Here is a 144,179-nt window from a genome sequence, read left to right as displayed (position 1 = left end):
GCAATGAATTAGAAGCTATAAAATACAAGTATGCAGACTTAAAAGCTACATACCTATACTGTTTGTTAAACAAACAAAGGGCACATTTCTTAAATCACTACCTATATTGGTCCTCATAAATGGCAATACACAGTTAATGCTAACCAGGGCAGCTCCAAGACCCCACAACTTTTGAGTTTCAGGACAAAAGCTTTATTTGTAATCTATGAGAGGGAGATTCTAAATGATAATAATTGTACTCACAAGTTGTTTGAAACTAAATTCAAGCCACACTTTCTATGACTGCCAATTGCATATTGTCAAGCAGCTGGTAAACCAAACCTGTGGTAAGCATGACACTACAAAAAGCAGGAGAAAAGCAACTTACTATTTTTGGGGGTTTGGACAAGATAGAAATGACGCAAGGAAGTCAGACTGATGGCGAGGGAGGTAGAATTTGCAGAGAGGATTTGCCACATGTTGCAAATGTTGGAGTTATGGTGTTGGTTGGCTGGAGGGGGTACAGTAGTTGTAGATTTTCCCTGTCTTTGTGTGGTTAGCCGGGGCCTGCTGTGCTGCTTGTAGGTAGTTGTGTTGATAATTGGGGAAAGTAGTTAAATCGCTGACTGGTCAGAATTGTGAGGTGGGCTGCGACGCTGACGATTGGGTTAAGGTTGGAGGAGGAGGAAGCTGAGAGCTGCATGCTCAGGAACCAATAGGCTGGAGCGGAACATGACGACTGGCCATGCCTGGGTCATGTGACACGGCACCAGCGAAGCTGATTGGGTGGGGCACAGTGCTGGCGCTGGTCAGTGGTCACATGATGCTGTAAGAGGACTAGTTGACTGACTGTCTCAGAGGGTGGTGAGAAGAGGCATGGTGATGACTCTGCAACGGGGTTCATTTTTATTAATATAGATCGAAGGCAAAAAACGAAACTGAGAAAATGAAACAAAACTGACATCCAGATAGCAATTAAATTATCAAACAAGTGCCCCCTTCTTCCGAAATTTGATGGGTGTGTTTGATGTTAATCTTAAAGAATTTACCTTAAATGTATTGCCCAGATCAACAAATGATGCCTGAATTAAACCTTTTGAAATCACCTAAATTTTGACCTGAAAAAGGGACCCAATCCCTCAGATGAGTAAATGATCCTTTCCCAGCTCTGATTGTGTCCATAGTAAAAATGTTATAATGTATCACAGCACTAACCAACCTACAGACAGTGCAGGTGTGTGTGTCTACCTGCCAAATCCAGCCCACTAAATTGAAATGATAGGACATATGATACAGTTGGAAGGGATGGAAGGGAGGGTGTGGGGTTGACTGGCAAGGTAGGTAGGTTATAAACACTTGTTGGCCTACATGTTAAAGATAAGTGATAACAAATCTAGGTGAAAGGTGATGTATCATACCGGCGTCTGACAGGCGGGCTCCCACGGCGCCTGCTGCTGTAGTCATCACGTCCAGGGCGACGGCTCCAGGAGGGTGGAGGTCCGCGGCTCCGCGAGCGTTTCTCACCATTGGACAACTCAACTCTCACTCTGCAGCCAGACAGAGTCCTGTTCACATAAAGTAATTGCAGAAGCATACTAGTTAGACTGGAATACGGCATATGACTGTTTTGCTCAAGTAATTAACTGAATTTCCCATTCTTGGTGGACAATAATGTCATTAAGTAGTGGCTTACCTCCCATCCAATTCTCTCACAGCATCAGTTGCATCTCTGGGGTCCTCAAACTCGACAAAGGCAAAGCCTGGGGGGTTCCTCGCCACCCACACACTACGCAGGGGGCCATAGTACCCAAACGCCCTCTCCAACTCAGTCTTGTTTCCACTGTTGCCCAAGTTCCCAACATATACCTTACAATCAAGAGGACAATCTCTGAGATGAGCAGGTTCTAAGAGTGAAAGGAAAGAGGAAAATGAGATACCACAAGTACTACATCCAGTCATTCACAATTCACATCACTCCCAATTTGTGACAACTCTGTGTTAAATGGCTAAACGCCCCGAACCAAACTAATCGTTTTTTATTTTATCTATTTTTTTTACATATAGGAAACAAGACTGAAAAAGACGTTGGGTGCATATCACGTTAGGTAATTACCTCCCATCTCGAAGGATACTTGTTTCCGTTGAAGGGTTGACAAAAAAAATATAAATCTGGAAGAAAGGAGGGAGAATTGATTAGCATTGATTAGTTAACTATATTGTTAGCTAGCAAGTTAACGTGCTTAGCTAACTACCAACAACGCGATTGTTTAAATATAAGTTAATACGATCGCTAGTTAGTTACAGCTTTAAGTAAGTGCATGGATAAATTAGACAGGAAAAACATGTATTGTATTAATCTGGCAGTGCTGCTCATTGTTAGCTTCCATTAGCTAATATTAGCCGTGGATGAGCATTGCGGTTAGCTTAGCAAGATGCTGGCTTTTGTTGACGGTTCAATCGAACTATTCGACTAAAGCAAAACAATTTTACAGTGCATTATGTTTTTAAATCGTAAACGGTTTTCATTCCCACATCCATTAATCACAATTGTACTCGTTATATCTGCGCCAAAGTCTCCCAACACGTTCAGACGACTCTTACCTACGAGCAGTGGTCTCCACACGGTGTTGGAAAATGGCGTTGAAATGAAATAAATAATGTCGACAGCTCGGAGTAAGTAAAGTGCTTTACCAGTGGCCTATCGCCGTCTACTGGAGTGGAGAATTATGACTACCTGACCAAGTGTGTTTTTCTTTAAAAAAAGAGCTGTGTCGAGACCAGATACCCAAATAACATGTATTTATTTATACAATGGTTCTTCTTAAGCATACATTGCATGGTACGTAATATATAGTTTATCCAGCAGGGTGTATAATTAAGCAAAACAAGAGGAGGTGTGGTATATGGCCAATATACTGTATCACGGCTAAGGGCTGTTCTTATGTACCACGCAACGCGGAGTGCCTGGATACAGCCCTTAGCCATGGTATATTGTCCATATATCACAAACCCCCGAGGTGCCTTATTGCTATAATAAATTGTTTACCAACGTTGCCAGGCAATCAGCATTCAGGACTCAAACCACCAAGTCTATAATTAATCAATAAGGCCCAAGGGGGTGTGGTATTAGATAGAACATCGCTAACCACCTCTGTGTCACCGGCTTCATTACCAAATACATTGCAGACATTATTCCCACAGTGAAGATTCGCTGCTTCCCCAATCAAAAAGCCCTGGATTAAAATGGAGGATTAGCGCTAAACTAAAGGACAGGGCTACCACTCACAGGGTTATCGTAGCCAACCCTGAAGTTACAGCTGAGGACACAAACAAGAAGTCCTGCTACGACGTCTGCAGAGCCATCAAACAAGTAAAGGGACAATATAGGAACAAGGTGGAATCCTATTAAGCGGGCTCTGACACCTGCTGATTGTTGCAGGGGCTACAGTCCATTATAGATTACTAAGGAAGACCCAGCCATGATCTGCCCAACAATGCCTCTCTACCAGACGAACTCAATGCATTTTATGTGCGCTTTGACAAAAACAACACCTAGCTGTGCATGAGCGACCCCGCTGACCCAGAGGACTGCGTGATCTTGCTCTCTGAGGCCGACGTGACTAAGGTTTTTAATCAGGTCAACACTCGTAAACGCTGCGGGCTAGACGGAATTCCAGGGGGCATGCTCAGAGCAGGTGCAGAACAGCTGGCAGGCATATTCACGGTCATTTGCATCCTCTCCTTGTGCCAGTCTGTAATCCCCACATGTTTCAAGATGACCACCATCCTTCCTAAGGCCACCTGCCACAATGACTACTGCCCTGTAGCACTCACATCTGTAATCATCAAGTAAGATGGAGCCGACAGATATGGCAGCTCTGCTTCTAACTCCTAAGCAACTTTTACAAGCATTTCGCTACACCCACAGTAACATCTGCTAAATATTGGTATGTGACCAATAAAAATGAATTTGATTAGATTTGCATTGAAAGGCGGGTTATGGCACACATCAACTCCATCATCCCAGACACGCTAGACCCATTACAATTTGCATACCACCCCAACAGATCCATAGACGACACAATCTCAAATACACACTACTCTGCCCTCACCCACCTAGATATGAGGAATACCTATTTGAGAATGCTGTTCATTGATAGCTCAGTGTTCAACACATCAACAAGCTTGGAACCCTGGACTGAACACCTCCCTCTGCAACTGGATCCTGGACTTCTTGACGGGCGAACCCCAGGTGGTGAGGGTAGGCAGCATCATCTCTGCCATGCTGACCCTCAACAAGAGGGCCCCACAGGGGTACGTGCTTAGTCCCCTCCTGCACTCTCTGTTCACCCACGACTGTGGCCACGCACAACTCCAACACCATCTTCAAGTTTGCTGACGACGCAACTGTGGTAAGCCTGATCACCGGTGACGATGGCACCGCCTACAGGGAGGATGTCAGTGACCTGGCGCTGTGGTGGACTGTGGACAACAACCTCTCCCTCAGACCAAGGAGCTGATTGTGGACCACTGTCCATCGACAGGGCTGCAGAGGAGTGGATCAAGCGCTTCATGTTCCTCGGTGTCCAAATCACTCTAAGGACATAAAATGGTCCACACACATGCAAACATTCGTGAAGAAGGCGCTACAGGGGGTGGTACAGACAGCCCAGTACATCACTTGGGCCGAGCTCCCTGCCATCCAGGGCCTCTATATCAGGCCCAGAAAATTGTTGAAGACTCTAGCCACCCAAGCCATTGACTGTTCTCTCTGTTTCTGCATGGCAAGCGGAACCGGAGCGCGAAGTCTGACACCAACATGTTCTTGAACAGTTTGTATACCCAAGCCATAAGACTGTTAAATAGCCATCAAAATGGCTACACAGACAATCTGCACTTATCCTTCTATAGAAAAAATGTTGTTTTTTTCACTGTCTCTATGCACACGCTACACACTCAATTAGACTCACTCGTACTGACACTCCAACACACTCACACACACACACTTAATTTGCTCACACACACATAACACGCACACACATTCATACTGACTCTACACACATGCACACACACTCACATACAATCATCATATACTCTGCTGCTACTCTGTTTATCATATACAGTATCCTAATGCTTAGTCAGCTTACCCCTATACATATCTAAACCTACCACTCCAGTATCCCTGCACATTATAAATATGGTATTGGCACTTTTTTTTTCTTGCGTGTTTTTGTTCTACTTGACTTTGGATATATTTTTTATAGTACCACTGATATTGATTGCTGCATTGTTGGGAAAGAGCAAGCAAGAAAGGCATTGTACTTGTGCACGTGACAATAAAAACTTGAAACTTGAAACACCCTGGTAGACCTACACTGTTAAAATAGAAAGACTCAAAACACCATCACTGTGTAGTAAAACCATGAAAAGTAGTGCACCTAAGCTGAGATCTGGTGTTGTGTTATAATACACTGAATGTATTTCAAAACAGAATGGAAGTTTTCTGAGCCACCCAAAGTGGTTCTTCAATCTGAATAGTGTTGTGAAAACACCTTTTTGAGTTTCAGTGCATGTAAAAGGTAACATCCAAACACAAAATGTTTTTGCAGACTGTATCTCTCAAATAATCAAATATTTCTAAATTGCGAAAGGTTTTCAGCATAAATATGGATTATAAATATAAATTACATTTTCTGGTAACATTAAAGAAGACACTGGGAAATTAATACTTTTCCTATGGTAGACTTTGGCACTAATTATAGACCTGCTGTTGCCAGGCAACTCTGTGAGATTTTTTATTAATGTACAATCAAAATGTTTAGGACTATGTACATTATAGCAGAGGCAACATGTATAAGGTAACTGGTATTCATGTGAGAAGGTGGATGTGATCCCAGGTCTGTTGCTTGTCAAAACACTGCCAGTCTTCAGGAGTAAACCATTGTGCAGAACCACCCTTGTTACACGGATCACATTGGGCCCGATTCAGACTTGAGATGAGTAGGCTTTATTGTTTATTTTTGAAACCCCTTCTTCTCCCCAATTTTGTGGTATCCAATTGGTAGTTACAGTCTTGTCTCATCGCTGCAACTCCTGTATGGACTCAGGAGAGGCGAGGGTCGAGAGCCGTGCGTCCTCCGAAACACAACCCAACCAAGCCGCACTGCTTCTTGACACAATGCCCACTTAACCCGGAAGCCAGCCGCACCAATGTGTCGGAGGAAACACTGTACACCTGGCGACCGTGCCTGGCCCGCCACAGGAGTCGCTAGTGCGCGATGGGACAAGGACATCCCTGCAGGCCAAACCCTGCCCTAACCCGGACGATGCTGGGCCAAATTGTGCGCCGCCCCATGGGTCTCCCAATCACGGCGCAACTGTTCTGTCTGTTATTCAATAGATCTAAGCAATCTTCCATGCTGTGTATGGAATATAAAGACTCAGGTCATGTCATTAGTACAATGGATGACTGGTGGGTCGTATTGAGCCCTGTGCTGAAGTTTTTTTTACAAGTTTTGTATGAGTGCTACTTCTAACATTAGTCATTGCCTGCATTTTTTCCATGAACGTGAAATAAAATGCCACATTTCTGTTGATCTTAAAGAATATGATAAATGCCTTACAGATCTTTGAACTGTCTTTATCAATCTAAAAATGTTTAAGACCTTTTAATGTTTTGTCATTTGATAATTTGATAATAAAAGATAAAGCATTTGAAAAATTAATTTTGTACTCATTAATTATTATCTTTTGGAATTACTGATGAGGAGTTTATAAGAGCAGGGAATACACAATAAGATGAGATACTCTCATTTACAGTATTTGAAAACTCCAGAAGAAGGGATTTATTTACACACTAGACGGAATTCGAAACACCATCAGTGTTTTCAAGCTTTAGAGCGGGGAAACAACACCAAAAGAGAAGGGATCTAATTCTGCACTACACAGGAATCCAAACACCAGTGTTTTCAGCCTTTTCTGGGTCAGGGTTCCCAGCTTCTGGCAAGGTGTTGCACAACTCTTATGTGATGTTACAACACACCATGACATGTTTCAGAACACCTCAGGATGAATGTTTCAGTAGACCTCAAATCTGTCACAATGCCCTCACAACCATGTGTTTCAATACTCCAACAAAGTTAAGGTTTTGTCTCCTTTAAGGTATGCAGCTCAGTTGCCACTAGTTTTAGTTTTAGAAAACACTTCATTTGTACAGTGTAGCATGAAGTGCTAACCAGTGGTGGATAGGTAGGTTCTAAAATCAACATCTACAGTGCTTTTGGAAAGTATTCAGACCCCTTGACTTTTTCCACATTTTGTTACGTTACAGCCTAATTCTAAAATGGATGTTAAAAAAAATCCTTCATCAATTTACACTCAATACCCCATAATGACAAAGTAAAAACATTTTTGCAAATGTATTGCAAATAAAAAAAATGGAAATATCATGTTGACACAAGTATTCAGACCTTTTACCCAGTACTTTGTTGAAGCACCTTTGCCAGTGATTACATCCTTGAGTCTTCTTGGGTATGACACTACAAGCTTGGCATACATGTATTTGAGGACTTTCTCACATTCTTCTCTGCAGATCCTCTCAAGCTCTGTCAGGTTGGATGGGGAACGTTGCTGCATAGCTATTTTCAGGTCTCTCCAGGGATGTTGGATCGGTTTCAAGTCTGGGCTCTGGCTGGGCCACTCAAGGACATTCAGAGACTTGTCCGGAAGCCACTCCTGCGTTGTCTTGGCTGTATGCTTAGAGTCATTGTCCTGTTGGAAGGTTAACCTTTGCCCCCAGTCTGAGGTCCTGAGACCTCTGGAGCAGGTTTTCATCAATGATCTCTCTGTACATTCCTTAAATAAAGGTTAAATGAAAAAAATAAAAAAATAAATTTGGCTCCATCCTAATGAATCTCCCAGTCCCTGCCACTGAAAAACATTCCCACAGCATCTCCTAGACCAAGGCCCTGCTTCCCCGATTGCTCAGTTTGGCCTGGCGGCCAGCTCTAGGGAGAGTCTTGGTGGTTCCAAACCTCTTCCATTTAAGAATGATGGAGGCCACTGTGTGTTTGGGGACCTTCAATGCTGCAGAAATGTTTTGGTACCCTCCCCAGATCTGTGCCTTGACACAATCCTGTCTCGGAGCTCTACGGACAATTCCTTCGACCTCATGGCTTGGTTTTTGCTCTGACGTGCACTGTCAACTGTGGGACCTTATATAGGCAGGTGTGTGCCTTTCCAAATCCTGTCCAATCAATTAAACTTTCCACAGGTGGACTCCAATAAATTTGTAGAAACATCTCAAGGATGATCTATGGAAACAGGATCCACCTGAGCTGAATTTCGAGACTCATAGCAAAGGGTCTGAATTCTTATGTACTAAATAAGGTAAAATGTTTTTTCTTTTTTTAAACTCTATTTTAGAGTAATTCTGTAACGGAACAAAATGTGGAAAAAGTCAAGGGGTCTGAATACTTTCCAAATGCAATTAACATATTATGGCAGGGTGGCAGGGTAGCCTTGTGGTTAGAGCTTTTGACTAGTAACCGGAAGGTTGTAAGTTCAAACCCCTGAGCTGACAAGGTACAAATCTGTCATTCTGCCCCTGAACAGACAGTTAACCCACTGTTCCTAGGCTGTCATTGAAAATAAGAATTTGTTCTTAACTGACTTGCCTAGTTAAATAAAGGTAAAAATTAAATCTCCATATTATCTTATTTTCACTCATCCTCCTCCTACAGCCAGCTCCTTCCATCTACCCTATTTATACCACACTGTGCTTGGCCTTGACCTAATCATTCAAAAAACAGGGCTTAGACATTGACTCTGGCCTACAGTTCTAAGCTGTGACACAATATCTAACAGAATGTATGAATTAGAGTGCGGTACGGTTCAGCCAGACAACTTCCATGTTCCTCAGCTATCACCCCCTCTGACCTTTGTAGGCCAAAAGTCCACAGCTAAAAAGGATTAGGACAGGAAATTAAACTGATGAGGTTCTGTATCACATATGGCTCTTCAACAAACAAAGAGCATGATTTTGCTCAGCTTTATTTTCATTCTGTGATCATGTTTGAGTGTACTAGGCAGCTTTTCTCTCACCAATGGGCCAACACACTGTGTCTGTGGTTAAACTTTTTTGTTTTGTTATTGTTGTTTCTCTCCTTCCCCTGTGACACAGTATTCTCTTTTAGCCTGCTGAAATAAAACTTTTTTTTTTCTTCCGACCACTCAGGGCACAGTGTTTTTCAATCAGATTAGTACAGCACATTCTGTTCTGTTTCACTTCCTGATGACTTGGTATCCTTGCATGAACCCGTCCTCGTGCTTACAGTTACTGTACTCTCTCACACACACACACACACACACACACACACACACACACACACACACACACACACACACACACACACACACACACACACACACACACACACACACACACACACACACACACACACACACACACACACACACACACACACACACACACACTCTTTCTTATAATATTGGCATTGAATTCTGGGGAAGAATACGTAGGCTATATTATTTTCTAAACATCTGTTGTTGCTGACGATAACAAAGGAATAGTTCAGCAAGAATACCATAATAACAAGAATTCCTTAAAAAGTCAACACAAACATACACTATATATACAAATGTATGTGGACAACCTTTCAAATTTGTGGATTTGGCTATTTCAGATGCACCCATTGCTAACAGGTGTATAAAATCGAGGAACACAGCCATACAATCTTCATAGACAAACATTGGCAGTAGAATGGCCTTACTGAAGTGACTTTCAACGTGGCACCGTCATAGGATGCCACCTTTCCAACAAGTCAGTTTGTCAAATTCCTGCCCTGCTAGAGCTGCCCTGTTCAACTGTAAGTGCTGTTGTTGTGAAGTGGAAATGTCTAGGAGCAACAATGGCTCAGCTGCCAAGTGGTAGGTCAAACAAGCTCACAGAATGGGACCACCAAGTGCAGAAGCGTAGCGGGTAAAAATCGTCTGTCATCAGTTGCAAAACTCACTACTGAGTTCCCAACTGCCTTTGGAAGCAATGTCAGCACAAGACGTCGGGAGCACCATAAAATGGGTTTCCATGGCCGAGCAGACACACACAAGCCTAAGATCACCATGCGAAATGCCAAGCGTCGGCTGGAGTGGTGTAAAGCTCATCGCCATTGGATTCTGGAGCAGTGGAAATGTGTTCTCTGGAGTGATGAATCACTCTTCATCTGCCATCTGGCAGTCTGACGGACTGATCTGGGTTTGGCGGATGCCAGGAGGACACTACCTGCACCAATGCATAGTGCGAACTGTAAAGTTTGGTGGTTGAAAAATAGTGATCTGGGGCTGTTTTCATGGTTTGGGCTAGTCCTCTTAGTTAAGTGAAGGGAAATCTTAACTCTACAGCATACAATGACATTTTAGATAATAACGTGCTTCCAATTTTGTGGCAACAGTTTTGAGAAGGTCCTTTCCTGTTTCAGCATGACAATGCCCCTGTGCACAAAGAAAGGTCCATAAAGAAATGGTTTGTTGAGTTTGGTGTGGAAGAACTTGACTGGCCTGCACAAATCCTTGGCATCAACCCAATCAAACAGCTTTGGAATTAATTGGAATGTGAGCCAGGCCTAATCACCCAACATCAGTGCCCGACCTCACTAATGCTCTTGTGGCTGAATGGAAGCAAGTCACTTCAGCAATGTTTCAACATCTAGTGGAAAGCCTTCCCAGAAGAGTGGAGGCTGTTATAGCATCAAAGGGTGGATCAACTCCACATTAATGCACATTATTTTGTAAGGAGATGTTCGATGAGCAGGTGTCCACATACATTTGGTAATGTAGTGTACAGTGAATGGACTAAAGTTAAATGAGCTCACTGTAATAACTGTTGTATAAATACATGTAGATTCACAATTTCACATACTCAAACATACATTTCTGCTGTGTTGGGAAAAACTTTTTTCAACCAAACCCCCCCCCCCCAAAACTATCTGAGCATCACAGTTCTTTTTTTGGAATGAATTCTGGTGAGCAATGTGCAATGTCAACATTTGTGTATAGGCGTAGTTTCATTCCAATTGGGTAACCAAACCAGCAGTAGGCATTGCATAGCTAAAACAGAACCCGGACAGGACCAATAAAGAACATACTTCATTGGACTGACTATCCATTGGCTTGACTGCGTTTAGCTGGGGGATATAAAGCAAACGAAGTACAGAAGTAGGCTTTCCTGATTGTCTATGCATCTTACCTAGACCAGTCAACACATGATCACAGCTTATTGTGATATAGACACAAATGACTTGTTCAAAATGTAAGTCCTTATGAATTTTTCTAGTAGAGCAACAGAATATGACCATGCTGATTAACTTACTTTCCAACATATTAAGTGACATTGACTGTGATGGATGGGGTAATAGGAATAGTGCCAGAGGATTGTGATTCATAGTCATAGCTAACGCACGATACCATACTTGTCATTTTCAGAAACCTCAATGCACTAATTACAGAATAACATGTAGCTTAGTGATACAATGTAAACCAATTATATTGAGTAGCACTCTGTCCTAGCTGCTTTTAGTAATCACAAAAGTGATGACAACTTCAAATGGGTTAAGCAATGAGTCATGACAGAGGATGTAATAATGTCACACATGAAGTATCAAATAAGCAAGTTAATCTAAACCTAACGCAATAGGTTATTGCGTTATATATTCTTGTAAGAGAACTCCTTCCCCACAGAGTACACGGTGTTGGTTACATCCCTGTGGGTTTGGTCAGCCTAGTCATTTCCACCTGTGCTATGTCACTGTTATAATTAACAAGAACATAATGTTCCATCCAATAACTCCTGGCTCTCTGCCAGACCAGGCTTTTAGTCTGACAGACATCTTTGATCACCATCCCCGCTACTTCTCAGTCTAGAATTAAAACAAACCCCCTCCACTGAATTGCGTATTAAGGAAACATAACCCTATTAACATTTGTAACAGAGTAAATCACTACATTTAAATCACAATATAATGTCATTAACTGGACAATGGTTACAAAGTGAAACAAAACATAGCTCTTGTCAATTGCTGTGTGTTAAGTATGTTCTACAATTCCCAGGACATTGATTGCATCTGATATGGGAAGCGATGTGAATGCGGGCTAGACTTTGAGCAGCAGAGTAGCAGATCATTGACCTTAGGCTATGACAGAAGGGGGAGGCCTTATAGCATGATCTCATGCAAGAATTTCCCTCTCAAGTGACATCAAACCAATCCCAGAGGAAGTTGTGCAAATGTTTCTTGAAAGCATGGAGGCATGTTATTTTAACTATAGCCATATCAATGATTAGTATAGTGAGGTGCCATTTTCTTTTTCAATAACTGCTGATGTCAATTGGCAACATTGGTAACATTCCTGTGCACAGACTGCCCAGAGGCAAACAAAGAACTGTGTCTGTGGTTTGTAGCAACTGGAATACACATCCTCAACTTCCTATGTCGCTGAGAAACCAAGCTGATTTTGGCACACTAAATATTGCTAGAAGGGCAGAACTGACGGACCCATATTGTTATAGTCCACCATGGCCTATAGATCATCATTACTCTCAAAGACTCACAAATTATGAAATGTAGGTGAAATATGCATTTAAATACCACCTGAAATGAGGATCCTAATGTTAAATTAGGGGAACATGACATGATATATATACTGCAACTTACTCACATGAATTACAAACAGTATAAACTAGCTACAAATATATTATGTCAGGTACAGTTGCGTAACAGGTCATCTGTAGTTCTTAAAATAGCCTACAGATTTCACTTCTAAAAATGCTTTGGTGGTTTCTCTGGTAATGGGCTACTTTATTTTGTGGGTTCTCCTAAAATATGGTGTGATGGGATATATCTTTTAGACATTAGTTTATAAAACATTGGCCTTAACATGTTGTTATAATGCTTGAGCAACACAGTGATTGATTCTCTTTTTTTAATATTAGGCTGATACTTTGTTAATCCCTCGAATCCTGCTTACCATTATTTAGGCAAATTAAAACAAAGACCTATCAGGATCAGAAATAAATAGATTTAACAGGGCACACATAATTGGTAAACATTCAAAAGGGCTGTGATTCACCTATACAACATATATACAGTATACCCCTTAACTCATTCCAATTTTTGTCGATTTTTTTCTCTCAATCATCTACACACAATACCCCATAATGACAAAGTGAAAACATGTTTTTAGCAAATGTAGCATGTAGCAAATTAATTTAAAATTAAATACATAAATATCTTATTTACATAAGTATTCACATTGTCATGGCTTTCGTCTGTAGAAGGAGAGGCGGACCAAAATGCAGCGTGGTTGTTATTCATTGAACTTTAATAAAGAAACTGTACACGAATAAACTAACAAAACAACAAATGTGCGAAAACCTAACACAGTCCTATCTGGTGCAAAACACAGACAGGAACAATCACCCACAAACAGACAGTGAAACCCAGGCTACCTAAATATGGTTCCCAATTGAGAACCATATCAGGCCAGACATAGAAATAGACAAACAAGACATCCAACATAGAATGCCCACTCAGATCACACCCTGACCAACCAAAACATAGAAACATACAAAGTAAACTATGGTCAGGGTGTGACAGTACCCCCCCCCCCCAAGGTGCGGACTCCGGCCGCAAAACCTGAACCTATCGGGGAGGGTCTGGGTGGGCATCTGTCCACGGTGGCGGCTCTGGTACTGGACGTGGCCCCCACTTCACCGTAGTCTTCCCCCACCTTGTCCGCTTCCGTGATCTCCTAGCCACGGCAACCCTACTTAATAACATGGGACAGAGGGGCAGCTCGGGACAGAGGGGCAGCTCGGGACAGAGGGGCAGCTCGGGACAGAGGGGCTCTTCAGACTCCGGCAGCAGCGCCGTACAGGCGGGAGGCTCCGGCAGCAGCGCCGGACAGGCGGGAGACTCCGGCAGCAGCAGAGAGGAGGAAGGCTCTGGCAGATCCTGGCTGACTGGCGGATCTGGAAGAGTCTGGTTGACTGGCAGATCTGGAAGAGTCTGGTTGACTGGCAGATCTGGAAGAGTCTGGCTGACTGGCAGATCTGGAAGAGTCTGGCTGACTGGCAGATCTGGAAGAGTCTGGCTGACTGGCAGATCTGGAAGAGTCTGTCTGACTGGCAGATCTGGAAGAGTCTGGCAGATCTGGAAGAGTCTGGTTGACTGGCAGATCTGGAAGAGTCTGGTTGACTGGCAGATCTGGAAGAGTCTGGTTGACTGGCAGATCTGGAAGAGTCTGGCTGACTGGCAGATCTTTAAGAGTCTGGCTGACTGGCAGATCTGGAAGAGTCTGGCTGACTGGCAGATCTGGAAGAGTCTGGCAGATCTGGAAGAGTCTGGTTGACTGGCAGATCTGGAAGAGTCTGGTTGACTGGCAGATCTGGAAGAGTCTGGCTGACTGGCAGATCTGGAAGAGTCTGGCCGACTGGCAGATCTGGAAGAGTCTGGCTGACTGGCGGATCCTGGCAGACTGACAGATCTGGCTGCTCCATGCTGACTGGCGGCTCTGGCTGCTCCATGTAGACTGACAGCTCTGGCGGCTTCTTGCGGACTGGCAGCTCAGGCTGCTCGGTGCAGGCTGACAGCTCTGGCTGCTCCATGCAGGCTGACAGCTCTGGCTGCTCTGAACATGCAGGAGACTCCGGCAGCGCATGAGAGGAGGAAGGCTCTTGCTGCGCTAAACAGGCGGGAAACTCCAGCAGCGCTGTAGAAGAGGAAGGCTCTTGCTGCGCTAAACAGGCGGGAGACTCCAGCAGCGGTGTAGAGGAGGAAGGCTCTGGCTGCGCTGAACAGGCGGGAGACTCCGGCAGCGCAGGAGAGGAGAAAGGCTCCGGCAGCGCTGGAGAGGCGAGAGGCTCCGGCAGCGCAGGAGAGGAGGAAGGCTCGGGCAGCGCTGAACAGGTGGGAGACTCCGGCAGCACAGGAGAGGAAAAAGCCTCCGGTAGTGCTGGAGAGGCGAGGTGCACTGTAGGCCTGATGCGTGGTGCTGGCACTGGTGGTACTGGGCCGAGGACATGCACAGGAAGCCTGGTGCGGAGAGCTGCCACCGGAGGACTGATGTGTGGAGGTGGCACTGGATAGACCGGACCGTGCAGGCGCACTGGAGCTCTTGAGCACCGAGCCTGCCCAACCTTACCTGGCTCGATGCCCACTCTAGCCCGGCCAATACGAGGAGCTGGTATGTACCGCACCAGCTATGCACCTGCACTGGAGACACCGTGCGCTCCACAGCATAACACGGTCACTTTAGCCCCCCGGTAAGCACAGAAAGTTTGCGCAGGTCTCCTACCTGGCGTAGCCCTAGTCTCTGTGAGCCCCCCCCCCAAGACATTTTTGGGGCTGACTCTCGGGCTTCCTTCCGCGCCGCAGTGCTTGCTTCGCCATCTCCATTCTCCTATAACCCTCTTCGCACTGCTCCAGTGAATCCCAGGCGGGCTCCGGCACTCTCCCTGGTTCGACCGCCCACCTGTCTATTTCCTCCCAAGTAGTGTAGTCCCAATATTGTTGCTCATGCTGCCGCTGTTGCTTCTCCTCATACCAGCACCTCTCAGCTCTCCCCGCCTCCAGTTCTTCTTTGGGGCGGCGATATTCTCCAGGCTGATCCCAGGGTCCTTCTCCAAACAATTCGTCCTCCCATGTCCATTCCTCCCTTTGTTGCTCCTGCCTGTTACCACGCCGCTTGATCCTGTTGTGGTGGGTGATTCTGTCACGGCTTTCGTCTGTAGAAGGAGAGGCGGACCAAAATGCAGCGTGGTTGTTGTTCATTGTACTTTAATAAAGAAACTGTACACGAATAAACTAACAAAACAACAAACGTTGTTACAGTCAAAACTGTAACTCTGCCACTCAGGAACATTCACTGTCTTCAAGCAAACCCATAACATGATGCAGCCACCCATATTCTTGAAAATATGGAAAGTGGTACTCAGTAATGTGTTGTATTGGATTTACCACAAACATACCACTTTGTATTCAGTACAAAAAGTAAATTACTTTGCCACATTTTTTGCAGTTTTACTTTATTTCCTGTTTTGGAATATTTGTTTTCTGTACAAGCTTCCTTATGTTCACTCTGTCAATTAGGTTAGTATTGTGGAGTAACTGTAATGTTGTTGATCCATCTTCAGTTTTCTCCTATCACAGCCATTAAACTCTGTAACTATTTTAAAGTCAACGTTGGCCTTATGGTGAAATCCCTGAGCGGTTTCCTTCCTCTTCGGCAACTGAGTGTCTTTCTATTGACGGGGTGTATTGATAATCCATCCAAAGTGTAATTAACAACTTCACCATGCTCAAAGGAATATTCAATTTTAAATGTTTTACCCATATACCAATAGGTGCCCTTTTTTGCGAGGCACTGGAAACCCTCCTTGGTCTTTGTGGTTGAATCTGTGTTTGAAATTCACTGCTCGACTGAGGGACCGTACAAATAATTGTATGTGTGTGATAGAGAGAGGAGGTAGTCATTAAACCATCATGTGGTCATGTATGGCTCAGTTGGTAGAGCATGGTGCTTGCAATGCCAAGAATGTAAGTTTGATTTCCGGGACCACCAATATGCATGCATGATTGGAAATTGCTTTGGATAAAAGCGTCTACTCAATAACATATATGTTAAATCCTATTATTGCACACAGAGTGAGTCCATGCAACTTATTATGTGAGTTGTTAAGCAAATGTTTACTCCTGAACTTATTTAGGCTTGCCATAACAAAGTGGTTGAATATTTATTGATGCAAGACATTTCAGCTTTTCCTTTTTTATTAATCTGTAAACATCTTTGACATTATGGGGTCCTGTGTGTGGGCCAGTGACAAAGCATCTCAATTTAATCAATTTTAAATTCAGGCTGTAACAAAACTATATGTGGAAAAAGTAAAGGGGTGTGAATATGTTCTGGTAGGCACTGTGTATATAGTACCAGTTAAAAGTTTGGACACACCTACTCATTGAAGGGTTTTTATTTATTTTTACTATTTTATACATTGTAGAATAATAGTGAAGACCTCAAAACTATGAAATAACACACATGGAATCATGTAGTAACCAAATAAGTGTTAAACAACTCAAAATATATTTTATATTTGAGATTCTTCAAAGTTGCCACCCTTTGTCTTGATTACATTTTTACATACTCTTGGCATTTACTCAACCAGTTTCATGAGGTAGTCACCTAGAATGCATATCAATTAAGAGGTGTGCCTTGTTAAACTTTAATTTGTGGAATTTCTTTCCTTCTTAATGCGTTTGAGTCAATCAGTTGTGTTGTGACAAATTAGGGGTGGTATACAGAAGATAGCCCTATTTGGTAAAAGACCAAGTCCATATTATGGCAAGAACAACTCAAATGAGCAAAGAAAAACCCTTGAATGACTAGATGTGTCCAAATGTTTGACTGGATGTGTATCTATATGTATCTATAGACAGATATTTAAAACTATACTTAGATTAAACATGAGAAAAATACTACATATAAATTAATAACCTCTACGGGACCGGTGTCCCTAAACCGGGATAGTTGTTGCTCAATGTGCGGGAATGTGGCTAGAACTTTCTGGGACATAGACATGTTTTATACAGCAGAAAGCTTAAATTCATGTTAATCTAAACTGCATTGTCCAATTTACAGTGGCTATTACAGCATAAAAATACCATGCTATTGTTTGAGGATTGTGCACAACACCAAAACACTTTTATCACAGCAACTGGTTTGATACATTCACCTCTGAAGGTAAATAATGTATTTACGTTCAGTAATATTGCTCTGATTTGTCATCCTGAGGGTCCCAGATAAAATGTACCATAGTTTTGTCTGATAAAATCCATTTTTACATTCAAATGTAGGAACTGGGTTCTAAGAGTGTCTGCTAAATGACTTAAATGTAATGTAATGTACAGTTTGACCACACTGCTGTCTCTGGCGCCACACAAAATATTGTGTAGTGATGTAATTCTTCACTGGATCAGACTGAAACTTTGCACACACACTGCTGTGGACAACATCTAAATTACACCTAAAGTCCTATCTCAATGTATGGCCTTTCTCTTGCATTTCAAAGATGATGGAACAAAAAAAATTAGAAAATACATGTTTCTTTGTTTGTATTATCTTTTACCAGATCTAAAGTGTCATATTCTCCTACGTTAGTTTCACATTCCTACAAACTTCAAGTGTTTCCTTTCAAATGGTATCAACAATATGCATATCCTTGCCTCAGGTCCTGAGCTACAGGCAGTTAGATTTAAGAATGTCATTTTAGGCAAAAATTGCAAAAGGGGTCTGATCCTGAAGAGGTCATTTGGGCAACATTTGATAAATGTTTTAAAGCTACTCAAGATAAGCCCATCACATAAGTTAAGGCTATGGCCTAGGCCTAATACATGTAAACCTAGGCCTAAATGTATGTTAAATACAGTGCCTTGAACTTTGCGAACATTTCAGGCTTCAAACATAAAGACATAAAACTGTATTTTTTGTGAAGAATCAACATCAAGTGGGACACCCGACATTTATTGAACAAATTTGCGACAGCCCCTTTCTTGGCCCCCACATTTCAGGGCTTCAAACATAAAGATATAAAACTGTATTTTTTGATTTTCAAAATATGAAGAATCAACATCAAGTGGGACACAATCATGAAGTGGAATGACGACATTTATTGGATATTTCAAACTTTTTTTTTCCGAACAAATCAAAAACTGAAAAATTGGTGCACATATCTCTTCATTGATATATCGCAAAATTATTCAGCCCCACCAATTAAGTTAATACTTTGTAGCGCCACCTTTTGCTGCGATTACAGCTGTAAAACAGTTGCTTGGGGTATGTCTCTATCAGTTTTGCACATCGAGAGACTGAAATTTTTTCCCATTCCTCCTTGCAAAACAACTCAAGCTCAGTGAGGTTGGATGGAGAGCATTTGTGAACAGCAGTTTTCAGTTCTTTCCACAGATTCTCGATTGGATTCAGGTCTGGACTTTGACTTGGCCATTCTAACACCTGGATATGTTTATTTTTTAACCATTCCATTGTATATTTTGCTTTATGTTTTGGATCATTGTCTTGTTTGAAGACAAATCTCCGTCCCAGTCTCAGGTCTTTTGCAGACTCCATCAGGTTTTCTTCCAGAATGGTCCTGTATTTGGCTCCATCCATCTTCCCATTAATTTTAACCATCTTCCCGGTCCCTGCTAAAGAAAAGCAGGCCCAAACCATGATGCTGCCACCACCATGTTTGACAGTGGGGATGGTGTGTTCAGAGTGATGAGCTGTGTTGCTTTTACGCCAAACATAACGTTTTGCATTGTTGCCAAAAAGTTCAATTTTGGTTTCATCTGACCAGAGCACCTTCTTCCACATGTGTGGTGTGTCTCCCAGGTGGCTTGTGGCAAACTTCAAACTACACTTTTTATGAATATCTTTAAGAAATGGCTTTCTTCTTGCCACTCTTCCATAAAGGCCAGATTTGTGCAATATACGACTGATTGTTGTCCTATGGACAGATTCTCCCACCTCAGCTGTAGATCTCTGCAGTTCATCCAGAGTGATCATGGGCCTCTTGGCTGCATCTCTGATCAGTCTTCTCCTTGTATGAGCTGAAAGTTTAGAGGGACGGCCAGGTCTTGGTAGATTTGCAGTGGTCTGATACTCCTTCCATTTCAATATTATCGCTTGCACAGTGCTCCTTGGGATGTTTAAAGCTTGGGAAATCTTTTTGTATCCAAATCCGGCTTTAAACTTCTTCACAACAGTATCTCGGACCTGCCTGGTGTGTTCCTTGTTCTTCATGATGCTCTCTGCGCTTTTAACGGACCGCTGAGACTATCACAGTGCAGGTGCATTTATACGGAGACTTGATTACACACAGGTGGATTGTATTTATCATCATTAGTCATTTAGGTCAACATTGGATCATTCAGAGATCCTCACTGAACTTCTGGAGAGAGTTTGCTGCACTGAAAGTAAAGGGGCTGAATAATTTTGCACGCCCAATTTTTCAGTTTTTGATTTGTTAAAAAAGTTTGAAATATCCAATAAATGTCGTTCCACTTCATGATTGTGTCCCACTTGTTGTTGAGTCTTTACAAAAAAATACAGTTTTATATCTTTATGTTTGAAGCCTGAAATGTGGCAAAAGGTCGCAAAGTTCAAGGAGGCCGAATACTTTCGCAAGGCACTGTTTAAAGGCTGAATATACAGTATGTTAATAACAGGAGTAGTTCTCTCTCTGTGGGTCTAACCTGAAGAAGTCCTGGAAAATGGTTAATGACCTGGAGAATAAACTCTCCTCCTCACAGCTGTCCACGTCCCTTAATGTTGATGATGTGGTTGTTACTGACAAGAAGCACATGGCTGAGCTCTTTAATCACCACTTCAATAAGTCAGGATTCCTATTTGACTCAGCTATGCCTACTTGCCCGTCCAACATTTCCTCATCAAACACCCCTTCTAATGCGACTAGCACCGACGCGTCTCCCTCTTTTTCCCCTGCCCTGCTACAAAGTTTCTCCCTGCAGGCAGTGACCGGGTCTGCTAAAGGATCTTCTGAAACTTGACCCCCCCAAAAAAAACATCTGGGTCAGATGGTTTAGACCCTTTCTTCTTTAAGGTTGCTGCCCCAATCATTGCCAAGCCTATCTCCGACCTTTTAAACCTGTCTCTCCTTTCTGGGACTGTTCCCATTGCTTGGAATGCAGCCACGGTTTGTCCTTTATTTAAAGGGGGAGATTAAGTTGATCCTAACTGTTATAGGCCTATTTCTATTTTGCCTTGTTTATCAAAAGTGATGGAAAAACGTGTCAAAAATCAACTGACTGGCTTTCTTGACGTCTATATTATTCTCTCTGGTATGCAATCTGGTTTCCGCTCAGGGTATGAATGTGTCACTGCAACCTTAAAGGTCCTCAATGACGTCACCATTGCACTTCATTCTAAGCAATGTTGTGCTGCTATTTTTATTGACTTGGTCAAAGCTCTTGATACGGCAGACCATTCTATTCTTGTGGGCCGGCTAAGAAGTATTGGTGTCGTCTTTGTCCTGGTTTGCTAACTACCTCTCTCAAAGAGTGCAGTGTATAAGGTCAGAATATCTGCTGTCTCAGCCACTGCCTGTCACCAAGGGAGTACCCCAAGGCTCGATCCTAGGCCCCATGCTCTTCTCAATTTACATCAACAATATAGCTCAAGCAATAGGAAGCTCTCTCATTAATTTATATGCAGATGATACAGTCTTATACTCAGCTGGCCCCTCCCCGGATTTTGTGTTAAAAGCTCTACAACAAAGCTTTCTTAGTGTCCAACAAGCTTTCTCTACCCTTAACCTTGCTCTGAACACCTCCAAAACAAAGGTCATGTGGTTTGGTAAGAAGAATGCCCCTCTCCCCACAGGTGTGATAACTACCCCTGAGGGTTTAGAGCTTAAGGTAGTAACCTCATACAAGTACTCGGGAGTATGGCTAGACGGTGCACTGTCCTTCTCTCAGGACATATCTCTCAGCACATATAAAATCTAGACATGGTTTCCTTTATCGTAATCACTCCTCTTTCACCCCAGATGCCAAACTAACAATCCTACCCATGCTAGATTACGGAGACATAATTTATAGATCGGCAGGTAAGGGTGCTCTCGAGCGGCTAGATGTTCTTTACCATTCGGCCATCAGATTTGCCACCGAATCTATATAGGACACATCACTGCACTCTATACTCCTCTGTAAACTGGTCATCTCTCTATTCCTGTCGCAAGACAAACTGGTTGATGTTAATTTATAAAACCCTCTTAGGCCTCACTCCCCCTATCTGAGATATCTACTGCAGCCCTCATTCTCCATATACAACACCCTTTCTGTCAGTCACATTCTGTTGAAGGTCCCCAAAGTACACACATCCCTGAGTCGCTCATCTTTTTTCCTTTAACGAGTCCGATGATAAAGATATACTGCTCTCCCGGGAACAGGCCCAGATCCCCATCATTTGTGTGAAGAAAAGACAGAGGAAAAGAGGACGCAGATCAGGCTGCCTTTTGAGAATCCTTAGGCGAGCGAGTAAGCTCCCACTGCCATCAATTCTACTTGCTAACATGCAATCATTGGAAAATAAAATTGATGACCTATTATTACGATTATCCTACTAACGGGACATTAAGAACTGTAATTTCTTACATTTCACCGAGTCATGGCAGAACGACAAAGTGGATAATATAGAGCTGGAGTGATTTTCAATGCACTGGCAGAACAGGGAAGCTACGTCTGGTAAGACGAGGGGTGGGGGTGTGTCTTTTTGTCAATAACAGCTGGTGCGCGATGTCTAATATTAAAGAAGTCTTGAGGTATTTCTCGCCTGAGGTAGAGTACCTTATGATAAGCTGTAGACCACACTATCTACCAAGAGACTTCTCATCTATATTATTCGTAGCCATCCATTTACCACCACCAACCGATGCTGGCACTAAGACCACACTCAACCAACTCTATAATGCCATAACCAAACAAGAAAATGCTCACTCAGAAGCAGTGCTCCTAGTGGCCAGGGACTTTAATGCAGGCAAACTTAAATCTGTTTTACCAAATTTTTACCAGCATGTCACATGTGCAACCAGAGGTGAAAAAAACTCTAGACCACCTTTACTCCATACACAGAGATGCATACAAAGCTCTCCCCTACCCTCCATTTGGCAAATCTGGCCATAATGCTATCCTCCTGATTCCTGCTTACAAGCAAAAACTAAAGCAGGATGTACCAGTGACTTGCTCAATACGGAAGTGGTCAGATGATGCGGATACTACGCTACAGGACTGTTTTGCTAGCACAGACTGGAATATGTCCCAGGATTCATCCAATGGCATTGAGGAGTATACCACCTCAGTCACTGGCTTCATCAATAAGTGCATTGACGACATCGTCCCCACAGTGACTGTACGTACATATCCCAACCAGAAGCCAACAAGGTAACATCCGCATTGTACTAAAGGCTAGAGCTGCCGCTTTCAAGGAGCGGGACACTAATCCAGACACCTATAAGAAATCCTGCTCTGCCCTCAGATGGACCATCAAACAAGCAAAGCGTCAATACAGGAGTAAGATTGAATCCTACTACAGTGGCTCTGATGCTCGTCAGATGTGGCAGGGCTTGAAAACTATTATGGACACAAAGGGAAACCCAGACGCGAGCTGCTCAGATCCACAGATGACGCAATCTCAATCTCACTCCACACTGCCCTTTCCCACCTGGACAAAAGGAACACCTATGTGAGAATGCTGTTCATTGACAACAGCTTAGTGATCAACACCATAGTGCCCACGAAGCTCATCACTAAGCTAAGGACCCTGGGACTAAACTTCTCCCTCTACAACTGGATCCTGGACTTCCTTAACGGGCCGCCCCCGGGTGGTAAGGGTAGGCAACAACACTCCTACCAAGATGATCCTCAACACTGAGGCCCTTCACGGGTGTGTACTTAGTCCCCTCCTGTACTCCCTCTTCACCCATGACTGCGTGGCCGAACACGACTCCAACACCATCATTAAGTTTGCTGACGACACAACAGTGGTAGACCTGATCACCGACAACGATGAGACAGCCTATAGGGAGGAGGTCAGAGAACTGGCAGTGTTGTGCCAGAACAACAACCTCTCCCTCAATGTGAGTAAGACAAATGAGCTGATCGTGGACTACAGGAAAAGGCGGGCCGAACAGGCCCCCATTAACATCAATAGGGCTGTGGTGGAGCCCACAGGTGGTTTTATTTGGCCCCACATATTTTCTGAGCAAAAAAAATAACAAAATATTTTTTATTTGTACTTTTTATTGTTGGACATAAAATACTGTAAAAACACCTGGAAATCAACTCCAAATGATTTTTATTTGAGATATCTGTTCCCAAGTATTTCCACGCATAATAGAGAGACACGTGATCGTATACAAGTGTAAGTAAGGTTTGAAATTATTATGTTTTAGTAAAATACGTATTATATCTGGTTGGAATTCTTGCAGTCCGTTTGTAGTCAAATTATTTGTAATTGTGTTCCGGGCCCCTGAAAAAAGTTGCCCGCTGCTGAATCTAGTTGATGATCCCTGGCCTATAACTGCATCGCCAAAAGTATGTGGACACACTTTCAAATGAGTGGATTTGGCTATTTCAGCTACACCCATTGCTGACAAGTGTATAAAATTGAGCACACAGCCATGCAATCTCCATAGAAAATTGGCTGTAGAATGGCCCATGCTGAGTGACTTTCCACGTGGCATCATCATAGGATGCCACCTTTCGAACAAGTCAGTTCATCAAATCTTTGCCCTGCTAGAGCTGCCCCGGTCAACTGTAAGTGCTGTTATTGGGAAGTGGAAACGTCTAGGAGCAACAACGGCTCAGTCGCGAAGTGGTAGGCCACACAAGCGCGTAGTGCGTAAAAATCATCTGTCTTCAGTTGCAACACTCCAGACTGCCTTTGGAAGCAACGTCAGCACAAGAACTGTTCGTTGGGAGCTTCATGAAAGAGGTTTCCATCGCCGAGCAACCGCACACATGCCCAAGATAACCATAGACAATGCCAAGAGTCGGCTGGAGGGGTGTAAAGCTGGCCGCCATTAGACTCTTGATCAGTGGTAATGCGTTCGCTGGAGTGATGAATCACGCTTCACCATCTGGCAGTTTGATAGAAGAATCTGGTTTTGGCGGACAGGAGAACGCTACCTGCCCGAATGCATAGTGCCGACTGTAAAGTTTGGTGGAGGAGGAATAATGGTCAGGGCTGTTTTTCATGGTTCGGGCTATGCTCCTTAGTTCCAGTGAATGGAAATCTTAATGCTACATTATACATTGATTTATATACGATTCTGTGCTTCCAACTTTGTGGCAACAGTTTGCGGAAGGCCCTTTCCTGTTTCAGCATGTCAATGCCCCCATGCCCAAAGCAAGGTCCATACAGAAATAGTTTGACGAGATTGGTGTGGAAGAACCTGACTGGCCCACACAGAGCCCTGGCATCAACCCAATCAAACAGCTTTGGAATTAATTGGAATGTGAGCCAGGCCTAATCACCCAACATCAGTGCCCGACCTCACTAATGCTCTTGTGGCTGAATGGAAGTAAGTCCCCGCAGCAATGGTTCAGTATCTAGTGGAAAGCCTTCCCAGAAGAGTGGATGCTTTTATTGCAGCAAAGGGGGGAAGACTAACTCCATTTTAATGCCCATGATTTTGGAATGAGATGTTTGACAAGCAGGTCTCCACATACTTTTGGTCATGTAGTGCATTATGCATTTTGCCAGTGGTTCTCAAAACTCTCCTCAGGTACCCCAGACATTTCACAACATTGTTGTAGCCCTGAACTATCTCATCTGATGTACCTAAAGGGCTTGATGAGTAGTTGAATAAGGTGTGCTAGCTTTGAACATGTCAAAACTTGGAACGCTATAGGATCACCGAGAAGAGGTTTGAGAACTACTGCATTAGGCTTCACCACACTTGGTAAAACTGCCTATCTAGGTTAATGAAAAAAAATAAAACTATATGGTTAGAGCACTAAGGTAAACTAAAAACGTTAAATATTTATATGTTGGTATATTTTATTTGTGTTAGTTCAAAAAGATGGTTCTGCACAGAGGCCACTTCTATTCGGTCTAAATCAGTGACTGGATTCTGCTTTGTTAAACAACAACTGTAGGCAAGAAACCTCACAAATCACTCTTCAATCTGTTGAATCTTATATAAAATGTCTCATGTGCTTGATTAACCTAATTAATTGTTGCTGGCAATCAACACTCCTAATAGCCTGTTAGTTGTTATGGTGATCGAGATGTGTAAATGATCATGTAAATATTATTCTAAAGGAAAAATCTAACTCACTTGGTTTTAATTTAGCCTACATAACAAATTGAATTACATTTCTTTCCACATCCCATTAATAACCTCGGCAGCCAGTATGTCGCGCGCTTGAAAAATTATTCCAATCCAGATGGCGCACCTATCCTATCTGTCCTCCAATAAAGCATGGAACCATTCTGAAATCTGTGAAATGTTCCGTTCGTAATCGAGGACAGTCCATGAGTACACTGCTGCTGTACAGACTGTTCCGGGTAGCAGTGCTGAGCTGCGCGAGCTGCGGCGGCGCTCGGCACAGAACTGGTTAAAGGGTCAGGGTGTCTACTAGAACACTGTGTCCTCACCAGAGCGCAGCTACAGTACAGCCGGAACATTGTGTTACTTTGTGGCCACTTTCCAAGACCTGCCCTTAATTTGTACACTAAATGCCCCCCCCCCCCCAAACCCATTTCCCTCCACCTTCTTCACAGTGTCATTTCAATTCTCTTCTCCATGTGGCTCAAACTCGCGTGTTGGTCGTCACTAGTGCCGGGGGGTTTCGACTGTAAAAAACAGAACATTAAGTACCCTGGTTGGTTATGAGAGGGCGGGTTTGAAATCACCGTGCTTACGTGCGTTGCAGAACCAGTGTAGTGATACACCGGCTGAAGTTATAGCACACGAGCAACAGAGGAAGAGAAAATAAAAATTATAAATAGGTAAGTTACAGCTTTAGCCTATTTCTTATTATTTTATCGAAAAAGTGTAATTGGTTTGATTTATTGGGTATATTTTAAACAGCATGACGAGTAGGAATCGAGTTACATTGTATCCAATTGTACCCGGTTAAACATTCAGGTGCCTCAGAATAAATAGATAATAAAATACATAAAAGTTTTATTTTTATATACTTATGATTCAGCATATTTGTCTTATTTAGAATCAGTGTTCAACTCTATTAAGTTGTGTTCTAGGCTTATTTTCCAGATACATGTGGATATCATGCTCACTTCTATTCCTCTACTTATCGCTTGTCATTGTTTTTAATGAGAGTGGATTGAATTTACATCCAATGAAGGTTTTAATCAAATGCTATTATAAAGGATAACTCTTTATAATTTTCGGTTCTTTCTCTCTTACACACATGCACACACAGTCAGAAACACAAAGAGGTGCACACACACACACACACACACACACACACACACACACACACACACACACACACACACACACACACACACACACACACACACACACACACACGCACGCACGCACGCACGCACGCACACACACACACACGCACACACGCACGCACGCACGCACGCACACACACACACACACACACACACACACACACACACACACACACACTGTGAATAATGTATCTAATGTCTTACTCTCAATTAATATTTTCAATTTCATTAAAGGTAAATCAAATTGACCTAAAATGAAAATGTAGCCCCCATGTTTTCTTATTACAGGCAATTAAGAAATTGCAATTAACGTTTATGTTACATTTACTCAACATGTATCTCCAGATCCATTGGCGATGAATCATAGCATATAGGTGTGACTCTCCTTTGGGAAAAAAACAAACATGATTTTATACATTTCTTGTTTCAGTCTAGCTATTAACTGGAAGACTGAGCAGAAGAGATATGAACTAGAACATTGTTAGAAATACATGCATCTGCCATTTTCTTTGCGCCACAATACAAGTATATACAATTACAGGTTGCATGTTGGAAGGCAACCAAGGCATTTATTGCAGCACATGTTCAAGGCTTGTTATGTGTGGGGGTTTACGTGGACATACAGTACCCTCAGTATTATCAGACCAAGGTTTCCTCCCAAGGTCTGCTTGGCCACATAATGGTTTACTGCATTTCAGCCTTCCTATCTATCTGCCAATGTTGTGGGGGCAGGTAGGTTGGTTCTGTAGTAGAGTACATGGCATTGGGTACACGTCTTCAGTATTTCAATGGTGGTAAAGCTGGCAGTCAGATGTAGGACTTGGCCCATATTCATAAAATCTCAGAGTGTGAGTACTGATCTAAGATTAGGTCCCACCAACCTGTCCATTTAATTGTATTCATTATTAAGGGTAAACTAATCCTTTATCAGCACTTCTACTCTTAGATGCTCTATGATTATGGGGCCAAGAGTGGTATGGTACGGATAGATGTGACGACGTGACCCTGTGGAAATAAATCAGAGAGAGAGCATTGGAGAGAGAGAGTCTGAGAGAGAAAAAGAGAGCATTTCCAAGAAATGGCATCCAGCGATCGCCCTGAATGAAACGAGTCCAGACAGTATTGACTTAGCAGCACAGATACCTCTTACCTCGGGTCATATAATGCCCATGTCATTACATATCAGACCCCATTCCTTGCTTCTAGATGAAAGGGTACTCTGCTGTTACCTGGCTTTCTTTCCAACCAAGGTGCTTAATAAAAGATCAAATTGGAAATGTGTAAATTTCAGCAAGTCTTGGAGGACAATGGAAGTTGACTTGTAAAATAAGTGTGTATAATTAAAACCAACACTCTTCTTATTGTGTCCTATTAAATCAGAGAAATTCAACTAAAACCGCTAGGAAAAGCTTTCTAAAGGGCCAAGCACTTCCGTAGAACACCCCGACGAGGGCTACATTTCCAATTAATTTTGTTTTAATAGTAAATGTTTTTTTTCTTGTCAACTTCCTTTGTCCTACAATATTTCATGAATATTTTTCACATAACTCCTTCTTTGAACCATGGCAGACAGTGTCCCTCTCCCCAGGACCGACAATGTCTACTTAGCCTATGCTAGGCAATATCCACTATGACAGAAAATGTCCTGTTCTTGTAGACAATGTCCTGTTCTTTCAGACATTATCCCACTCTGTTACCACGTCAGTCTTTGTCACCCAGGACAGCCAGACAGTGTGTCCAGTTTATCTGGCGCTGCTCTTTATATGTGGATTAGCGTGAAGCATTGACTTGTGATAAAGTGCTTTGAGGCACAATGTGTATCTGTGAAGTGACTGTGCTGCTGGAGCTCTCAGGACTGAATGTTCTCGGCTTTGTTGTGTTCCGTCCCTGTATTTCTCCACAGGGTCTCTGAGTTCCACGCTCCCTCTGACTAAGAGACGCGCTGCTGGCTCTACCACAGCTGTAACCTATATGGATAATTCTATACCCAGATGGTTTACATTTCCTCATCATAAAGATGAAGTTAAAGACACATGCACAAGCATTCTGAATGACTGGTGATTGGATTTAATACGGTGGTACATAATTACTAACAGTTACATTACACATTCAGTTATTAGAGTACCATAGCCTGTGTTCAAATGTTTTTTTTACAGAGTACTTCTAATATTTAGAATTATGACTTTCCCCCCTCCAAAGTCAGATTGGACATTTCAGCAATAATTTAAATCAATGATATATTCTTTTCTGCGTCAGTCCTAGCATTTCCACAATTAATAAATGATGTAATGTGCGTTAGTCTCTATTTGTGTTGAGTGGAGCCTACTTGGGTATTGCCATCCGAAGCAGATGCTGTGTTCTGACTGAGTAGGTTTCAGATTGGTGAACACCATCAGATTGTGCCAGGAACTCAGAACAGAAGGAACATCGTGTTCCCCCCCACACACTCTACACACACACACACACACACACACACACACACACACACACACACACACACACACACACACACACACACACACACACACACACACACACACACACACACACACACACACACACACACACACACACACACACATACAAACACTCTCTGCACAGACCAGACAAACACACACACACACACACACACACACACACACACACACACACACACACACACACACACACACACACACACACACACACACACACACACACACACACACTACTGCGCAGATGAACACAGACAGAGATGGACAGAGGCAGACACAGACACAGAGGTGGACAGTCAGACAGACCGACACACTGGGATACATTCCTTCCCCCACACAGAGCCACTCATATTTTAGGTTTAATTCATAATTATTTTACTAGATCATTAAATCAACTCATTATTCTTACATGTTATTGGTGTGTATGTGTGTGTGTGTGTGTGTTAATACATTTGGCCCTGTCAATGTGAAAGCTATAACGTTACAGCTCCTAGAACATGATGTTCCGTTCCAACTTTTCTTAGAAGTGATGTCCATTCCATATTAAGAAATGCCCCAGTCCCAGAAAAAAATGATACTTTTAAGCTTTATTACTATGGTTATTGATGTTTCAGTTAACAATGGCAAGTGATTACACGCTACTTATATAATTTTGACGTATGTGAGAACAATTCTTATATACAGTCCATTCGGAAAGTGTTCCAATCCCTTGACTTTTTCCACATTTTCTTACTTTATATCCTTATTCTAAAATGGATTCAATTGTTTTCCCCCCTAATCTATCTACACACAATACCCTATAATGATGTTTGCAAATTTATTATAAATAAAAAATGGAAATATCACATTTACATAAGTATTCAGACCCTTTACTCAGTACTTTGCTGAAGCACCTTTGGCAGCGACTACATCCTCTTTTCTTCTTGGGTGTGGCACTACAAGCTTGGCACACCTTTATTTGGGGAGTTTCTCCCATTCTTCTCTGCAGATCCTTTCAAGCTCTGTCAGGTTGGATGGGGAGCGCCTCTGCCCAACTATTTTGAGGTCTCTCCAGAGATGTTTGATCGGGTTCAAGTCCGGGCTCTGGCTGGGCCACTCAAGGAGATTCAGAGACTTGTCAGGAAGCAACTCCTGCGTTGTCTTGGCTGTGTGCTTAGGGTTGTTGTCCTGTTGGAAGGTGAACCTTCGCCCCAGTCTGAGGTCCTGAGCACTGTGGAGCAGGATCTCTCTGTACTTTTCTCTGTTCATCTTTCTCAATCCTGACTAGTCTCTCAGTCCATGCCGCTGAAAAACATCTCCATAACATGATGATGCTGCCACCACCATGCTTCACTGTAGGGATGGTGCCAGGTTTCCTCCAGACACTTGGCATTCAGGCTAAAGACTTCAATCTTGGTTTCATCAGGCCAGATAATCTTGCTTCTCATGGTCTGAGAGTCCTTTAGGTGCCTTTTTGGCAACCAAGAGGGCTGTCATGTGCCTTTTTACTGAGGAGTGGCTTCCATCTGGCCACTCTACCATAAAAGCCTGATTGGTGGAGTGCTGCAGAGATGGTTGTCCTTCTGGAAGGTTCTCCCATCTCCACAGAGGAACTTTGGAGCTCTGTCAGATTGACCATCGAGTTCTTGGTTACTTCCCTGACCAAGGCCCTGCTCCCCAGATATCTCAGTTTGTTCTGATGGCCAGTTCTAGGAAGAGTCTTGGTGGTTCCAAACTTCCTCCATTTAAGAATGATGGAGGCTACTATGTTCTTGGGGACCTTCAATGCTGTAGAGATGTTTTGATACCCTTCCCCAGACCTGTGCCTCGACACAATCCTGTCTTGTAAGCTCTACGGACAATTCCTTCGACCTCATGGCTTTGTTTTTGCTCTGACATGCCCTGTCAACTGTGAGACCTTATATAGACAGGTGTGTGCCTTTCCAAATAATGGCCAACAAATTGAATTTACCACAGGTGGACTCCAATCAAGTTTTATAAACATCTCAAGGATGAAACAATTTCTCAATTTCGAATCTCATAGCAAATGGTCTAAATTCTTAAGTAAATAAGCCATTTCTGTTTTTTATTTTTAATACTTTTGCAAACATTTCTAAAAACCTGTTTTTACTTTGTCATTGTGGGATATTGTGTGTAGATTGATGAGGATTTTTATTTGATTGAATCCATTTTAGAATAAGGCTGTAATGTAACAAAATGTGGGAAAATGGAAGGGGTCTGAATACTTTCTGAATGTACTGTAGACCTAAATGAAGCATCAAATCTATTTGTGTGATGTGTGTGTGTGTGTGTGTGTGTGCTTGCGTGTGTGCGTGCGTGTGTGTGTGTGCATGTGTGCTTGCGTGTGTGCGTGTGCGTGCGTGCGTGTGTGTGTGTGAGCGAGAGAGGGTGAATATGTGTGTGTATGAGAGAGGGTGAGAGAGTATGTTTGTGTGTATGAGAGAGATAGAGTGAGAGAGTATGTGTGGGTGTATGAGAGAGATGGAGTGAGAGAGTATATGGTGTTGTATGAGAGAGATGGAGTGAGAGAGTATGTGTGTGTATGAGAGAGATAGAGTGTACGTGTTTGCGCGCCCACAGGCACTTCTGTACATTATGAACAATAGCACCAGTACCCAGTTAGGTACTCTCCATCGGAAAGAGGAAGAGAAGTTGAACGAAACATGAAATGTGAGAGCGAGGGGTAAAGAAAGACGCAGAGATGTGTCAAGGGAGGCGATGAACGGGTAGAGTGGTGGAAGAGATGTATGGAGGGAAGACTGAGCACAATGATTAATAGTAAGCCAATTAATTTAGTTTATCATGTTTGGCATGGATTGTCTCAACCAGCAGTGAAGCAGCTCACTTGGTATCTAGGGGGCCAACAGATCAACTGTGTCAGCTGTTACATCTACAAATATTGTATGTGTCGAACTGCTATGCTTTATTTGGCCAGGTCGCAGTTGCAAATGATAACTTGTTCTCAACTAGCTTACCTGGTTAAATAAAGGTGAAATAATAATGAAACCCCCCCCCCACTATGACTGACAGGGGGCGTTGTTTTGAAGCCACCGTGCCTACATCTTGGCACTCACCCACCATTGTAAAAATTATTTTGGAAGCTATAGAAAAGCATTTATTATCGTCTACACTTGCCATGTTTATTCTATTACATACACCTTCATGCATTCTTTTCATTAGATTATATGAATTAAGCATGAATATATCTATCAAATCAAATCAAAGTTTATTTGTCATGTGCGCCGAATACAACACCTTATACCTTACAGTGAAATACTTACTTACAGGCTCTAACCAATAGTTCAAAATAGTTATTAGGTGAACAATAGGTAGGTAAAGAAATAAAACAACAGTAAAAAGACAGGCTATATACAGTAGCGAGGCTATAAAAGTAGCAAGGCTACCTACAGACACTGGTTAGTCAGGCTGATTGAGGTAGTATGTACATGTAGATATGGTTAAAGTGAGTATGTATATATGATAAACAGGGAGTAGCAGTAGCGTAAAAGAGGGGTTGGCGGGTGTTGGGTGGGACACAATGCAGATAGCCCGGTTAGCCAATGTGCGGAGCACACCTATATATATATATAAAACATTTGTCCTTAAAGGGGAAGTTACAGTTCCTTCAGAAAGTATACATACACCTTCCAAATTTGTTCATTTACAGCCTTATTTCAAAATTGATTAAATAGATTTTTTTTCTCTCACCAATCGACACACAATTCAAGACATTTCAGCTTTTCATTTTTTATTAATTTCAAAAATGTTCTACAAACAAAATTCCACTTTGACATTATGGGGTGTTGTGTCACACAAAGTCTCAATTAAATACATTTAATTCAGGCTGTAACACAACACAATGTGGAAAAAGTAAAGGAAGGCATTATACCATATCCATTTTTTTTACTTAGCAATTAATTGATTCTTGAAAAATATAGCTTTTTTTTCCCATGAGCTGTCAAACCCCATGGGAAACCAAAATATAATTATTTTTCTTCAATGTAAGCAAAGTAAATGTAAACAAACACTATATAGCCTCAAAATATGGTTAAAACTATTATTTTAATTTCATAGATAGTCAGACCTTGCATCCATAGCACTGTCTATGAATTTGAGAGTGGTTACATTTCTCCAGCTCCGTCCCTCAGCTTTTCACCAAAACAGGGGTGGGGAGGTGTTTTGTTATTGTTTTTACTGCTGATTGACACTTTAAATTATCATTTTTTGAAAGTACTAATGTTACTGTCGCCACTACACTTAAATACATGTAATTATGTCACTAAAACATTGATTTTAAATGCTGTAGAATTCCATTCATTCCTATGGAGGACTACTTCTTCTGGAGAGAGCCAAAATGGCCGACCAGTGGCTTCAAAGACTCTCTGTTGCCAATATATTGCATCGGCAATCCAGGGTTCATATACATAATTGGTTAGGGCCAAGGGGAAAGTGTAGGGAGAGAATTGGTATCAGCTGTGTGTGTGACTTCACTGTGGATGTCTGTGGAGGGCCACTGATAGTCAGCCAATTATGTGCAGTTATTTCCTATATGACAAAGGGGTTGTTCCACCTCAAAAAGCACAAGAAAAAGGACTTTGACACCCACCATCTCAGATTGTTCTGAAATCGTTTATGTAGTTATTAACAGATACAATGGCATTCCTGAAACATTATTTTGTTGAAATATAATTTGAACTGAGAAATTAAGCTAATTGATTGCACCCAAATTGGACAGATAATATTCAGATAAAATTCAATAAATATAGTGTGAAAGTACCAGGTTTGGACCACTAGGTGCTACTATTCTGGCTCTACAGCCGCACTCTATTCATTTTGCTGGTCTCTTGTGTTTACACACAATTTCACAATTTCCTTTAGGTAGAAAACCAATAGATTTAGCTAATTATGAAAATGAATTGTGTGCGTCATCTTCACAATTCAAGCCAGTCCTCCATGAAAGCAAAACAGTGTGTCCTTATAGTAGCTTCAACCCAACTCTCCTTGAATAGTCCAACAAGTGGTCGCTCTCTGAGAAGGCTATCCCTATGCAATTCTTATTTGAACACTTTACCTACAAGCATAAAACCTTTGATGTAGAAATGGGCTAGGGACTAAAATGTTGTAACAACCCTAATCAAATAATTAATTGCATGACTGTCATGTTTTCAATAAAATGATCAGGATATTTATATGTATTGTGAAAGTGACATTTACCATTGAACTCAATGCAACCCAATACCATTACAATTGCAAAACAGTATACATTGTGTGTTTGGGACTTTTACCATTGAAGCCCATTAGAGACCATAACAGTGAAACTAGTATAATGCTGTAGCCTAATGGTTTGCTTGTTCACCAGGAATGGTCTTACAGTAATTAATATAGACCTTTTATGAAGGGAATAAACCACTGACAAAGGGCCCGTTTCCTGGATAAAGATTAAGCGTAAAAGAAGGACAGACTGATTTGCTTTCATGGAGGACTGGCTTGATTTGTGAGGATGACACACAAAATATGTTTTCATCATGAGCCAAACAAAAGTAACCAGCAAGTCAGTGGCAGGTTTTTGACAATTTTTGGGGATTCCTTATGTCTTAAGGCGTCAGCATGCTTCAGTACGGCTGGCGCCTAGCCGAACTCTTCTAGCCGAACTGAACGAGTGTGCTTGTATACTCCCTTAAAAGACCTTCGCTTGAAAAATTAGAAAAACGGCAATAGTACTGTTTGTCCATTTTGAGGGCATAGCCAGTATACACTTCCTCAAAACAGTCAGAATGAATCTACGATAACTCAAGAAATCTGTCATTCATTTGGATTTTTTTGCCAGGGAGATCTTAGTCATGCAATTTTACATCTATCTAAGATGTTTGGTGCAGTGTTTCTCAATGAAACAATTTGACAACAAAGACATTATTGAAGAATCCCTACTGTTCACCAATCACCAACAACGAGGCGTGACTTTGGCTCCAAACTTTGGCTTGCCTCCTGAAATAAATGTGCCCGAACTGCCGAAAAACCCCCCACCAAAGTCCAAAACGAACAAAAACGTCGCAAAATGTCATCATAATATATGCACAAACTCTTCCGAACTGTTTCGGCAGGGATGAATGTGGACACCTTTACTTATTGGTAGGAAGAGGTTTGGTCCAAATCGGATGATAGGTACTATATTTATTGAATATTATCTGAATCCTATAAATTAAAATGGGAAATTTGGGTGCAATCAATTAGCATAATTTCTCAGATATACAATGTAATTTCAACAAAATAGTGTTTTAGGAATGCCGAGCGTACCTGTTTCTAACCACAGAAACAATTTCAGAACAGTCTGAGATGGTGGGCGTCATGGCATGCTGTAATGGCATTAAAAGACTCAAAGTCCACTTGGGATGTTTGATTTGTTAGCTTACAATGGGCTATTTGTATTCATTGAGCAAGAGAAGTCAACAGCAAAAAAGTTTAATGAATGAATTAGCTAAGCATCAAGGTTATGTTGATGGTTTAAATCTGTTTCACGTTTGTTTAACAGTATGGTGCAAGTTGTTCAATTAGCTGTTAGATATTTTAGATAAGTGTTGGGCTAGCATCATGTTTTTAAATGTTTTGTTCTGTTTTCTGAGGTATGGTGAAATGATGACATTACAAACTGTGCAGAATTAAGTGTTACAGTGATTCTACTGTGCATGTTTCATCGTGTTCCTCAGTCCGCTTCAATTGAAGACATTTTTAAGAAAATGTTTCTGCCCTGATTTTAAATAGCCGACACCATCTGATATTAGATCCCTTCATAGTTTTCACATTTTGACTATTTTATTCAACATAAGATTGTCTATCCCCATAAAATGTCATAATATGTCAGAACAGATGATTCAATATTCAATGACTCGATAATTGTATTAAATAAACAATGCATTGATCATTTATTTAAAATGGGTCAATAGGGCATAATACCCAACGTCACAGAAAACACTGAAAGCTTAATAGCATCAACGTTATATCTTAAAAGTTAGTCCATAGTTCACAGCCAGGCCAAAGATAAAAACAGATTAAGACCTTCCAAAATCAACATTGACAACAGTAAAGGTTAAAATGGCAAATATGATAGCAAGACAGCATATGGAGGACCTGAGATTTCTATAACACACATTTAATACCTCAGCATTCTTTAGATAGCAGACACATAGCGTCATGGCTGATTGTGACTACGACAATTTTCTCATGTCCTAAGGCATGGTACCAGGCCCTAAGCTAATTGCCCGGACGGGATAAAGTACATTTTTATCTTATCTTAACTTGTGAAAAGATGCAACAGGTGGTGGTAACAGAATATTCATTATGATTGCTACTGGCTTTTCAACTAATTCTTAGTTGGTTGTCATGCAAATTGTCACCCATTCATTAAATATTTGTTGGAATTTGTAACTTAGACATTGCTTTCAGAGGAGGTACATAACTTGAACAGATCCAGGTGACTTTATTTACAAACTACTGCCATTTGTGCACATACACGTCTTGTTCTGGAACGGGGAGGATGGGGGTTGAGAGAATGCCAAGAAGAATGCCAAGAGTGTGCAAAGCTGTCATCAAGGCAAAGGGTGGCGACTTTGAAGAATCGTAAATATAAGATATATTTTCATTTGTTTAACACTTTTTTGGTTATTACGTGATTCCATATGTGTTATTTCATAGTTTTACAATGTAGAAAATAGTAACAATAAAAAAAATGTGAATGAGTAGGTGTGTCCAAACTTTTGACTGGTACTGTATACTTTCATACATTGTTTTTAACTGGTACCTCTTGGACCTTCAGAAGAGTCTTGTGAGACCTGTGGGCGTCCTAGAGAAGAAAGCCATTGTGTTTGTGACACATCGTGTGTGGCATTTTCAGTCACTAAATGTGAGAATTTTGTATTACAGTTAGTTAGGTCAGACCTACATCCACTGCACACATGACACTAGTATTATGGTATGAATGCAAATGTGTTTAAATGATGTACTGTGGTTGGCGAGATAAAGGCTGCTAAAGAAAGAGATCAGGATAATATTATAATGTGCTCATCACCAGAAAGCTATTCAACAGTACCCAACAACGATGGTGCAGCATGTCTCACAAAGAGTGGCGGCACTGTTGCACCATCAGATCTCATATTTCACGGCCCAGTTTTTTTTCAGAATGAAGAAGAAATACTTTTTAAAGATTTGACCATGGGAAAAAACAAGCTACTGCTAAATAGGTTACCACATTGCAGTTTTGGTTGAAATGAAAACTTCGACATTGTCAAAAGTGAATGTGGGCTTAGTCTTGACATTAGTATGATGGTAGCAAATTCCCAGAGTTAGCATAATGTACTGTGGGCTGGGAGAAGGTTGGCCGTTGAGGCATATGAGGATATTATTTCTGTAGCTCATCATCAGAAAGCTTGTTTGGCTCTTCAACCGTCTCCCAATAATGTACTGTGCTGCAAGTCTCAAAATAAGTAACGGCACAGAGTTTACTCTCCGTTAGTCAGCACCTCTACATACACTGCATCAGCTCATGCATGTTATCAGAATTAAGAAGACACAGAGTTGAGAGGTTAGAAACGTAATTCCCTGACTCACAGAATGTCAGAGATTAGCATAGCTAACACATTTACCTACTTAAAGCATATGCATATAATTCATTACAGTTTAATTGACATGCATGTGGCTCTGGAAGGCCTTTTTTAAGGGGTATTTGTGTGTTGGTGGGGTTTTGTGAGTCTGTTATTACGTTGGTGCGCATCCCAGTTATAAACAATGTGTGTGTGACTCTTTTGTGCAGGGTTAGAGGGGCATGCCCAGATGCAGATATGACCACAGATAAGGACCAGTCCATGGATGACCAGTCTCCTGCTGTGGTCTTTGCTGCCAAGGGCATCGACGTCACTCCTAGCAGAGACGAGGGAGTTCTCAAGGTAGGCTTCAACCTCATTCCCAACCTCCTCTGTAAGGGACTAACTCTGTCTCGACATACAGCAACCTGGTCTCAGAGCATTTTGCATTATTCTGTATGTAAACCGAGACCCTCCCTTTAGTACATGTCACATTTCATATGGTATGTATTAATTCGTGGATGTGCATCATCCATTTCTTATGATATGTTACGAATTTGCGAAACATACTATATGTTACGAATTTGCAAAACATACAATATGTTATGAATTTTCAAATATATGTTGCGAATTCCAATTTGTTGTAGGTGGTTAGGTGGCTAACGCTAACGTTATCTAGCTGGCTAAGATGGCTAGGTCAGGGGTTAGGGTTAAGGGTTAGGATTAAGGTTCGGGTTAAGAGTTAGGTTAAAATATTAAGGTTAGGGGAAGGGTTAGTTATCATGCTAAGTAGTTGCAAAGTAGCTTAAAAGTTGCAAGTATTTGAAAAGTTGCTAATTAGATAAAATGCTAAAGTTGTCCGTAATGAGATTCCAACACGCAACCTTTGGGTTGCTAAACGTTCACCGTTATACACCTTCTCATCCACCTTCTCATCCACCCCAACCAACCACCTCCTTTCATTTTTGCCTGTAACCATACCAAACGTAACATATCCTACTAATTTGAGTGTTTCAGATTTACTTTTACTATGTTACATCTAGTCTATGAGACCAAGCTGCATACAGGAGTGTAGCTCAACTTATTACAAGCACACATATAAAGTCTTCCCTGTCACAGTAACCAGAGAGACTTCAGAGAAAGGCATCCTTCATAATTCTGCCACCAGAATCAAGAGTGTTCCTTTGTATTGAGCACATCCTCGGTGTTACCTCTAAAACAGAGCACTGCAAGAAATGCTTAACTGTTAGGATGAAAAAGAATAATAGGGGTACATGAAAAAGAAGTATGTGACACAAAGAAACCATCATGCTGAGTTGAGATTATCTCAGGGCTGACATTTGTTCTTTATACAGGTGGTGAAAACCCAGGGAGAGGATGGGGACAGACCCATGATTGGGGACAAGGTAGCAGTACACTACACTGGCAAACTAATCAATGGGAAGAAGTTTGACTCCAGTATGGAACGCAAAAAACCCTTCACCTTCAGTCTGGGAAAGGGTATGTCCGAGTCTGAGATGGCCTCTTACCGAGGTACTCGTTTCTAAACATCTCAGATACCTTTTCAGCTGAAGAAGAACTGTCATCAGGACATACAGATGTACATATTGTACATATAGCTTCTATATTATACTTACATTTTTGACATCTGTATGTATGGAAGAAAGAACTCATCTAACTCATCCGCCGTATGTATCGCCCATATGTCACTGCATATGTAGCCTACATCTGTTTGTCGTGTCTCTAATTTTGTATCACTCCACAGGTCAGGTGATTAAGGGCTTGGATATCGGTGTGTCCTCTATGCAGAGAGGAGAGGTGTGCATGCTCCTCTGTAAACCAGCATATGCCTATGGGTCAGCTGGATGCCCGCCCAAAATACCTCCCAACGCCATGTTACAGTTTGAGGTAGGTAAAGCTTAGTGGTTACCAAGGGGATGATGGTATATAGGCCTTCCTCTGCTCGTAACAGGTTTCCCCTTAATATTCTGACTGTGCATTGTTCTAGATTATCTCTCGGCATTGTGAACAGAACACATAACACTGTCTCTGTCATCATTTTCATCACTATGGAATCTTTCGGTTACCGTTGTTTAAAAGTGTGCCTACTGCTGCGAGTGTTGCTATGGCAACACATGGATGTCACGTGACATTTTATTCTGTCCTTACGCGTTTCTTCACTTCCTGTAGGTGGAGCTGCTGAGCTTCCAAGGCGAGGTGCTGACGGACGACGGTGGCATCACAAGGAGGATAAAGGTCAAAGGGGAGGGCTATAATAACCCCAACGATGGATCAACAGTCCACGGTAAGGTGGACATGCTCTCTCTCTATCACATTCACTGTGATCTAATTGAATGTGATCTTGGTGATCAATATGTTAATTGATTTTGGTACAAAGGCTTTGTCTCACATTAACCAGGTTTCCATCCAACCTTTTTATTTGAGTAAAGTGCATGTTGGATATTTTGTATTTTTGCGACAGTCCTGATTGAAACAGCAAAAGACTTTCCAAATGTCAACAAAGCAAATTACCCGAGACACAGTGAGCTCTTTTTGTGTCTGTAAAATACATTATCCGAGAAATGGTGGTATTATTATAACAATCATATCACAAAGTAAACTTGGAGTCAAGCAATGATACGCTATGTGGTCCTCTCACTACAACTCGGGAAAGCATACAGTTTAATTTATCAGGCTACAGATGAAATAAGTTGTGATGAACGTCACAGGGTGGTGAAAGTGCACGGTGATAAGCTTGACGCTCCTTTCCAATAGAGGCTCCTATACAATAAATATCGAGGGTCTTATTCTGGTGACATGATGATCGAGGCTTGGCTGCTGTTTGACAAAGAAAAAGAATCTCGCTATTTTGTCCATAATCACGTCACCATGTTGGATAGCCTACCCACACTGTATATCTGCAGGCTTTTTGGGAAGAGCACACGTGCCAAGACCAGAGTGGGCATATTCGCTACATAACCACAACTTATTTGGAGACAATCCCAGAGTTGAAAATGTGATGGAAACCCATTTAACCTGTATTTTTTATTCAGTACATGGGAATTTAATCACCGAAGTTATTTTTATGTGCACTACGTCATCACCGACAACCGTTTATCCGCAACAAGTCAATTAGAAGGAAACGCATATCTGATGGGAAAATGCGTAAATTGTATTTATTCAGATTTTGGGGGTATTCACATGAAAATCTGTCGCCAATTGAATGGAAACCTAGCTAGTGACTGTGAACAGATTGATTGTGATCAAAATGTTTACATATTTTTGTACAGTCTCAAAGAAGACAAAAAAAACTAACATTTTGAACACTCAAACTAAACATGTTGAACAATCTAAACTATATTATGCTATCTGAACAGTCCATTCCCATTAAGTAAAATATAATAATATTAATATTTACCATTCAAAAAATGATCTTATTTTCCAATTTCCTCCTGTATCCCACAGTACACCTGGAGGGTCGCTGTGAAGAGCGTCTGTTTGACTCCAGGGATGTGCACTTCGTGGTGGGCGAGTCAGAGGACATGGGCGTTCCTCTGGGTGTAGACAGGGCCATGGAGAAGATGCAGAAAGGAGAATGCTGCATGCTCTACTTAAAACCCAAGTAAGAGCTTCTACTCTACTCTACTCTACTCTACTCTACTCTACTCTACTCTACTCTACTCTACTCTACTCCCTTTCGCTAGTTGTGACTACTCTACTCTACTCTACTCTACTCTACTCTACTCTACTCTCTATCGCTAGTGGTGACTCTACTCTACTCTACTCTACTCTACTCTACTCTACTCTACTCTACTCTACTCTACTCTACTCTACTCTACTCTACTCCCTATCGCTAGTGATGTCTCTAATCTACTCTACTCTACTCTACTCTACTCTACTCTACTCTACTCTACTCTACTCTACTCTACTCTACTCTACTCTACTCCTTATCGCTAGTGATGGGAAGGATTTCTGAAGGCTTTGGTACTTTTACCAAATTGTTCCAAAAAGCGGTTAATTTCTCGTAGCTTCAATATTTGTTCACAATGCACATTTGTGACATCTGCTGGTCAACAATAAATAGCAGCGTGTGATTATCAGGTAGACTTTTCGTTCTCCACTGGTTTTATCAAAACTCTGTGGCGCAGTAGTACCTTTTTGGCATCAGTAGCCTAAATTTGGAATTCCTGCTTGCCTTCTTTGCCTTCAAGTTTAATATATATATATATATATATACACTGCTAAAAGTAAATAAAGGGAACACTTAAACAACACAATGTAACTCCAAGTCAATCACACTTCTGTGAAATCAAACTGTCCACTTAGAAAGCAACACTGATTGACAATACATTTCACATGCTGTTGTGCAAATGGAATATACAATAGGTGGAAATTATAGGCAATTAGCAAGACACCCCCAATAAAGGAGTGGTTCTGCTGGTGGTGACCACAGACCACTTCTCAGTTCCTATGTTTCCTGGCTGATGTTTTGGTCACTTTTGAATGCTGGCGGTGCTTTCACTCTAGTGGTAGCATGAGACATGAGATGTGGAGGAGGCCGTAGGAGGGCAACAACCCAGCAGCAGGACCGCTACCTCCGCCTTTGTGCAAGGAGGAGCACGTAGGAGGAGCACTGCCAGAGCCCTGCAAAATTACCTCCAGCAGGCCAAAAATGTGCATGTGTCTGCTCAAACGGTCAGAAACAGACTCCATGAGGGTGGTATGAGGGCCCGACGTCCACAGGTGGGGGTTGTGCTTACAGCCCAACACCATGCAGGACGTTTTTCTTTTGCCAGAGAACACCAAGATTGGCAAATTCGCCACTGGCGCCCTGTGCTCTTCACAGATGAAAGCAGGTTCACACTGAGCACATGTGAGAGACGTGACAGTCTGGAGACGCCGTGGAGAACGTTCTACTGCCTGCAACATCCTCCAGCATGACCAGTTTGGTGGTGGGTCAGTCATGGTGTGGGGTGGCATTTCTTTGGGGGGCGCACAGTCCTCCGTGTGCTCGCCAGAGGTAGTCTGACTGCCATTAGGTACCGAGATGAGATCCTCAGACCCCTTGTGAGACCATATGCTGGTGCGGTTGGCCCTGGGTTCCTTCTTATGCATGACAATGCTAGACCTCATGTGGCTGGAGTGTGTCAGCAGTTCCTGCAAGAGGAAGGCTGGACTGGCCCGCCCGTTCCCCAGACCTGAATCCAATTGAGCACATCTGGGACATCATGTCTCGCTCGATCCACCAACGCCACGTTGCACCACAAACTGTCCAGGAGTTGGCGGATGCTTTAGTCCAGGTCTGGGAGAATATCCCCCAGGAGACCATCCGCCACCTCATCAGGAGCATGCCCAGGTGTTGTACGGTGGTCATACTGGCACGTGGAAGCCACACACACTACTGAGCCTCATTTTGACTTGTTTTAAGGACATTACATCAAAGTTGGATCAGCCTGTAGTGTGGTTTTCCACTTTAATTTTGAGTGTGACTCCAAATCCAGACCTCCATGGGTTGATACATTTGATTTCCATTGATAATTTTTGTGTGATTTTGTTGTCAGAACATTCAACTATGTCAAGAAAAAAGTATTTAATAAGAATATTTCATTCATTCAGATCTAGGATGTGTTATTTTAGTGTTCCCTTTATTTTTTTGAGCAGTGTATATTAAAAAAACAGAATTTATGGCTTTAATTAGGATGCTTAAGACAGAAGCGTATACTAAATATAATTACAATTAAAACTACATACAATTATTTGAACAACAGTGCAGAAAGTGTGGTTTCAATTTTGCCTTTCATCAGGATTCGACCTCACCCTCACATCCCTGAATGTTCCCTACTCTACCTGCCAACACCTCAATCACACCAACAGTGTTGTGGGGCAAAATGGTAGGCAGTATCATCTGGATATGTGTGCAACAAAAGTTCAACATTCACCTTCTGATACCATTTCTGTCAAGCCGTTAACGAATACAGTTTGACACATATGTTCGATAAATCCAACATATGCACCACACAGAAGTACTGCAACTGCCTCTGCAATGCAATGCTGCAAGGCAAATGCAGTGTTCCGTTGGAAATGAATGTACTTCTGGTGTACCAAAATGCAATGACGCTGTCGGTGTGATCGAGCATCACTATACACAAATCTTGACTTTATGTTTGCCTTTCATGGAACGGGTGTATGTCACGACTAGTCAGCCATACAAAACTCTCTGTCTTGTTTTTTTGTAGGTATGGTTTTGGGAAAGAGGGTAGAGCACAGTATAAGATTGGACCAAACTCAGACCTGGTGTATGAAGTGACTCTAAACAACTTTCAGAAGGTGAGTTATACTTGCTGGATTAGATAAGGTAACAACAATGTGTTCAAGTATCCTGTTAGTGTCCCTGGAAGATACCAACAGATTGATTTGATTTGAGCTGGTGGAGTTTAGACAATGAGGGTCTCAGTTAGATATTGCATGATGGCAGAGTGACCCTGGAGAAAATAATGGGAAGAAACAGGCATCATCTCATTGAAAGTCTTCCTCAAATCTCCTCCTCTGAAACATAACAATATGTTTCCTTTCCAAGGCCAAAGAATCCTGGGAGTTGGATCAGAAGGAGAAACTGAAATTGTCTGCTGCAGCCAAACAGAAAGGGACCCAATATTTCAAGGTATAGTGGGCCATCTCTGTCTTTCAGAAAATAGACAAAAATCTCATGGCATTTGGATGCATCTGTGTGTGAATATTTAATTAACTTGAACCAAACCCTGTGAACTTGCAGAACTTGAACCCTGCAAACAAGTTCACAAGGACATTTTTCATTTATTTAACGATTTATTTAGTCAAATAGCGACATTATAACCTGGAAGAGTGATTTAATTAGAAAATGTTCTTCAACAACGTGCATTATGAAGAGGTGACTTTTTATACATTGCTCAGATTACTAAAGTCTAGTTAAATAATCGACACCTCATACCGCACATTGTTGAAGAAAAGCTTCAAAATCACAACTGTGAGATTATAATTAGGTTCACATTTTTTTTGTACTTTGTACATTGCTTTTGAACTATGAAAATGTTGTCTAAAATCTCGTTTGTATGAGAGACCTGCTAAACGTAGTCCATGTGTTGTCCCTGGATGTAGGCGGGGCGTTACCTTCAGGCAGTGGTCCAGTACCAGCGCGTTGTGTTGTGGCTGGAGATGGAGTTTGGTGTGGGCAAGGAGGAGCAGCAGAAGCTCCAGGATTTCCTACTGGCTGCCCAGCTCAACCTGGCTATGTGCTACCTGAAGCTTAGAGAGTACGCACTGGTTGTGGAGAACTGCAACAAGGTATGGAATATCATACAGTTGTGTTTGTCTATGACTTTTTGCTCAGGTCACTGGGGTTGTATACATGTATTAATCTGTTTGGCAAGCATTAAAATAACCATCACACCTTTTCAACCATTCTGTAACTTTTTCTAAACAGCTTTATAAACTAACTTAAACTTATAAATGCCCTTTATAAATCCCTGTAGGTACACCTTAATGTTACAAATATAGTTACAAATATAGTATCTATGTGTGTATGTCCCAGGTGATAGAGCTGGATGAGAAGAATGAGAAGGCTCTGTACCGGCGTGGGAAGGCTCGTCTCTTCCGTAACGAGTTCAGCCTGGCCATGTCTGACTTTAAACTGGTGCTGCAGGTCAACCCCTCCAACCGGGCGGCACGCGATCAAGTATCCATCTGTCAACGCAATATCCGGGAACACCACGAAAAGGACAAGAAGATCTATGCCAACATGTTCCAGAAGTTCGCTGAGCGTGACGTCAAGGTCTGTATCAACGTCTTTCACAGTCTGGATGGGTTCCATCCCAAATGGCAACCTATTCCCAATATAGTGTACTACTTTTAAACAGAGCCCTATAGGCCCTGGTCAAAAGTTGTGCACTATATAGGGAATAGGGTGCCATTTGGGATGCAGCCTGGATGTGTAATCAGTTGTACAATCTGACCTGGTTCACTGTTCTGTTTGAGTAAGTGGATACATGTGATATCACACGTTTATCTATTTTAATCATCTCTGCTGTGCTGCTGACCTATTGTAGTCCATTGTTCATGGTTTAGAGATTCATGCTTACTGGTACTAGGCTGACACCTAGTGGTAGTATTGAGTAGCACATTTATTTGAATTTCTGTTATCAAATTCTCTCATTATAATGTATGCCATTTAGCAGACACTTTTATCCAAGTGACTCATGCATACCCACTATACTGGCATGGCAAGAACCATGCTCTAGCAAATGAGCTACAAAGGACCACTCATTGATGCTTCCTTTTTACTCCATAATCTATTATCAAGTTGTGTCTTCATTAAGAAAAACATTTATATTATACTAATTCATATTCCAAAACCAAATGTAGGACAAGTTATTTATTTTAGCACAATGGAAGAAATCTACACATGACTTCCACAAACATTCTTTACTCAAGTCTCTCTCCTTTGTATCTGTGTGCTCGAACAGGCAGGGAAGGGAAAGAGGAGGAGGGGGGAGGACAGTGGAGTGATGAACGAGAACCATCAAGTGGCCATTAAGAGACGACGCAGGAGTCAGGACCATGGCCAGGACTGTCCCTGATGCTCCAGAGGAGGTCTGGAGGAGGGCAAAGCCAGGGGGGCAGGTCTCCCCTCGCTACCCACACAGAGACCAGGGGTCTGAGGCATGGACTGGACGGGGCTGGACCACACCCGTCCACTCTGATCTCATCATCCCCTACCTACCCCTCCACTATGTGTGCTGTACCCAGCATGACAGACAGAGGGCGTGAGTGGGGAAGGCTCCAAGCCAAACAGCAATCCTTCCTTCAGTCTATGACATGGAATCCTGTCCAGGTCTTGTCCTCAACCTCATGCGTTGTGCAATTCCTCCAAATGCACACCTCAATTTAACCCAGATCCACAGACTGCATTATGTTGATAATCAAATCAAAATGAATCACATAAGATAATACAATATAATATAATTTAGCTTGGCATTGCATTTTCCCATTTTGCACATACAGATGAACAACAGGTGTCATTGTATTTTGGTTGTTTTGATCTATTGGTTGGGATGTCTGGGGTTGCCTTACACCTTGTGCTTAAACTCACAATTGGAATCCTAAATATATTTAACTTCACCATGTGGAACAGTGGTGCGATACTGAGCCACTGTAACAGACAAAACAGCTGGCATCATCATCACCCAGTTGTCATGACACCCGCAGTCCCAAAAGACTAGTTATGTTTAGACAATGAGTCATGCAGTATATTTGCACAGACATTTTGGCTGAAGAACCTCCCACTCTTTACTCTTGAACATAGAAAATTAACAAGTACAGACTCATGGACCATTGCATGCTGCAGATGCTACATACTGTTATGTGTTTGCTACTCTCTTTGACTGTCCGGGAAGTCCAAAATCAAAGAAAGTCCATTAATGAAGCTTTAAGTCTCAGCTTTCCAAGCTGCTGTCCAGTCCTCTCTGACTTCAACATTTCATTCTCTCCTGGACAAATGCTTTTTTTCCATCTACGCTGTTAGAATTTGAGTTATGTGACTGATGATAATTAGGGCATATAGATTCTAGTTGTGTATTTCTCTTCCTCCCCAGTTCTGGAATGGGTGACTGTACTGTCTTACCTTTTAGTACACTTATTTCCCTCTACTAAAAGAGTGTTAAATGATGGACAATGATTCACTTCAGTCTTCAGCAAAGATTGTAAAACCACCGATGTTGTCTTTTTAGGAAAAGTAACACTCAATGATTTGGATAAAATCTGGGCTTTATATTTTTGGACATTTGCTTTTGCATTCGTTGGACATCAGGCCCTTGGGTGTTTTACTGATATTATCATTGTGAAACAACAACAAAAAGGCAGGCTTAAACTCTCACTATAAAAAGAAACCATTGAATCCTTGTGCGTATGCTTTTTTATTTTTATTAAAAATGTCTGTTTATACCCAACAATGTTTTTGAAGGCTCACAAGTGGTGCAGTGGTCTAATGCACTGCATTTCAGTGACAGAGGCATCACTACACACCCTGGTTCGATCCTGGGCGGTATCACAACCGGCCATGATCGGGAGTACCATAGGGCGGCCCACAATTGGCCCAGCGTCGTCCGGTTTAGGGGAGGGTTTTGCCGCGGTAGGCTGTTATTGTAAAATAAGAATTTGTTCTTAACTGACTTGCCTAGTTAAAAAGATATGTGTTTTTTTTTGTAATTGGAGGGTAGTTACCTATACCTACATTAATGCCACAGGGTAAGGAGTTAAGTGTAGTGTTGCCAGGATTGGATATCAGAGCATAAAAACCTTATCAAGAGTTTCTATGCTAATGATATCCATAATATTTGTTCACCAATGCTTTGGATACAAATGGCTTTCCTTCAATTTGTACTGTTTTCTAGGGGAGCCAACTATGAATGTTATTGGACTACACTGAGCGTAACGGAGTCTTAGAGTGTAATAATACTATATATCACGCACTGTACAGAAGCCTGCTGTGTTATGAACATGACACAGATGCTATTGAAACTGTGTATCATCCAATGATTAACTATTCATTCTATCTCTGGTAAATGTGCTAATTCAGGCATTAGAGATTACACTTACAGTTTGCATTGACCTGTCCCCTATCCCAACTGTACTGTTAGTGATAAGTGTTCTTTGTCTACCACGGGACATTAGTGAAACGAGTGACTGGATCTCCATGGTGTTCAGTCAGAGGATCAAGATGATGTCCTTCTGTGTGTAAATATTTGAAGATAACATAACTTAAAAAGGAACAAAGAAAACCCCAGTCAAAAGCCCCCATATCAATTGCCTGCCAAGAGAACTTGAACTTTTACTCAGTTTTAAACCAAATGTTGTATCTGTTAGGTAATATCATGAGTCCAGTGTTGCTCTTTAGCAATATGTTTTTGTGGAACAAAAACCTATATTACTTGAGGTGTCAAACAAGGGGGACTTACTGTACGTAGCACACAAAGTGTATCTATGGAAATAAAAGTGAAGTCAGACACCATTTCAGTTGATGAGATATTGTGTCGCTGTTGTAGGCTTAGATGTATTATATATTCATTTCAAGTCATATTTTACCTGTTGTAACTCATGTATAATTTTTTTACTGCAGAACCCATAAGTTCTCAGGTGGAGGTAATGTAAAATATCTTCAACCAGAAATAAGGCTTGTAATACCCAGGGACGAAGCTCTCAGCTCTCTTCCCTTCTGGCCTGAAATGCCAAATACAAAAAGGGTCCAAGTGTCATATTTTATCATTTAACATATGAATGCTGAAGGAAATAGGACAAAATACAACTTGTCACCCATCACAGTCACACTGAGAGCTCTCATAGTACCACATACTGTAGGCATGTTGTACGACCCGATAAATTAATCTTTAAAGTGTGATTGAGATTTAAAGTCAATGTTCTCGCTTTAGTGGAGATATACACTGTAAACGCCGTACAGTCGTGGCCAAAAGTTTTGAGAATGTCACAAATATAAATTTCTACAAAGTTTTCTGCTTCAGTGTCTTTAGATATTTTTGTCAGATGGAGTACTGAAGTATAATTACAAGCATTTTATAAGTGTCAAAGGCTTTTATTGACAATTACATGAAGTTGATGCAAAGAGTCAATATTTGCAGTGTTGACCCTTCTTTTTCAAGACCTCTGCAATCCGCCCTGGCATGCTGTCAATTAACTTCTGGGCCACATCCTGACTGACGGCAGCCCAGTCTTGCATAATCAATTCTTGGAGTTTGTCAGAATTTGTGGGTTTTGTTTGTTCACCCGCATCTTGAGGATTGACTACAAGTTTACAATGGGATTAAGGTCTGGGGAGTTTCCTGGGCCCAAAATATCGATGTTTTGTTCCCCGAGCCACTTAGTTATCACTTTGCCTTATGGCAAGGTGCTCCATCATGCTGGAAAAGGCATTGCTCATCACCAAACTGTTCCTGGATGGTTGGGAGAAGTTGCTCTCGGAGGATCTGTTGGTACCATTCTTTATTCATGGCTGTGTTCTTAGGCAAAATTGTAAGTGAGCCCACTCCCTTGGCTGAGAAGCAACCCCACACATGAATGGTCTCAGGATGTTTTACTGTTGGCATGGCACAGGACTGATGGTAGCGCTCACCTTGTCTTCTCCGGATAAGCTTTTTTCCGGATGCCCCAAACAATCAGAAAGGGGATTCATCAGAGAAAATGACTTTACCCCAGTCCTCAGCAGTCCAAAACCCTGTACCATTTGCAGAATATCAGTCTGTCCCTGATGTTTTTCCTGGAGAGAAGTGACTTCTTTGCTGCCCTTCTTGACACCAGGCCATCCTCCAAATGTCTTCACCTCACTGTGCGTACAGATGCACTCACACCTGCCTGCTGCCATTCCTGAGCAAGCTCTGTACTGGTGGTGCCCCAATCCCACAGCTGAATCAACTTTAGGAGACGGTCCTGGCGCTTGCTGGACTTTCTTAGGCGCCCTGAAGCCTTCTTCACAACAATTGAACCTCTCTTCTTGAAGTTCTTGATGATCCGATAAATGGTTGATTTAGGTGCAATCTTACTGTCAGCAATATCCTTGCCTGTGAAGCCCTTTTTGTGCAAAGCAAAGATGATGGCACGTGTCTCCTTGCAGGTAACCATGGTTGACAGAGGAAGATCAATGATTCCAAGCACCACCCTCCTTCTGAAGCTTCCAGTCTGTTATTCGAACTCAATCAGCATGACAGAGTGATCTCCAGCCTTGTCCTCGTCAACACTCAACACCTGTGTTAACAAGATAATCACTGACATGATGTCAGCTGGTCCTTTTGTGGCAAAGCTGAAATGCAGTGGAATTTTTTTGGGGGGATTCAGTTCATTTGCATGGCAAAGAGGGACTTTGCAATTGATTGCAATTATCTGATCACTCTTCATAACATTCTGGAGTATACTGTATGCAAATTGCCATCATACAAACTGAGGCAGTGGAATTTGTGAAAATTAATATTTTTGTCATTCTCAAAACTTTTGGCTACGACTGTATATGTCAGTCCAATTGGAAATTACCTTTACATTTCTATCGCAGAATCTGTAACACTTCAGCTTTACAAATTGAATAGAGCCCCTAGTCTTTAAACTCAGTGGAGTTTAGAACCAGAGTCTAACATCTCTGTTAGAACTACTATTACAAGTTTCTGAAGCACACCAGATGATTGCCTGACATGTGGAATGACACAACCAATTACTGGACCACAATGTGAAATAGTAGTGGAATACATCATGTGCAGCTGGGGAATTGTGTAAAATGATCACGAGAATAACAAAAATATATCAAAATCTTGAAACACTATTATCACCCTAACCCGCTACATTGAGGGTCATAATGGTATCTATGAATGATAAAACACAAACTGTCATCAGGGATAGTAGAGCTGGTGCTGCTCCTTTGGTCCGAGGTTAGCTAGCCAGCTATTTGTCGTCCTTAACGTAGGAGATGCTGCTAGCTAGCTAGCCAACAGCTAGCCAACCTCTACCGAATAGAACTTCAACTAACTTCCGCTTCGCTCCACAGGTAGTATCACATTTTCATTTCACTTCATTACAGTACAACGGTTTGATTTGTTTGATCGTAGCTAGCTAGCTACATAGCCGTCTTTGTATCTAAGACAATTGTGTAGTCGAGCGATTTTCTAGGTTAGCTAGCCAGCTATTGTCGTTCTTTTAACGTAACGTAACGCAATCAACACTGCTAGCTAGCCAGCTAGCCCCGAATAGCAGCACTGTAGAAACTATTACAGTACAACGGTTTGATTTGTTTGATCGTAGCCAGCTAGCTACATAGCCGTCTTTGTATCTAAGACAATTGTGTAGTCTAGAGCGATTTTCTAGGTTAGCTAGCCAGCTATTGTCGTTCTTTTAACGTAACGTAACGCAATCAACACTGCTAGCTAGCCAGCTAGCCCCCGAATAGCAGCACTGTAGAAACTATTACAGTACAACGGTTTGATTTGTTTGATCGTAGCTAGCTAGCTACATAGCCGTCTTTGTATCTAAGACAATTGTGTAGTCTAGAGCGATTTTCTAGGTTAGCTAGCCAGCTATTGTCATTCTTTTAATGTAACGTAACGCAATCAACACTGCTAGCTAGCCAGCTAGCCCCGAATAGCAGCACTGTAGAAACTATTACAGTACAACGGTTTGATTTGTTTGATCGTAGCTAGCTAGCTACATAGCCGTCTTTGTATCTAAGACAATTGTGTAGTCTAGAGCGATTTTCTAGGTTAGCTAGCCAGCTATTGTCATTCTTTTAACGTAACGTAACGCAATCAACACTGCTAGCTAGCCAGCTAGCCCCCGAATAGCAGCACTGTAGAAACTATTACAGTACAACGGTTTGATTTGTTTGATCGTAGCTAGCTAGCTACATAGCCGTCTTTGTATCTAAGACAATTGTGTAGTCTAGAGCGATTTTCTAGGTTAGCTAGCCAGCTATTGTCGTTCTTTTAATGTAACGTAACGCAATCAACACTGCTAGCTAGCCAGCTAGCCCCGAATAGCAGCACTGTAGAAACTATTACACTCGACGGAACGACTTGATTAGTGTAGTGTCAACATCGCAGCCACTGCCAGCTAGCCTACAAAGTCAACAACGCAGCCACTGCCAGCTAGCCTACTCCAGCAGTACTGTATCATTTCAATCATTTTAGTCAATAAGATTCTTGCTACGTAAGCTTAACTTTCTGAACATTCGAGACGTGCAGTCCACTTGTCATTCCAATCTCCTTTACATTAGCGTAGCCTCTTCTGTAGCCTGTCAACTATGTGTCTATCTATCCCTGTTCTCTCCTCTCTGCACAGACCATACAAACGCTCCACACCGCGTGGCCGCGGCCACCCTAATCTGGTGGTCCCAGCGCACACGACCCACGTGGAGTTCCAGGTCTCCGGTAGCCTCTGGAACTGCCGATCTGCGGCCAACAAGGCAGAGTTCATCTCAGCCTATGCCTCCCTCCAGTCCCTCGACTTCTTGGCACTGACGGAAACATGGATCACCACAGATAACACTGCTACTCCTACTGCTCTCTCTTCGTCCGCCCACGTGTTCTCGCACACCCCGAGAGCTTCTGGTCAGCGGGGTGGTGGCACCGGGATCCTCATCTCTCCCAAGTGGTCATTCTCTCTTTCCCCCCTTACCCATCTGTCTATCGCCTCCTTTGAATTCCATGCTGTCACAGTTACCAGCCCTTTCAAGCTTAACATCCTTATCATTTATCGCCCTCCAGGTTCCCTCGGAGAGTTCATCAATGAGCTTGATGCCTTGATAAGCTCCTTTCCTGAGGACGGCTCACCTCTCACAGTCCTGGGCGACTTTAACTCCCCACGTCTACCTTTGACTCATTCCTCTCTGCCTCCTTCTTTCCACTCCTCTCCTCTTTGACCTCACCCTCTCACCTTCCCCCTACTCACAAGGCAGGCAATACGCCGACCTCATCTTTACTAGATGCTGTTCTTCCACTAACCTCCTTGCAACTCCCCTCCAAGTCTCCGACCACTACCTTGTATCCTTTTCCCTCTCGCTCTCATCCAACACTTCCCACACTGCCCCTACTCGGATGGTATCGCGCCGTCCCAACCTTCGCTCTCTCTCCCCCGCTACTCTCTCCTCTTCCATCCTATCATCTCTTCCCTCTGCTCATACCTTCTCCAACCTATCTCCTGATTCTGCCTCCTCAACCCTCCTCTCTTCCCTTTCTGCATCCTTTGACTCTCTATGTCCCCTATCCTCCAGGCCGGCTCGGTCCTCCCCTCCCGCTCCGTGGCTCGACGACTCATTGCGAGCTCACAGAACAGAGCTCCGGGCAGCCGAGCGGAAATGGAGGAAAACCCGCCTCCCTGCGGACCTGGCATCCTTTCACTCCCTCCTCTCTACATTTTCCTCCTCTGTCTCTGCTGCTAAAGCCACTTTCTACCACTCTAAATTCCAAGCATCTGCCTCTAACCCTAGGAAGCTCTTGCCACCTTCTCCTCCCTCCTGAATCCTCCTCCGCCCCCTCCTCCCTCTCTGCAGATGACTTCGTCAACCATTTTGGAAAAGAAGGTCGACGACATCCGATCCTCGTTTGCTAAGTCAAACGACACCGCTGGTTCTGCTCACACTGCCCTACCCTGTGCTCTGACCTCTTTCTCCCCTCTCTCTCCAGATGAAATCTCGCTTCTTGTGACGGCCGGCCGCCCAACAACCTGCCCGCTTGACCCTATCCCCTCCTCTCTTCTCCAGACCATTTCCGGAGACCTTCTGCCTTACCTCACCCGCTCATCAACTCATCCCTGACCGCTGGCTACGTCCCTTCCGTCTTCAAGAGCGAGAGTTGCACCCCTTCTGAAAAAACCTACACTCGATCCCTCCGATGTCAACAACTACAGACCAGTATCCCTTCTTTCTTTTCTCTCCAAAACTCTTGAACGTGCCGTCCTTGGCCAGCTCTCCCGCTATCTCTCTCAGAATGACCTTCTTGATCCAAATCAGTCAGGTTTCAAGACTAGTCATTCAACTGAGACTGCTCTTCTCTGTATCACGGAGGCGCTCCGCACTGCTAAAGCTAACTCTCTCTCCTCTGCTCTCATCCTTCTAGAACTATCGGCTGCCTTCGATACTGTGAACCATCAGATCCTCCTCTCCACCCTCTCCGAGTTGGGCATCTCCGGCGCGGCCCACGCTTGGATTGCGTCCTACCTGACAGGTCGCTCCTACCAGGTGGCGTGGCGAGAATCTGTCTCCTCGCCACGCGCTCTCACCACTGGTGTCCCCCAGGGCTCTGTTCTAGGCCCTCTCCTATTCTCGCTATACACCAAGTCACTTGGCTCTGTCATAACCTCACATGGTCTCTCCCTATCATTGCTATGCAGACGACACACAATTAATCTTCTCCTTTCCCCCTTCTGATGACCAGGTGGCGAATCGCATCTCTGCATGTCTGGCAGACATATCAGTGTGGATGACGGATCACCACCTCAAGCTGAACCTCGGCAAGACGGAGCTGCTCTTCCTCCCGGGGAAGGACTGCCCGTTCCATGATCTCGCCATCACGGTTGACAACTCCATTGTTTCCTCCTCCCAGAGCGCTAAGAACCTTGGCGTGATACTGGACAACACCCTGTCATTCTCAACCAACATCATGGCGGTGGCCCGTTCCTGTAGGTTCATGCTCTACAACATCCGCAGAGTACGACCCTGCCTCACACAGGAAGCGGCGCAGGTCCTAATCCAGGCACTTGTCATCTCCCGTCTGGATTACTGCAACTCGCTGTTGGCTGGGCTCCCTGCCTGTGCCATTAAACCCCTACAACTCATCCAGAACGTCGCAGCCCGTCTGGTGTTCAACCTTCCCAAGTTCTCTCACGTCACCCCGCTCCTCCGCTCTCTCCACTGGCTTCCAGTTGAAGCTCGCATCCGCTACAAGACCATGGTGCTTGCCTACGGAGCTGTGAGGGGAACGGCACCGCAGTACCTCCAGGCTCTGATCAGGCCCTACACCCAAACAAGGGCACTGCGTTCATCCACCTCTGGCCTGCTCGCCTCCCTACCACTATGGAAGTACAGTTCCCGCTCAGCCCAGTCAAAACTGTTCGCTGCTCTGGCCCCCCAATGGTGGAACAAACTCCCTCACGACGCCAGGACAGCGGAGTCAATCACCACCTTCCGGAGACACCTGAAACCCCACCTCTTCAAGGAATACCTAGGATAGGATAAGTAATCCTTCTCACCCCCCCTTAAATGATTTAGATGCACTATTGTAAAGTGGCTGTTCCACTGGATGTCAGAAGGTGAATTCACCAATTTGTAAGTCGCTCTGGATAAGAGCGTCTGCTAAATGACTTAAATGTAAATGTAATGTAATGTAAATGTCAGCAATCAGAGCCATTTGTACACTGTAATACAGACCATAATAAGTCATTAAAGGATGAATATAGATATTGTACAAATAACTGTCTAAAGCTACTAGTATTTATTTTTCATATCAGGGTAAATTCACCACAAATGCAGGTGGGGTGTGCTCTGTGTTGGTTTAGCCTGAACTGGCAGTTAATGATAACTGCTGTTAACTACTGGTCTTATCTGTAACTCATAGAAGGGCATTGTTCGTGTATTCGTCTTCAGTTCAGCTATCGAAAACTCTGTACCCTGTGGGGAAAACGTATTTACAGTCCGTGAATGACGATGTCAATTACCTCAGAGTAGGAGCGCTTATCTAGGTTCAGTTTAGCCTTTGCTATGATCCTAGATCATCACTTCTACTCTAGGATGCTTTATGAATATGGGCCCAGGTCTCAGATGAATATTAGGTCTGAATATCGTAAGAGATTTCTGCAGCGAATTACACTTTTCATTTAAAGTACTCCAAAGAATAAGGGTGGAAAAATAAGATAAATCATGGCACAAGGTTTGATGAGTTTATTGATATTGGCATCAAATCCTATCACAGTATTTTACAGTGTTTCTACTATATATGCATTGTCGTGTCTTTACTATCATTAAATTAAGACTTCGTTTTTATCAAAGATTCTCTGCAATTAGTTTTACATGATCAAACTGACCGGCATCGCGGCAGCATCTACACAATCCCTTATAATTTACCATCGATATATTTTCACAAATGTCAAACTTCAAAGTCTTAAGAAATTACATAGTAGTAGAAAAAAAATGTCGGATTATTAAACCCACCCAAATCAAAGATAAAATGTTTCTTTAAAAAAATGGTTTGTTCACTTATATATACAGACCCCAGGACCAATAGCATGACCGTCATGTTTTGTTTCCACCATGATGTGTGACACATGTTTGATCCATTAATTCATTACTCTGCCATGACCACAGTCCTGGTTAAAGGACAACTTCAAAGGTCCATATTTTGTGCCGGACCTTACTCAATATCTCACTTCAGATGCTTTCTCTGCATTCTGTCACGAGACAGAAAGATTGACCTGTAATTCTAATCATTCTAGGTAGGGTTTTCTGGACCAAACAGAATGACCGCATATCTCTTTTCACTTTCCAGAACCAGTGCTTCTATGTCTCATCAGCACTACATACAGGAAACAGCGTGTGTTTGGAAACACTTGCCCACATCTCCCTCCCAAGAAAAAGGCATGGGGTGGATTATGTTCTGTACTATACTTTTCTAAGCCTCTGAGACCAAGCGAAGGTCACATTTGTCTCTGTTACACAACAGGAAGTATTTGTATTGTTTATGTCAGGACCTTGAGTGACTGGCTGAACCTGCTTATCTCTAGTCCTATAAGGAGGGTAGCTGAGAGAGGGGGCCAGTGTCTCTACAGGGGGCCAGTGTCTCTGTCTAAGAGGTTGTGGCCCCAGGCTGGTATCTCCGTGTCTCCCAGGGGTCTGTCGTGCTCTGACTGCTTGGCCAGGAGGGAATTCTTCTGAGCTTTGGTCATGGGGAGATCCTCTGACGGCGTGGTGAGGATGGACAGTCTCTGAGGAATCAATAAAGAGGACAGAGGAGCATTTTAAAGAAAGACCACCAAAGGACTGAGACATAAAATAACTGGTGATGTTTGCAGAGCATTGATTGTTTGACTTCTTTTCTTAGTTGGTAGAAGAAACATCATCATCAGTGTGTATTGGGGAGTAAATGGGGTTTGGGTAATGGATCTGATCATTGTAGAAATAGAGACATAACTAGCGGTAACACAAATGGTACCTGCCAACTTTTAAAAGATCTGAAGTATGGAATTGATAGTGAGAAATGAACCATGGCCTCTCATGACCATTGCTCCACCTTTGGAGAATGTACTCAAAGACTTGCTTTTGGACCACTTTGAGGTGCTTCTCTGTTTTGAAACTCTTGCTTGACTTGGGCTGAGACAGTTGCCGGTACTCATGTTTGGTGCCAGAACTGTTTACATTTAGGTGCAGGAGCTCCACAATACTTTTGAGATAATATTGTAAAAGAGGAACAGGAGCTCAAACTGTTAAACATTTTAGTTGCCGGTACTCCGCTCCGGAGAGATCCTGCCCAAGTCAAGCAATGTGAAACTCTACAGAAACATAATAAATGATGTCCCTATTTACCTGTCGCAGTGTACCAGGAGTGACGCTCACGATGTAAACCATCCATAGAGGAACCATGAGGGTGGAGGAGAGAGTGAACCACCAGCCAACGGCGGAACCCCACCAAGGATACTGAAAGGTGTTGTTGAACTTCAGCGGAGTAAACTTTATCAAGGAGAAGACAAATGTAGCCTAGAACAAAAGATATGGAGGTTGTATAATAAACATGAAAGAACACAATGTATTTTCTGATAGCATTGTACTAATTATAACATATTAGGGTAACAGTGAGGGTTGAGTGAAGACAGAGATGAACAAGATAAGGTTAAGAACAAGGTTATGGTTTCTCCAGAACATTTTGGTCAGGCTTCTGGTGGAGCATTTATAATGGTCTAATAAAAAGCATGAGCTGGTGCACACCCAATACGTTCCCCCTGTTGATGCTTGTCATGCATTATAGTTGAAACAAAAGATTACATGTAACAAACATTTTATGAAATTGGAAACAATTAAATACACATTACTAGTAATAAGTTTGAACACACCTAGTCATTCAAGATTTTTACTTTATTTTTACTATTGTCTACATTGTAGAATAATAGTGAAAACATCAAAACTGTGAAATAACATATATACGGAATAATGTAGTAACCACAAAAGTGTTAAACATATCAAAATATATTTTATATTTGAGGTTCTTTAAATTATTCACCCTTTGCCTTGATGACAGCTTTGCAAGCTCTTGGCATTCTCTCTATCCCCTTTATGGAGTAGTTACCGGGAATGCATTTGAACTAACAGGTGTGCCTTGTTAAAAGTTAACATGTGGAATTAATGCGTTTGAACCAATCAGTTGTGTTGTGACAAGGTAGGGGGGGTATACAGAAGATAGCCCTATTTGGTAAAAGACCAAGTCCATAAGATTGCAAGAACCGCTCAAATAAGCAGAGAGAAATGACAGTCCATCATTACTTCAAGACATGAAGGTAAGACATTGCGAAACATTTCAAGAACTTTGAAAGTTTCTTTGAATGCAGTTGCAAAAAACATCAAGCGCTATGATGAAACTGGCTCTCATGAAGACCGCCACAGGAATGGAAGACCCAGAGTTACCTCTGCTGCAGAGGACAAGTTCATTAGATTTAACTGCACCTCAGATTGCAGCCCAAATAAATGCTTCACAGAGTTCAATTAACAGACACAGCTCAACATCAACTGTTCAGAGGAGACTGCTTGAATCAGGCCTTCATGGTCAAATTGTTTTTTAAAAACTACTAAAGGACACCAATATGAAGAAGAGACTTGATTGGGCCAAGAAACACGAGCAATAGACATTAGACCAGTGGAAATCTGTTCTTTAGTCTGATGAGTCCAAATGTGAGATTATTGGTTCCTACCGCTATGTCTTTGTGAGATGCAGAATAGGTGAATTGATGATCTCCGCATGTGTGGTTCCCACCGTGAAGCATGGAGGAGGTGAGATGGTGTGTGTGTGTGGGGCAGGGGGCTTGGAAAAGCATTCCTCATGAAGCTGGTTGAGAGAATGCCTAGAGTTTGCAAAGCTGTCATCAAGGCAAAGGGTGGCTACTTTGAAGAATCTAAGACCAAAAATATATTTTGATTAGTTAACACTTTTTTTGGTTACTACATAATTCCGCATGTGTTATTTCATAGTTGTGATATCTTCACTATTATTCTACAATGTAGAAAATAGTAAAAAGGAAGAAAAACCCTTGAATGATGAGATGTGTTCCAACTTTTGTGTGCAACTGAATATGTGAAGTTAAATTAAACAGTAATGTATGTTAATGTTAATCCTATGCTTGTGCTAATGATAACAATGTTTAATATATTCAATATTTAGTAAACTATTGTCTCCTAATAGTTTCACTCCTAATCAACCTAGTAATTATAACACACCCCTCACTATTGTCATTAGTTGCACTAATTGCACTGTTTTGTCTACATAACCTGGTTCAGGCATTCATGACATTACCCTGAAGAAGGAACAATGATGTCGAAACGTTGGTGGTTTACCCAATAAATTACAGTGAGATTATACATAGAGTGTGCGACTTTCTTTGTTTTTATAGAAGCATTTATAATGAACATAAAGTTAGGATTATCTACTTTACATAGGTTACACATATACTTCAAATTGAAGCCTATCTATATGTATTGCAAAATAAACTTTTGGTTTTCTGTAAATCACTTTTATTACTGTGACATCAACGTCATGTTTACAATAACTATAATTGGAAAAAGAACATTCATTTGCTGTTGACAGTGTGGTGTAAATAAATAAAACTTACAGTGCAGATTACTGGAGTGAAATACTTCAAACAGTACTTAATGATGGGTAATGGTCGATAACCGATCATGTCCTCTATATTATCGTACAGACGGTCTGCACCTGTGGAGTAAACATATCAACAGGGACTCAAACAGCAGTCAATAAAAGTGTTTGGTCAGTTGGTCTGTCAAATACACAGGTAAACATTCTCAAACCACCAAGTAACAGACAGGTTCAAACAATTTGCAGATTAGGAAACCTGGACAACAGCTCTAACCAGGGTTCCCCAAACTCGGTCCTGTGCCCCCCACAGCTGATTCAAATCACCAACTCATCATCAAGCTTTTATTATTTGATTCAATCGAATTAATATAAAAAGAGAATGGTGTCACGTATACTCCCTCTCCGGTGCTCTAGGTCACCAAGCTGCTCATCATTACGCACACCTGTCACCATCGTTATGCGCACCAGCGCCTCATCAGACTCACCTGGACTTCATCACCTTCCTGATTACCTTCCCTATATCTGTCACTTCTTTTGGTTTCTTCCCCAGGCATTAGTGTTTCTGTTCCAGTGTTCCCGCGCATCATTCAGGTCGTCAGGTTCCTGCACCTCTTCCGGCTCGTCATGTTCCCGCGCCTCTTCCGGCTCGTCGGGTTCCTGCGCCTCTTCCGGCTCGTCAGGTTCCCACACTTCTTCCGGCTCGTCAGGTTCCCGTACTTCTTCCGGCTCGTCAGGTTCCCGCCCTCTTCCGGCGAATCCGAGATCCGCGCCTCTTCCGGCTCGTAGGGTTCCCGCTCCTCTTCCGGCTCGACAGGTTCCTGTGACTCAGCAGAGACGACCGGTCCGCTCTTGGTCACCGAGATCGTCCTTTTGGTCAGTGTCCTGCAGCTGAAGCCGTGCGTCAGGGAGAGGGTACTGTCACATATACTCGGCGCTCTAAGTCACCAGGCTACTCATTATTACACACACTTGTCACCTGGACTTAATCACCTTCCTGACTCCTGAACAGCTAATTGAAGGGCTACCCAGACCCCTCTTTTATGCTGCTGTTACTCTGTAAATATTCTATGCATAGCCACGTTAACTCTACCTACATGTACTGTACATATTACCTCAATGGTGCCCCCGCACATTGACTCAGAACCGGCTGCCCCTGTATATAGCCTTGCTTGATATTTTACTGCTGTTGTTTAATTATTGGTTACTTCTATTTTCTATTTTTACTTATCCATATTTTAATTAACACTTATCTGCAAGTAATCTGCAAGTAAGCATTTCACTGTGTCACACTCTGATCTTTCACCTGTCCTTGTGATTGTCTCCACCCGCTCCAGATGTTGCTTGTTTTCCCCAGTGTGTTTATCTCTGTGTTTCCTGTCTCTCTGTGCCAGTTCGTCTTGTATGTCCAAGTCAACCCGCATGTTTTTTCCATGGGTTTTCTATTCTCTTTTTGCTAGTCCTCACAGTTTTGACCCTTGCCTGTTTCTGGACTTTGCAACCGCCTGCCTGACCATTCTGCCTGCCTTGACCTCGAGCCTGCCTGCCACTCTGTACCTCCTGAACTTTGAACTGGTTTTGACCTTTTGCCTGTCCACGACCATTCTCTTGCCTACCCCTTTTTGGATCAATTAACATCTAATACTCCAACCATCTGCCTCCTGTGTCTACGTCTGGGTTTTGCCTTGTGCCCTGATTGTAAGTTCTACCTGCTGTATTCAGCGCATGTATCAAATTTGATTTGATTACTATCCTTATATCTGTCACTCCCTTTGGTTCCATCCCCAGGTGTTATTGTTTCTGTTCCGGTGTTCATGTCTGTATGCTACCATCTTTCTTGTTTTCTTCTATGTTCATTTAGTTATTAAATTCACTCCCTGAACTTGCTACCTGACTCACAGCGTACATGTTACAACCAGAACCTGTGATGTGAACAATCAAGGACTTGGGACTATAAGGTTGTATCTGCAAAATGTATAGTTGAGATAATGAGTATTTTTAAGTACCAGATCTCAGAATCGTTTTGTGATGTCCTCCTGTTTTCAAGTATATCCCCTTACTTATGTACAATTATTTGTTATTGACAACCCAGCATTGTGTGATTGGATTGCATATAGAACCTTAAAGCACCAAGTTAAAAGGTGTTGGCATAGATAGAACTTCCGGATTTCTTTCTTTCATTGTAAATGTTATTTTTCAAAAACCTGACTCATCTCACACGTAAAGGACCACCTAAAGAGCAACTCTATGTGAATAACTCATTTTTGAACAACATGTCAGAACCTTATAATCCCAAGGTAACGAGATGTTGTTTCACGTCAATGTCCAAAGTAGCAATGTGTGCAAGAGGAACAGCTTGGAAAACACCATAAACACCTTGAACAGAAACATCCTGAGGGAAGCTGACCTGCAATTAGGGTTTCTGTGATTGATTATCTGGGATTGATGGAATGGGGCCATGCAGTATCTTTTATTCCTTGTTATCAGGGATCGTTGGGATGATCCTACTCCATTGAAGTTGACATTTAAAATGGTTAAGGTAAGGGTTAAGGTTAAGGTTAGGGTTCAAGGTAGGGACGTCCCAAGGATCATATTTTACTATTATGTTTTCATAAGACCTACAATGATAGTGGTAAGTAGTGGTAACACCTAATAATAACTTACATGAAAATGCCTCAATAAACGTTTGTAATAAAATACAAGGTTTAGATAGCTGGCTAGACTAACTTACCTAGCCAACTATAACATGGTAGCTGACATGGGCTAATTGGGTGACTGTCAGTGACTGACATAACAAGAGGAAAACTGCGGATGCACTACCACATTTCAATATGTCACATAGTAGAATACACAATCTTAACTAACAGTAAGTTGAGACCCTGACTGACATTGAACAAAAGTGGTTGAGGGCCATAAATGGGAACTTATACTTAGCCCGGCCTACTCCCAGTGCCGTTTCTATCTCACCATAAACCCAGCTGATACACACTGACTGTAGTATAGCGAAGAGAAGCAGAGTCATCCCACTGCAGGCATAGTAATCAAACAGCTGGAAGATATACAGGCCTCCCTGCAAATAGAGGAGGGTTAGAAATAAAGTATAAGGTACAGTCTTACTGAGCACAACAATAAGACTATAATCTACCTCCAGAGTCTACAAAACACTCAGACAATGATCGTAGGTGTGTCCAGCAGCCCAATCGCTTACGGATGAGGTGGAATCTACCAACAATTCTGCGGAATGAGGAGGTATGTTGAAACACAGGGATACGTTGAAACAGATCACTTGGGAGGTGCATTATCCATCATGTATCTGGTTACTGTCATGATTGATCTAATAACGATGGCCTTGAAAATATATAATGTATATCCTATATAATGATGACTTCAAATGACCTCTCACCTCTGTGACCATGACCAGGCCGATGAAGAAGCTACCCACACTGATGATGATGAGGAGGATTTTACGCCGATGGCCAACCAGGAAGAAGGAGGGATACATGTCTGAGATGGCTGTCATCAAGGCCTCCAGACCTACAAACTGAAGGAGAGATGATGGGGTTCAGTGGAAACTCTCTTCTTTGAAATACTAGCTAATCATTCACAGTTTCACATCCATTAGTTTAGTGATGATTGTAGCAACTATTGTAGGTTATGTAATTATCCTTCACTAAGGAACTATTTTGTAGGCCTTCAGGACCACACTAACACACCTCACTGTCTAAACCCAGTAGGATTATCATGATGAAGAAGAAGATGGCCCAAAGCTGGGGTAATGGCATCATGGCCACGGCACGAGGGTAGGCGATGAATGCCAGGCCAGGACCTGTATGCAGCAATACAGGTAAACTCATTACTGAACTCTCAGCGGCAGAGGGAATAGTTAGATCCCTGAAATGCTAAGACACCTGTCTTGTAACAAAGCAGAACTTACAAGAATATTTTAAATTGTTTGTTTGTGCATTAAGTTGTTTATTCATGAATTCATTCATTCATATCTCACTGCTGCAACACTTACCTGATTCGGCCACTGTTGAGATGTCTGTCCCTTGTTCATAAGCCATGAAGCCCAGAACAGAGAAGATCGCAAAACCGGCCACAAAGCTGGTTCCACTGTTCAACAGGCACAGGTACACACAGTCCCTAAAAAGAGATTCACTTCCCTGTTAGTCACAACACAAAGGCATCCAAATGACCTACAATGTGGAGATCAACAAACTTTCCAAAACACGTTCTGCCAGCACATTTTATCTAGCAAGGCACATTTACTGTTTATGTACTTAATTCTTCCACTCACTTGTAACAGTTGTTGTCATACTTGTTGTAGCTGCCAAGAGCAGTCAGACAGCCGATGCAGATAGCATAGGAATAGAAGATTTGTGTTCCAGCATCCATCCACACCTGTGAGACACACCAGAGAGAGAGACACAATAGTCTTCATAGTTTCACAATTCCGATATACTAGTCTCATCCCAGGGTACTAGAGGTTAATGAAAATGGTACTTATTTCGACCTTTTAGCTGTAATAAGTCAACATAAAATATATTTGCTTTGAAATTCAGAGTAATTTTTTTTATGAGGTATTGATGTTGTAACAAATCTGATGCTCTTAAAATCACAAACTGTTGCACCAAGGGAGTCACGTTTCTTGTGCCAGTGGTAATGGTTGCTGCCCTCGGTCATGTTGACTAGGGCTCAAACACCGACAGAGACGTTACCATCTATCCCCAACAATCACTACAGTATGTACTGATAGTTTCTGTTACACCTGGACACAAATTATACAGTGAAGTGTGTTCCTACCTGTGGGTCAGTGAGGCGGGCTGGGTCTGGGTAGAGGTAGAACTTGATACCATCTATTGCCCCCGGCAGTGTGAGTCCACGGACCAGCAACACCACCAGCATCAGATAGGGGAAGGTGGCAGTGAAGTAGACCACCTGAGGGGAGGGGGACCAGACCAGCATTACATTCCCTCAGTCTATGACTCATCTTAACAACTCTACAGTATTCATGGTGTCATCAGGTTGAATGGCAGAGTCCCCCCTTACCTTCCCAGTAGACTTCACTCCTTTCCAGACACAGAAGTAACAGAGAATCCATGACAGTAGAAGACACAGAGCCAGCTCCCAGCGAACACTGCCTAGCTTGTTTGGACTGTCTGTGAGATTCAAAACTCTTCTCCTGAAAATAATATTTGAGTTACAATCTCACCACTTGCTTTTCACCTTTCTCTCTGCGCCTCCTAAGGCACATAGCCATGATTTCCATCTGTAAGGACTTAATAAGGAGTTGATAAATTGGAATGATTTTGTGTACTCACTCCCAGAACTCTCTCACTGGCGATGTTGCGTTTCCTGCTACTGTCCAATTGAGATGTCCCACTACTCTTCTGTCAAACTCCATGCAGGTTGCTGGTTAGGAGGAAATTACATAATAACAAGCATGTCTCATAACTCTCTGAATCTTTCCTGGATAAGGAGACATTTACCAAAATAAAACATTAATCAACCCACTTGTCAAAATCGGAATATCTCAGTTTGAAGTAATGTCCATAAATGTAAGATACTATCTATCATTTGGGCATGACAAAGGTATGTCAACGTCAACATGTCTACACACTGAAGTTAAACTGTTCCCAGATCTGTTTGTGCTCTTTGAAATGCCAACTCAATTCCTGTCCTTGTCAATCCAAACAGGTTTGCTATGACAATGAATGACAGGCAGTTGGTATGACAGCACAAGCAGACTGGCACTCAGGCTACACTGATATACATACCTGTGTTCCAGCTGTTTCTACAACTGGCCCAGGGGAGCTCAGAGCTGAATGAGGAGAAGAGGTAGAAGAAGGCCCAGGCTAGAATGATGATGTAATAGATGCTGGAATATAGAACTACCACCTGACTACCATACCCCAGTCCTGAGGAGGAAGATGAGGAGGAGGATATTTTATAGACAAACATGGAGGTGTAAATGTAAAACAAAGGGCTTCTTCTGAGAATTATATGTGACATATGTTCATTTCAATCACATTCTCAACCTAAAACCATAAAAAAACATTTAACTGTGTTTCTTTTTGACGTGGATTAGACTCCTTTCAAAGTCACCAGCCCCGATGAATAAGTTATGGTGGCATTCCAACAAGACAGACATTTGTGAATGTTTGAACGAAGGACAAGTGTCCTGAATGCACGTGTCATGTCACATTAAGGACTGCCACTTACTCTATCATGTAATAGCTCATGAATCACATTGTGATACTTGTGTAATACTGTTGATTAATCCAAGCTTCATTCAATAACTTTAATTAAATGTTTTGTTACTGTAATCCCTTTTTCATTTAAAAAAAGAATTAAATCAGGCCAGAAACAGACCAATCATTTTCCAAGCAATCTAAAATGTATCCTGATATTGTTTCAAACTGTTAAAGCAATGTGATTCAAATCATGGTGGATTGACTTTTACAAATACAACAGTGCAATATCATTTACAAAAGGAAAAGCCTGCATGTACTGTGCATATACTGTACCTATTATGGGTAATTGTCTTGCCCTATATGTCACCCTCAACCAGCACATTCTTGACAAAGGCTCCAGACAGAAACCTTGAGTCTATGTGCTGAATGCCAATTGAAATCATATTGACATTGCTTTGGATTACAGTGCAACTTTCTCAAGTTTGGATATTGCAGCTAGAAGTTTTCCCGAGCACAAATACAATAAACAGACAAAGTTTGGTCTGCAGTCACACTAAATGTTATATTTTCTTTTGCCACAGTTTACAGTACTATCAAATCTTTACTTTTCTGAAGGCTATAGCCTTTCTTCCTTCCAGCTATCAGGCTTTCATGTCTATTTCCCCAATATGGCATCCATCTTAGGAAGTAAGTGTTATCAAAGGTCAGACAAACACTGACAATTGAATCCCTAATATGGATGCAATACGTCAACAAGGCCCCTAGGATCAGATTAGCCTTTTAGATCATGATGACTAAGCTTATATGACAGAGGGGAACTGATTCTAGATCAGCAGTCTGATGTATACCTTCAAACAGGGGGCAGATCTTCCTCCAGCAGGTGATGCTGCCCTGCGTGGTGTACTGGCCCAAGGAGGTCTCCAGGAGAAAGAGTGGAATGCCACAGGTGAACAGAAAGAGCACATAAGGGATGAAGAACACCCCTTACGAACAACACAAGTTAAACCACAATTAAACATATGGCCCAAGACCATAACTTAATGTTTCACCTCACGTGATTATGGTTCACAAGACTAACATTTTTCACAGAAGCCATCTCTACCACCTCAACCCCCCCCCCTCACTTCAGTGCATTTATACCGTCCAGAGAAGGGAACGCAAGTATTTATATATATATTTTAGAGGTAGGAGCAGCTTCCTACGGTGTAATTGTCTGTATCATTTCTAATCCCCCATATATTTTTGGGGGTATTTATATAAATGGTTTTGGGGCGGCAGGGTAGCCTTGTGGTTAGTGTTGGAATAGTTGGAATCGAAAGGTTGCATGTTTGAATCCCCGAGCTGACAAGGTACAAATCTGTCATCTGTCTTAACTGACCTGCCGAGTTAAATAAAATAAAAATATATACATACATATAAATACCCATTCATATACATATCCTTTTTAGAATATATTTTCCTTTATTATTCCCAGCAAACCCTACCAACCCTCCCCTAATTGGACAAAACCAATCAATAATAACACTTAGGCTTCTACATGCTATATACATTTTACAGACACATTCTAATTTACAATAGTTATATTTTGTTTGTTTTTAGTCCTGGCCTTCCTCTATTTCTTTTTTTTCTTTTTTCTTTTTGATTTAACCCCTTTTTCTCCTCAATTGTTTTAGTAGCTACTATCTAGTCTCATCGCTACAACTCCTGTACCGGCTCAGGAGAGACGAAGATTGAAAGTCATGAGTCCTCCGATACAAAACCCAACCAAGCCGCACTGCTTCTTAACACAGCGTGCATCCAACCCGGAAGCCTGCCGCACCAATGTGTCGGAGGAAACACTGTGCACCTGGCAACCTTGGTTAGCGTGCACTGCAACTGACTCACCACAGGAGTCGCTGGTGCGCGATGAGACAAGGATATCCCTACCGGCCAAACCCTCCCTAACCCGGACGACGCTAGGCCAATTGTGCGTCACCCCACGGACCTCCCAGTCGTGGCCGGTTACGACAGAGGCTGGGCGACAAGCCAGAGTCTCTGATGGCTGCGCTGCAGTACAGCGCCCTTAACCACTGCGCCACCCGAACAAAAGAACAAAAGTTCTGAACCTATATACATTTTACAGACCCCATATGTTTTACATTTGTTATCTTGTTGTTATTATTCCCAACCTTCAGCTCCATTCAACCCTCCCATCTATCTCTTATCACCATCCACATTGGATTTCTATTTGCCATATATTTTTCAACTGTCCCGTGACGCTTCACAAAGTACTGAACCTTTCTATTCTCATAGTTTCTACAGATCGTAAATTAAAGATAACATTTTTTGCTAAAATTATTGATCGATTGACTATGATTTTTCAAATCAACAGGTATTGTTATCTGCAGCGTTAGATCAAGGTAAATGTTTCAATTCTTCTGCCATTCTTGAACCTGTGACCAAAAAAGAGCTACATATGGACAGTACCAAAATAAATTATCTAATGACTGCCTCCTCGCAGCAAAATCTGCAGAGCTGGGAAGATTGCATTCTCCATAAATTATATATAACATTCTATTCGTTGCAAGAATTTTGAATAATAATTTAAATTGAGAAATTAGAAGTTTTGAATCCGGCGTCATTTCAAATATTTAGCAATTTATAAGGCACAGTTTTCAATTTTGTGCTCCTTAAATGAAACTGGTATATATTTATATTTATCACAATTTTATTTAACTAATTTTGGTCTTTAATGCAGGGCCGACAGACAAGTTCCTTACTTGTTCCACTTCCACTTGCCGCTTCCATTTTTTAGGCAATGCTGCAATCACATGGCTGTAATTTTGGGTAGAGCAGACATTTGCATATGTCTGTGTTAGCTGCATGTGTGACATAACTCCACCAGCCATATTAATGATATAATTTACAAAGATGATACTTTTTTTACATTATCGAAAATAATGTTTTTTTTTATCAACTAGTATATTTGAGTTTAACCACAAGAACTCAAGTATTTGTTTGTGTGGCCAACGGACTTAGCTACCACCCGAAGTGTTGTTTGTTCATTTGGCATGTAAGTGTTAGGGATATTCTTGTGGGGTATCTGGGACACGTTCAGTAGCCTAACATCATTGAACATTGCAGATAGAAAGGCCATGAATAGAGTCGACCTGATTCCTAATTCTACATGTCAGAGAGACATGTTTTCTCCATAGCATATTTCTATCAGAGTGTAACAAAATGTTGTACAGTAGTGATGTGCATATCAGTATAGAGATTCTGGAAGCACCTAGAAGGTTTTGGTGCCTTTTGTGCACCAAGGCATGCACTGTTGTATTTATGATTGTGCCAGCCAGATAACATCTAGCCCTAGTGTGTAAATATCCCTATAATATTATAGCAACCACTGATATGTTTATATCAAGCCATGATTACACATCTCTTAATGATTATTCCATTACCGTCTTCTAATTGTGTGATTTCAATATTAGCCTAAGATATGAAAATAACAACTCTGTATTGTCTCCACCACAATGAAGTTAAATGAGGTGACTAGCTCTTTTGCATTGATAATGTAAAAGACAAAGGCTCACCTTGCCATATATTTAATGTGAGCTTAATTGTATGACCATATAAAGATGTGATGTGAGACTCACCTCCTCCATTTTTGTAGCACAGATATGGGAACCTCCATACATTCCCCAAGCCTATGATCTGTCCGGCCACAGCCAGGAGGAACTCCAGCTTGCTTGACCACTGCCCCCTGGTCTGGGTGCTTGGCACAGGGACAGGATGGACCAGACCCATCTCCTGCTGGGAAAGCATATTGAACCTCAAATTGGGATCATTATGCTTTTCCATAACACTGAGGAAGACAAAGACACAGTTGGTTTTATGCGGTGAACACGCGTTAATCTAGCATATTCTGTGTGTTATGAAGACAGTATAAGGACACACAGCTAACAGCTACATACTGTATGACCTGCTACATGAGAACAGCTATATTTGACCAGCTACATATGACCAGCTAGATGTGAATGCTACATATGACCAGCTACATATGACCAGCTACATATGAACAGCTACATATGAACAGCTACATATGACTAGCTACATATGACTAGCTACATATGAACAGCTAGGGTACATATGAACAGCTACATATGACTAGCTACATATGAACAGCTACATATGACTAGCTACATATGAACAGCTACATATGACTAGCTACATATGACTAGCTACATATGAACAGCTATGGTACATATGACTAGCTACATATGAACATCTACGGTACATATGACTAGCTACATATGAACAGCTACATATGAACATCTACGGTACATATGACCTGTCAAGAAAAATAAAAGTTCCAGTACATCAAAACATGAGTCACTTTCTTGCATGCTTTGGATAGATCTGCATTGCTTGCTGTTTGGGGTTTTATGCAGGGTTTCTCTATAGCACTTTGTGACATCTGCTGATGTGATTACATTTGATCGATTGATTGATTCGATAGCCTAGTGGTGAAGAGTGTTGGGCCAGTAATCGAATGTCTCTGGGTTGAATCCCCCAACAGATCAGGTGAAAAATGTGTCAATGTGCCCTTGAGCAAGGCACTTATCCCTAATTGCTCCTGTAAGTTGCAATGGATAAGAGCGTTTGCTAAAATATGAATGTACATATGAACAGCTTCATATGACCTGTTAAGAAAAAAAGGGGGGGAAAGGGAAGGTCCAGTGCAGCAAAACATGTGTAAGTGTATGTGCTACTGGTGTGGAGGTGCAGGAGAGCAGAGAGTTGTGATCAGGCACACACTTTATTCGGCAGAAGCAAACAACGGACGGACGCAACAGTGTCCAACAAACCTCCAGCCAAAGGCAAAAGTGCAAAGCGCGACAAAGTCCCAAACAAGCAAAAATGTTTAACAATAAACATACTCCGGGATAGTACCCGGGGAAAAACCAGCTCGGCGTGTCAATACAAAACATGTAACAAAACAATCCCACACAAAGACATGGGGGGAAAAAGAGGGATATACATATGCATATGTATATACATACATACAGTGCCTTGCGAAAGTATTCGGCCCCCTTGAACTTTGCGACCTTTTGCCACATTTCAGGCTTCAAACATAAAGATATAAAACTGTATTTTTTTGTGAAGAATCAACAACAAGTGGGACACAATCATGAAGTGGAATGACATTTATTGGATATTTCAAACTTTTTTAACAAGGAGGGGAGCTGAGCCCCTATTATTCAATCAATTTGATCTTTCTTTTGTCCAGCTCCTGTTATTACTTTGGATGTGCATAACCCCCCCCCTTCCAAAGGTAATTAGCGGGGCACTGTTAAAATGTACTGTTCTGAAGGCAAAATAAGCAACGTTGACATATAACAGTGGAATTAACTACTGTATTGTGCTCCATGTATTATTTTTGACAGTTTCTGTAATTTATCAGACATTCTTGTCCAAAGCAACGTACAGTAGTAAGTGAATACATTTTTGGACTGGTTAGTTGACCCTTTAACCCTGGCATTGCAAGCACCATGCTCTACCAACTGAGCTTCATGTGACAGTATGAAGACACATCGATTTTTATTCTTTAATGATCCTGAGAAAAGTCACGGTTCCCATACACTGATCCATACTAGGGTCTATTCTAGAAGTAGCCTGAGTATCGGGAGAAGCCTGATTATCTGGGAATAGCCAATAAAAGCAGACGTTTTGGCATTGGCCACACAAAGAGGGGAGATTCCAATTGAATCTGGTAATGTGAGGAGCCAGGGCAGCATCTCACTGCTTGGCAATATGTATGAATGTTCAAATTCCACACTGTTGTACCAGCCTTGTTGCATTAGAGTAGGAGGGGATCAGCACAGCTTGGTGGGACTAGTGTAATCCTGTCATCAATGTTGCCTTTGTGCCCTTGCCTAGTATCCCTGTGGGAGTAGGACACATACAATGGAAAATATGTGCTGCAGCTGCTGCTACCATTATGGTTATTTCTGAAAATAAACACCCTGTACCTATACAGTTATAAGAAGCACAAGTGCAAGGTCTGTTGCTAGGGCAATGTGTTCTAAATAGTTACATTTACCTTCACTATGTATGAGGAACTTCCTGGGCATTGCTAGGGCAATGTGTTCTAAATAGTTACCTTTTCCTTCACTATGTATGAGGAACTTCCTGGGCATTGCTAGGGCAATGTGTTCTAAATAGTTACCTTTACCTTCACTATGTATGAGGAACTTCCTGGGCATTGCTAGGGCAATGTGTTCTGAATAGTTACCTTTACCTTCACTATGTATGAGGAACTTCCTGGGCATTGCTAGGGCAATGTGTTCTAAATAGTTACCTTTACCTTCACTATGTATGAGGAACTTCCTGGACATTGCTAGGGCAATGTGTTCTAAATAGTTACCTTTACCTTCACTATGTATGAGGAACTTCCTGGACATTGCTAGGGCAATGTGTTCTATATAGTTACCTTTACCTTCACTATGTATGATGAACTTCTTGGGCATTGCTAGGGCAATGTGTTCTAAATAGTAACCTTTACCTTCACTATGTATGAGGAACTTCCTGGGCATGCATCAGTGTCACTACTGTGACACTACTAGACACCCAGTAGTCAACCTGCCAGAGCCAGGGCACAGTTTGTGATACTAAGAGTAGGTACTGACAGTATATCTTCGATAGTATAATATTGCTTGGTTCAATACAGTACACCCTTTTTTAAATGGATGACAGAGTCGATAGAGAAGACATGTAATGATTTATGGGAACCATAAAGATAAATATGGAGTGTTACTACAGCGAAATATCAAAGTTAATTAGTCAGTTTTTGGGCTATACTCAGCTTTGTCTAAGGGTAGGCTGTGCTTTGGCAAAGTAGGTGGGGTTGTATCCTACCTGGTGAGCCTTCACCGGGGGTTTGATGGAATAGCCTGGCAGCAGGTATCCTCGTGGTAAGGGTGTTGGGCCAGTAACAAAAAGGTTGCTCGATCAAGTCCTTGAGCTGACAAGGTTAAAAATCTGTTGTTCTGCAGTTAACCCGCTGTCATTGTAAATAAGAATTTTGTTCTTAACTGACTTGCCTAGTTAAATAAAATTTAAATTTAAATGTAAAAAATATGCCGGGGGGCTAGGGTCAGTCTGTCCTATCTGGTGAAATTTTCCTGTCTTATCTAGTATCCTGTGTGAACTCAAGTACGCTCCCTCTAATTCTCCCATCACTTTCTCTTTCTCTCCCTGTCTCTCTCTCTTTTTCTCTCTTCCTCTCTGAGGATCTGAGCCCTAGGAGCATGACTTAGGGCTACCTGGCCTTTAGGTTTTAGGTTTTAATTATTCACACCAAAAAAAAGAAGTGAAAGACAAAACAGTACACATAAAACATGATAAAAACAGTGTGCAGGTGAGGTTGGAAGCCCAATACCCCATAATGGCAAAGCGAAAACAGGTTTATAAACAGTTTTGCTAAATTATTAAAACAGAAATACCTTATTTACATAAGAATTCGGACCCTTTGCTATGAGACTCGAAATTGAACTCTGGTGCATCCTGTTTCCATTGATCATCCTTGAGATGTTTCTACAACTTGATTGGAGTCCACCTGTGGTAAATTCAATTGATTGGACATGATTTGGACATGAAGTGCCTTATATAGAAAGGCACACACCTATATACAGTGGGGCAAAAAAGTATTTAGTCAGCCACCAATTGTGCAAGTTCTCCCACTTAAAAAGATGAGAGAGGCCTGTAATTTTCATCATAGGTACACTTCAACTATGACAGACAAAATGAGGAAAAAAAATCCAGAAAATCATATTGTAGGATTTTTGATGAATTTATTTGCGAATTAAGGTGGAAAATAAGTATTTGGTCAATAAAAAAAGTTTATCTCAATACTTTGTTATATACCCTTTGTTGGCAATGACAGAGGTCAAACATTTTCACACACTGTTGCTGGTATTTTGGCCCATTCCTCCATGCAGATCTCCTCTAGAGCAGTGATGGTTTGGGGCTGTTGCTGGGCAACACGGACTTTCAACTCCCTCCAAAGATTTTCTATGGGGTTGAGATCTGGAGACTGGCAAGGCCACTCCAGGACCTTGAAATGCTTCTTACGAAGCCACTCCTTCGTTGCCCGGGCAGTGTGTTTGGGATAATTGTCATGCTGAAAGGCCCAGCCACGTTTCATCTTCAATGCCCTTGCTGATGGAAGGAGGTTTTCACTCAAAATCTCACGATACATGGCCCCATTCATTCTTTCCTTTACACGGATCAGTCATCCTGGTCCCTTTGCAGACAAACAGCCCCAAAGCATGATGTTTCCACCCCCATGCTTCACAGTAGGTATGGTGTTCTTTGGATGCAACTCAGCATTCTTTGTCCTCCAAACACGACGAGTTGAGTTTTTACCAAAATGTTCTATTTTGGTTTCATCTGACCATATGACATTCTCCCAATCTTCTTCTGGGTCATCCAAATGCTCTCTAGCAAATTTCAGACGGACCTGGACATGTACTGGCTTAAGCAGGGGTCACGTCTAGCACTGCAGGATTTGAGTCCCTGGCGGCGTAGTGTGTTACTGATGGTAGGCTTTGTTACTTTGGTCCCAGGTCTCAGCAGGTCATTCTCTAGGTCCCCCCGTGTGGTTCTGGAATTTTTGCTCACCGTTCTTGTGATCATTTTGACCCCACGGGGTGAGATCTTGCATGGAGCCCCAGATCGAGGGAGATTATCAGTGGTCTTCAAAGCATATTAATCCAACTCAATCATCAAGTTTCCAGACGACACTACAGTGGTAAGCTTGATTACCAACAATGACGAGATGGCCTACAGGGAGGAGGTGAGGGCCCTCGGAGTGTGGTGTCAGGAAAATATCCTCACACTCAACGTCCACAAAACAAAGGAGATGATCGTGGACTTCAGGAAACAGCAGAGGGCGCACCCCCCTATCCACATCGATGGGACAGTAGTGGAGAAGGTGGAAAGTTCTAAGTTCCTACACATCACGGCATCCACCAACACATCCACCCACACAGACAGCATGGTGAAGAAGCTGCAACAGAGCCTCTTCAACATCAGGAGGCTGAAGAAATTTGGCTTGTCACTGAAAACGCTCACAAACTTTTACAGATGCACAATCGAAAGCATCCTGTCGGGCTGTATGACCACCTGGTACGGCAACTGCTCCACCCACAACCGTAAGGCTCTCTAGAGGGTAGTGAGGTCTGCACAACGCATCACCGGGGGAAAACTACCTGCCCACCAGGACACCTCCCAATGTCACAGGAAGGCTAAAAAGATCATCAAGGACAACAACCACCTGAGCTACTGCCTGTTCACCCTGCTATAATCCAGAAGGCGAGTTCAGTACAGGGACATCAAAGCTGGGACTGAGAGACTGAAAAACAGCTTCTATCTCAAGGCCATCAGACTGTTAAACAGCCATCACTAACATTGAGTGGCTGCTGCCAACATACTGACTCAAATCTCTAGCCACTTTAACAGTAAAAAATTGGATGTAATAAATGTATCACTAGTCACTTTTAACAATGCCACTTTATATAACGTTTACATACCCTACATTACTCATCTCATATGTATATACTGTACTCTATACCATCTACTGCATCTTGTCTATGCCGTTCGGCCATCGCTCGCCCATATATTATATGTACTGTACATATTCTTATTCATTCCTTTACACTTGTGTGTATAAGGTAGTTGTTGTGAAATTGTTAGATTACTTGTTAGATATTACTGCATGGTTGGAACTAGAAGCACACGCATTTCGCTACACTCGCATTAACATCCGCTAACCATGTGTATGTGACCAATAAAATGTGATTTGATTTGAAGATTTACCTCTTTGGCTTGAATGCCAAGCGTCACATCTAGAGGGAACCTGGCACCATACCTACGGTGAAGCATGGTGGGGGTGTTTTACAGCGGCAGGGACGGGGAGACTAGTCAGGATTGAGAAAAAATGAACAGAGCAAAGTAACAAGGGATCCTTGATGAAAAACTGTTACAGAGCGCTCAGGACCACAAACTGGGGTGAAAATTCACCCTCGGACAGCGACCCAAAACACACAACCAAAACAACGCAGGAGTGGCTTCGGGACATGTCTCTGAATGTCCTTGAGCGGCCCAGCCAGAGCCCGGACTTGAACCTATCGAACATCTGTGCAGCAGAGAAGATGGTAGCCAAACAGGTGTGCCAAGCCTGCAGCATCATACCCAAAAATACTCAAGGCTGTAATGGCTGCCAAAGTTGCTTCAGGAAAGTACTGAGCAAAGGGTCTGAATTATTTAGTAAGTGTGATATTTCAGTTGTTTTTATTTTGAATAAATTAACAAACATGTCTAAAAACCTGTTTTTGCTTTCTCATTATGGGGTATTGTGTGTAGATCGATGAGGGGAAAAAACTATTTAATCGCTTTTAGAATGAGGCTGTAAACTAACAAAATGTGGAAAAAGTCATGGGGTCTGAATACTTTCCTAAGACACTGTATATGAAAACCCCACCACTAATATAAGTACAAAAAAATGTTTGTTCAATCTGTTAAACAAAGCATATTAATTATAATTGTACATGATATACTCAGTATACATGAAAAAAACATGAACCCTGACCTGTTAACCGGATGTGATACCGTGTCCTGGACCTGCTGTTTTCGACCCTCTCTCTCCTTCTCCCCTCCGCTCTCTCTCTCTACCGCAACTGCTGTCTCGAACTCTGAATGCTTGGCTATGACAAACCAACTGACATTTAGTTAATAGGTGATGACCTGTTGCATCCTCTACAACCACTGTGATTATTATTTGACCCTGCTGGTCATCTATGAATGGTTGAACATCTTGAAGAACCCTCTGGCCTTAATGGCCATGTACTCTTGTAATCTCCACCCGGCACAGCCAGAAAAGGACTAGCCTCCCCTCAGAGCCTGGTTCCTCTCTAGGTTTCTTCCTAGGCTCATGCCTTTCTTGGGAGTTTTTCCTAGCCACCGTGCTTCTACATCTGCATTGCTTGCTGTTTGGGGTTTTAGGCAGGGTAGGTACATCTGCTGATGTAAAAAGGGCTTTAAAAATAAATTATATTTTCTAGGTTCATTGTGCATGTCTGAGTCGTCTCTGTTTAATATTTTAGCATACTGTAGTGTTTATTTTTTATCTCTTAAGGTTTATAGCTTGAATTGTGAAAATAATATCTACCTCAACATCCAGTAATTCTGCTTTCAAATCGAAAGAATGCGAAAAGAGGACTTCTACATTTATTAGACTTGCCTGTATAGTTACACAAAACAGGAAGACACTACTGCTCTCACTGGCACTGCTGAGCCTCCAGTCTGTAACCTTTGGCCTACATTCAGCGCCTGCAACAAGTGCTACTGACTGCAGATAGAGAGAGAGAGAGAGAGAGCGAGAGAGACAGCAGAGAAAGAGAAAGAGAGAGAGAGCTACCATACCACTGACTGAAGCCTCATGTCGATCTCTGTCTCTCTATACAACCAGGGAGATGACTAGGTGTTATCACAGCCCCCACCTGCCAAGTCTGCGGGATTTCAAATACAAAACAGTGATAAACAGTCTATATAAAAGGTTTCCTGATAGACACGGAAGAGACTAGAACGAGCAAGAGAGAGAGAGAGAGAGAGAGAGAGAGTACCTTAAGGATGAAGTTGTAGTTCTGAAGTCTGTTGTAGTAGTACACTTCTCCATTAAGGAAGACTTGTTCTTGTCCCTTTCATTGGAAGCAAACCGAGACCCTGCGTTTCTTCCTGTCAAATGCCCTTCCCAGAACTAACCATGAGTGAACCCATGTGGATAGTTTGTGTGTGTGTGTGTGTTCATGTGCCTGTGTGTGTGAGGCGGAGCTATTGAGCCGAGGTAACACTGGCTCCTTCATTGCAAGGAAGAGGAGGGGATTTGCTCTGTGAAAGCGGCAGTAGCAGGCGGGCTTCTTTTGAATGCTGCAGGGGCATTGATGTGTGGAATGTGAACAAATGAACTCGAAATTACGACTTTACAACGGATAGAGGAGAGGAGGGACAGAACTTGAACACTTAAATGAATAGGAAAAGGGGGCATAATAGTTCTTACAAAACGTTTGAAATGTAATGGAGAGTGATAATGTTACATCTAGTTTGACAGATATATATTTTGTATTACCTCATACCAAAGTCCACTGATTTCAAGAGTCTAAAATATGCTGTACATTTATGTAGTATTTCAACATATCAGCATGATCATCAATTGCTTGTTGTATGGACTGTGCCTAATGACTGTGGATGGAATCTAAAACTTCAGCCAATGAAATATGATATTAACAAGAGCATTCTGTCAAGAACTCTTAAGGGCCATAGTGGGAACACTATATTTTACAGCACATAAATGACCAGCCATTTACTAAGAAATAACATGTTAATGACACAGTAATTATGTTAAAGTAGTGTACACAATCCAGTGACTTTCAGGTGAGGGTCATGTCAATCTGTTGCATTTTACATTACAGTGTAAGTACAGTATAATAATGAGTAATTACAATACTGTTGCACTGTACTTACAGGAATAATTCCACTGTAATAAAGGCACTGTAATATAAGTGTTACCAAAACATCTAGCTCAAAGGAAATAATGAAATCTGTAGTGCTCACCATTCTCCACGCTTTGTCGCTGAGCTGCATTCTTCAAGAATTTCCTCTGAACGGCTCTCAACCTTATTCATCACAATGTTTTTCTCATATTTTTATTATTTCAATGTTGTGTAATAATTGCCTTTTTTTGAAAACATATTTTTGTGTGTTTCACCTTTATTTAACCAGGTAGTTGAGAACAAGTTACAACTGCGACCTGGCCAAGATAAAGCAAAGCAGTGCGACAAAAACAACAACACAGAGTTACACATGGGATAAACAAACGTACAGTCAATAACACAATAGATAAATCTGTATACAGTGTGTGCAAATGAAGTAAGGAGGTAAGGCAATAAATAGGCCATAATGGCGAAGTAATTACAATTTAGCTATTTTCACTGGAGTGATAGATGTGCGGATGAGGATGTGCAAGTAGAAATACTGGTGTGCAAAAGGGTAGAAAACAAAATAATATATAGGGATGAGGTAGGTAGTTGGTTGGATAGGCTATTTACAGATGGGCTGTGTACAGCTGCAGCAATCGGAAAGCTGCTCTGACAGCTGATGCTTAATGGGGGAGATATCCGTCTTCAACTTCAGTGATTTTTGCAATTCGTTCCAGTCATTGGCATCAGAGAACTGGAAGGAAAGGCGACCAGGGGGTGTTGGCTTTGGGGATGACCAGTGAAATATACCTGCTGGAGAGCGTGCTATGGGTGGGTGTTGCTATGGTTACCAGTTAGCTGAGATAAGGCAGAGCTTTACCTAGCAAAGACTTATAGATGACATGGAGCCAGTGGGTTTGGCGACGAATATGTAGCGAGTACCAGCCAACGAGAGCATACAGGTCGCAGTGGTGGGTAGTATATGGGGCTTTGATGACAAAACGGATGGCAATGTGATAGACTGCATCCAGTTTGCTGAGTAGTGTTGGAGGCTATTTTGTAAATTACATCGCCAAAGTCAAGGATCGGTAGGACAGTCAGTTTTACGAGGGTATGTTTGGCAGCATGAGTGAAGGAGGCTTTGTTGCGAAATAGGATGCCAATTCTAGATTTAATATTGGATTGGAGATACTTAATATGAGTCTAGAAGGAGTTTACAGTCTAGCCAGACATCTAGATATTTATAGTTGTCCACATATTCTAAGTCAGAGCTGTCCAGTGTAGTGATGCTAGTCAGGCGGGCGGGTGCAGGCAGCAATGGGTTGAAGAGCATGCATTTGGTTTTGCTAGCATTTAAGAGCAGTTGGAGGCCGCGGAAGAAGTGTTGTATGGCATTGAAGCTCGTTTGGAGATTTGTGAACCAGGCGAGGCAGTCATTAGAGAAACCAAGGCTGTTGAGTCTGCCGATAAGACTACGATGATTGGACCTACTCTATGGCACAGCGCTCTGAAAAAAAAAAACTGAGAAAGGTGTTTATAAATGTTAATAAATTATCTCCATTTCACGATTTTGGCCAAAGGTTAGAGATCACAAAACTGTGTCAACACACAAAACGTGATCATAATTGTGATATAAAGGTGATGTTAGTTACTTATAAACAGACCCATTTAGGCTCCTTCACTGTTATCCCCCTAAAACCCCTATCCCCAATAGACAAACAATCACCTTACTGTTATACTTGCTTTCTTGTACTAACAGGTGTCTTTTTCTACTAGCACTGACTTTGTAATGACTGGTTTTGACAAATACTGTCATATCTAGCAACCTTTAGTTGAATGAGCTGACTGTAAGTGGCTCTGGAGAAGAGCGTCTGCTAAATTATCAAAATGTACAAATTTAAGATATTGTTAAATTCAATTATATTGAATTTGGCCATCAATGGCCCTTCAATAATTTGGTACCATAATGATCATCTTATTATTATTAATATTACAAAAGTACAATCAATGTATGTATATTCAATCAATATGACTTTACCACAACCATATCCATGTCACAGCTGTAGTGCGTTAGTACCACCAACTGTTCATGCAATGTTACTACAGGTGGTTCTGAGTTCCTTGGTGAGTGAGTGGTGATTGTTTTTGTCCCCTTGAAAGTAAGTCATTTACCTACAAGTAGTTGTACTGTAGATGGCAATAGCGCACTAGTTCAAGCACGTGTCATGCAGTCAGTCCCATTTGAATGATGGCAGAATGTAAGACTGTAGTGGTCTACGGGTATGGGTGGACTGTGCCCAGAAATGGTTATTTTACTGCTGCTCTTCAATTACTTGTTACTTTTATTTCTTATTTGTATTTGTATTATTATTTTTTTACTGCATTGTTGGTTAGGGGCTCGTAAGAAAGCATTTCACCTGTTGTATTCGGCGCATGTGACTAATAAAATTAGATTTGATTTGATTTCTTTGCCACATTCTTTGCAATTTTACTTTAGTGCCTTATTGCAAACCGGATGCATGTTTTGGAATATTTTTACAGACTTCATACTTTTCACTGTGTAATTTGGTTAATATTGTGGAGTAACTACAATGTTGTTGTCACATCTTCTCCTGCTCCTCCCCTTTGCCGTACGACGTTGCCGGAATACTAACCACCGGTCCTGGGAGTCATCATTACGAACACCTAGCACTTGTCATTGCTCGCACCTGTTAATCCTTATGATTCACACCTGGTATTCATTACCTTTGTAAGGCGTCTAGGTATAGCAGGTAAGGCGGAGTCAGGCACAGGACACAGAGATGAGTAATTCACGTAACTTTACTCAAAACAACAAATATTCCAAGAAGGAAAATAATCAAGCTCACAAATACAAATACAAATAAATACAAATACCAATGAACAAACACACACAAAACGCCGCCCGAACAAGGAGAGGGACCAACTTTGGCAGAAGTTGTGACAACCTTCATCATTTCCTACCCTTTATATGTCAGTCTTTTATGGTCACTCACCAGTTGGTATCATTCGTATGTACCGGCGTGTAGCCTTATGGAATTGTTTCGTTCCTGGTTTTGATGTTTTATTAAACGTTTCATCTGCACCTACTTCCCACTCACAGCTCCATTATTACAGAGTACCAACTCAAACTATGGAAGCAGCAGGAAAATCAGATATCTCTAAAGACGGTCAACGAGCAAGGGTACTTTCTACGTCAACACAATGACCAGCTGGCTCAACTGGGAAAGGCCATGGAAGAGGTTCTCCACAGTCTGCAGCATCTCGAACACCCCTGAGAGATGTTGCAGCCCAGCAGCGGAGGATACTCTAGAGCCAGTCTACACTGCGAGCCAGCGCAACGGCCCATTCAGCAACCAGCTCAGGTCAGCGATGCCCGTCTATCCCTCCCGGAGAAATACGACGGCACACCATCCAAAGGCAGTGGCTTCCTTCTTCAGTGAGCCATCTATTTTTCACACCAGATGGGAGCCCCCACCACTGAGAGGTCTAAGGTTGCCACGGTTATTTCTCTGCTGACCGGGCGGGCATTGGAATGGGCTACGGCCATCTGGGAGAGAGGAGAGGAGGAGCTAGATTCTTATGAGGGGTTCATGGCTCTGTTTAAATGCATTTTTGATCATCCCGTGGAGGGTTAGAGAGGGAGGTGAGCATATGCTTCAGCTACAGCAAGGGGATCAGACGGCTGCTGAGTATGTGCTCACCTTCCGGAGAGTAGCAGCTTCCAGTGGATGGAGTGAGCCGGTGCTTTGCACACTATTTAGAAGAGGTCTGCGTGAGGGGGTCCAGAAGGAACTGGCCTGTCGTGACGGCAACCTCACTCTGGACGCACTCATTGTGATAGCCATCCATCTGGATAACCTTCTCCGGGAGCGTCGGAATTCTCATTACTTCTCTCCCTCTTTTATGGATCAGACCCTTGCCTCCTCCCTCAACATTACCATCTACCTGCTCTCCTCTCCTTTTCCAGTTCAGGGCCTCGACTGTCGGCCATTAGGATCTGGAACCATCAAATACATCACTCAACCACTCACCCTCACTGTGGAGTCCAATCATCAGGAGAACATCCCCTTCTTCATCACCAGTGCACCAGTTCACAAAATCATCTTTGGCCTCCCTTGGCTCCAACGCCATGACCCTACCATCTCATGGTTGAATATGATAATCACAGACTGGTCACCTGAATGCCGGAAGACCTGATTCCCTGTCCTCTGTGGCGCCACTTTAGTTGAGAGTCCTGTGGTTGCCCTTCAGCCCAAAATCCTGTAGGAATACCAGGACATAAGGCAGATATTCTCCAAAACCTGCACTACCTGTCCCCCTCCTCATTGCCCCTGGGACTGTGCCATCTACGTGTTTTCCCGTGCTACACCTCCGTGCAGACGCATCTAGCTGAGACCCAGGCCATGGAGGATTACATTCAAGAGGCCCTCCAATAGGGTTTCATCCTCACATCCACGTCTCCTAAATCGGCTGGTTTCTTCTTCATGGCCAAGAAGGAGGGAGGATTATGCCCATCTATTGATTACGAGGACTCAATGACATCACCACAAAGTATCGGTACTCCTGTTGGTGCCGTCAGCCATCGAGCAGCTCTGTTGGGCCCAGTTCTTCAACAAACTGGTCCTGCGGAGTGCCAACAATCTCATCCACATCCGGGTGGGGATGAGTGGAAGACAGTGTTCAGCACGATGTCAATGCTTCGTCAGTGTTCCAGGAATTCATCAACGAGGTGTTCAGGGACATGATTGTATACATCGATGACATCCTGTTCTTTTCGACCAACCTGGAAGATCACATCACCCACGTTCGAGCAGTCCTGGAATGCCTCTTAGCCAATCACCTGTTCACCAAGGCGGACTCCTTCTTGGGTTATCAAATCAGCCCGCAGGGATTGAAGATGAAGGACAAGAAGGTAGATGCGGTAAGGTCATGGCCAGTCCCAACCACAAATCAAGGGGATACAACGGCTTTTGGGGTTTGCCAACTTCTACCGCCGCTTCATCAGGAACTTCCGCGCCGTCGCCGCCCCTCTCAGCTCAAGGGTTGGCCTCATAGGTTGGTTTGGTCTCCAGCAGCTGACGAGGCCTTTCGTCTCCTCAAGGGGCGTTTCACCTCCGTCCCCTTGCTAAAACACCCAGATCTAACTCTACCTTTTGCGGTTGAGGTAGGCGCATCTGAGGTGGGCATGGGGAAAGTTTTGTCGCAAAGACAGGGTAACCCATTGAGATTCTATCCTTGTGCTTTTTTTCTCCAAGAAATTGTCCTCCACAGAGAGGAATTACGATGTCTGCAATCGGAAGCTCCTGGCGGTGAAGTTGACATTAGAGAAATTTAGACACTGGCTGGAGGGCGCCAAGGAACCATTCGTCATACTCACCAACCATCGGAACCAAGAGTACATATGGACAGCAAGGAGACTGAATCCACGCCAATCCAGGTGGGCACTTTTCTTCACCAGGTTTGACTTCTCACTAACCCATTGCCCAGGTTCTAAGAACATCAAGGCCGATTCCTTGTCCCGTATCTACGATTCGGGAGAGGTTCCTGTCCAGAGGGTACCCATAATCCCATCCTCCCGAGTCGTAGGTCCAGTGGTTTGGGAAGTAGATGTGGACATCCGCCATGGTCGAGAGAGGGAGCCCGCACCCGGAATTGTCCTCCCGAGTGCATCTACAGTGGTTCCTCCTCTAAAAGTTGTGAGCTTACAACGCGGGACTTAAAGGGACCCAAAAATATATAAGCATGGAGAAACAAACATTTTCCATGACATTCTTAAGATATGTGTTGACTGAATATAAGCAAGTGATGTCTGCTATATAATCAAGTTATGTTTCTCCAGAAATAATTTTTTCTAAATATCAAACTGGCTTTATTTACAAATTAGTGAGAATATCTCACCCTATGTTCAAGGACTGCCTTTTTCTCGCTCACTCTAGGTTAAATGAAAACAAAATCTCCAAAATATTGTTACTTTTAAACAAATTGATTATTATTAATTCATTTAGAATTATATACTGTAAATGCCCCTTAGATATTCACAGATATTGTCACAGATCCTAATGGAAAATGACCCTTAGATATTCATTTAGAGTCCTCCAATCCTCTAAATGTAATTAGTGGGGGAGAGTCTCGTCATTGAAAACAATATTTTTTCGATATACTGTAGGCCTACCATAGACGAAATTAGTCTCACTAGTGTTGAGTAATGTGCTTTTGAAAATGGTGTAGGTCTTATTTATTTAACGAGCACATTGAAGTTAGAAGCAAAAGCCTACAGCTATTTTAACACTGTTTTGCGTTGCTCTGAGGCTGGCATCGGGACCGGTCTTGATAAATCAATGAGATTTTTATTTTCACATAATCTCCGTTTGGGTATGGTTAGACAAAAATTAGAAAATTAGGGTGCAGAAATGTTATGCTCTTAGTGTAACCTTTACTTAGCTAGGCAATGTTGTTGATCCATCCTCAGTTGTCTCCTATCTATGGAAATAAAAGTGAAGTCAGACACCATTCCAGTTATGAGATATTGTGTCGCTGATGTAGGCTAAGATGTATTATATATTCATTACAAGTCATATTTTACCTGATGTAACTCGTGTGTTATTTTTTTACTGCAGAACCCATAAGTTCTCAGGTGGAGGTAATGTAAAATATCTTCAACCAGAAATAAGGCTTGTTATACCCAGGGACTAAGCTCTCAGCTCTCTTCCCTTCTGGCCTTAAATGCCAAATACAAAAAGGGTCCAAGTGTCATATTTTATCATTTAACATATGAATGCTGAAGGTAATAGGACAAAATACAACTTGTCACTCATCACAGTCACAATGAGAGATCTCATCGTACTACATGCTGTAGGCATGTTGTACGACCTGATAACTGGCACACCTTTAATAGGCATTCTGTCTTACCTTACAACGATAAACTTGTCTAGTATTACAGCTATTACAACTTGCTGAAGCACTCCAGATGATAGCCTGACATGTGGAGTGACACAACGAAATACTAGTGGAATACGTCATGTGCAGCTGGGGAATTGTGTAAAATGATAACAAGAACAACAATAAAATATCAAAACCTTGAAACTCTATTATCACCCTAACCTGCTACACTGAGGGTTGTAATGGTATCTATGAATGAAGAAACACAAACTGCCATCAGGGATAGTAGAGCTGGAGCTGCCACCTTTGGTCAGCAATCAAAGACATTTGTACACTGTAATACAGCCCATAATAAGTCATTAAAGGATGAACATAGATATTGTACAAACAACTGTCTAAAGCTACGAGTATTCATTTTTCAAATCAGGCTAAATTTGCCTCAGACACAATTGCAGGTGGGGTGTGCTCTGTGTTGGTTTAGCCTGAACTGGCAGTTAATGATAACAGCTGTTACCTACTGGTCTTATCAGTAACTCATAGAAGGGCATTGTTCCTGTATTCGTCTTCAGCTCGGCTATAGAACACAGTCTGTACCCTGTGGGGAAAACGTATTTACAGTCAGTGGAATGACGATGTCTCTGTTCAATTACCTTAGAGTAGGAGCGCTTATCTTGGTTCAGTTTAGCCTTTTCTATGATCCTAGATCAGCACTTCTACTCTAGGACGCTTTATGAATACGGGCGCAGGTCTCAGATGAATGTTCGGTCTGGATATCGGAAGAGATTTCTGCAGCGAATTACACTTTTTATTTAAAGTACTCCAAAGAATAAGGGTGGAAACATGACTTATAAATCATGGCACAAGGTTTGATGAGTTTATTGATATTGGCATCAAATCCTATCACAGTATTTTACAGTGTTTCTACTATATATGCATTGTCGTGTCTTTACTATCATGAAATTAAGACTTTTAGTTTTTTATCAAAGATTCTCTGTAATTAGTTTTATGCAATCAAACTGACCAGCATCGCGGCAGCATCTACACAATCCCTTCTCGTTAACCATCAATATATTTTCACAAATGTCATACTTCACAAAGTCTTAAGTAATTACATAGTAGCAGAAACAAAACTACTGTATATCGGAATATTAAACCCACCCAAATATAAGATAAAATGTATCTTAAAAAAAAATAGTTTGTTCACTTGTTTATACAGACTCAGTTAACCAACTGGGACCAATAGCACGAATGTCATGTTTTTGTTTCCACCATGTTGTGTGAAAGGTGTTTGATTCATCCATTACTCTGCCAAGACCCAAGTCTGCCATGACCTGGTTAATTCTTCTGGACCTCACGCAATATCTCACTTCAGATGCTTTCTCTGCGTTCTGACATGAGACAGCAATATTGACCTGTAATTCTAGGTAGGGTTTTCTAGGCCAAACAGAATGACCACACCTCTTTTTTCACACCAAGACTTCCCAGAACCAGTGCTTCTACATCTCATCAGCGCTACATACAGGAAATAGTGTGTGTTTTGGAAACACCCACATCTCCCTCCAAAGAAAAAGGCATGGGGTGGATTATGTTCTGTACTATACTTTTCCAAGCCTCTCAGACCAAGCGAAGGTTCACTTAAGCCTCTGTAACATAACAGGAAGTATTTGTATTGTTTATGTCAGGACCTTGAGTGACTGGCTGGACCTGCTTATCACTAGTCCTATAGGGATGGTAGCTGAGAGAGGGGGCCAGTGTCTCTATAGGGAGCCAGTGTCTCTGTCTAGGAGGTTGTGGCCCCAGGCTGGTATCTCCGTGTCCCCCAGGGGTCTGTCCTGCTCTGACTGCTTGGCCAGGAGGGGAGGCTTCTGGGCATTGGTTATGGGGAGATCCTCTGACGGCTTGGTGAGGATGGACAGTCTCTGAGGAATAAGAGACAGAGTAGCATTTCAAAGAGAGACCACCAAAGGAATGAGACATAAAATAACTGGTGATGTTTGCAGAACGTTGATTGTTTTTCCTCTTTCTTAGTTGGTAGAAGAAACAAGATCATCAGTGTGTATTGGGGAGTAAATGGGGTTTGGGTAATGGATCTGATCATTGTAGAAATAGAGACATACAGTAACTAGCGATAACAACACAAATGGTACCTGCCAACTATTAAAAGATCTAAAGTTTGGAATTGATAGTGAGAAATGAACCATGGCCTCTCATGACCATTGCTCCATCTTTGGAGAATGTACTCAAAGACTTAGCCTCTATCGTCAACCTACGTAACTAGCTATAGCTAGGCTACCTATGATATATTGCTTGATTTTTGTTGCTTTTGGACCACTTTGAGATGCTTCTCTGTTTTGAAACTCCAGTGCTTGACTTGGGCTGAGACAGTTGTCGGTACTCATGTTTGGTGCCGGTGCTGTTTACATTTAGGTGCAGGAGCTCCACAATACTTTTGAGTTAATATTCTATAAGAGGAACAGGAGCTCAAACTGTTAAACATTTTAGGTGCCGGTACTCCGCTCCGGAGAGATCCTGCCCAAGTCAAGCAATGTGAAACATAATAAATGATGTCCCTATTTACCTGTCGCAGTGTACCAGGAGTGACGCTCACGATGTAAACCATCCATAGAGGAACCATGAGGGTGGAGGAGAGAGTGAACCACCAGCCAACGGCGGAACCCCACCAAGGATACTGAAAGGTGTTGTTGAACTTCAGCGGAGTAAACTTTATCAAGGAGAAGACAAATGTAGCCTAGAACAAAATATATGGATGGAGGTTGTAAAATAAACATTAAAGAACACAATGCATTTTCTGATAGCATTGTACTAATTATAACATATTAGGGTAACAGTGAGGGTTGAGTGAGGACAGAGATGAACAAGATAAGGTTTAGAACAAGGTCATAGTTTCTCCAGTACGTTTAGGTCAGGCTTCTGGTGGAGCATTTATAATGGTCTAATAAAAAGCATGAGCTGGAGCACATCCAATATGTTCCCCCTGTTGATGATGCGCATCAGGCATTATAGTTGAAACAAAAGATTACATGTAACAAACATTTTATGAAATTGGAAACAATTAAATACACATTACTAGTCAAAAGTTTGGACACATTTAATCATTCAAGGTTTTTTTTTTTACTATTGTCTACATTGTAGAATAATAATGAAAACATCAAAACCATGAAATAACATATATGGAATAATGTAGTAACCAAATAAGTGTTAACCTGTTGAAACTCTAGGGGCGCAATTTCATTTTTGGATGAAAAACCCGTTTTAAACAAGATATTTTGTCACAAAAAGATGCTCGGCTATGTATATAATTGGTAGCTTTGGAAAGAAAACACTCTGACGTTTCCAGAACTGCAAAGATATTTTCTGTGCGTGCCCTAGAACGTGAGCTTCAGGCAAAACCAAGATGAGACGGCATCCAGGAAATGAGCAGGATTTTTGAGGCTCTGTTTTCCATTGTCTCCTTATATGGCTGTGAATGCGAGAGGAGTAAGTCTGCCCTTTCTGTCGTTTCCCCAAGGTGTCTGCAGCATTGTGACGCATTTGTAGGCATATCATTGGAAGATTGACCATAAGAGACCACATTTACCAGGTGTCCGCCCGGTGTCCTGCACCGAAATTGGTGCGCTAAAGTCAGCTGCAAGTATTTTTCCATGGAATTTAGAGAAGAATGCAGGCTTCCACGAACGATATATCAATGAAGAGATATGTGAAAAAACACCTTGAGGATTGATTCCAAACAACGTTTGCCATGTTTCGGTCGATATTATGGAGTTAATTCGGAAAAAGTTTGACGTTGTAGGTGACTGAATTTTCGGTTCGTTTCGGTAGCCAAATGTGATGTACAAAACGGAGCGATTTCTCCTACACACAGACGCTTTCAGGAAAAACTGCGCATTTGGTATGTAACTGAGAGTCTCCTCATTGAAAACATCTGAAGCTCTTCAAAGGTAAATGATTTTATTTATTTGGTTATCTGGTTTTTGTGAAAATGTTGCGTGCTAAATGCTACTCAAAATGCTAAGCTAGCTTAGCATACTCTTACAATTGCTATGGTTCAAAAGCATATTTTGAAAATCTGAGATGACAGTGTTGTTAAGAAAAGGCTAAGCTTGAGAGCAGGCGCATTATTTTCATTTTATTTGCGATTTTCAGAAATCATTAACGTTGCGTTATGCTAATGAGCCTGAGGCTTTAGTCACGATCCCGGATCCAGGATGGGGAGTATCAAGAGGTTTAAACAAATCAAAATATATTTTTGTATTGTTCGTGTTTATTCGTTCATTAAACATGTATGTAAATTACCACGCCGCATTTTGGTCCGATCCTTGCTACACCTCTTCGTCAGAGTAGGAGTTAGAAGAAAACCGTAACAGTAGGCCATCTAGGAACTGGGGAACACTGTTGAGATTGCGCAAGACGTGAAAAGTAGCGTTGGTTTGTTGTCTTCCTGTAGTGAACACAGACCCATCTACAATTTGATCAATTATTAACATTTAAAAATACCTAAAGTTGTATTACAAAAGTAGTTTGAAATATTTCGGCAAAGTTTATAGGCAAATTTTTAAATATTTTGTTGTGACGTTGCGTTTTTTTGGAAGCCGTTGTTTTCTGGATTAAACACGTCAAATAAATGGACATTTGGATATATATGGACAGAATTAATCGAACAAAAGGACCAATTGTGATGTTTATGGGACATATTGGAGTGCCAACAAAAGAAGCTCGTCAAAGGTAAGGCATGTTTTATATTTTATTTCTGCGCTTTGTGTAGTGCCTGCAGGGTTGAAATATGCTACTCTCTTTGTTTACTGTTGTGCTGTCATCAGATAATAGCTACTTATGCTTTCGCCGAAAAGCCTTTTAAAAATCTGACATGGCTGAATTCACAACGAGTGTAGCTTTAATTGAGTATCTTACATGTGATTTAATGAAAGTTAGATTTTTATATATTTTTTTTAATTTGCCGCACTGCATTTTCCCTGTTTTTTTGCCAAAGTGGGACGCAACCGTCCCCTATACCATAAGAAGTTAACTGATACATCTCAACATCAATTGTTCAGAGGAGACTGCGTGAATCAGGCCTTCATGGTCAAATTGCTGCAAAGGAACCACTACTAAAGGACATTAATAAGAAGAAGAGTCTTGATTGGGCCAAGAAACATGAGCAATTGACATTAGACCAGTGGAAATCTATCTTTTGGTCTGATAGGTTCAAATTTGAGATTTTTGGTTCCAACTTCTATGTCTTTGTGAGATGCAGAGTAGGGGAATGGTTGATCACAGCATGTGTGGTTCCCATTGTGAAGCATGGACAATGTGTGATGGTGGGAGGTGGAGGGGGAGCATTCCTCATGAAGCTGGTTGAGAGAAAGCCTAGAGTTTGCAAATCTGTCATCAAGGCAAAGGGGGGCTACTCTTGAAGAATCTAATGTCAAAAATATATTTGATTAGTTAACACTTTTTTGGTTACTACATGATTCCACATGTCTTATTTCATAGTTGTGATGTCTTCACTATTCTACAATGTAGAAAATTCTAAAAAGAAAGAAAAACCCTTGAATGAGTATATGTGTTCCAACTTTTGAGTGCAACTGTATATGTGAAGTTAAATTAAACAGTAATGTATGTTAATGTTAATCCTATGCTTGTGCTAATTATAACAATGTTTAATATATTCAATATGTAGTAAACTATTGTCTCCTAATAGTTTCACTCCTAATCAACCTAGTAATTATAACACACCCCTCACTATTGTCATTAGTTGCACTAATTGCACTGTTTTGTCTACATAACCTGGTTCAGGCATTCATGACATTACCCTGAAGAAGGAACAATGATGTCGAAACATTGGTGGTTTACCCAATAAATTACAGTGAGATTATACAGAGTGTGCGACTCTCTTTGTTTTTATAGAAGCATTTATAATCAACATAAAGTTAGGATTATCTACTTTACATAGGTTACACATAGGAATCCATTTATATTTCTCTGTATTGTCATCTTAACTTTTGGCTTTCTGTAAATCACTTGTATTGCTGTGACATCAACGTCATGTTTACTATAACTATAATTGGAAAAATAACAAATTAGCTGTTGACAGTGGGGTGTAACTTACAGTGCAGATGATTGGAGTGACATACTTCAAACAGTACTTAATGATGGGTAATGGTCGATAACCGATCATGTCTTCTATATTATCGTACAGACGGTCTGCACCTGTGGAGTAAAGATATCAACAGGGACTCCAAATAACATTAGTCAATAAAAGGGTTTAAAATTTGATCTGTCAAATACCCAGGTAAACATTCTCAATCCACCAAGTGACAGACAGGTTCAGATTAGGAAACCTGGACAACAGCTCTAACCAGGGTTAACCAAACCCGGTCCTGTGCCCCCCACAGCTGATTCAAATCACCAACTCATCATCAAGCTTTTATTATTTGATTCAGTTGTGTAGTGCTATGGCAAAGAACTAAATATGCACCCAGGGTGGGCCTCAGGACCGAGTTTAGGAAACACTGGTCTAAGGTACCTGTATTTCTTTGTTTAGAAAATACGAGCTTACGTTATGGCCATTCTTCTGAAAAACTAGTGAAAAAGAAATCTAATATATAAAGAGGACCAGTGTCAAGTGTACTCTCTCTCTCCGGCTCTCTAGGTCACCAAGGCCGCTCATCATTATGCACACCTGTCACTTCCGTTACGCGCACCAGCACTTCATCAGACTCACATGCATTTCATCACCTTCCTGATAAACCATCCCTACATCCCTTTGGTTCCTTCCCCAGGTGTTATTGTTTCTGTTCCGGTGTTCATGTCTGTACGCTACCTATATTTTTTGTTATGTTCGATGTTAATTGAGTTATTAAATACACTCCCTGAACTTGATTCCCGACTCCCAGCATACATGTTACAACCAGAACCTGTGATGTGAATCCTCAAGGACTTGGGACTATAAGGTTCTACGTGCAAAATTAATAGTTTTGAGATAATGAAAATGTTTCAAGTCACAGATCTCAGAACTGTTTTGTGATGTCCTCCTGTTTTCATGTGTATCACCTTATGTACAATTATATTGACAACATAGCATTGTGATTGGATTGCATATAGAACCTTATAGCACCAAGTTAAAAGGTCTTTGTGTAGACAGAACTTCCGATTTTTCATTTTTTTCCCATTGTAAATGAATTAATCTCACATGTATAGGACCACCTAAAGAGCAACGCTATGGGAATAACTCATTTTTGAACAACATGTCAGAACCTGATAATCCCAAGGTAACGAGGTGTCGTTTCATATCAATGTCAAAAGTGCTAGAGGAACAACTTGGAAAACGCCATAAACACCTTGAACAGAAACATCCCGAGGGAAGCTGACCTGCAATTAGGGTTTCTGTGATTGATTATCTGTGATTGATGGAATGAGGCCATGCAGGCAATTTTACAGCTACTTGTTATCAGGGATCCTTGGGATGTTCCGACTCAACTGAAGTTGACATTTAAAATGGTTAAGGTAAGGGTTAGTGTTTAAGGTAGGAACGTCACAAGGATCCCTGATAGCACTGACCATATTTTACTATTATGTTTTCATAAGACCTACAATGATAGTGGTAACACTTAATAATAACTTACATGAAAATGCCTTCATGAAGGTTTGTTATATAATACAAGGTTTAGATAGCTGGCTAGACTAACTTACCTAGCCAACTATAACATGGTAGCTGACATGGGCTAATTGGGTGACTGTCAGTGACCGACATAACAAGAGGAAATCTGCGGCTGCACTACCACATTTCAAAATGTCACATAGTAGAATACACAATCTTAACTAACAGTAATTTGAGACCCCGACTGACATTGAACAAAAGTGGTTGCGGGCCCTAAGTGACACTGGGAGTAGGCCGGGCTAACTCACCATAAACCCAGCTGATACACACTGACTGTAGTATAGCGAAGAGAAGCAGAGTCATCCCACTGCAGGCATAGTAATCAAACAGCTGGAAGATATACAGGCCTCCCTGCAAATAGAGGAGGTGTAGAAAGAAAATATAAGGTACCTTCTTACTGAGCACAACAATAAGACTATAATCTACCTCCAGAGTCTACAGAACACTCAGACAATGATCGTAGGTGTGTCCAGCAGCCCAATCGCTTACGGAATAAATCAATCAACAATTCTGCGGAACGAGGAGGTTTGTTGAAATACAGGGATATGTTGAAACAGATCACTTGGGAGGTGCATTATTGATCATATCTCGTTACTGTCATGATTGATCTAATAATGATGGCATTTAAATTCTATATTTTATATCCTATATCCTTATAGAATGATGACTTCAAATGACCTCTCACCTCTGTGACCATGACCAGGCCGATGAAGAAGCTACCCACACTGATGATGAGGAGGAGGACTTTACGCCGATGGCCAACCAGGAAGAAGGAGGGATACATATCTGAGATGGCTGTCATCAAAGCCTCCAGACCTACAAACTGAAGGAGAGATGATGGGGTTCAGTGGAAACTCTCTTCTTTTAAATACTAGCTAATCATTCACAGTTTCACATCCATTAGTTTAGTGATGATTGTAGCAACTATTGTAGGTTATGTAAATATCCTTCTAAAAGAAAATATTTCGTAGGCCTTCGGAACCACTCTAACACACCTCACTGTCTAAACCCAGTAGGATTATCATGATGAAGAAGAAGATGGCCCAAAGCTGGGGTAATGGCATCATGGCCACGGCACGAGGGTAGGCGATGAATGCCAGGCCAGGACCTGTATGCAGCAATACAGGTAAACTCATTACTGAACTCTCAGGGGCAGAGGGAATAGTTAGATCCCTGAAATGCTAAGACACCTGTCTTGTAACAAAGCAGAACTTACAAGGGTATGTTCATTTGTTTGTTTGTGCATTTGTTAATTTCACATCTCACTGCTGCAACACTTACCTGATTCGGCCACTGTTGAGATGTCTGTCCCTTGTTCATAAGCCATGAAGCCCAGAACAGAGAAGATCGCAAAACCGGCCACAAAGCTGGTTCCACTGTTCAACAGGCACAGGTACACACAGTCCCTAAAAAGAGATTCACTTCCCTGTTAGTCACAACACAAAGGCATCCAAATGACCTACAATATGGAGATCACCAAACCTTCCAGGTACTCTACCATTTCTTCAACCCAACCTCCAAAGAATTATGTGCACAGGGGACGCTTTTGCAGGCAAGAGAACACGTTCTGCCAGCACATTTTATCTAGTGTCGTGATCTTGTATTGATTAATGTGATGACTGCTGTTCATCGAATAATTAACTGTTTATAATTACGTGATTAAATTAATCAGGTAATTATTAACACAGCAACCTGGGCACAATTTAGAAAGTTTGGTTTTATTGAGGTTCCATTTCCCAAATTAACTCAAAGAATGTCAGTATATTGATTTTTACAAAAGTCGCTATTTCATTAATTTCCTCTACAGTCTCGTCCTGAATATCGCATAATCTGTGAATCTGCACAAATCCGAGTCCCACTAAATAAGTCTGTACCACACCAATTGAGTTTATTATTTATTTACGAACAAGCTAAATGATAATATAAGATACACAAGCACACAGTCTAGGCTATTGATTAGAACTTAGTACACTGAAACAGGTCCCTAGTGGGTCAACACAGTATGGCACGTGTTACACTAAATGGGGATTTAAAAAGAGAGAATGCACAAGTAAAAGGCACATTTGTGAACATTTGTAAACTATGCTAAATTTAGCCCTAATCTTGCCCCGAACTGCCGCTCTTATGGTTATATGTTTAGAATATAATGATGTAATTATGTGTCGAAGGTCTCTGGTGGGGTAGCTCCTCGTGGACCGAGTTCCTCCTTCTCCTCTGATGTTACCGGGTGTAAGTCTCTGATTGTCCACACGATGTAAGTGTCCTTTGTCTTAGTGGTCTGTTTCCTTGCTCTTGTTCTGAAAAGGGGTCTTCTGAGGATGACTAATTAGCGTATAGGTGGTTCCAGTGTGGGAATGAAAGCAGTGTAGACACACGATTCCTTGGAGAGAATAACCAGTTGGTCCTGCTTGAATTCACCCTCTTAGACACAGCTACTCATCTGTAGCATAGATTAAGAGCTTCCTTTGTCTTCTTCGACCTCGTGCTGCATTTTGTGTTTGCGACTACTGTAACTAAGACCATGACACTGGTCACCTATTCTGCTATGTAAATTCTTAACTCGCATGTTTAATATCCTCGGGTCAGAAAGGGGCGTTTCCATTTTATGGCAAGTTCTCTGGGCGTCGCTAGTTACGAGGCAAGGTCTGGATTTTACTCAGATCCAATTGAAACAACTGACTTCCCATTTCACCTTTACAAAAACATTCTATTTCATCTGGACATTTTCCACATAACATACAGTATGTAAACATCAGGTACATATTAATAAAACTCTTCAAGTTACAATGTTTCCTTTATAACGTTGTAATTTTACTTTTTTCTCCATAGGCCCATCATACATTCCATTCCTACACTCACTTGTAACAGTTGTTGTCATATTTGTTGTAGCTGCCAAGAGCAGTCAGACAGCCGAGGCAGATAGCATAGGAAAAGAAGATTTGTGTTCCAGCATCCATCCACACCTGTGAGACACACCAGAGAGAGACACAATAGTCTTCATAGTTTCACAATTCCGATATACTAGTCACTACTAGTTGCTTTGAAAATCAGAGTATTTTTTAATGAGGTATTGATATTGTAACAAATCTGATGCTCTTAAAACCAGAAACTGTTGCACCAAGGGAGTTACGTTTCTTGTGCCAGTGGTAATTGTTGCTGCCCTCGGTCATGTTGACTAGGGCTCAAACACCGACAGAGACGTTACCATCTATCCCCAACAATCACTACAGTATGTACTGATAGTTTCTGTTACACCTGGACACAAATTATACAGTGAAGTGTGTTCCTACCTGTGGGTCAGTGAGGCGGGCTGGGTCTGGGTAGAGGTAGAACTTGATACCATCTATTGCCCCCGGCAGTGTGAGTCCACGGACCAGCAACACCACCAGCATCAGATAGGGGAAGGTGGCAGTGAAGTAGACCACCTGAGGGGAGGGGGACCAGACCAGCATTACATTCCCTCAGTCTATGACTCATCTTAACAACTCTACAGTATTCATGGTGTCATCAGGTTGAATGGCAGAGTCCCCCCTTACCTTCCCAGTAGACTTCACTCCTTTCCAGACACAGAAGTAACAGAGAATCCATGACAGTAGAAGACACAGAGCCAGCTCCCAGCGAACACTGCCTAGATTGTTTGGACTGTCTGTGAGATTCAAAACTCTCCTTCTGAAATCATATTTTCAGTTACAATCCCACCACTTGCTTTTCACCATTCTCTCAATGCCTTCAAAAAGGCACATAGCCATGATTTCCATCTGTAAGGACTTAATAAGGAGTTGATAAATTGGAATGATTTTGTGTACTCACTCCCAGAACTCTCTCACTGGCGATGTTGCGTTCCCTGCTACTGTCCAATTTAGATGTCCCACTACTCTTCTGTCAAACTCCATGCAGGTTGCTGGTTAGGAGGAAATTACACAATAACAAGCATGTCTCAGAACTCTCTGAATCTTTCCTGGATAAGGAGACATTTACCAAAATAAAACATTAATCAACTCACTTGTCAAAAACGGAATATCTCAGTGGATATCCCAGTGGTGTCCAACAATGTAAGATACTATCTATCATTTGGGCATGACAAAGGTATGTCAACGTCAACATGTCTCCACACTGAAGTTAACCTGGTCCCAGATCTGTTTGTGTTCTATGCAATGCCAACTCCATTGCTGTCCTTGTCAATCCAAACAGGTTTGCTATGACAATGAATGACAGGCAGTTGGTATGACAGCACAAGCAGACTGGCACTCAGGCTACACTGATATACATACCTGTGTTCCAGCTGTTTCTACAACTGGCCCAGGGGAGCTCAGAGCTGAATGAGGAGAAGAGGTAGAAGAAGGCCCAGGCTAGAATGATGATGTAATAGATGCTGGAATATAGAACCACCACCTGACTACCATAACCCAGTCCTGAGGAGAAAGATGAGGAGGAGGAGATTTTGTTAGACAAACATGGAGATTTAAATGTAAAAAAAGGCTTATTCTAAGAAATAGATGCGACATATGTTATATCCAATCACATTCTCAACCTAAAACCATAAAAAACATTTAACTGTGTTTGTTTTTGACGTGGATTAGACTCCTTTCAAAGTCACCAGCCCCGATGAATAAGTTATGGTGGCATTCCAACAAGACAGACATTTGTGAATGTTTGAACGAAGGACAAGTGTCCTGAATGCACGTGTCATGTCACATTAAGGACTGCCACTTACTCTATCATGTAATAGCTCATGAATTAGTGTGAGTCTGTGTAATACTGTTGATGTTTAATCCAAGCTTCATCCAATAACTTGAATGAAATGTCTTGTTACTTTAACCCCTTTTTCAAGTTAAATCAGGTCAGAAACAGACCAGTCATCCCCCCCCAAGCAATCTAAAATGTATCCTGATATTGTTTCAAACTGTTAAAGCAATGTGATTAAAATCATGGTGGATTGACTTTTACAAATACAATAGTGCAATATCATTTACAGAAGGAAAGGCCTGCATGTACTGTGCATATACTGTACCTATTATGGGTAATTGTCTGGCCCAATATTGACATTGCTTTGGGTTGCAATACTACTTTCTCAGTTTTCCTGAGTACAAATACAACAAACAGACAAAGTTTGTCCTGCAGTGCCTCTGAATGTTATCTATTCTTTACTGAAGGCTTTAGCCTTTCTTCCTTCTAGCTATCAGGCTTTCATGTCTATTTCCCCAAGATGGCATCCACCGTAGGAAGTGAATGCTATCAATGGTCAGACAAACACTGATAATTGAATCCCTAATATGGATGCAATACGTACAACAAGGCCCCGGGGCCGCATTCATAAAGCATACCAGTAGGATGGCTGATCTAGAATCAGATTAGCCTTTTAGATAATAATGACTAAGCTTATACGGACAGAGGCTACCTGATTCTAGATCGGCAGTCTTATTCAATGACACTTTATAAATATGAGACCTGACATTTACCTTCAAACAAGGGGCAGATCTTCCTCCAGCAGGTGATGCTGCCCTGCGTGGTGTACTGGCCCAAGGAAGTCTCCAGGAGAAAGAGTGGAATGCCACAGGTGAACAGAAAGAGCACATAAGGGATGAAGAACACCCCTTACGAACAACACAAGTTAAACCACTGCCGAAATTGTTGCAACCCATATAAATAGCTTGTTCAACCTCTCTTTCGTATCGTCTGAGATTCCCAAAGATTGGAAAGCTGACGTGGTCATCCCCCTCTTCAAAAGGGGTGACACTCTAGATCCAAACAGCTACAGACCTATATCTGTCCTACCCTGTCTTTCTAACGTCTTCGAAAGCCAAGTTAACCAACAGATTACCGGCCATTTCGGATCCCACTGTACCTTCTCCACTATGCAATCTGGTTTCAGAGCTGGTCATGGGTGCACCTCAGCCACGCTCAAGGTGGTAAACAACATCATAACCACCATCGCTAAGAGACATTACTGTGCAGCCGTATTCATTGACCTGGCCAAGGCTTTCGACTCTGTCAATCACCACATTCTCGACAGCCTTGGTTTTTCAAATGATTGGCTCGCCTGGTTAACCAACTACTTCTCTGATAGATTTCAGTGTGTCATATAGGAAAGGCCTATTGTCCGGATATTTAAAACTATACTTAGATTAAACATGAGAAAAATACTACATATAAATTAATAACCTCTACGGGACTTGGTGTCCCTAAACCGGGATAGTTGTTGCTCAATGTGCGGGAATGTGGCTAGAACTTTCTGGGACATAGACATGTTTTATACGGCAGAAAGCTTAAATTCATGTTAATGTAACTGCATTGTCCAATTTACAGTGGCTATTACAGCATAAAAATACCATGCTATTGTTTGAGGATAGTGCACAACACCAAAACACTTTTATCACAGCAACTGGTTTGATACATTCACCTCTGAAGGTAAATAATGTACTTACGTTCAGTAATATTGCTCTGATTTGTCATCCTGAGGGTCCCAGATAAAATGTACCATAGTTTTGTCTGATAAAATCCATTTTTACATTCAAATGTAGGAACTGGGTTCAACAGTTTGACCCCACTGCTGTCTCTGGCTCCACACAAAATATTGTGTAGTGATGTAATTCTTCACTGGATCAGACTGAAACTTTGCACACACACTGCTGTGGACAACATCTAAATTACACCTAAAGTCCTATCTCAATGTATGGCCTTTCTCTTGCATTTCAAAGATGATGGGAAAAAAAGAAAATAGAAAATGCATGTTTCTTTGTTTGTATTATCTTTTACCAGATCTAAAGTGTCATTCTCCTACATTAGTTTCACATTCCTACAAACTTCAAAGTGTTTCCTTTCAAACGGTATCAACAATATGCATATCCTTGCCTCAGGTCCTGAGCTACAGGCAGTTAGATTTAAGAATGTCATTTTAGGCAAAAATTGAAAAAGGGGTCTGATCCTGAAGAGGTCATTTGGGCAACATTTGATAAATGTTTTAAAGCTACTCAAGATAAGCCCATCACATAAGTTAAGGCTATGGCCTAGGCCTAATACATGTAAACCTAGGCCTAAATGTATGTTAAATACAGTGCCTTGCGAAAGTATTCGGCCCCCTTGAACTTTGCGACCTTTTACCACATTTCAGGCTTCAAACATAAAGATATAAAACTGTATTTTTTTGTGAAGAATCAACAACAAGTGGGACACAATCATGAAGTGGAAGGACATTTATTGGATATTTCAAACTTTTTTAACAAATCAAAAACTGAAATATTGGGCGTGCAAAATTATTCAGCCCCCTTAAGTTAATACTTTGTAGCGCCACCTTTTGCTGCGATTACAGCTGTAAGTCGCTTGGGGTATGTCTCTATCAGTTTTGCACATTGAGAGACTGACATTTTTTCCCCATTCCTGCTTGCAAAACAGCTCGAGCTCAGTGAGGTTGGATGGAGAGCATTTGTGAACAGCAGTTTTCAGTTCTTTCCACAGATTCTCGATTGGATTCAGGTCTGGACTTTGACTTGGCCATTCTAACACCTGGATATGTTTATTTTTGAACCATTCCATTGTAGATTTTGCTTTATGTTTTGGATCATTGTCTTGTTGGAAGACAAATCTCCGTCCCAGTCTCAGGTCTTTTGCAGACTCCATCAGGTTTTCTTCCAGAATGGTCCTGTATTTGGCTCCATCCATCTTCCCATCAATTTTAACCATCTTCCCTGTCCCTGCTGAAGAAAAGCAGGCCCAAACCATGATGCTGCCACCACCATGTTTGACAGTGGGGATGGTGTGTTCAGGGTGATGAGCTGTGTTGCTTTTACGCCAAACATAACGTTTTGCATTGTTGCCAAAAAGTTCAATTTTGGTTTCATCTGACCAGAGCACCTTCTTCCACATGTTTGGTGTGTCTCCCAGGTGGCTTGTGGCAAACTTTAAACAACACTTTTTATGGATATCTTTAAGAAATGGCTTTCTTCTTGCCACTCTTCCATAAAGGCCAGATTTGTGCAATATACGACTGATTGTTGTCCTATAGACAGAGTTTCCCACCTCAGCTGTAGATCTCTGCAGTTCATCCAGAGTGATCATGGGCCTCTTGGCTGCATCTCTGATCAGTCTTCTCCTTGTATGAGCTGAAAGTTTAGAGGGACGGCCAGGTCTTGGTAGATTTGCAGTGGTCTGATACTCCTTCCATTTCAATATTATCGCTTGCACAGTGCTCCTTGGGATGTTTAAAGCTTGGGAAATCTTTTTGTATCCAAATCCGGCTTTAAACTTCTTCACAACAGTATCTCGGACCTGCCTGGTGTGTTCCTTGTTCTTCATGATGCTCTCTGCGCTTTTAACGGACCTCTGAGACTATCACAGTGCAGGTGCATTGATACAGAGACTTGATTACACACAGGTGGATTGTATTTATCATCATTAGTCATTTAGGTCAACATTGGATCATTCAGAGATCCTCACTGAACTTCTGGAGAGAGTTTGCTGCACTGAAAGTAAAGGGGCTGAATAATTTTGCACGCCCAATTTTTCAGCTTTTGATTTGTTAAAAAAGTTTGAAATATCCAATAAATGTTGTTCCACTTCATGATTGTGTCCCACTTGTTGTTGATTCTTCACCAAAAAAATACAGTTTTATATCTTTATGTTTGAAGCCTGAAATGTGGCAAAAGGTCGCAAAGTTCAAGGGGGGCCGAATACTTTCGCAAGGCACTGTATATATATATATATATATATATATATATATATATATATATATATATATATATATATATATATACATAAACATGCATACATATCCACATACATATTATACATACATACACATACATATATTCATATGCATATCTTTTTAGAATATATTTTCATATATCTCACTGGTCATCCCCTAAGCCAACACCTTATTTGGCTGCCTTTCCTTCCAGTTCTCTGCTGCCAAGGACTGGATCGAATTGCAAAAATCGCTGAAGTTGGAGACTTATATTTCACTCACTAACTTTAAACATCAGCTATCTGAGCAGCTACCCGATCCCTGCAGCTGTGCATAGCCCGTCTGTAAATAGCCCATCCAATATGCCTACCTCATCCCCATATTGTTTTTTAAATGTACTTTTCTGCTCTTTTGCACACCAGTATTTCTACTTGCTCATCATCATCTACACATCACTCCAGTGTTAATTTGCTAAATTGTAATTAGGTTGCTACTATGGCCAATTTATTGCCTTACCTCCTCACGCCATTTGCACACACTGTATATAGACTTTTTTTTCCTATTGTGTTATTGAGTGTACGCTTGTTTATTCCATGTGTAATTCTGTGTTGTTGTTTGTGTCGCACCACTTTACTTTCTCTTGGCCAGCTCGCAGTTATAAATTAGAACTTGTTCTCAACTGGCCTACCTGGATAAATAAAGGTGAAAAAAAATATATGTGTATATATATACAGTGGGGCAAAAAAGTATTTAGTCAGCCACCCACCAATTGTGCAAATTCTCCCAATTAAAATGATGAGAGGCCTGTAATTTTCATCATAGGTACACTTCAACTATGACAGACAAAATGAGAAAAAAAATCCAGAAAATCACATTGTAGGATTTTTAATGAATTTATTTGCTGGGCAATACTGACTTTCAGCTCCCTCCAAAGATTTTCTATTGGGTTCAGGTCTGGAGACTGGCTAGGCCACTCCAGGACCTTGAGATGCTTCTTACGGAGCCACTCCTTAGTTGCCCTAGCTGTGTGTTTCGGGTCGTTGTCATGCTGGAAGACCCAGCCACGACCCATCTTCAATGCTCTTACTGAGGGAAGGAGGTTGTTTGCCAAGATCTCGCGATACATGGCCCTATCCATCCTCCCCTCAATACGGTGCAGTCGTCCTGTCCCATTTTCAGAAAAGCATCCCCAAAGAATGATGCTTCCACCTCCATGCTTCACAGTTTGGATGGTGTTCTTCGGGTTGTACTCATCCTTCTTCTTCCTCCAAACACGGCGAGTGGAGTTTAGACCAAAAAGCTCAAATCTTGTCTTATCAGACTACATGACCGTCTCACATTCCTCCTCTGGATCATCCAGATGGTCATTGGCAAACTTCAGACAGGCCTGGACATGTGCTGGCTTGAGTAGGGGGACCTTGCGTGTGCTGCAGGATTTTAATCCGTGACGGCGTAGTGTGTTACTAATGGTTTTCTTTGAGACTGTGGTCCCAGCTCTCTTCAGGTCATTGACCAGATCCTCCCGTGTAGTTCTGGTCGTATCCCTCACCTTCCTCATGATCATTGATGCCCCACGATGTGAGATCTTGCATGGAGCCCCAGACCGAGGGTGATTGACCATCATCTTGAACTTCTTCCATTTTCTAATAATTGCCTTCACACCAAGCTGCAAATACTTATGTCATGCAATAAAATGCAAATTAATTACTTAAAAATCATACAATGTGATTTTATGGATTTGTGTTTTAGATTCCGTCTGTCACAGTTGAAGTGTACCTATGATAAAAATTACAGACCTCTACATGCTTTGTAAGTAGGAAAACCTGCAAAATCAGCAGTGTGTCAAATACTTGTTCTCCCCACTGTATTTATAACTGTGCTATTTCACAACAGTTCTGAACCTATATACATTTTACAGACCCCATATGTTTTACATTTGTTATCTTGTTGTTATTATTCCCACCCTTCAGCTCCATTCTAACCCTCCCATCTATCTCTTAACACCATCCACATTGGATTTCTATTTGCCATATATTATTCAACTGTACTGTGATGCTGTCACGGCCGTCGAAAGAAGTGGACCAAAGTGCAGTGTGGTGAGCATACATTTTCCTTTTTATTTAAAATATCACCAACAAAACAACAAACAAAGAAACAACCATGAAGCTTACAGGGCTATTGTGCCACTAACAAAAGTCAACTACCCACACTGAAAGGAAGGAAAATGGGCTACCTAAGTATGATTCCCAATCAGAGACAACGATAGACAGCTGTCCCTGATTGAGAACCATACCCGGCCAAAACATAGAAATAAATAAACATAGAAAACAAAACATAGAATGCCCACTCCACATCACACCCTGACCTAACCAAAAAGAGAAATAAAACGGCTCTCTTAGGTCAGGGCGTGACAGATGCTTCACAAAAGTACTGAACCTTTCTATTCTCATAGTTTCTACAGATTATAAATAAAAGATAAACATTTTTGCTAAAATAATAATAATTTTATTGATCAATTGACTATGACTTTTTAACCTCTTGAAACTCCCCATCCCGGATCCGGGATTGTGACTAAGCCTCAGGCTCATTAGCATAACGCAACGTTAACGATTTCTGAAAATCGCAAATAAAATTAAAATAATGCGTTTGCTCTCAAGCTTAGCCTTTTCTTAACAACACTGTCATCTCAGATTTTCAAAATATGCTTTTGAACCATAGAAATTGACTAATTTGTGTAAGAGTATGCAAAGCTAGCATAGCATTTTGTGTAGCATGTAGCACGCAACATTTTCACAAAAGCCAGATAACCAAATAAATAAAATCATTTACCTTTGAAGAGCTTCTGATGTTTTCAATGAGGAGACTCCCAGCCACATACCAAATGCGCAGTGTTTCCTGAAAGCGTCTGTGTGTAGGAGAAATCGTTCCGTTTTCTACATTGCGCCTGGCTACCGAAACGAACCGAAAATGCAGTCACCTACAACGTGAAACTTTTCCGGATTAACTACATAATATCGACCGAAACATGGCAAACGTTGTTTGGAATCAATCCTCAAGGTGTTTTTTCACATACCTCTTCATTGACATGCAGTTCGTGGAAGCTTGCTTCTCTCTCTGTGCCCCATGGAAAAATACTGGCAGGTGACTTTGCGCACCAATTTCGGCGCAGGACACCGGGCGGACACGTGGTAAATGTGGTCTCTTATGGTCAATCTTCCAACGATCTGCCTACAAATACGTCACAATGCTGCAGACACCTTGGGGAAACGACAGAAAGGGCAGACTCATTCCTCTTGCGTTCACAGCCATATAAGGAGATCATGAAAGACAGAGCCTCAAAAATCCTTGTCATTTCCTGGATGCCAAGTCATCTTGGTTTTGCCTGAAGCTCACGTTAAAGGGCACGCACAGAGAAGATATTTGTATTTCTGGACACGTCAGTGTTTTCTTTCGAACAGTAGCAATTATATGCATAGTCGAGCATCTTTTTGTGACAAAATATCTTGTTTAAAACGGGAACGTTTTTCTTCCAAAAATGAAATAGCGCCACCATAAGTGTAAGAGGTTAAATTACCTAGTATTGCTATCTGCTGCATTAGCTCAAGGTAATTGTTGCAATTCTTCAGCTACATATGGACGGTACCAAAATAAATGATCTAATGACTCTGCCTGTCACGACTTCCGCCGAAGTTGGCTCTCCTGCTCATTCGGGCGGTGCTCGGCGGTCGTCGTCACCGTCCTATTAGCCACTACTGATCCCTTTTTTGTGTATCTGTTGGTTTTGTCTAATTGGTTTCACCTGTGTGTTGTTTAGTTAATTAGTGTCTGTATTTAATGTAGGTTGTCCCGCCCTTGATTTGTGCGGGATTGTTTATTTTGTCATTTCGTTTTGTCTGTCGGTGTTTGCTGTTTGTTTTTTCTCCGGTTAGTCTTTATCCTGTTTTGGATATTTCACCCTGTCTGTATTTGGGTTGACTGTTGTTTGTTTTTTGTTCACCGGAGAATAAACTTTATTATCGCTATCTGCTCTCTGCGCCTGATTCCACCCACCTTGACTAGACGTGACAGAATCCCGCACCACCCATGGAATCAGCAGGAGCAGCAGCGTCTCCCATTGATGGAAGAGAGGGTCCTCCATCATACCAGCGTGCTTCACCGGATTGGTTCTGCTATGGACCAAATGATGGAGAGAATGGATCGATGGGAGAGGAGTGGCCTCCCCACATCATCTTTACCAACCCCTTCTCCAGCACCTCATCTGGCTCTGGGGCTCTTCGGCTGACACTCCCACGGGTGTTTGACGGATCGGCGGCTGGGTGCCAGGGTTTCCTCTTTCAGCTGGAATTATACCTGGCTACCGTGCGTCCTGCTCCCTCTGGAGAGGAGAGCGTGTGCGCCCTCATCTCCTGCTTGACTGGGCGAGCCCTCGAGTGGGCTAACGCAGTATGGAATGGTCCGGACTCGGCTAAGGATAATTACCCAGAGTTCACCCGCCGATTTCAAGCTGTTTTTGACCATCCACCCGAGGGTCGGGCGGCGGGTGAACGGCTGTTCCACCTGCGTCAGGAGACGAGGAGCGTACAGGATTTTGCCCTTGAGTTCAGGACTTTGGCAGCAGGAGCAGGATGGAACGACAGGGCCTTGATTGATCATTTTAGATGTAGTCTCAGGGAGGACGTCCGCAGGGAGCTGGCATGTCGGGACACCACATTCACACTGGATGGACTTATCGATCTGGCTATCCGTCTCGACAACCTGCTGGCTGCTCGCGGGCGTTCGGATCAGGTCCTGTCGTTTCCTATCCCCAGCCCCCCTGTTCCTATCCCTATGGAATTAGGAGGTACGGCTTCAAGGGGGACTGGAGGAGGAGTGTTCTCCTGCACCAGTTGTGGTCGACGAGGGCACACGTCCGACCGGTGCTGGAGGAAGTCGTCTAGGAGTCGGGAGGACAGGCAGAACACTGCTCGATCACCCCAGGTGAGTAAGCACCAAACTCATTCAGAGCTTCCTGTCGGTCATGTGTTTGTATTGATTTCTTTCCCTGGTTTTTCCCCATCTCTACAGCATAAGGCGCTAGTTGATTCAGGCGCAGCTGGGAATTTTATGGATCGTGGGCTTGCGTTAAGGCTAGGGATTCCCCTGGTGTCGTTAGATCGACCTTTCCCCGTGCACTCCTTAGATAGCCGACCATTAGGGTCAGGAGTAATTAGGGAGGCTACGGTGCTGCTGGACATGGTAACGCAGGGTGATCATAAGGAGCAGATTAGCCTGTTCCTTATAGATTCACCTGTGTTTCCAGTGGTGTTGGGGGTTCCCAGGTTAGCTCAACACAACCCAGTGATTTTCTGGCGACAGGGGGCTCTTAAGGGGTGGTCAGAGGAGTGTTCAGGTAGGTGCATAGGAGTTGCCGTTGGTGCGACCACGGTGGAGAGTCCAGACCAAGTTTCCACCGTGCGCATTCCCTCTGATTATGCCGATTTGGCTATCGTTTTTAGTAAAGGGAAGGCGAAATTACAACCTCTCCCCGTTCCACAACGGCCGTGGACACATTTATCGGTGGATTTTCTTACCGACCTTCCAGCATCCCAGGGAAGTACTACGATCCTGGTCATTGTGGATCGGTTTTCTAAGTCCTGTCGTCTCATTCCGTTGCCCGGTCTTCCTACGGCCCTGCAGACTGCTGAGGCTTTGTTTACCCATGTCTTCCGGCACTATGGGGTGCCTGAGGATATCGTCTCTGATCGGGGTCCCCAATTCACGTCAAGAGTGTGGAGGGCGTTTATGGAGAGACTGGGGGTCTCGGTTAGCTTAACCTCAGGTTTTCACCCCGAGAGTAATGGGCAGTTGGAGCGTGTTAACCAGGATGTGGGCAGGTTTCTGCGGTCCTATTGTCGGGACCGGCCTGGTGAGTGGGCAAGGTATGTTCCATGGGCCGAACTAGCCCAGAACTCCTTACGCCACTCCTCTACTAACTTGTCTCCTTTTGAGTGTGTGTTAGGTTACCAGCCGGTCCTGGCTCCATGGCATCAGAGTCAGACCGAGGCTCCTGCGGTGGAGGAATGGGTACAGCGCTCCAAGGACACCTGGAAAGCCGTTCAGGACTCATTACGGTTAGCGGGAGAACGGCAGAAGAGGAGCGCTGACCAGCACCGCAGTGAGACCCCCGTGTTTGCACCGGGGGACAGGGTCTGGCTCTCGACCCGAAACCTGTCTCTCCGCCTGCCCTGTCGGAAGCTGGGGCCGCAGTGTGTAGGGCCGTTCAAAGTCCTGAGGAGAATAAACGAGGTGTGTTATAGATTACAACTTCCTAGGTATTACCGTATTAACCCCTCGTTTCATGTGTCTCACCTTAGGCCGGTGGTGGCTGGTCCCCTGCAAGAAGGTGAGGTGCCTGAGGTCCCTCCGCCCCCTCTGGACATCGAGGGGTCCCTGGCGTATACAGTTCGAGGCATTCTAGATTCGAGACACCGGGTGGGGGGCCTACAGTACCTCGTGGACTGGGAGGGGTATGGTCCGGAGGAGAGATGCTGGGTTCCGGTGAGGGATATTTTGGACCCTTCCCTCCTGAGAGATTTCCACCGCCTCCACCCGGATCGCCCAGCACCTCGTCCTCCGGGTCGTCCTCGAGGACGGTGGCGGCGCGCTGCGGGAGCCGCGCGTCGGGGGGGGGTACTGTCACGACTTCCGCCGAAGTTGGCTCTCCTGCCCATTCGGGCGGTGCTCGGCGGTCGTCGTCACCGTCCTATTAGCCACTACTGATCCCTTTTTCGTGTATCTGTTGGTTTTGTCTAATTGGTTTCACCTGTGTGTTGTTTAGTTAATTAGTCTGTATTTAATGTAGGTTGTCCCGCCCTTGTTTTGTGCGGGATTGTTTATTTTGTCATTTCGTTTTGTCTGTCGTTGTTTGCTGTTTGTTTTTTCTCCGGTTAGTCTTTATCCTGTTTTGGATATTTCACCCTATCTGTATTTGGGTTGACTGTTTGTTTTTTGTTCACCGGAGAATAAACTTTATTATCGCTATCTGCTCTCTGCGCCTGATTCCACCCACATTAACTAGACTGGACACTGCCTTCACGCAGCAAAATCTGCAGAGCTGGGAAAGTTGTAAACCCCATATATATATATATTGTGGCAAACCTCTTCAAGGTTAGGAGCGTTTGTCACATACTAAGTGGTACACTGTCACCAAATCACCCAAGAATGAGAGTTCTTTCGAACAGGACAGTACCTGTGTGTTTGTTTCTCCGTCCTGGTCCACCCAGGCCGTAGGCGAGGTCAAGGATAGCAGGGTTCGGTACACGAATCGGGTTCTCGGTAGGTCCAGGTCCAAACGCCAACAAGTAAGTCCAAAACAGTCCAGCTCATACACGGTAAATCCAGCCAATCTCTATTGTCTCTTTCTCTATTGTTCATAGATCCTTCCAGCACTCTCTTCTTCTCTTCCTGGTTTTTCTTGACCCTTTATCTGTGGGTTGGCTCCACCTTCTGAGGGTTCCCCTTGCTTCTGGGACTTGTAGTTTTGGTGGTCGGCCATTTTATGATCTGTAGTTCTGACAGGGTTGGCCATTTTAGTGATCGGGCAGAGCCCGTTTATTAGTTCTGCTCTCACATATCTGCCATTTACCACTCGACCCCCTTCTTTGCCACAATATATATATATATATATAACATTCTATTGGTTGCAAGAATTTAGCAAATGAATTTGAATTGAACAATCCGGTGTCATTTTTTTGCGTCAATTCATAAACCATGTGCCATGGAATCGGTGCATCAAAAATCTCTTCCCAACTATTTTGCAATTTATATGGCACAGCTGTCAATGTTTTGATCCTGATGGGGCTATGGGAAATACTGCCCCCTTTGGATGAATTGTGTGCCCAAAGTAAACTTTAAAAAAACTCTCAAAAATTGCTAATATATGCATATAATAATTATTATCGAATAGAAAACACTCTAAAGCTTCTAAAACCGTTCGAATCATGTCTGTATGTAAAGCAGAACTCACAGGGCAGCCATTCTCCCAAACTCTCTCTCTCCTAAGAAAGTTGCTCCAACTTTGACGTCATCGCCCCCACCCTTCCCAACCAGCTATGGATCTGGGAACAGTTTCTATTTCTTCAGCGCGCTCTCGTCTTTCAATGAGACGTGGAACGGAGAAAATAGCACGAGCTTTGACTGCTTGGCGGGCAAAATACTGAGGTGTCACGAGTTTTCAGGTGCGCGCTCTGTGAAAAGGGTATTTTTTTCCCAGCCTGGCTGAAGAGAGTTCGTTATGTTTGATTTAATCGCCAATTGTTTTGTACGTTAAAAACATCCTAAAGCTTGATTCTGCACTTAGTTTGACCAGTTTAGTCGACATATAATATGTAAATTTGAAGTTTTGATGAGCAAATTGCGTGATCAGAAGTCCTTTTTGGGGTAATTCACCTGAAGATGTTAGCTTTTGCTAATACAAAGACGCACCAACAGCAACCAAACATTATATTAGGTAAGTATAACTCCTTCCACGGCATTCTTGTCGAAGACCATCAAAGGTAAGGGAATATTTATGTTATAAAATTGTATTTTTGTCGAATCCAACATAGTAGAGAAATAATGCTAATGGCTGAGCGCCGTCTCAGATTATTGAATAGTGAACAAATTCTGTAACGTTAAAAATAAATGTAACACAGCGTTTGCATTAAGAAGAAGTGTATCTTTCTAAATATATGTAGAATATGTATATTTAGTCAAAGTTTATGATGTTTATTGCTGTTATCTGGCGTTAGCTGCCGGAGATATTTATAATTCCTCCGGTCATTTCTGCTGCATTTTTTGAACATGGCTCAATGTAAATGGAGATTTATGGATATAAATTGCATATTATTGAAAAAAACATAAATGTACTGTGTAACATGTACTATTACTGTCATCTGTTGAAGATTTTCAAAAGGTTAGTGAATTATTTTTCTTTTAATCCTGCGTTTGTGATTGTGCTATTTTGCATAGCCATGTGGCTACATATTGTATGTTTTCCTAGTGGTGGTTTAACATAAATATGTGCTATGTTTTCGCTGTAAAACATTTTAAAATTCTGACATGCTGGGTAGATGTACAAGGTGTTTATCTGTCATTTAAGCTATTGGACTTGTTAATGTGTGGAGGTTAAATATTTTTAAGAATATTTTTGCTTTCCCTGCGCCACCGTTTGGGCTGAAGGGGGGGGGGGTTCCTAGTTGGGAACCCGTAGCCCTTAAATAAAACTGGTATATATTTTTATTTATCACAATTTTCTTTAACCAATTTTGGTTTTTAAGGCAGGGCCGACAAACAAGTTCCTTACTTTATGCCCCTTCCACTTGCCTTTTCCATATTTGAGGAAATGCTGCAATTACTTGGTTGTAATTTTAGGTAGAGCAGACATTTCCACATGTCTGTGTTAGCTGCATGTGTGACATAACTCCACCAGTCCTATTTATGATATAATTAATAAAAATTATACTTTAAAAAATCAATTAGTATATTTGAGTTTAACCACAGGAATGCAAGTATGTGTTTGTGTAGCTGATGGACTTAGCTACCACCTGAAGTGTTGTGCGTCCAATTGTAATGTAAATGTTAGGGATATTATCATGGGGTTTCTGGGACATGCTCAGTCGCCTAACATCATCGAACATTGCAGATAGAAAGGCCATGAAGAGTCATTGTGATTCCTAATTCTACATGTCAGAGAGGCATGTTTGTACTTCATAGCATATTTCTATCAGAGCGTAACAAAACATTGTACAGTAGTGATGTGCATATCAGTATAGAGATTCTGAAAGCACCTAGAAGGTTTTGGATCCTTTGTGCACACAGGCAGGTGCTGTTGTTTTATGATTGTGCCCGCCTGATAACATCTAGCCCTAGTGTGTAAATATCCCTATAATATTATAGCAACCACTGATATGTTTATTTCAGGCCATGATTACACATCTCTTAATGATTATTCCATTACCGTCTTGTAATTGTGTGATTTCAATATTAGCCTAAGATATGAAAAGAACAACTCTGTACTGTCTCCACCACAATGAATTTAAATGAAGTGACTAGCTCTTTTGCATTGATAATGTAAAAGACAAAAGCTCACCTTGCCATACATTTAATGAGTGTTTAAATGTATGACTATGTAAAGATGTGATGTGAGACTCACCTCCTCCATTTTTGTAGCACAGATATGGGAACCTCCATACATTCCCCAAGCCTATGATCTGTCCGGCCACAGCCAGGAGGAACTCCAGCTTGCTTGACCACTGTCCCCTGGTCTGGGTGCTTGGCACAGGGACAGGATGGACCAGACCCACCTCCTGCTGGGAAAGCGTATTGAACCTCAAATTGGGATCATTATGCTTTTCCATAACACTGAGGAAGACAAAGACAAAGTTGGTTTTATGCGGTGAACACGCGTTAATCTAGTCTGTGTGTTATGAAGACAGTATAAAGACACACAGCTAACAGCTACATACTGTATGACCTGCTACATGAGAACAGCTACATATGGCCAGCTACATATGAACAGCTACATATGACCAGCTACATATGACCAGATACATATGACCAGCTACATATGAACAGCTACATACGACCAGCTACAGTACTGTCTGCTCTGAATTACAAGTATCTTTTATACAAATGTTTACCTTGGCTAATAAACCTTTGTAACTTTGTCTCAGGGCCCTCAACAAATCATACGAGGGTGATTCATCGACCAGCTATCATTATTGTAGATCACTCAATTGATTCACTTTGTGTGTTGTATTGACTTGTTCCCTTATTAAGTCAATAAAGATTTCTTCTCATTTGATAGCAAATAAATGAACCACCACATTTGGCGACGAGGATGGGATGTGATTCTTCACTTGGTGACCACTCCTGACGACCTGGGTAAATGGTGCACCAGGGATCCCTCAAACTTGGGATCTCAGGGAGACCACACTCCAGGAACGAAGCAGATTGACCCACCTTTGATCTAAGAGGCAGCGAGCCGAGTGGATACCACATCCCAAACGTAGTTTTTAAAAAGAAAGAGGTGAGCGAAACATGCACAGTCTAGTTTTTAAGACAAGCCTCTGTTACGTAGGAGAAAAGCAGATTGACTAAAGGTGCTTCTCTTTAACTTCTTGAAACTCCCCATCCCGGATCCGGGTTTGTGACTAAAGACTCAGGCTCATTAGCATAACGCAACGTTAACGATTTCTGAAAATCGCAAATAAAATGAAAATAATGCGTCTGCTCTCAAGCTTAGCCTTTTCTTAACAACACTGTCATCTCAGATTTTCAAAATATGCTTTTGAACCATAGAAATGGACTAATTTGTGTAAGAGTATGCAAAGCTAGCATAGCATTTTGAGTAGCATGTAGCACGCAACATTTTCACAAAAAAACAGATAACCAAATAAATAAAATCATTTACCTTTGAAGAGCTTCTGATGTTTTCAATGAGGAGACTCTCAGTTACATACCAAATGCGCAGTGTTTCCTGAAAGCGTCTGTGTGTAGGAGAAATCGTTCCGTTTTCTACATTGCGTCTGGCTACCGAAACGAACCGAAAATTCAGTCACCTACAACGTAAAACTTTTTCCGGATTAACTACATAATATCGACCGAAACATGGCAAACGTTGTTTGGAATCAGTCCTCAAGGTGTTTTTTCACATATCTCTTCATTGACATGCAGTTCGTGGAAGCTTGCTTTCCTCTCTGTATCGCATGGAAAAATACTGGCAGGTGACTTTTGCGCACCAATTTCGGCGCAGGACACCGGGCGGACACGTGGTAAATGTGGTCTCTTATGGTCAATCTTCCAATGATCTGCCCACAAATACGTCACAATGCTGCAGACACCTTGGGGCAACGACAGAAAGGGTTGACTCACTCCTCTTGCATTCACAGCCATATAAGGAGACCATGGAAAACAGAGCCCCAAAAATCCTTGTCATTTCCTGGATGCCATCTCATCTTGGTTTTGCCTGAAGCTCACGTTCTAGAGGACGCACAGAGAATATCTTTGTATTTCTGGACTCGTCAGAGTGTTTTCTTTCGAACGGTAGCAATTATATGCATAGTCGAGCATCTTTTTGTGACAAAATATCTTGTTTAAAACGGGAACGTTTTTCATCCAAAAATGAAATAGCGCCCCCATAGATGTAAGAGGTTAAGAACTTCTTATGGCTGCAATCCCGTTAACGGGATGATATGACAACAGCAAGTGAAAGTGCAGGGCGCCAAATTCAAAACATCAAAAATCTCCTCAAACATACATGTATCTTATATCGTTTTATAGGTAGTCTTGTTGTTAATCCCACCACAGTGTCCGATTTCAAATAGGCTTTACGGCGAAAGCACCACAAACGATGTTAGGTGACCACCAAACCACAATAAAAACAGCCATTTTCCCAGCCAAAGAGGAGTCACAAAAAGCACAAATAGAGATACATTTAATCACTAACCCTTGATGATCTTCATCAGATGACACTCATAGGACTTCATGTTACACATATTTTGTTTGATAAATTTTATATTTATCAAAACATGAGTTTACATTGGCGCGTTACATTCACTACTTCCAAAAACATCCAGGGATTTTGCATAGCCACATCATTCAACAGATATACTCATCATAAATGTAGATGATAATACAAGTTATACACATGGAATTATAGATATACCTATAACCGCTGTGTCTGATTTCAAAAAAACTTTACGGAGTAAGCAAACCATGCAATAATCTGAGACCGCGCTCAGAAGAAATAGTCACAATAGCCTCCATGTTGGCGTCAACATAAACAAGAAATGACATGATAAATATTCCCTTACCTTTGATGATCTTCATCAGAAAGCACTCCAGGAATCCCAGGTCCACAATACATGTTTGTTTTGTTCGATAATGTCTGTTATTTATGGCCAAATACCTCTGTTTGTTAGCGCATTTGGTATACATATCCAAACACTCATTCTGGTCAGTCGGACAAAAACTTCAAAAAGTTATATTACAGGTCGAAGAAACATTTCAAACTATGTACAGAATCAATAATTAGGATGTTTTTAACATATATCTTCAATAAAGTTCCAACTGGAAAATTCCTTTGTGTCTTGATGAGCAATGGAACGCAAGTGGATATCATGAGGAATGCGAGGATCAGATGGCTGACTGCCATTCACCTGATAGATTCTGCTCTCATTCAGTCCCACAACACAGTAGAAGTCTCATTCAAATTTCTATAGATGGTTGACATCTAGTGGAACCCCTAGGTAGTGCAACATCATTAATATCTCAAGGGCATTTCATTGGGAACTGTGGTGAATAAATACAAAGATCAGATTTCTCACTTCCTGTTTTGATTTCTCCTCAGGATTTTGCCTGCCATATGAGTTATGTTATCCTCAGACATCATTCAAACAGTTTTAGAAACCTTAGAGTGTTTTCGATCCAATAATAATAATAATATGCATATATTAGCAACTGAGACTGAGGAGCAGGCCGTTTATTTTGGGCAACTTATTCATCCAAGCTACTCAATACTGCCCCCCAGCCATAACTATACAGTCACCTCTCATGACAGACCTTGTGGACTATACAGTCACCTCTCATGGCAGAGAGAGCGTTTTTCGTTTCTGGACCGTTTTTCGAAATTCTTTCAATTTTTTTTGTCAATTACACATGTGTAAGAACTGTATGAATATACTTTTGTACAATTTTATTATCATTATATGTTTATTTTTTTTACTTGCGGATAAGGCATATATTTTGTCCATTTGCAATATGATTTCATAGGAAGTCAAAAGTCAAATGTCAAAAATAGCAGGAATTTAAAAAAAAACTTCACACACCCTTAAAGTGCTTTCTGGACCGTTTTTCGAAATTCTTTTGAATTTTGTGTCAATTGCACACGTATAAGAACTGTATCAACATACTTTAGTCATATTTGATTATCATCTTTAAAAAAACATTTTTTTTACTTGTGCATAAGGCATATGTTTTGTCCATTTGCAATATGATTTCATAGGAAGTCAAAAGTCGAAAATGTGAACTTTTTTCAAAAACGTATCACCCCCTTAAAAAAGTTCTTTCTGGACCGTTTTTCAAAATTCTTTCGATGTTTTTGTCAATTAATCATGTGTAAGAACTGTATGAATATACTTTTGTCAACTTTTATTATAATATTATTATTATTATTTTTACTTGTGCATAAGGCATATGTTTTGTCCATTTGCAATATGATTTCATAGGAAGTCAAAAGTCAAAGTCAAAAGTAACTTTTTTTGGCCAAATGACATAAGAAATGACAACATGCAATGTGAAATATTTGAAAATGCCAAATCAAGATGTTATGTCCATTTGTCATGTACAATCACAAATTTGACATGCTCAAAAATACTGCAGAAATGCAAAATTGACTGGCCTGTTGAACACAGGATGGCCGGGCAGTGATAGTTGTTCCTTTCCATCACTCGTTGTGTTGATTTCATCATGTCCATTTGGTGATGTTTTTTTCACTGTTGAATCATATTGCAAGTGCACGTGCATTTGCAATGAATCATATTGCAAGTGCACGTGCATTTGCAATATGTTTCAATGGGCATTTACCATAACGAATTTGTCATGCTCAAAAATCCTGCAGGAATGCGAAATTGACTGGCCCGGTGAACTCGGGATGGCTGGGCAGTGATTCTGGTTCCTCTCCATCGCTTGTTAGGGTTGATTTCAGAATGTCACTTTGGTGATGGTACCTCACTGTTTAAAACATTGCAAATGGACAATAGTCACCAGCAAGTCACCGTCCATCAGTCAATTAGATATCATTCTAACACCAAACTGATACAAACTGACACCAAACCCACTTTTTCCAACTCGTTTAGTAGCCAACTATCACATACTTCAGAGCTTGCCCAAAATTCACAACGCCTGTTCAAACCATAATAAAAATGTAAAACACGTAGTTACGGTCTAGCTGCAGGTCCAGTTCTGATGTTATGTGTAGGCCTAGCTGAGGCGACCCCGAATCCCAAGTTTCGGCTCGATAGGTAATTTGGAGCCCGAGCAAGACCCTAATTGGTGCTGAAAATCCACTTTTTTCCATGCCTTGCTACGGGGCCCTTGAATGAGCTGTCGGACAGAAACGTTGGGGTCCGACTATATGGGCCGAGGCGGTCACAATGCACCTAGTCTTGCGACTCTAGGATATTTCTAAATGTCGTCATTTTCGTGATGCAAAAATGAATTGAAGTTCTTGCAAATTTACGAGGCTGTTTCTCAGTCCGTGAACCTTCTAGAGCCACGTAACTCACCACGCACTATCGACCTGAGGTCTAGAACAGGTTTCTAACGTTTCAAAACTCTAGGTCTGACGGTTCTTTAATAGTTTGAACAAGGTTAACTAATGCAGGCAGTGTATGTCTCTAAGCACCCCAATGTGTCCCTCCTTCCAAGCTGTGTGTGTGTGATTTAGTTTTTCTTTTAACTTTTATGGGAGAAATGACTGACTAACAGTTCATAGGGGTTGCCTAATCACAGATATGAAGTTTTGGAAAGATCTGACTTTTTTAACCCCTCGAAACAGCCCCTGTGACACCAATTATGGCACTTCCGGTTGGCACAGGAAGCTAAGTTAACACATATCCTCATTGGGGTATGCCTTCAAAGAATCCTGAGTTTTAAGTGTTTACGTTAAGAACTGACCGATTTACACAGGGTTGAACGCACTATTTATCACAAACTGCTGGTTGGGTATGGAAAAACACGTTTAGGGTGATTTTAACCACTTCCGGTTGCTTCAGGAAGCTTAGAATCGACACAGGTAGACCTCATAGTGTCCTGATGTACTGTCATTGAAGACAGGTTCATAAGGCATTCATAACCCACATAGGCTTCAGGTTGACTTTAGAGGAGCAGGCAATATATTCCTATGGGGAGAGATGTCATTGTAATCTGTGAGATCAAAAACCCTGTTTTACTGTTAAGGGTTAATGCCACATGATCATGGTTAGGCTTTCACAGATCGGGAGGACCTCAGGATCGTACCTGAGGTCGAATTGTGCTTCTCACCCTAACGGTTCTGTCACTGTCACCCAAAAGCAAATGACATTCAGGGCCAGGCTTCATTTTGGGCCTACTTTTTTTCACGGTCGCTGCACTCAGAGCGAGCTACGGTCAAGCGGGGCATCTCATTGAACTTGGCACGGCCTAGAGAATATGGAAATGCCATTGCAGGCTCTGTGTGTCTTTCAGCACCACACTTTGTCACTCCATCCTTGCTGTGTGTGTGTGTGTGTGTGTGTGTGTGTGTGTGTGTGAGCTTTTCTTTGCCATCTGTTGGGAGAAATTACTGACTTACAGTTCATGGGGTAGCCTAATCACACATATGAAGTTTTGAAAAGATCTGACCTTTTTAACCCTTGGAAACAGCACCTATGACACCATTTTAAGGCACTTCCGGTTTACACAGGAAGCTGAAAGTGAACACATATCCTCCTTGGGGTAGGTAATTATAGAATTTTGACTTATTTACAGAGGGTTTAGTGAGTGTGTGTTATTTCAGAAAATCACAGAAAATCAGAGAAATCTCGCAGAGCTCCGAAGCACACTTTAAAAAGATTTGTGTGAACACGCTGCAACTGGATCTGTAACTGTTTAAACTATTTTTGAACATCACCAATTTGACATTGTACGATTTCTCTTAAATGACGATAGATAAATGTCTGGTTCTTTCTTTATTAACACCGGAGGCTCATTGACCTTGACGTGAAGTGGAAAAATTATTGCTCTATTTTGGACCTTTAATCCCAGAAAAATGGCCACAACTCAAAAACCGTTGAGGCCAAGACACCATCTTGTTTGGGGCCACCTGCCCATTATGCCAAACCTATGCTCACCAAGTTTCGGCTTCGAAATATTTTCCATTTAGGAGATAAGGCCACGCCGTGATTCGTGATGTTTTGTACATTTGCAATATGATTGCATATGCCCTCTTGTGGGATTTACCGGGACAGCGGAAAAATGACCAAAATTTGATTATTTTATAAAACGGAAACCGAATGTCCGAGAGAATTCGTTTGATGACTTCCCGGAAGATCCGGCCATGCTGCACAGCCCGACGCCATCCGCGAATTTTACAAACGTTTTCGGACGTCTAGTAAGGGACCGTACATTTGCAATGTGGTCGGTCTCACTAACCATATGGCGAATGTCAAAATGTTCCCTGAAGGTATGTAAGTTAACAAAATTATGTGAAAGTTACAATTGACAATAGTAATTGAATGTGACATATATGCTGTGGTGAATGCAATTTTGAACTGATCGATCACTTTTATGGTATGACAGTGAATGCAATGTACTAGGTTGTTAGGTGTAGCTACTCGTTTGTGTGAAGGTGGGTCGGCGAACCTACCAGTGTGAGTGTGAGGTGAACGGCAAATAACTGCGAATGTAATGTACTAGGTAGTTCGGCGAAGCTACTGGTTTATATGAGGGTGGGTCGGCGAACCTACTGGTGTGAGTGTGGATGAACGGCAATATAACAGTGAATGTAATGTACTAGGTGGGTCGACATACCTACTGGTTTGTGTGTGGGTGAGTCGGCATACTTACTGGTGGGAATGAATATTTGATAAGGACAAATCGAATGATTGTGTTACATTAGTTATCAGTTGGCGTACTGATGACGGGCTGAATGACAGGCAAGAGACTTGTGTTATATTGGAAATAAGATAAGTTCATCGAGTGACTGTGGTACATTATTTATTAGTCGGCGTAAAATAACAGTTTGAATGACCTAAGGGTAATGAGATGGGTTTTACTGGAAATAAGATAAGTTCACTGAATTAATGTAATACATTGGGTATTGAGTGGGAATAGCTAATACCAGTTTGAATGACCTACGGGTATTTCTTGAAGTCATACTGTTAAATGAGAACCTGTTTGTTAAAACCTGTTAAGGCTATGCACAATACTGCCCCCTTTGGAGGAATTGCGTGCCCATAGTAAACAGAAAACGAATCTGTCCAAAATTGCTAATATATGCATATCATAATAATTATTGAATAGAAAACACTCTAAAGCTTCTAAAACCGTTCGAATTATGTCTGTATGTAAAGCAGAACTCACAGGGCAGCCATTCTCCCAAACTCTCATCAGGAAAGTTGTCCCAAATTTGACGTCATCGCCCCCACACTTCCCAACCAGCTACGGATCTGGGAACAGTTTCTGTGTCTTCAGCGTGATGTGTTCTTTCAATAGGGCGAGTAATGGAGAAAATCCTGCGAGCTTTGGCCTGTTGGCGGGCAAAATACTGAAGTGTCACGAGAATTTAGCTGCGCGTCCTGGCACAATTGTACACAGGGCATTCTTTGTTCCAGCTCGTCTGAGAAGATTTGCGTTCTTTCGGTTGAATCGCCAATTGTTTTGTACGTTAATAACATCCTAAATCTTGATTCTGCACTTAGTTTGACCAGTTTAGTCGACATATAATATGTAATTTTGAAGTTTTGATGCGCAACTGTGCGGGACCAGAAGTCATTTTGGATGCATTTCAGCTGAAGCTGTTAGCATATGCTAATACAAAGACACACAACCTGAAACCAAACAATGTATTGGGTAAGTATGACTCATTCCACTACATTCTGATCAAAGACCATCAAAGGTAAGGGAATATTTATGTTGTAATTTTGTATTTCTGTTGACTCCAACATAGCAGAGAAATATTGCTTACGTCTGAGCGCCGCGTCAGATTATTGCCTAGTGAACGAATTCTGTAACGTTAAAAATAAATGTAACACAGCGGTTGCATTAAGAAGCAGTGTATCTTTCTAACTATATGTAGAACATGTATATTTAGTCAAAGTTTATGATGTGTATTGCTGTTATCTGGTGTTATCTGGCGGAGCTATCTATAATTGCTCCATACTTTTCTGTAGCATTTTTTGAACATGGCTCAATGTAAACAGAGATTTATGGATATAAATTGCATATTATCTAAAAAAACATAAATGTACTGTGTAACATGTCCTATTACTGTCATCTGATGAAGATTTTCAAAAGGTTAGTGAATTATTTATCTTTTTATCCTGCGTTTGTGATTGCATCTTTTGCTTGACAAAATGGCTGCATATCGTCTGTGTGTCTGTGGTGGTTTGACATAAATATGTGCTATGTTTTCGCCGTAAAACATTTTAGAAATCTGACTCGCTGGGTAGATGAACAAGGTGTTTATCTTTCATTTGTGCTATTGGACTTGTTAATGTGTGGAGGTTAAATATTTCTAAGAATATTTTTGCATTCTGTGCGCCACGGTTTGAGTTGAGCGGGGGGGCATGGTTCCCCTTGGGGAACCTGTACCGTTAACAAGTTCCAAACCTATATGTCCAATATTTTATGCATTACAGGTAAGGTACAGGAGAAGGTGATTCACTCAATCCAGTCCCCGAGGAGAATAGACGGGAAGCAGCCCATTGGGCGGGGCCATACCAAGGACTCCTGGTGACAGCCTTCGCTGTGAGAATAGCTGAAAGAGCTACCTGGATTCATATCACACTGCCACTGTCGAACAATCACAGTGTTAGAGAGGAGAACTGGAATCAACAGGATCCGGGTGTCATCTCTCTAACGAAGACTTCATAATCCTGTCATTTCATCCCTGTGTTTGTTCATAGAAGTGGAAGTGTGTCTGGCCTCTGGCTGCTGATGTGTTTTCTGGGAAAGGGTGGGGCTTTACAGGTGTGCTGGCCATCCTGAGCTGTCTGATCGTGGGAGCCATATTCCTGATACACCATGAACCCCGAGAAGGGCAAAGAGGGTAACTTGACTCATGTGCTAGACGAAGGGAATTTGATATTATCATAGTATCTCAAAAGGTCACTGGAACTGAATAGTAAGAAAGGGAGAGTGAGATTGGTAAAGGATGTCTCAGTGGAGTTCTATGTAGACCAAATGGGGTCTCTGACTCCATGGCAGTCTAGGACCATGAGCCATTATGGAATATATCTGTGCAGGTCCCCATGTAGTTTATGGACACAGGTCATAGATCACACAGAGAGAGGGCAACATAAATCCACATACCCAGTACGAAAGAAGATGGATTGTAGTGAAAGTAAGGGTTTCAGTTGATAACATTGTGCCATTCCGGGAAGAAGAAGTTAGGGCAGATGATAGCTCTGTTGTCAGCCAGAATACAAGCAGAGTCCCTGACAAAGCATATACTGACCGTGGAGTTGTCCAGAGCCAAGGGCCGGTGATGATAGTGCAGACAAAAGATCTTAAGGAAGTGATTGAGGTGGAAACTAGTTATGGGGATTCTAACCTATGGTTAGAATGGATTCAGTATAAAGCCAGATCAGTATCGAAAGAAGAATGTTAGGCCTGCGCCTCAGCAAAACCTCAGTTCATAACCATTCCCTTTCCATTTGATGGAATTGTTCACCTAGGGGAATGGCCTGTATGGTAAAGCCGTTCAAGAGGGCAGGGAGCTGAACAATGACAGTTGCATTGATCTGTGGTATCGGTGTCCCCAGGTGCCGATTACATCCAGACTTCCCCCTTTCACAGTTACAGGAGGATATTATTATTGTATGGCTCGCTACACCACACACGGATGGGACGTAGGGGAAGTAAGAACATAGAACTTGCCATAGGAAAGAGAATTAAACCGATAAGACAATGAGGGACCTGACTGACAGATGAAAAGGCTTAGAGTGTGGAGGTATGAAGCTGTGACCTAACCTGCCTACCAATTGGACCGGTAGTTATGCACTAGTGCAGTTAGGCATGCTCTTTACTCTTACCCAGAGTCAGGTAGAAGAGTGAGAAGGAGTGCTCCGTCAGGAGTGTTTGACAATAGAGTTTACATTGATAGCATTGGAGTTCCAAGGGTTACCTGTTGAGTTCTGGATAGGAATCAAGCATCTTCTGGTGATAACAGTTGCAACAAGGTTGATGGGATGATAGAATAGAATAGCCTTGGATATGGCACTGGCTGAAAAGGGTGGGGGGGTGTATGAGGTTTTGAGCAGAATGTTGTAATTTCATCCCCGATGACACGGCTCCGGATGGATCAGTGACTAAGGCCCTGGCTTGTCTAAAACCTCTTATGGCTGCGATCCCTGTACAGGGATCAACATCAGGGGAAATTTCAGAGTGACAACTAAAAATACAACATCGTAACATTAAATATTCTTGAAAATGCAAGTGTCTACACCCTTCAAAAGATTAGAATCTTGGTAATCAAACTACGTTTTCCAATTTAAAATAGCTATTACAGAGAACAAATTCCATTGCTTTTGTTTGAGAAGAGCAATCAACAACAGAAACATTTTCCACCATGACAGTTTTTACACATTCACATCTGAAGGTAAAATTATGACTTACATTCTGATATCTTGCTCTTATTTCTCTTCCTGAGAATCCCAGTGATCAAATGAAGTGCCGTTTTCTTTGATAAAATCCATTTTTCTAGCTTTAATCTAAAAAAATTGTAACCCGTTTGTGCCGTGAATTCCATCTCTATCAATTTTTTACAGAGCATTCAACGTAATTACACACGGTAAACCATCGTTTATCTAGTCATGGTTGGTTTCAGTGCATTCCTTTGGATGTTTGCAACACAGCCAAACGTCATTGTTTTTTTTGCTGGGAGTATTGACCGAAGTGAACTGATTTGAAGACAACGAGCAATGACTACCTTGCACACCAATCATTTTAGCGAAGCTTCGTTGACGGACAGTATTTCTGCCCAATGACCACTGATCTTCTTGAAATCTAGCTGGGTAGATAGCCAATGAGCTGAGGTAAATGCCAGTATGTAATGGTTTTAGGTTGGACCACCATTCCTAGTTTGTAATCACACGCGTAACGGAGAAAATGGTTTGTGTCTTTTAGAAGGAAAATGCGTGCATTATTGTTGAGTCACTTTTCAGAAGTTGATAAAAATGTCGAAATACATTTTTAAAATGAGTAAGTAAGTCGTCAGGAAAGATGCTAAAAACTAGCAGCTGATTCGCTAGGTGGGTATCATTGATTTGTGGCGTTTATTTGGATTGTAATTAGGCCATGAGAAAGGGAGATTGAATGTCTGAATGGTAAAACATCGTGATAATGGAAATGATGGTTATTGATTCCTGGTTTGATTGTTTATGTAACACCAGTGAATTTGAGCACTGTTTCCATTATGTGGAACAATGTTAGGGTATTAATGTTGAAAAGCAACCTCTATAGTAAAACATAATTGTATATGTTTTGGGAAACTAGCTTAGTTGAATTTGCTTATTTGAGCTTTTCCCTTGATACGTAGACATATGTAACATGGGCAAGTTGTTTTTCTGGAGGAACACGCAGATGGTGTTTTGTTTTATTGAGATGTAAACGTGAGTGTCAGGACCCGGTTACGAACCTGGGTCTCCGGAGTGAGAAACAGTCACTTAACCAACTGAGCCACGAATAGTCAGCAGAACCCAGAAGATGAGGCAGACACAGCAGTACTTAAGATGGTGTATTTAATAAAGTAAAAAGGAGAAGTCCTTCAATACAAAAATGGTAAATCCAAAAGGTGGTAGGAATAGCACAAAAAAGCCTCAAGAGATACTCAAAAACAAAAACAGAATTCCACAAGAGCATCCACCGGAATCGACAAGAATACACAGAACACTAGGGCTGGGTGCTAACATACAAACACAGAGCACAGAACTGAGGGAAACTAAACGAGGCACAGGTGCAAATAATAATGGGGAACAAGGGAAAAAACATAAGGTCAAAAAGCACAATGGGGGCATCTAGTGACCAAAACCCGGAACAACCCTGGCCAAATCCTGACAGAATCCCCCCCCCCTAGGAACGGCTCCTGACGTTCCTACCAGCTCTCTCAGGGTGGAGGGCCCTGAACTGACGAATGAGGTCAGGGTCCAGGATGTCTTTGGCAGGAACCCAGGAGCGCTCCTCGAGACCGTAGCCTTCCCAGTCCACCAGATACTGCCAGGACCGCTGCACCCGGCGGGAATCTAGTATCCGATGGACGGTATAAGCCGGCTGGCCTCCAATGACACGAGGCGGAGGGGGAGGTCTGTCTGCCGGGACAAGGGGAGAAAAAACAACAGGTTTTAACAAAGACACATGAAATGTGGGATTAATCTTAAGGGATCTGGGTAAGTGTAGGCGATAAGAAACTGGGTTCATTCTCCTGGCAACCTTGAAGGGACCGATGTATTTTTGGGACAGCTTGCGAGACTCCACCCGTAGAGGTAAGTCTCTTGTGGAGAGCCAGACTCTCTGGCCGGGGCGCAGGGTAGGCCCGGGACGGCGACGTCTGTTGGCTTGTTGTTGGTACCTCTGTGAGGAACGCATAAGATTAAGACGGGTCTTCCTCCACATAAGCCGACAGCGTCTGACGAACTTCAAGGCTGAAGGCACTCTGACTTCTTCCTCCTGGTCCGGGAACAATGGAGGAGCATAGCCAAACTGACACTCGTGCGGGGACATACCAGTGGAGGAGGAGCGCAAGGTGTTGTGCGCGTAAAACAATAAAGGATGACCATGTGGACGGGTTGTCACGAGTCATACATCGGAGGGTGGTTTCCAGCTCTTGATTCATCCTCTCTGTTTGGCCGTTGGACTCCGGATGGTACCCTGAAGATAGACTGGCAGAAGCCCCCATGAGTTGGCAGAAGGCCTTCCAAAACCTTGAGGCGAACTGGGGACCTCTGTCAGAAACCATATCTTGAGGAATTGCCGAAGACTCGGAACACATGATTAATTACCAACTCAGCCGTTTCCTTGGCAGAAGGTAACTTAGTCAGAGGGACGAACCTGGCCGCCTTTGAAAACCTGTCGATTATGACTAGGATAGTAGTATTGCCATGGGATGGAGGAAGTCCAGTAATAAAGTCCAATGAGATATGGGACCAGGGTCTGTGGGGAACAGGTAAAGGGTGAAGGAGTCCTTGAGGGCGGAGGTGAGAAGATTTGCCCTGGCAGCACACGGGACAGGCATTGACGAAAGTGGCAACGTCTTCTCTTATGGTAGGCCACCAGAACTTACGCTGGATGAACTCCAAGGTGCGACCTACGCCCGGATGACAGGTGAGGCGAGAGGAGTGCCCCCACAGAAGGACCTGAGTCCTCACTGCCTTGGGGACAAACAACCGATTGGCAGGACCTCCTTTCGGGTCCGGTTCGCTAGCTTGAGCATGTCTCACGGTATCCTCAACTTGCCACGAGATCGGAGCCACAATCTTAGCAGCAGGAAGGACAGGCATGTCCGTGTCATCTCGAATGGCAGGAGCGTAGACTCGGGACAGGGCATCCGGTTTGAGATTCTTCGACCCGGGCCGATAGGTGAGGATAAACTGGAATCGATTGAAGAAAAGAGACCATCTAGCTTGTCTAGAGTTCAACCGCTTCGCCTGCTGGATATACTCCAGATTTTTGTGGTCCGTAAGCACTTGAAACGGGTGAGAAGCCCCCTCGAGCCAGTGTCTCCATTCCTTCAATGCCATCTTAACCGCTAGGAGTTCACGATCCCCCACATCGTAGTTCCTCTCAGTCGGGGTAAGCCGGTGTGAGAAGAAAGCGCACGGATGAAGCTTCTTGTCTTCACCCCTCTGAGACAGGACAGCTCCAACACCAACCTCTGATGCGTCTACCTCCACCACAAATGGTTCATCCGTAGTCGGTAGTATCAGGATGGGAGCAGAGAGAACGCGCTGCTTGAGTCCTTGGAAGGCCGTCTCAGCTTCTCTTCCCCACAAAAACCTTGCATTGCCACCCTTGGTTAAAGCTGAGAGAGGGGCTGCCACCAAGCTGAAGTTCTTGATGAACTTGCGGTAAAAGTTTGTGAAGCCCAGGAAACGCTGAACTTCCTTAACGGATTTGGGGGTGGGCCAATCCGCTACCGCCCCTACCTTCCTGGGGTCCATTTGGACTCGACCGGGTTCCACTACAAATCCCAGGAATTGTACTCGGGATGAATGGAATTCACATTTTTCCGGCTTAACGTACAGATGGCTGTCCAGGAGGCGTTTGAGTACTTGTCTGACATGCTTAGTGTGTTCTTGAAGGGAGCTCGAAAAGATGAGGATGTCATCCAAGTAAACGAACACAAATATGTTAAGCATATCCCTAAGCACATCGTTTATGAGCGCTTGGAACACCGCTGGGGCGTTGGTCAGGCCGAAGGGCATCACCAAGTATTCATAGTGACCAGTAGGCGTGTTGAAAGCGGTCTTCCACTCGTCACCAGGTCTGATCCGCACAAGATGGTATGCGTTCCGCAGGTCAAGCTTAGTGAAAACAACTGCTTCCTGGAGCAGCTCGAAGGCTGTGGCCATAAGGGGTAGCGGGTAACGGTTACGGACGGTTATGGCATTGAGTCCCCGGTAGTCGATGCAAGGACGTAATCCACCGTCTTTCTTGGCCACAAAGAAAAACCCTGCTCCCGCCGGGGAGGTGGATGGACGCATGAGGCCTGCTTCCAGAGCGTCCTTGATGTAGGTATCCATAGCAGCTCGTTCGGGTGGAGATAGGGAAAAGATCCGACCCCTGGGGGGGCAAGTGCCCGGAAACAGGTCGACGGGGCAATCGTAAGGTCTATGGGGTGGTAGCATGGTGGCCCTCTGTTTGCTAAACACCAGTTTGAGGTCATGGTAACACTCGGGAACTCGGGTCAGGTCGATGGATTCTAAAGACTCGGGAGTAGAACTCGGGAATTCTGGAAAATACAAGTAGCTTGGCACGTAGGACCCCACTGCTTGATAGTGCCCACAGACCAGTCGATGTGAGGGTTATGGCTGTGAAGCCAGGGGTATCCAAGGACGAGAGGGAACTCGGAACAGGAGATCAAATGGAAGTTCATCAATTCCTGGTGTTGTGAAACTGAAAGTCGCAAGGAGGTAGTGACATGAGTGACAAGTCCAGATCCCAAAGGGCTTCCATCCAATGTAGTGACCCTCATGGGTTCACTTAGAGGTTCAGAGGGAACGCCATTCTCCTTCGCCCAGACACCATCCATGAAGTTACCTGCGGCTCCAGAGTCTACCAAGGCTTGAAGGTGAAGCTTGTGGTTGTCCCAGGAGAGGGTGACTGGAATGAGCAGACGGGAGTTGGACGGATGGGAGGAGGTTATGTTTCCCGTTACAGTTCCCCCGGTCTGTACGGGACAGAGCGTTTCCCTGGAGCCCGGGACACGTGGAACGGAAATGGCCCGGTTTGCCGCAATATAGACAGCGTCGCTCCCTCATCCGGCGGTCTCTCTCAGCCTGGGAGATGCGTCCAATCTGCATGGGTTCCGATGGAGCCAGCGAGGATAAAGGTGGGGACTCGGAGCTGGGACTGATAGGGGCTAGAGGTCTACGGTTGAGTTCTCTCTCTCTCAGACACTGGTCAATGCGTGAGGCCAACTTGATCAGGGACTCGAGATTGTCCGGTGGTTCCCGAGTGGCCAGTTCATCTTGGATAGTGTCGGAAAGGCCTTTCAGAAAGCACACCGTGAGCGCCTCGTTGTTCCAGCCACTTGCTGCTGCCACCGTGCGGAACTGGATGGCATAGTCCGTCACGCTGCGCCAACCTTGGTGGAGAGTCAGGAGCTGTTTGGCTGAGTCAGAATCAGTGCTTGGGCCTTGAAACACTTGTTTGAATTCCTCAGCAAAGGCAGAGTAGCTGGCACAGCAGGAACTATGGGCATCCCACACAGCAGTAGCCCAGGCCAGGGCTTTTTCCAACAGCAGGGTGATGATATAAGCGATCTTAGACCGGTCGGTGGGAAACGACGAGGGTTGTAGCTCAAAGGAGAGAGAACATTGGGTGAGAAACCCTTTACAAGCACTTGGATCACCTGAGAACCGTTGGGGAGGTGGAAGACGAGGTTCAGCCAGGGGTTAACTGCCATGGGTACGTGAATCTGAGGTACTGGGACGGGAACTGTTGCCGGGGTAAGACGATCAGATATTTGCTTAATGGAAGTCAGCATCTCCGACAGAAGATGAGAATGTCTAGCCATTAAGGCCTCTTGCTGAACCAGGGCGGCTTCGTGGCGTTGGACAGTCTCCTGGTGGTGGGACAGCATGGCAAAAAGGTCCTGGGAACTGGCTGCCTCTGGGTTCATTTATGGCTCTGTGTTTCTGTCAGGACCCGGTTACGAACCTGGGTCTCCGGAGTGAGAAACAGTCACTTGACCAACTGAGCCACGAATAGTCAGCAGAACCCAGAAGATGAGGCAGACACAGCAGTACTTAAGACGGTGTATTTAATAAAGTAAAAAGGAGAAGTCCTTCAATACAAAAATGGTAAATCCAAAAGGTGGTAGGAATAGCACAAAAAAGCCTTAAGAGATACTCAAAAACAAAAACAGAATTCCACAAGAGCATCCACTGGAATCGACAAGAATACACAGAACACTAGGGCTGGGTGCTAACATACAAACACAGAGCACAGAACTGAGGGAAACTAAGGGTTTAAATACAATCAGGGGAAAACGAGGCACAGGTGCAAATAATAATGGGGAACAAGGGAAAAAACATAAGGTCAAAAAGCACAATGGGGGCATCTAGTGACCAAAACCCGGAACAACCCTGGCCAAATCCTGACAGTGAGTTTCTGAGTAATTTTATCATCTGAAACGTTATAGTAGTGAGTTTTTGTATAGTTTGTTTTTTGCTGATAAAAGTGGTTTGTTTATTTGGGTACTGAAGATTGGTTATTCTAGGAGTGGATTTAACTTAATTAAGCATTTTTTCTGGTGTGTTTAAGTAGGATTCTTCATACTGGGACGGATGGAAGTTATCTAAAATATGTGTGTTGAAGGAGCCAAGGGAAAATACGTTACATTGTTATTAAATATCTGGGATTATAATCTTGGAGAGAATGAGGCCATAAATGACCAAATTGGAAAAGGCCTGGAAGTTTTGATTAATCATTGGTTAGGGGTTTGGAATTATTGTTTGAATCACTGAAGAGAAAGTGTTTCAGGATTCTGATTTACAATATTAGCTGTGAAGTTTTTGAATGGGCTATTAATGATTTGGTATTGTAACAGAGAAAAAAAAATCCTATTTATCATTGAGAATAAATAGGGGAAGATAAGATACATTGAGGTTTGGATAGGAGATATATTAAGCCAATAGGGCAGGGAATTACATAGAAAAATAAGTTTCAGTTCTTAGGGGTGATAAATTACTGTAGATAAGGTATTCCACACTTTGCAACATATATTAAATTCATGTTATTTTCAGATAGAATACTGAGGGTCCCTGAAGGAAAGAGCTTGTTAGTGTAGGAAGGATTTTGATATGATTAGCATTTGTTTTGACTTTGTTTGGTTATTAGGAGTTTTTAAATATTATTAAATTTAACAGGAATATAGGACATCTGTGATGATTTAGGATTATTGTTAGGATTAAGATAGATTGATTAAGGAAATGTAAGGACTTGAGAGAGTGCCACACATAGACATGTTTTTTCTAAAATCAATGATTTTTAGATAAAGTCAAACAGTTAGAAGCTTAGTGGTATTTGAGAGATATGAGAGAAAAGGGTTACGGTTAAAATCGTTAAATATATATATTTAAGAAAATATATAAGTAGCACAGATACTTCTTAAAAGTAGATAAGAAACTTGACAGGGAATTGGTACAGGATTGACATGAATGGACGCCCAAGGGAGAATTGGACATGTGGAAAATGAAAGGGGCTCCTACATGATGATGTCAGACATAAGGATAATTTACTAATCTTACCTAAGTCATTGTTTAAGAGTAGGCAAGGTTGTTACCTGGGCAGAGCCAGGTAACAAAGGGGGGATGGGTAAATGGTGTTCTAGGATAGGGTGTGACCTACGGGATAATTAACTGATAAAATTATTAGCTAATCATCAGATATAACAAATGAGAATCTGTTTGTTAACCAAACCTGTATGTCCAAGATTTTATACACTACAGGTGAATTACAGGTGAAGTCACTCAATCCAGTCCCTGAGGCCAGTTGGGGGACCATACCAAGGACTTCTGGTGACAGCTAGCAGAATGAACTACCCGGATTCATATCACACTGCGGGAGGGCAAGACACAATGCCACTGTCGAACAATAACAGAGTTCAAGAGGAGAACTGGAATTAACTCTTGAAACTCCCCATCCCAGATCCGGGATCGTGACTAAAGCCTCAGGCTCATTAGCATAAAGCAACGTTAACGATTTCTGAAAATTGCAAATAAAATGAAAATAATGCGTCTGCTCTCAAGCTTAGCCTTTTCTTAACAACACTGTCATCTCAGATTTTCAAAATATGCTTTTGAACCATAGAAATTGACTAATTTGTGTAAGAGTATGCAAAGCTAGCTTAGCATTTTGAGTAGCATTTAGCACGCAACATTTTCACAAAAACCAGATAACCAAATAAATAAAATAATTTACCTTTGAAGAGCTTCAGATGTTTTCAATGAGGAGACTCTCAGTTACATACCAAATGCGCAGTTTTTCCTGAAAGCGTCTGTGTGTAGGAGAAATCGTTCCGTTTTGTACATCGCATCTGGCTACCGAAACGAACCGAAAATTCAGTCACCTACAACGTCAAACTTTTTCCGAATTAACTCCATAATATCGACCGAAACATGGCAAACGTTGTTTGGAATCAATCCTCAAGGTGTTTTTTCACATATCTCTTCATTGATATATCGTTCGTGGAAGCTTGCATTCTTCTCTAAATTCCATGGAAAAATACTTGCAGCTGACTTTTGCGCACCAATTTCGGCGCAGGACACCGGGCGGACACCTGGTAAATGTGGTCTCTTATGGTCAATCTTCCAATGATATGCCTACAAATACGTCACAATGCTGCAGACACCTTGGGGAAACGACAGAAAGGGCAGACTTACTCCTCTCGCATTCACAGCCATATAAGGAGACAATGGAAAACAGAGCCTCAAAAATCCTGCTCATTTCCTGGATGCCGTCTCATCTTGGTTTTGCCTGAAGCTCACGTTCTAGGGCACGCACAGAAAATATCTTGGTAGTTCTGGACACGTCAGAGTGTTTTCTTTCGAAAGCTATCAATTATATGCATAGTCGAGAAAATATCAAAATATCTTGTTTAAAACGGGAACGTTTTTCATCCAAAAATGAAATAGCGCCCCCATAGCATCAAGAGGTTAACAGAATACTGGGGGCCATCTCTCGAATTAAAAATACCTTACCTGTCCTTTCCTCACTGTTCTTGTTCATAGAAGTGAAAATGTGTCTGACGCTTGCTAATGATGTGTTTTCTGGAAGAGGGTGGGGCTTTATAGGTGAGCTGTTCATCCTGTGCTGTATGGTTGGAGATCTTATTGCTACACCATGAACCCGAGAAGGCCAGAGGGTAATATTGACATAGTTAAACAAGGAGAAATTAGTATTAACCAAGCATAAGAGATCACTTGATCTGGATAAACAGGAAGTGAGAGTAGGATAGGGAGGGATGTCTCAGTGGAGTTCTATGTAGACCAAGTGATGTCTCTGACTCCTTGGCATTTCAGGACTAAGAGTAGCTATGGAAGACATCTATGCAAGTCTCTGTGTTATAGCTCACATCAAGTGAGAAGGCTACATAAATCTACATACCCAGCATGGAAGGAGATGGAGTGTAGTGAAAGTAAGGGTTTCAGTTGATAACCTAGTGCATTCCAGGGATAGAGCAGCTGATTGTTCTATAGGCAGCAGAATACAAGCATAGTCCCTGCCAAAGCAGATACTGACTGTGGAGTTGTCCAGAGCCAAGAGCCGGTGTGGATAGTTCAGAAATGGAATTATTCACCTAAGGGAACAGCCTGTATGGTAAAGCTATTCATGGAAGCAGGAAAGCCAGATAATAAGTTGTATGGATTTGCACTATTTATATCCACATGTTCCTCTGAAATCTGAGCTTCCTCCTTTCACAGAGGCAACGGGAGACTGTTTATTGTTTGATTCAGTATAGTACTCCTGAGAAATATGTGAGGTAAAATCAGTACTGCAATAGGACAGATAATGTTACTTCTGATGCGACCAATGAGTGATTTGGCAGGCTGGTTGAGATCTGAGGATTTCAGTAAGATAAGGAGGCTCAGGGCTCACATCTGTTGAATGTGTGGGAGAATGACATGATGGCCGAGTATTACTGGCTAATTGAACAGAGGTATGTGTACTGGTACATTTGAGAATGACATGACATGGTGTTGACTAAACGGGAGAAAAGAAGTACCCCGACTGGGTCTTTTGATGATAGGGTTTGTATTAATAACATTGTGGATCCAAGGGTGGCAGATGAGATCAAAGCTATAAATTAGATCCTGGCAGGATTAGAGTTAAGTATTTTTTGGTGGTCCACTCTCAATGAGAATGGATTGGATCGATTATATCTATTAAAAATCAGCAGCGCTTCACCAATTATATTAGAGATGTAATGAATGACTTGACAGAATAGAATAGTCTTGGATGATTACTGGCTGAAGAGGGTGGGAGTGAAGGTAATTTGACTCCGAGATATACAGTTGGGATGGATCAGTGACCAAGGCCTTGTCTGGTTTACACACCCTAGTTCACGAGTTGAAAATTAACTCAGGGGTGGATACTTCTCAGAATAATTGGGTTGATAGTGTTTGGAAGATGGAAAACTGTTATGATTACTGTGTTATGGGCTACCTTCACCTGTGTGACTGTGTTAGTGTTGTGCGGATGTGTTCTATTCCGTGTGTGAAAGTTCTCATTTCCAGGACTCTGGAGAAATCAATGACAATTCAGATGGTGAGATATGGACCCATTCTAAGCTCTGACCAGTGGAATGATGATTACAGGACCCTGGGTACAGTGGAAGAATCCAGATCCTTTCACTCGCGAGGAGACCATATTTGATGTTTAGGAAATTTAGATGTTTTCTTATTTCAATGTATAGACTGTTTTTTCATGAAGATTAACAGAAAATCCTGATAAGTATAATTAAGATTCTGATGTAGGATAGAACAGTCATGAAAGTTGATTATGTACATACATGTATTGGTTGTCTTCTTTTAGGATATCATTGAAGTTTCCTTTTAGTGTTTAATGAAAGTATGAATTGTTTAGTCATTTTCAGGGTGGATTGTTGAATTTATTATGGATTTATTATGGATAAATGAATAAACAATATCCCAATTTTAAATAGAATTCCATCTAGGTAACCTTATACTTATACTGTTTTATAAGTGATTGACAATATGAGTTCATAAGAAGGGATTGTGTGACAGGACAAGGAGTAATAAAAAGTTAATGAACACTATTCCAACTAGGCAGGAACAAATAGGTTGTGGACTGTGTAAACACATAAGGTCATTAGCCTATGGTTGACCCAACTGAAACTTAGCTCTGGGGTTTTTAGATAAGGCAGTGAGTGCATTCCTAGGTTTTCTTTTAATTATAACTGTCAGTTCAGTGGTGATCGATAATGTTGAGGGGTCAAAAGTTATCTGGGAGTGTGTTAGTAAGTTAGAATGAACTTTTCACCTTACTTTGTCCCAGTCGAGAGGAGGGGGTTCGGTTATGGCAGTGAAATGACGTCATGATCTGTATATAAACTGATGCATGTGTTTGGGTGGGAGCGCGCTCCGAGAATAAATTCTATTACCTATTATTTAAAGACTGGTCTGCGTCTATTTTATGCAAACAAGAAATCTTACAAATTCTCATAAAATAGATTAAGGGCTTTCAATTGAAGAAAGCACATTGGCATAATTCAATTATACTAACATTAACAAACTCCATTCTCGCCTTGACGATCAGAGGAGTTGCAGTGAGGCTCGTTACGCGCAGCAGTATTTCGGAAAGTTGTATTTTCAACAAATTCATTGAAGATATCATGGCGAATAAATTAGGAAAAGTGAAGTCAAAGATTAAAGTGAAAGTGAAAAAGTGAAAGTGAGAATGATTTTTTGTTTGAGGAATGAGTGTTATGATTCAAACAGGAACTGAGGAGCTGTTTCTGCAAGGACAGGACGTACTTCTGAATGGGTAAGTGCTAATGCCGTTTTATGAAATATAAATATATATATTTATTTTTTTTGTTGCAAAAAAATATATATACTGTGTACATTTTTTTATTTGCAATGAAATGTGTGGTTTGTTTGTGTGTATGTGTATACATATATATATGTCATGTCTTGTTATGTCTGTTCCTGTCCTTTCTCTTCACTCTGTCTCTCTCTGCTGGTCTTTTTAGGTTACCTTCTCTGTCTCTCATTCTTCAGCTGTTCTACATCTCCCCTAACTAGCTGTGGTGTCGTCCCGTTTGCTTCCACCTTGTCCTATCCTGTCGGAGGAGCCTGGCAGGTGCATCCTGCATTATACTACGTTCTTTGTTCCATTGACTACGTTGGATGAGGATTTATGCCATTCCTGTTTTTCATTAAAGAACTTTTTTCTGTTAAAACCGCTTTTGGGTCTTCACTCAAGTGAAGAATCAGACCAAGAATGGACCCAGCGGCTCCGGACCCTTTTCACTCCGCCGTCGAGATCCAGGGAGCGATGCTAGGCAGACACGAGGAGGAATTGTGCTGCTCGACATGCCGTATAAGACAGGTTCACCAACTCCACCTCGATATATTATAAGGAGGAGATGATACGTTTTCCATATAACGGATTATTCTAGATTATATTTTCCATTTTTTTATTCAAATGGAATGGCTCCCCCTCTCCACATCACTGCCACCTGTCGCATCACTGCCACCCTCCTCCGCCGGCTCGGATGCTGAACTGCGGCTCCGCTGGTCAACCTCATGTCCAGTAAAAGCAGAGCTCATCAGTAAGAGGAGGGCTACTGGTGAGCGCAACTACTCAGGCCTCTCCTTCTGGATCACGCACTACCTTTCCGGTCCATCTCCGCTGGCCCGGTTCATAATGACATTCCTCTCAGACAGTTAGGGAGCCCACGGCCTTGTTCGCTTTAGATGGTAGTTCTCTCCCCAAGATTCAGCGTGAGACGCTGCCTTTAACAATCATAGCTTAAAACCATTTCTTTTCTAATTTTTCGTTCACCTTTTACACCTGTTGTTTTGGGTCATCCCTGGCTAGTGCGCCATAACCCTTCTATTAATTGGTCTAGTAATACTATCCTATCCTGGAATGTTTCTTGTCATGTGACCTGTTTAATGTCTGCTATCCCTCCTGTTTCCTCTGTCTCTTCTTCACAGGAGGAGCCTGGCGATTTGACAGGGGTTCCATTTTTCCTCTGTCTCTTCTTCACAGGAGGAGCCTATTTGACAGGGGTGCCGGAGGAGTATCACGATCTGCGCACGGTGTTAGGTTCCAACTTATCCACTCTGTCCTCCTCGAGGATTCCCGCCGGTACCAAGTTTTTTTTTTGTTCAGAAGAAGGACGGGTCCCTGCGCCCATGCGTGATTATCGAGGGCTGAATGACATAACAGTTAAGAATCGTTATCCGCTTCCTCTTTATGTTTCAGGGAGGGGGACGAGTGGAAGACGGCGTTTAACACTCCGTTAGGGCACTTTGAATACCGGGTTCTTCCTTTCGGCCTCGTTAACGCTCCAGCTGTCTTTCAGGCACTAGTTAACAAATATCCTGATTTTTTCACCGTCTCTCTCGATTCATGTGGAACTGTGCCGCCTCTGTCCCTTTTCTCGGTTCCGTTATTTCCGCTGAGGGCATTAAGATGTTGATTGGCCCGTTCCTAAGTCACGCGCCGAGCTGTTTAGTAATTTCGGTCAGTGTAGGGAGGGTGGTTGACAAAAGGTTTTTTAGGAACCTTGAGTACATCCGTTCAGCCAAACGACTTAATGCGCGTCAGGCTCGTTGGGCTCTGTTTTTCGCTCGTTTCGATTTTTATACAATTAATGTGGTGGCCCACTCAGGAACGTGTTTGTGGTTTTCAAATAATCCTGCTTAACCTGCTCTCCCATTCCCTCTCGACCGTGGTCTCACATCGCTTTTTATATTTTCCATGTCAGATTATATTTTCCATTTTTTTATTCAAATGGAATGGAGTAGAACAGCAAACACACACATGGCCACTGCGCCTGCTACTCCTCTCCATTTCCATATGAAATAGCCATTGGGTGCTGTTCAGGGGAGGGCAGTACCAGTTAGGTGTAGCAGGGTGGAAAGTTTTTTTAAATTCTTTATACAATAAATGTGTGTTTCTTTTAACCTTTGTATTCTGAGTATGACACCCTTGTGGGTGTCAAAAGGGGGAGTTGAAAAGCATATATCAGTTGTTGATTTTTTCTGTTTCTGTAAAAAAAATGAATGAATGATAAACTTTTTATTATTTTCATGAAATGCTATTAACATATTACTATGTTGTGACCCCTAAAATAAAGGATAAGGAGTGACACCCTAGGGGGTGTCAAAAGGGGGACTCAAATTTAGCACAGTTTTATTCTGTTTTTAAATGAGCTGTTGTTGTAACGATTCTCGTGTTGTGAAGGAGAAGCGGACCAAAATGTAGCGTGGTATTCTTGAGACATGTTTAACAAAGAAAAAAACGAACAATACAAAAACAACAAAACGGACCGTGAAAATCTATACAGCCTATCTGGTGTCAATAAACACAGAGACAGGAACAATCACCCACAAACACACAGTGAAACCCAGGCTACCTAAATATGGTTCCCAATCAGAGACAATGACTAACACCTGCCTCTGATTGAGAACCATATCAGGCCAGACATAGAAATAGACAAACAAGACATCCAAAATAGAATGCACACTCAGATCACACCCTGACCAACCAAAACATAAAAACATACAAAGTAAACTATGGTCAGGGTGTGACAGTTGTTCTCTTTTGAAATTAGGGTTTTAAGTTTCTAGGTGGCTGGTAGCCATCTAGTACATAGTGGGATCAAATGGAGGACATGAAGGTATTTTAAACTTTGTAGCTTTTATATGATTCATTGATACATTTTTTATTCACATCCAATATGGGGGGATTGTGAGGGTTGAAAATATGCTTGGCCTATCATGAGGATGTTTGTGTGTGTTAGAAGTAACATTAGCGGAAAGGCTATGGCTAACCTTGGGTTTAGGCAGTTATCATAAGTTGTGGGGGACACATACAGAACGTAGTGTAGCAAAAGACTGTCTTTTGTTAGAACTCAAACTTAGCAATAACAGTAACCAGATGTGTGATAACGGTATCTAGGTTATAAGCGCATAGATATTCTACACAGCAACAGTTACATCTATCAACTGGAGCGCCCGGGGGCTGGGACCAGCCTGTGCGCCAACGATAGGTGAGTGAGTTTAAACCACGCCCAGTCTCTACTCTGACAGGCCAGCTCAGAAGAGGAACTACTTCTGTCAGAGTATTTTAGAAGATTAAATTAGTGTGTTGGCTAGTTCTCTGTTCTGCCCTGCGTGGTATTACAGCGAACCTGTATATATGAAAATTGCATTTACCATTTATTGCTTAGCTAATAAAAGTACATAGTATACAATCGGTGACTCAGTGTCATAACTTGTTCTGATACCAGATTCAAATTGACGCAACCCTAACACTTGGTATCCCCCTTTCCCTTGGGGCAAGCCCACATCATAGCTAAGAGTTGGCGACAGTTAGTTTTGACTATTATGCTGCTAGGCAAGTCAGTTAAGAACACATTCTTATTTACAATGACGGCCTACCAGGGAACAGTGGGTTAACTACCTTGTTCAGAATGACAGATTTTTACCTTCTTAGCTTGAGGATTTGATCCAGAAACATTTCAGTTACTAGCCCAATGCTCTAACCACTATCCACCACACCTATCACACCAAATGTGAATGCTAAAGGGGCATGGATTTGTGTAATGTGAACAAATAAACTCTCTGCATTATGACTTTACAATGGATAGAGGATATAGAAGTGACAGAACACGAGCACTTAAATTAATAGGAAAAGGGGGCATAACACATTTAATGTACAGTTCTTGCAAAACTATTTAAATGTAATGGAGAGTGATAATGTTACATCTAGTTTGACAGATGTATTTTTTTATTACCTCATACCAAAGTCCACTGATTTCAACAGTTTAAATTATGCTGTACATTATGTAGTATTTCAACATATCAGCATGATCAGAAATTGCTAGTTTGATGGACTGTGCCTAATGACTGTGGATGGAATCTAAAACTTCAGCCAATGAAATATGATTTAAATAAAAGCATTCTGTCAAGGCCTCTTTAAGGCCCATAGTGTGATTCCATATGTGCTATTTCATAGTTTTGATGTCTTCACTATTATTCGACAATGTAGAAAATAGTAAAAATAAAGAAAAACCATTGAATGAGTAGGTGTGTCCAAACTATATTTTACAGCACATAAATGACCAGCCATTTACTAAGAAATAACATGTCAATGACACAGTAATTATGTTACAGTAGTGTACACACATCCAGTGACCTTTAGGCGAGGGTCACGTCAAGAAAATCTGTTACATTTTACATTACAGTGTAAGTACAGTATAATAATGAGTAATTACAATACTGTTGCACTGTACTTACAGGAATAATTCCACTGTAATAAAGGCACTGTAATATAAGTGTTACCAAAACATCTAGCTCAAAGAAAATAATGAAATCTGTAGTGCTCACCATTCTCCACGCTTTGTAGCTGAGCAGCATTCTTCAAGCATTTCCTCTGAATGCCTCTCAACTTCATTCATCACAATGTTTTTCTCGTATTTTTATTATGTGAATGTTGTGCTATAAATGCCTATGTGGACTTACTGTACAGCAGAGCACTCTGAAAAGACAAAACTGAGAAAGATACTCCTTTATTCTAAGTGTTAATAAATGATCTACATTTCACAATTCTGGCCAAAGGTTAGAGATCACTCAATTGTGTCACCACACAAAACGTTATGTAAGACTGTGATATAAAAGTGATGTTAGTTACTTATAAACAGACCCATTTAGGATCCTTCACTGTTATCCCCCTAAAACCCCTACCCCCTAATAGAAAAACAATCATCTTACTGTTATACTGGTTTTCTTGTACTAACAGGTGTCTTTTTCTACTAGCACTGACTTTGTAATGACTGGTTTTGACAAATACTGTCATATCTAGCAACCTTTAGTTGAATGAGCTGACTGTAAGTGGCTCTGGAGAAGAGCGTCTGATAAATTATCAAAAAGTAAAAATGTAAGATATTGTTAAATTAAAATATATTGAATTTGGCCATCAATGGCCCTTCAATAATTAGGTGCGTGACACCTCTGATACCATAATAATCATATTATTATTATTACAAAAGTATAATCAATGCTTGTAGTTCCAATAACATGACTTTACCACAACCATATCCATGTCACAGTTGTAGTGCGTTAGTGTCTGCTTTGTGTGTTTATATGTTTTGTTTGGTCAGGGTGTGATCTGAGTGGGCATTCTATGTTGTGTGTCTAGTTTGTCTGTTTCTGTGTTTGGCCTGATATGGTTCTCAATCAGTGGCAGGTGTTAGTCATTGTCTCTGATTGGGAACCATATTTAGGTAGCCTGTTTGGTGTTGGGTTTTGTGGGTGATTGTCCTTTTGTCCTTAGGTCTGTCGTGTGCCAGTTTGCACCAGTATTAGGCTGTTTCGGTTTTCGTGTATTGTTTATTGTCTTTTCATATTGATTTGTGTTTACTTCAGTTTTATTAAACATGGATCGCAATAGACACGCCGCATTTTTGTCCGACTCTCTTTCACCTATAGAAAACCGTGACAGTTAGTACCACCAACTGTTCATGCAATGTTACTACAGGTGGTTCTGAGTTCCTTGTTGAGTGAGTGGTGATTGTTTTTTGTCCCAGTGAAAGTAAGTCATTTACCTACAAGTAGTTGTACTGTAGATGGCAATAGCTCACTAGTTTCATGCACTTGTCATGCAGTTAGTCCCATTTGAATGATGGCAGAATGTAAGACTGTAGTGGTCTATGGGTATGGGTGGACTGTGACCAGAAATTGGCCCTGGCATTTTAAACACATTAACACTTTTTTTCCCTTGTGGCCCCCACACCGGCACATTTTTGTTCTCAAGTCCCCCATTGTTAGCCAGATAGTGATTATTTTGAGCAAAAAACCCAAGTTAGACAGGCCCACTGGGCTAATGATGGCCAGTCCGCCCCTGGCTACTGGACACTATAGGCCACATTTGAATTATAATTATAACAAATTAATTACATTTGAAAAAGTTCTAAACATTGTCCCTTCTTTTGTTTGATATGAGAGGAATGCTTCATGGTGTGCATTTCATGTCAATTGGCTTCGTCTCGTTTGCCTTCAGTTTGTCATTTTAGGTGCCAGTGCCCAATGTTGGTGCAAATGTTTGCAACAGTTTCTACCTCTAATTATTAGCATTGTCTATCCAAAAATGGTATGTAATAGGCAGAATCTACCACACACCCAGAGCTGATTAGTCGATAGTTAGTGATCGTAAGATGGCGCCAGAGAAGAAGGCTGACATTTTAAATGTTCATAACCAATTGTGTTGTTTTGTTCGTTTCTGCTAGCATACGTGCAATCTTTGGAAAATAAAATCGATGACGTACGCAGAAGATTAAACTACCAATTGGACATTCAAAACTGTAATATCTTATTCTTCAGAGTCGTGGCTGAACAACGACATTATCAACATACAGCTGCCTGGTTATACACTGTATCAGCAGGACAGGACAGAGGCGTCTCGTAAGACAAGAAGTGACGGACTGTGTATTTTTGTTAATAACAGCTGGTGCACGATATCTAAGGAAGTATTGAGGTTTTGCTCACCTGGGATAGAGTATCTAATGATAAGCTGTTAACCACATTATCTACCTAGAGAATTTTCATCTGTATTTTTCATAGCTGTGTACATACCACCACAGACCGATGCTGGCACTAAGACCGCACTGAATGAGCTGTATTCCGCCATAAGCAAACAGGAAAACGCTCACCCAGTGGTGGTGCTCCTAGTGACCGGGTACTTTAATTTCAGGGAAACTTAAATCTGCCTTGCTGAATTTCTGTCAGCATGTTAAATGTGCAACTCTGGACCACCTTTACTCCACAGACAGAGATAAATACAAAGCTCTCCCTCACCCTCCATTTGGAAAATCTGACCATAATTCTATCCTACTGATTCCTGATTATAAGCAAAAATGAATAAAGCAGGAATTATTTGCGATTTTCAGAAATCGTTAACGTTGCGTTATGCTAATGAGCCTGAGGCTTTATTCACGATCCCGGATGGGGAGTATCAAGAGGTTTAAACAGCTTGGAAAATTCCAGAAAATGATGTCATGGCTTTAGAATCTTCTGATAGGCTAATTGACATCATTTGAGTTAATTGGAGGTGTACCTGTGGATGTATTTCAAGGCCTACCTTCAAACTCCGTGCCTCTTTGCTTGACATCATGGGAAAATCAAAAGAAATCAGCCAAGATCTCAGAAATAAAATGGTATACCTCCACAAGTCTGTTTCATCCTTGGGAGCAATTTCCAAATGCCTGAAGGTACCACGTTCATCTGTACAAACAATAGTACGCAAGTATAAACACCATGGGACCATGCAACCGTCATGGTGCGGCAGGGTAGCCTAGTGGTTAGAGCGTTGGACTAGTAACCAAAAGGTTGCAAGTTCATATTCCTGAGCTGACAAGGTATAAATATGTTGTTCTGCCCCTGAACAGGCAGTTAAAACTCACTGTTCCTAGGCCATCATTGAAAATAAGAATTAGTTCTTAGCTGAATTTCCTAGTTAAATAAAGGTAATACAAATAAAAATACCTCTCAGGAAGGAGATGTGTTCTGTCTCTGAGAGATGAACATACTTTGGTGTGAAAAATGCAAATCAATCCCAGAACAACAGCAAAGGACCCTGTGAAGATGCTGGAGGAAACAGGTACAAAAGTTTCTATATCCACATTAAAACAAGTCCTATATCGACATAACCTGAAAGGCCGCTCAGCAAGGAAGAAGCCACTGTTCCAAAATAGCCAGACTATAGTTTGCAACTGCACATGGGGACAAAGATTGTACTTTTTTGAGAAATTTCCTCTGGTCTGATGAAACAAAAATAGAACTGTTTGGCCATAATGACCATCATTATGTTTGGAGGAAAAAGGGGGAGGCTTGTAAGCTGAAGAACACCATCTCAAATTTGAAGCACGGGGGTGGCAGCATCATGTTGTGGGGGTGCTTTGCTGCAGGAGGGACTGGTGCCCTTCACAAAACAGATGGCATCATGAGGGAGGTAAATTGTGTGGTTATAATGAAGCAAAATCTCAAGACATCAGTCAGGAAGCTAAAGCTTTGGCGCAAATGGGTCTTCAAAATGGACACTGACCCCAAGCATACTTCCAAAGTTCTGGCAAAATGGCTTAAGGACAACAAGGTCAAGGTATTGGAGTGGCCATCACAAAGCCCTGACCTCAATCGCATAGAAAATGTGTTTGCAGAAATGAAAAAGCATGTGCGAGCAAGGAGGCCTACAAACCTGACTCAGTTACACAAATCAAATCAAACCAAATGTATTTATATAGCCCTTCGTACATCAGCTGATATCTCAAAGTGCTGTACAGAAACCCAGCCTAAAACCCCAAACAGCAAGCAATGCAGGTGTAGAAGCATGGTGGTTGGGAAAAACTCCCTAGAAAGGCCAAAACCTAGGAAGAAACCTAGAGAGGAACCAGGCTATGAGGGCTGGCCAGTCTGCTTCTGGCTGTGCCGGGTGGATATTATAAAAGAACATGGCCAAGATGTTCAAATGTTCATAAATGACCAGCATGGTCAAATAATAATACACCAGCTCTGTCA

The 144,179-nt window shown here is 42.1% G+C and overlaps 4 protein-coding genes across 11 annotated transcripts in view; 1 reads left to right on the top strand and 3 right to left on the bottom strand.

Annotated features, from left to right (window-relative positions):
- LOC135539772 (serine/arginine-rich splicing factor 3-like) overlaps positions 1-2,657 on the bottom strand; it is an 8,297-nt gene extending 5,640 nt beyond the window's left edge. The window contains exons 1-4 of the mRNA XM_064965890.1: positions 2,581-2,657; positions 2,093-2,148; positions 1,673-1,883; positions 1,398-1,544 (exon numbers count right to left, since the gene is read on the bottom strand). Of these exons, the coding sequence (XP_064821962.1) occupies positions 1,398-1,544; positions 1,673-1,883; positions 2,093-2,099 (365 nt within the window). The 5' untranslated portion in view covers positions 2,100-2,148; positions 2,581-2,657. The remainder of the gene's footprint in view (positions 1-1,397; positions 1,545-1,672; positions 1,884-2,092; positions 2,149-2,580) is intronic.
- Positions 2,658-26,366: 23,709 nt separating this feature from the next.
- LOC135539769 (peptidyl-prolyl cis-trans isomerase FKBP5-like) lies at positions 26,367-49,142 on the top strand. The gene is made up of 11 exons (XM_064965885.1): positions 26,367-26,577; positions 38,332-38,464; positions 39,457-39,601; positions 39,867-40,009; positions 40,292-40,406; positions 41,567-41,723; positions 44,338-44,428; positions 44,679-44,762; positions 45,236-45,421; positions 45,669-45,908; positions 46,600-49,142. Exons 2-11 carry the CDS (start codon positions 38,360-38,362, stop codon positions 46,711-46,713), a joined length of 1,380 nt encoding a protein of 459 aa, XP_064821957.1. The 5' UTR covers positions 26,367-26,577; positions 38,332-38,359; the 3' UTR covers positions 46,714-49,142.
- Positions 49,143-56,540: 7,398 nt separating this feature from the next.
- LOC135539768 (sodium- and chloride-dependent GABA transporter 2-like) lies at positions 56,541-78,531 on the bottom strand. Of its 8 annotated transcripts, XM_064965878.1 has the most exons (18): positions 78,323-78,531; positions 78,123-78,208; positions 77,290-77,404; positions 74,144-74,256; positions 70,295-70,503; positions 67,508-67,642; positions 66,243-66,383; positions 65,787-65,877; positions 65,515-65,647; positions 65,269-65,403; positions 64,763-64,866; positions 64,484-64,608; positions 64,179-64,291; positions 63,869-64,006; positions 63,433-63,535; positions 60,485-60,585; positions 58,194-58,364; positions 56,541-57,595 (listed from the first exon to the last, which is right to left on the bottom strand). In XM_064965878.1, exons 5-18 carry the CDS (start codon positions 70,497-70,499, stop codon positions 57,434-57,436), a joined length of 1,857 nt encoding a protein of 618 aa, XP_064821950.1. In that variant the 5' UTR covers positions 70,500-70,503; positions 74,144-74,256; positions 77,290-77,404; positions 78,123-78,208; positions 78,323-78,531; the 3' UTR covers positions 56,541-57,433. The 8 variants fall into 8 exon arrangements, with proteins under 8 accessions (XP_064821950.1, XP_064821949.1, XP_064821951.1 ...); XM_064965877.1 differs by lacking the exon at positions 74,144-74,256; XM_064965879.1 differs by lacking the exon at positions 77,290-77,404.
- Positions 78,532-86,931: 8,400 nt separating this feature from the next.
- Positions 86,932-112,808, bottom strand: LOC135539767 (sodium- and chloride-dependent GABA transporter 2-like). The gene is made up of 14 exons (XM_064965875.1): positions 112,604-112,808; positions 99,212-99,346; positions 98,024-98,164; positions 97,563-97,653; positions 97,289-97,421; positions 97,043-97,177; positions 96,612-96,715; positions 95,034-95,158; positions 94,748-94,860; positions 94,438-94,575; positions 94,001-94,103; positions 92,202-92,302; positions 88,653-88,823; positions 86,932-87,993 (listed from the first exon to the last, which is right to left on the bottom strand). The coding sequence occupies exons 1-14, from the start codon at positions 112,806-112,808 to the stop codon at positions 87,832-87,834; spliced, it is 1,857 nt and encodes a 618-aa protein (XP_064821947.1). The 3' UTR covers positions 86,932-87,831.
- Between the last annotated feature and the right edge of the window lie 31,371 nt (positions 112,809-144,179).

Source organism: Oncorhynchus masou, chromosome 5 (genome assembly GCF_036934945.1).
Source record: "Oncorhynchus masou masou isolate Uvic2021 chromosome 5, UVic_Omas_1.1, whole genome shotgun sequence".
Taxonomy (NCBI): domain Eukaryota; kingdom Metazoa; phylum Chordata; class Actinopteri; order Salmoniformes; family Salmonidae; genus Oncorhynchus; species Oncorhynchus masou.
Note: the sequence above shows the minus strand (reverse complement) of the source record. Positions and strands in the feature narration are given on the sequence as shown.

Bases quoted from the DNA above. Each gene is read 5' to 3' on its own strand.
- LOC135539767 (XM_064965875.1), bottom strand. From the start codon at position 112,808: ATGGAAAAGCATAATGATCCCAATTTGAGGTTCAATACGCTTTCCCAG. The intron at 97,178-97,288 runs GTAAGGGGGGAC...CCCTCCCCTCAG, and splicing joins GAGTGAAGTCTACTGGGAAG to GTGGTCTACTTCACTGCCAC. The intron at 92,303-94,000 runs GTGAGTTAGCCC...TTTACTCCACAG, and splicing joins GTGTATCAGCTGGGTTTATG to GTGCAGACCGTCTGTACGAT.
- LOC135539768 (XM_064965876.1), bottom strand. From the start codon at position 78,375: ATGGAGAAGTGTACTACTACAACAGACTTCAGAACTACAACTTCATCC. The intron at 70,504-78,322 runs GTACTCTCTCTC...TGTCTTCCTCAG, and splicing joins ACTACAACTTCATCCTTAAG to TGTTATGGAAAAGCATAATG. The intron at 64,867-65,268 runs GTAGGAACACAC...TGTGTCTCACAG, and splicing joins CCCGCCTCACTGACCCACAG to GTGTGGATGGATGCTGGAAC.
- LOC135539769 (XM_064965885.1), top strand. From the start codon at position 38,360: ATGACCACAGATAAGGACCAGTCCATGGATGACCAGTCTCCTGCTGTG. The intron at 38,465-39,456 runs GTAGGCTTCAAC...TTCTTTATACAG, and splicing joins GAGACGAGGGAGTTCTCAAG to GTGGTGAAAACCCAGGGAGA. The intron at 45,909-46,599 runs GTCTGTATCAAC...GTGCTCGAACAG, and splicing joins TCGCTGAGCGTGACGTCAAG to GCAGGGAAGGGAAAGAGGAG.